This window comes from Mytilus trossulus, chromosome 13 (assembly GCF_036588685.1).
Source record: "Mytilus trossulus isolate FHL-02 chromosome 13, PNRI_Mtr1.1.1.hap1, whole genome shotgun sequence".
In the NCBI taxonomy this organism is placed as follows: Eukaryota; Metazoa; Mollusca; class Bivalvia; order Mytilida; family Mytilidae; genus Mytilus; species Mytilus trossulus.
The window spans coordinates 41,163-169,906 of NC_086385.1; the positions used below are offsets into that span (position 1 = coordinate 41,163).

The following is a 128,744-nucleotide window of genomic DNA, read 5'->3' on the forward strand; positions in this document are numbered from 1 at the left end:
ATGTTTAAGGCAATTGAATTTACTTGAGCAGATATATATGATATAGCATTATATTTTTGTTTTATAGCACATCAGATTTAATATACCGTGTAACATGGACAAGGTCAAAAATGCTATTTATTTGTTATACTGAGTAAAGAAAAAGTTGCACTTTTTTAACGATTAATTTCTTTTTTCAAAGGCGAATTGGACTTATGCTTTTATAGTATTCACTCGGTATTTATTTTCTCTTAAATGAAAAAAAAGTGTCAATAAACTGCAATTATTATAAAGAATAAAGTCGATATTTCTAATTATAAAGGCAAAGTTTAAATGCTATTGATAAGCGATACTCAACCAGGCACCATTTTTTTTAATGTATGATTGTAATTAATGTAAAGGTGAATGTACAACAGAATCAGACTTCCACATGTAACTTTGAATTTTAAGCATTTACATCTTTGCCATTTTACAATTAGTAATTTATTTCATCAAAAATAAAACGGTAAGATTTAAGAATAAAAATAAAATAGAAAAAATAGAAACAAATAGGGGAAAATTAAGAAGAGAGAATAATAAATAAAGCTTTGTTTCCATTCCAATGGTAACTCATATCAATATGATTATCTGACATCTAGACAATTCTCAAATTAATGTCATTTTCTTAATAAATTCCCCACTGTTGTTGATCTTAGATTGACTGTGACTGAGAGCTTGTCTTTATTTATGGAAATTTTTTGCTCGTTAGTGAGTTGCGATGTGTTTGTTTACAGTGTTCCGTCGGGAGGCAATTTATTTCTTTCGATTTCTTCTTTAGTGACAGTCTTCAACCAAACAAGAAGTCAGATTCCTGTTCAGGCGAGTAGAATTTTCCACGTTTTCCAAAACATTTGCTTTGTCTAATCTTTATTTTCTAGCGTTCATCCTGTTCGAAGCTTGATAAAGAAGGTTTGATGCCTCTAAGTCTATATGGACTTTACATTACCTATTATCGTGTGTTTACTCTTCTTGTTTCGCGGAGGTCGGGTGTCTGTTGCTAAAGTGGTCCATCATTTGGATTAGTCGGGTGTTTGTGGTTTGTTTTGTCGGAAAGTCGTGTTTGGTTGTAAGGTTTCTCTGAGGAGTTACATGTTTGTGGTTACTATTGTCGGGGGAGTCAGGTGTTTGTTTTAAATCATGTCTGAAGAGTTTGATGTTGGTTTTTAGTGTTGTCAGAGGTGTCTGTGTGGGTTGTTATTGTTGTCGGAAGAGTAGGATATGGATTGTTACTGTCGATGTAGTAGTCGTAGTGGTAAGTGTTGTCGGAGGAGTACCCATCTACTTTTGCATAGGTACGTTTTCTGTACCAAAAGTCTGTAGTACTGGAAATTTTCTTTTAATATTCAGTACTATTTTGTTGATTTTAAATTAGTTTATTATCAAGGTACCTGTATTTTACAGTACTTGATTTGTACTTGAAATTTAAGTACTGCAGATTTTTGGTTGTACGGTTACATTTTTAGCATTTTGAAAGTTTGTCTTTTACAAATTCATCATGTTAGGATGTTCAATTATGGAATATTTACTTTAAGTACAGAAATAATACCTATGCAAAAGAAGCGGTGTAGGATGTTAGTTGCTAGTGTAATCTTATATGTCGGGTGTTGGCTGCTAGTGTTGTCTGAAGTGACTAGTGTTGTCAAAGGAGTGAAGTATTGTTGTTCGTGTTGTTAATGATGTCAGACAATTCTGATAAAGATTTTAAGTGTTGTCAAAGAAGTATAATGTTAAATGTAGTGTTGTCGGAGGGGTCGGATGTTATTTGTAAGTGATGACAGGGGAGTCGGTTTTTGGTGGTTAGTGTCTTTGCAGGAATCGGAAGTTGGTGGTTACTGTTGTTTAGTGAGTCGGGTGTTGTCGCATGTGTATTTAGTAAATGTTGTTGGAGGGGTCGGTGTTGTTAGCAAAAGATAAAAAAAAATAAAAAAATATATAATGATACGTATTTCAGGTATCACCATGGCTTCAAGTACAACTCTTTGTGGTCCATGTTCAGAGCGATATATAACCAAAACATCAGAATACTGGTGCCCGGAGTGTAATGAGGCCATTTGTAATGACTGCCAAGAACATCATAAAGTGCTCAAAGCCACAGGAAGTCATGAACTTATACCAATTGACAAGTGCAAATCTCTTCCGTCCTTCATTACTGATATGCAGCAGTCATGTACCAATCATAATGAAAGGTATCAACATTACTGTGTTACACATGCGTTACCAATTTGTTTCAAATGCATAAAAGAACACCAGAAATGTAACGTCCGTCTTCTTGACGATATCACCAGTAACGCTAAGACATCCGGGCATTTACAAGATTTAGAAACAAGACTGGTGGACTTATTACAAAACATTGATAGAATTAAAAAGGACCGAAAGGCTAATTTGGAAAATATTGAAGAAAGGAAGGAGATACATCTTGCAGATATTAAACACATAAGAAATCAAATAAACAAACATTTAGACAAACTTGAAAATAAATTAATACACGATACCGAGAAAAAAGAGTATCAATGTAAAAAAAATATTCAGACGATTCTATCATCAGTTGAAGAAAAGACAAACTTAATTACAGAATATCAGACCAATCTCAAAAGCCTCAAAGAACATGGTTCCAATCTTCAAACATTTCTTGTGATGAGCAATATTGAGACGAAAGTTTTTGAAAATGAACAATATTTTCAATATTTGGTTGAAACGAACCAATTTGAACCAGTAGACCTGACTTGTACAATAAACCCCGGGATGCTAAGTATCTTAGACAGTTTGAAATCTTTTGGATCAATTGAAATTAAAAAGAAGTCGAGTAACATTCGTTTAATCAGAGCGAAAGATAGACAAGCACAGTTGCAAGTAACAACAACGAAAACCATTAACGACTTAAAGTTGATTCTACAAAAGAAAATTACAACAGAAGGAGATCATATTACAAGTTGTTGCATGTCAGTTAAGGGCGAATATTTCTTCACTGACTATTACCTAAAGAAACTGCTTTCCGTCACTGCCTCAGATGGGACATTCAAATCTAATACATTGATTGATCCTAATTATAGGTTTGACATAACACTAATCGATGAGAAAACAATCGCTATCACATCTGGAGATTCCGATGAGCGCAAAGGAATTGACATAATAAACACCGAGAGCCGAAAGAAAATTAAGTTTATTAGTCTTCCTGGTTGTGCCTGGGGAATCACATGTGATCAAGACGCGCTGTTTGTCTGTGTTGAAGTACGAGGTATATATAAAGTTAGTACTGTAAATTATACTACCTCTCACGTGATCAGTTGTAACTTATCGTCAGGTTCCTACGTATCTGTATTCAACGACAAGATATACTACACTGACTCGTATGAAAACAGCGTAGTTTGTTGTAATCGTTATGGATCAAATGTTTGGACTTTTAGAAATAAATCAGTTTTAGAATTTCCGAATGGCATCGCTGTAGACACTGGTGGTAACGTGTTTGTTGTAGGAAGAACGTCGTCAAATGTGCTCATAATATCAACTGATGGGAAACTCCACAGACAGGTAATGACCAAAGAAGATGGTCTTTGTGCGCCATATGCCATTTTCTTTAATAAACAAACAAGGCAACTTCTTGTTGCGAACGAAGAAAAAATTGCTTTCCTATACAATGTTACTTGATGTGATTGGAATCAAAATAACGTCTGCTGTTTTCTTTGATTTGCTACAAATATAACAAGAAAAATATCATTCCTTTACACATTTTTAAAAATGTTGATAGAAGACTTCAGCCATGTTTGCAGTTATTTGAATAAAAATCAATGTAGAGCTATGAATATACAGATGATATCAGATATGGTCCTAATGTCGTAACTACAACCCCCTTTCCCTTTTCACGAATGTGACATTCAGATTGATATTTACTACGTTTAAACAATATCACCTGCAACTTCAATAGTTTTTGTTGTGGTCCGTGTGTTGTTTTTGTTCTCCTATTTGTCGCATTTTGTTCACGCATGATTGTCAATATAATGGACTGTCGTACAAGTTAGAGGTGTACCGCTTTCAATAGTTATCAAAAGTACCAGGATTATAATTTTATACGCCAGACGCCCGTTTCGTCTACATAAGACTCATCAGTGACGCTCAGATCAAAATAGTTAAAAAGCCAAACAAATACAAAGTTGAAGAGCATTGAGGACCCAAAATTCCAAAAAGTTGTGCCAAATACGGCTAAGGTAATCTACTCCTGGGGTAAGAAAATCCTTAGTTTTTCGAAAAATTCAAAGTTTTGTAAACAGAAAATTTATAAAAATGACCATATAATTGATATTCATGTCAACACCGAAGTGCTGACTACTGGGCTGGTGATACCCTCGGGGACGAAACGTCCACCAGCAGTGGCATCGACCCAGTGGTGTAAATAGTTATCAAAAGTACCAGGATTATAATTTTATACGCCAGACGCGCGTTTCGTCTACATAAGACTCATCAGTGACGCTCAGATCAAAATAGTTAAAAAGCCAAACAAATACAAAGTTTAAGAGCATTGAGGACCCAAAATTCCAAAAAGTTGTACCAGGTTCAATCCACCATTTTCAACATTTAAAAATGCCTGTTACAAGTCAGGAATATGACAGTTGTTGTCCATTTGTTTGATGTGTTTGTCCTTTGATTTTTTTCATTTATGAGGGACTTTGTGATTAAATTTTCCTCGGAGTTTATTTTTGCGTGATTTAACTTTTCACTGGTTTGTTAACGAATTTAATCAAATTTAAATTATATTAATCGGATTTGATATGTTTCTGCAGTTTTGAAATGTTGATCATGATTTTCTAGAACAACACTGGAAAATCTTGATGCAAAAGTCAGTTACTTTATTTTTGTATTGTTTTGCAATAAAATGATCTATTATAACTTTTCAATCTTCCCATTTTACACCACATCGATCACCGGATTTATTTATTTTTAGTTTTTCATATGACGTTTAGTTGATTTATGCTTTTAATGGTATATATATTACAGTAAATAGGTGAAATTAGGAATTACATGTAATTACTTAAATTTAGGAATTACATGTAATCCCCAATGCACTCAGTAAATACAAGTAATTCATGAAATGGCCCAGTTATTACCAGTAAATACTAATTTTATAATGAATTTTTACACCTATTTACTTACTGTTAAAACATTTTTGTAATATGGTCAGCTGATTTTAAGTTATGGTAATACCATCTATAGAACATCAGTGAGTAATCTTAAAAAGTGATTAGCCTAGAATATACCTTTTTGTTATAGGAGCATTATCTACGAGATATACAAAAAATAAAATATGATTTTTTTTTGTTCAATCATTAATGAAAATGATAGAGTGAAATTATATTTTAGCCAGTCAATCTGGTACTGGTGCACTTGCAAGTGAATAATTGGACCTCAATGAAAATTTAAGCATGTGACCTACAATTTAACCCCTAACTGGAGATATATTACCGATGAATTCAGATTTAAAATTGTAAGGTTTGGCGGAACCAGTATCTCGCCTACTTTTGCGGTTAGTCACAGGCTCAACAAGAATGGGAAAAAAATATTAAAATTTTCCTCCAGAAACTATCTTTTGACAAGTACTGTAGGAAGCTTCTGTCCAAATTTGGTTAAAATCCAGGATGGTTTATGAAATCTTATAAATGTTTAAAAAAAAACCTGCAGAGTGTATGTAATATAAGTGGGGGAAAACGAAGTCCATTTATAAGGAATATATGAAGAAGGATTTTTTTTTACAAACTTTACTTATGGGTATTATCTTATGATCACTGACAAGTTTCTGTCCAAGCTTGGTAGAAATCCAGGATATTTTGAGATATTATTAAAATTCTAAAAACTTTAACCACAGTGGGAATGTAGTGTTAACTGACATAAAAACTAAGTCCATTTATAAGTAAAATACGGAAAAAATAATTTTATTTTTACAAAGTTTACTTCTTAAAAATTATCTAATGATCATAACAAGCTTCTGTTGAAGTTTAGTAGAAATCCAGGATAATTTATGAAAGTTATCAAAATGTGAAGAACTTTAACCACATAGTGAATATGTGTGGACACTACTGACGACACAATGGTTAGCTATGTCTCGCTTTTGCGAGAAAAGTCGCAGTTTCGACAAAAAGAAACAGAATGACAACATTGAAAGTGAAACAAAAGGGACGGACCAATTAGTTGACTTTTACAATCCACAAACAGATGATTCTTATACAAGTAAAAACGATGATAAAATATTTTGTGACAGGTTTATAAGCTTTAGTTTGGAGGTCTTGAAAAACTCATAAAAAAAGAGAAACACAGAAATATGAAATGTGACTCTTTACACCATAAAAAAAAGTGTATAAATTTGTTTGTGAAGAATGTCAGCTTCATCGCAACAGTCTGACAAAAGAAGTCTTAAATAAACATATTCTGTAAAAGGAATTTAGCTTGTGTCATTGGACAAGAATGCCTGATGGAGATTTAAATTTAAAGAAATTTTGATATTTTAAGAACTATCAAAATCATTCAACCAAATTTGGCATTATCGAATGTCTATCAGTAAAAAAATGGCGAAGTTGCCTATAAACTTCTCACAATTTAATGCATTTCTCAACAGTGGATTGATATCATTGTCTTGCATGCTGAAAATGATTTTAGGGAGTTTTTAAAACTGTTAAAACAACCATTTTCCAGTTTCAGTTCACAAATACTAAATAGTATACACTTTTTATGTGCCTTATATTCCTTAATCCTTAATTTAGTTGGCCCTACAATACCTACACTTTATTTTCTTATTTGATATCATGAATTATATCTTTAGTTTTATAACAAATATATCAAGTTAGTAAATAGCTGTAAAAATGACCCAAAAAAATCAGTGAATACCAGTATTCACTAAAACAACTAGTAAATACATGTAATTGCTAAATTGGCTAGTGATTACAGGTATTTACTGAAATTTTTAGCAATTACGTGTAATTCCTAATTTCACCTATTTACTGTAACATATATAACGTTTAATTACACAAATGTTTCAATAACAAAAACATTTGTATTGTTATAAAAAAGGTGTTTATTTTAAATAAAATAAACAAATGACACAAAATGGTTTAGTCACGTTTCTCCAACATTTCATTTCATAATAAGACTAAAACAATATCAGGGATTAGGAGGTCGTCATAAGGACTGGCATCGTAATAATAACCTGTAATTCACCTATATCACGTCTTAACTAAAATATTGTAAAAAGGGATATTATTAAAAAAAAATATATCACAACATTAACAAACCGTATAATTTTGGTCGAGTATAACCCGAAACTGTTACGTAATTATTTTCATCCGTATTTGATTTACAAAATTAAAAAGGTTATATACTATTCAACAAAAAATCCTTAAATAGATAAGGGATCCTTAATCAAACTGAAAATTTCATAATAAAATATCAGGAAAAGATTGTTTTTATTAAAAGTAACATGAAAAATCGAAATGTTCTCTGTCTGTAACTCATTTTAGTAATTTATTCTATTACTTGATATATTTTTGTATTTATGTTACATGTAAATGTTAAAATATAAAACAATGCAAAACAGTTTTATTTATGTAAAAAGTAACCGAAAGCTATTGTCTTCTAGTGCGAAGAACCATTTATCTACTTAGTCGTTTTTTTAGTATATCACAAGAGCCGAATAAAGGCAACAGTAGTATACCGCTGTTCAAAACTCATAAATCCATGGACAAAAAATCGGGGTAACAAACTAAAACCGAGGGAAACGCATTAAATATAAGAGGAGAACAACGACATAACACCGAAACGTAACACACACAGAAACGGACCAAGCATCAAACAAAACACCACGAGAATAACAGTATTCATGGTATGCTGTCTTAGCAGATGAAAGAGTCAGTCGTATATCTGTCCACTTTTTCCACGAAAAAGGAGCTGATACAAATTGTGTACATCACGTCGCGTCGTGATCTATATAGTGTTTAACTGTGGGAACTGGCTTGGTGAATATTGTGCACTACTAGTATTTTCGATTTGTACAATTAATGCAAGTTGACTAAGAATTTTAAATAAACTGTATTGGTGATAATAAGCTGCGTTTTGTACTTTTATATAAGCTTAAAGTCTCAAGATATATAAATTCTTAATATTTCAAAATACAAAATGTTAATTTTTATTCAAGATCGAAACATTGTGATCTATAATACATTACTATGAAAAATAGACAAAATTATAAAAAAAAAAGCAAACAAAATGCTTTCGGCCGTACGGTAATGGATACTGGATGTGTAGTGGTTGATAATTTAGTCTTAGATTATTTGTTGCTTATTTATGTTTTTGTACAGTTCTTTAATTGTTCTGTTGCACCAATGTCTCAAGATAAGGAGGAGTATTGGAGCCTGTAATTCAGTTGTTGTCGTTGCTGTGTAATATATTCGTTTTTCGTTCATTATATTGTACATAAATTAGGCCGTTAGTTTTCTCGTTTGAGTTGTAAAACATTTGTCTTAAGCTTCTCTGGTTCTTTTATAGCTGACTATGCCGGATGACTTTGGTCAGCGTTGAAGGCCGTACGGTGACCTATATTTGTTTTAAATTATCTGTGTCAGATGGTCTCTTGTGAATGGTTTTCTCATTGGCAATCATACTATATCTTCTTTTTTATGTATAATTGTTAACTTCAATGTCATTTGGTCTCTTGTAGAGAGTTGTCTTATTGTCCATCATACCATGCACATTTATTTTTTTATAACTGCGTTAGATTATATCGACTTTTACAATTTTGGGAGACTATTAAAAAATATATATGTCTTTACAAAATATATACCTTTTTAACAATATTTTGATTAAGAACAGGTGAATTACAGGTAGATATCAAGATCCAGCCTTAAGAGGACCCCATAATCCCTAATGTTATTTTAGTCTAATTACCAAATGTTGGAGAAACGTGACCACACCCACAAAATATCACTCTAACAGTAGTAGCATTACTGAATGCTAGTTAAAAGCCAGTACGTAATATCCAATAAATAATGTTCTCGCAGGATGTTTTTTATGTTCCGTTGAGATTTTATATGGGAGTTGGAAAGTATACTCCCAATGATGCTGTTTCAGGTGACATGGGTTGGAAGCCTCCATATGTTAAACAGTGGTTAAACATTTTTAGACAATGGGCAAGATCTTCAAAAATGGATAAAGACAGGATAAATTATAAAGTATTTATATGATCAATTAGAAAAAGTAGTTATAAAATATAAATTGGAGTTATAAAGTGATAGAAATGTTGAAACTTTACAATATGGACAGATTTTGTAATGTAGATGATTATATACTGGATAAAAATATAATTCATCAGTTAGAAGTTAATATTTTTGATAATTATAAAACTGAATGGAGTACAAGGCTTGATTCTTATGGTCAAGGAAATAAGTTAAGAACTTATAAATTGTTCAAATTTTCATACTCTACTGAACAGTATTTGTTGCAAAATATACCGATTCGATATCGCAGTGCATATGCGAAATTTAGATGTGGAGTAGCACCTTTAAAAATTGAAACTGGTCGTTACGAAAGATTAGATTTAGATAAAAGATTATGTTTCAATTGTGATTATATAGAAGATGAAAAACATGTATTGTTAGCATGTCCATTATATGAAGATGTAAGGCAGTCTTTATTTATTGATATAATTCAACAAAATGATATGTTTTTAACTTTGTCAGAAAATGAAAAATTTATATTTTTGTTCAAAAATGAAAATGTTTGTAGATCTGTTGCCAAAACCTGCAACAATATTTTATTACGACGAAACAGTATCTTATACTGTTAAAAATCAAACTGTTTCAGTTATTTTTATTATGTACATGTATCAGGTTTTATCCTTAGATGTGCATGGTGATATTGCACTTTTATGTTTTGTATAAATAACAAAACTTATGTTTTAATTCTGTCGTTTTAAAATTGTATATAACAGTCTCTCATACTTCTTTTAAGAATGGCACATGCATTCTACATTTTATATTGTGTACTTGATATTATATTGTGTTTATACTTGTATGTATGTGGTGAGACTTTAATAAACTATTGAATCTGAATCCGTTGTTTTATAGATATTTTATTGAAAGAAATGTTTTAAAGGACTAGAAAAAATACCGTTAGATCTTCACAAAATTCATTAAATGTCGCTAGATTCGAACCGGTAGTAAATTCAAAACAATAAAGAAGTTAAAACGCTTTGACAACAACCAAATAATGTATTTTATCAACTGTTCTCAGTTTATTAGATAAAGGATGCTTGACAATAGAGGAAAAAGACGTATACTATATTTCATTATTTCCTTACTGTATGCAAACATAAATTGCTATTCTATTCTATTGTGCATAACATACATTGTATTTCTGTCCATTCTCTTTTGTCATTTATTTCTATAAAGAGTTATCAGCAGTATAAAAGCCTTTAGAAATTAAAGATTTGCAGCTCTATTGGTTTTACACAGTTTTTAATCCAGTATGAAATGAGAAAGCATTGAACAATGAAACACTACATAAGAAATCATTTAACAAAGACATATACATAGAAATCTAATTATGCAGGATCAGTTAATAAAGTATTTGGTTACAAAATCAAACGATTAATGTCACATTACTTATGTTTAGAAAATATCTATAGGTATTGTCCAATTGTATGCATTCATGTCTACGGTCACTTATTTAAATGTTGCCTGATTTTAAGATCTTCTACTAAGTATCATAATGGCATTTGTATTTTATGTTTTATATTGTTGAATGTTGTCCATTGTTATGGTGATTTAACAAAGAAATAATAAAGACTTTGAAAATCAAGTTAAAAGACAAATCGAAAAGAATAAAAGAAGTGTAGACTTTAGTTAATATACCTAATCTAGAAAGTAACAGGAATAGTGATAATTGCAACCAAGCAATTATTAGAAAACAGAAGGTACCACCGGCAATCGATAATCCATTGGTCTCGATTCAGACCCCTTGTTTGGGGGTTGGGTGGTAAATGTAAGTATATTACCGATTTACCCGAACACTAAACCTGGAATATTATGTATTAGGACAATTAAATCGAAACATTTATACAGTCAATAGGCATACACTTTATACTAGACGTCAGTTGCAGAACAGATAAAAAGCTGTTTAAGATCAACTGTGTGTCGTATGACTGTAGTGGATGGATGCCTACATAGTTTTGACGGCTTGATTTTAATATATCATTTCAGCTTGGGATACTCACTTAAGTTTGTCAGTGAAACGTAACAATAAATAACTGTCATACGAGTGTACAGTACATATAAATCCAGGTGTTTATCAATCAAAAAAATATAAAAAAGGAGATGTGGTATGGTTGCCAATGAAACAACTCTTGAAAAAAAACCAAAATGACACAGAAATTAACAGCTATAGGTCGTCGTATGTCCTAAATCAATGAGCAAAGACCATAAAAATTCTTCTGTTTCGTTGATTGATAGTGTTTGATTTTGTCAGTTTTTATGGATTTCCATTTTGAATTTGCCTTCTAGTTCTATATTTGTTTAACAAATATAGCATGTACAGGAAGATGTGGTATGAGAGCCAATGAGACAACTCTCTATCCAAGTCACAATGTATAAAAGTGAACCATTATAAGTCAAGGTATAACACGGAGCATAGCAGTAAGCTATAAAGGGACCCAAAAATTACATGTGTAAAACCATTCAAACGGGAAAACCAACGGTCTAATCTATACAACAAAATGACAAATAAGACACATAAAATTAGGAATGGAAACGAGGAACGTGCCAAAGCGACAACAACCCAACCATAGGGCAGACAACAGCCGAAGGCCACCAATGTGTCCTCAATGTAGCTAGAAACTCCGTCACCCGGAGGCGTTTATCAGCTGACCACTAAACAAATATGTATACTAGTTCAATGATAAACAAGAAGCACATGTTTGCATATTTGAGTTTCCATCATATTTTTAAGATGTCAAACAGATTAATAATCACCAGATATTTGAGAGGCTAGAACTGCATTGAAACATCACAACTTTTTCTCTGGACTTTTTAAAAGACTCCGATTGATCTTTATCAGCGTATATTTTTTTTTAGAAAATATGAAGTAAAAAGTTCTCTTAAATATATAAAAAAAAAGACAGAAAGAAATAAAAAAGGAATACAACAGAAATGATCATTATTGTGAATCATGACACGTCATAGATAGTTGCATGTTGGTTAAAAGCAACAAGGAGTCTTACTTTCCGCTTTCTAAAAAGAAACATTCGGAGGGAGTTTACTAAAAGGCTCATTATGTTAATGGAAATTTGGTATGGCTCAGTGGTATATTCCTTATATTGAATTCATATGTTTATACCACTATTCCACATACTAAACTTGAAGCTCGACTGAAAGAACTCGTCAGCTTATGTTTCTTTAACAAAAAGGGCACTAGAAGTTTTAAATATCTAGTTTTGGGCTGGAATTCAGCTTACTTTGTGAAAAATCATACAGATTCAAGGAAAAATTTACCGACGAGAACATCACTGCCATGCTGGACTTTTTATTTGACAACATATTTGTTGAATTTGGAGGTTTGGTCTTCTGTGTACCAACATCCTAGCGACACCAGCATATGGAGTATATGTGTCTCAATTGATACGTTACTCTGGAGCTAGCTGAAAGTACGTTAATTTTGTTGAACGAAGAATACTGCCTTCTCAAAAGTTGATAATACAGGGCTAGGAATCAATCAAATTAAGGTCATCACTCAAGAAAATTTACGGTCGCCATCATGAGCTGATTGGCCTTTATGACAAAAGTGTATCAGAAATCATATCTGATATTCTTCCTCAGTCATAATAACCTTCCATTTTTATCGAAGTAAACAAAGAAATAACACGACGGGTGCCGTATACGGTACAGGAAATTCTTACCCTTCCGGAGCACCTGATTTCACTCCCGGTTTTTTGTGGAGTTCGTGTTGTTTCTTAATTATTATTTATAACTATAAATGTAAATGTACTTGGTTTTGTGTGTCTTTGTTTACTCCTTGGTTTGATTTTATTGTCTTATCGTCATTTAATAACAATTTTTATCGAACCAGATGTGCATTTAGACAAGTAAAGTGATGAGAGTGTCCAATATTATCGGATGTTGGTGGTAAGTTTTGTATAATACCGGTACTTCGAAGGAGTCGTATTTCCGTGATAAATGTTGTCCAATATTTTGGAGAAGTCAGGTGTTGGCTTTGAGTGTTTTTGGATTAGTCATGTTTTTGTGTTTCGAGTTGTTTAATATTTCGGAACCGTTGTTTTTTTTTTATTTTAACGTGTTCTATAATTCTGACAGGTCAGGAATTGGTGGTTAGTGTTGTCTATTTTTTCAGAGGAGTAAACTGCTGGCGGTTAGGGTTATCTTACATTTTGGAGGAATATGGTGTTGGTGAGTGGTGTCCTATATTTCGCAGGAGTCGGTGTTTGTACTTTGTTATTACCCATCTTTCAGCGAAGTTGTTAGGTAGTGTTCTTGGAGGAGACATTGTTGCTGATAATTGTTATGCATTATAACGGTGGAGTCGTATGTAAGTGGTCAGAGTTGATAGAAGAGTCGAGAGGTCATCTTAACTTATACTGAAATGAATATCAACTGTAAATAACTTTTATGTAAGTTGTTTTGTGACATGAATTACAAAAAGGCATCATGGCCACTAGTACAATACTTTGAAGTCCATGGTCAGAACGACAAATAACGAAGTCATCAACACACTGGTGCTCGGAGCGTGAAGAAGCTACTTGTGACAACTGTCAAGAACATCATAAAGTATTCAAGGCCACACGCGGTCACGAACTCATACCAATTAAAAAGTACAAATCTCTTCCGTCCTTCATTACTAATATACAGCAGTCATGTACCTATCACAATGAAAAGTATTTACAATACTGCGTTGTGCATGTGTTACCTATTTGTTTCAAATGCATTAAAGAACACCATAAATGCAACTTTAAACCTCTTAACGAAGTCACCAGTAACGCTAAAACATCTGGGCACTTTCAGGATTTAGAAACAAGACTGGTGGACTTATTACAAAACATTGATACAATCAAAAAGGACCGAAAGGCTAATTTGGACAGCATTCAGGAAAAGAAGGAGCTGCATCTTGCAGCAATTAAATACATAAGAAATCAAATTAACAAACAGTTGGACAAACTTGAAAACCAAATATACCGCGAAAAAAGAGTGTCAATGTAAAGAACATATTCAGAAGATTATATCATCAGTTGAAGAAAAGAAAAACTTGATAACAGATTATCAAACCAATCTCCAAAGCACCAAACAACATGCTTCCGATCTTCAAACATTTCTAATAATAAACAATATTGAAAAGAAAGATTTTGAAAATGAACAATATTTACAATCCTTGACAGAAACTAACCAATTTGCACCAAGTGTGCTTAGTATTTTAGACGGTTTGATATCTTTTGAATCAATTGAAATTAAAAAGAAGTCGAGTAATAACATTAACGGTACCAATTTTCCTGCACCAGATTTAGTAACATTCGTTTAATCAGAGCAAAAGACAAGCAAGCACAGTTACAAGCAACACCAACGAAGACCATTTACAACTTGAATTTGATTCTACAGAAGAAAATTTCAACAGGTGGGGTGAATATTAGAGGTGGTTGCATGTCAGTTAAAGGCGAATATTTCTTTACCGATTATTACTCAGCAAAAGGCTAAATGTCATTGCGTCAAATTATACATTCAAATTTGATATGTTGCTAGATCCTAGTTATGGGTTTGACATAACAATAATCAATGAAAAAACAATCGCTATCGCATCTGAATGTTCTCGTGAGCATATCGGAATTGACATAATAGACACCGAGAGCCGAAAATTATAAAGTTCATTAGCCTTCCAAGTTGTCCATATGCAATAACACGTGATCAAGACTCATTGTTTGCCTGTGTTTGCGAATGTGGTATATATAAAGTAAACACTGTGAATTATACTTCCTCTCATGTTATCACTTGCAATTTATCGGTATCTTCTTAAGTATCTGTATTCGACAACAAGATATACTACACTGACCCTTGTGGTCACAGTGTAGTTTGTTGTGACCGTAATGGTTCACGTATTTGGAATTTTAAAGATACTTCAGTTTTGAAATATCCGAGCGGCATCACCGTAGATAATGACGGAAACGTGTTTGTTGTCGGAAGAACGTCGGCGAGTGTTGTCTTTATATCAAACAATGGAAAAGACCACCGACAAATTCTGACTAAAGATGATGGTCTACGTCTTCCGTCTGCCATTTTCTTTGATAAACAAACCAGGAAACTTCTTGTTGCGAACAAAGACGAAACTGCTTTCCTTTTTTCCTTAACAATTTAACTTAAATGAATGAAATAGATAAATTTACATTTACATTTTCTTGCTTTTTCTATAGATTAACTGTATACAAAAGATTGAATACTTCGAAATTCTAATGATTTTTATCCAAGGAATCGATAGGCTTAGTCAAAATTAATCAAAATATTCAGGATATTTTGGTCCTAAATGCTCTTCAAAAATAGTATTTGTAACGTTTGGTCTATAAATTATTGTGTTTCGGGTTGTTTGTTGTAGCCAAAAAGGTCGTCTAGCGTACAAAATTTGAATCTTGGTATCAACGATTAGTTTATTGATGAAACCTTATGAAATTCGTAGATAAAACTCCTTGTCCTTTTTTCACAAAAAGAACATCACATTAATGTAATCTAAAATGACTTTTACGGTAAAAGTTTACTGCACCTGATATGCATTTTGACTGTCAATGACTTATAAGTCTTTGTTTACTCCTTCGTTATGATTATTTTTGTCTTTTCATCGACACTCCCGACCACAATATTTTAAATTTCAAAACGTATTCAAACATTGGATGAAAAACCGATGAAATTAAAAAAAAAACAAAGAGCAAAAGCCAGATGAGCATTATGAAGCACTGTGTGGTATACAATGTTGAACTGTTTAAGGAATGACTGTATTTTTTTCTATTCGTAGAAAGTTATTTAAAGTGTGCACCTCATTTTCAAGTTATGTTTATTCGAAATTGCAGGAAAATATTTCAGTTATTTCTTATAATTAAATTCTTAATTCCATTTTAAACCAGAGTAAATCATGAAAAAACGTTAATGACGTCAAGATCACATAACAAAATTATGTCTATGAGCTGATAAACAAAACGTCCGCCAATCAGAAGACGTGTTATATCAATATTTGTTTAGATATAAGAAGTTGATATTTTAAGCCATTGATTGAGATACTAGTACTAGATGCATACTTCGGGTTATAAATAGTATTATAATAATGTCCATTTCTAATCAGACTAAACAAATGGCCATGCATACAATATAATCTGACAACACTCTCCATCCTACTTTTCTGTTTTTGTGCTTATACAATCAGCCAAAGAAATCTCAGTCAGCAATTTTGTGAAGATGTGTATTAATCCGTAAAAAACAGAGGATTTCGAAAGGTCTTCAAAACAGACAGTAAAACGGGCCGGTTTTAGATACTTTTAAGCAAACCCTGGACACATGGTCTATATTTTACTTCGGTGTTGACATGGATATCAATTATGTGGTCATTTTTATAAATTTCCTGTTTACAAAACTTTGAATTTTCGAAAAACTAAGGATTTTCTTATCCCAGGAGTAGATTACCTTAGCCGTATTTGGCACAACTTTTTTGAATTTTGGATCCTCAATGCTCTTCAACTTTGTACTTGTTTGGTTTATTATTATTTTGATATGAGCGTCACTGATGAGTCTTATGTAGACGAAACGCGCGTCTGGCGTACTAAATCATAATCCTGGTACCTTTGATAACAATTGAATCAGAATATGTCCAATTCGGAATCTAGCAGCAGGCTCTGGTCCACCTCTGACTACACCAACTTGGACTTTTATTTCTAAAACGAAATCTTCCCCCTATCATCACGGCTGCATAGTAGTTATTTGCGATGTTTCTACAATGTTGCAACTGGTTATGTGCCACGTGTCTACACGCATTGCACATGTCTTGAAGAAATCTTGTATCGCAATGCTTCCGATCATGGCTACAATGTGTTGCCTAAAATATATGCAGAATTGCAATTAACTCAACATTATTTTGTGGATGTGAATTTGGTTTAAATAAGAGAGAATATTGGACAAAGAATTCAAATATTGGCCAAAAAATATAGAATACAGAAATAGTATAAAGTATAAAGAATATGGACAAAACAGATAGGGATAGAGAAAAGTTACCATACTCTTAGTTATATACTATTATCTTAAATGCTATATACCTGATTAATAATTTAATAATATTTATCATTTTAGTATTTCTTAATTCTCTTCCGTAAAAATCATTGCGGTTTATATCATGATTTCCTTGATTATATAAAAAAGAAGATGTGAAATGATTGCCAATGAGACAACCATCCACAAAAGACCAAAATGACGCAAGCATTTTAAAACAACTACAGGTCACCATACGGCCTTCAACAATGAGCAATTTGCAAAAGCCCATGCCGCATAGTCAACTATAAAAGACCCTGACAAGGCCATTTAAAACAATTCAAACGAGAAAAATAACGGCCTTATTTATGTAAAAAATTGAACGAAAAACAAATATATAACACATAAACAAACGACAACCACTGAATTACAGGCTCCTGACTTGGGACAGGCACATACATAAATAATGTGGAGGGGTTAAACATGTTAGCGGGATCCCAACCCTCCCCTAACCTAGGACAGTGGTATAACAGTACAACATCAGAATGTCGATTTTTGATATACTGCATATTTAATGGTTACTTGAATGTTATTTGTAGTGTGTTTTATGGATTGTATTTGTATTGTTAAACCATTGTGTTATAAAGAGATTAAGATGTGGTAGTATTGCAAAAAATAAGACAACTCTACACCAGAAACCAAATGACGTAGTATAAGTTAACATTGTTCTACCTTAGAAATAGATTAACCTAGATGTAAAAGTATTTGGCAAAATTTTAGGTTTGTTGGTCCTCAATGCTCTTCAACTTCGTACTTTATTTGACTTTTTCAAACTTTTTTGGATTCGAGTCTTTTGTAGACGAAACACATACAAAATTTAATCCTGCACCTATGATTAGTTCATTTAATTGTACGACCTTAACCTTCAACTATGAGTTAACTCCATATAATATAGTCAACTCGTCAGAACCCGAAATGACAAAATGTTAAAACATTTAAAAGGAAACGATAAGTCCGGTAAATGTACAAAAAATCAACCAAAATAAAAATATGATATACAGCAACAAACGATCGACATTCACTGAAGTACAGGCTTCTGACATGCAAGAGACAGTTACATACAAAATGTGGGGGTTTAAACAGAACATATTATTCTTATTGTAGCATATGTCATATGCTGGTGTATTTTCTTTATTTATTACTAGTTTATTTACATAGAGCAAACTTTGCTTCTGAATTCAAATTAGTTCTGCAGAATTTCTCAATTGTGTAACAAATGTATGTAAATAAGGTAATTACAGTCGATTTCATTTAGTGTGTACCGAAAGGTAATATCTTTGGTTAGCTAGCTTGTTAGCAAAACCGTGAAGTCAATGCTAGGTCAGGTAAACTATACCCTCCTTTTAGAGTATACTAGTCCAGCAGTTTACCAATACATCTGTCTAGACTAGGCTACTTCAAAGGAAGGGTAGTATACCTGACCTATTAATAACTTCACGAATTAGCTAACAAGCAAGGTAACCAAAGATATTACCTTTCGCTACACACTCAATGAAATCGGCTGTAAAACAATAAGAAACAAATTATATTATTTTTATACTTACACAATTGTAACAGATGTCATGCTTGTTACAAGATGGTGTAAACTCTGTTTTATAATAGTAAGGGAGGTCAAATGGTATGCTGCAACCATTAGAAATGCTGTTACTGGTGCATGACTGGGCATTGACGTCCAGAATTGTAAGTAACAAACTTGCAAAACGAAAAACTGAACAGAAACCATTTCTGTAAAAGCAAAATAAAACATAAAATTGTGTCTTAATAATCTATTATAAGTAGGAATTATTGTAGCATAGCAACTCACAAACCAATTTCTTTCATGAAATATTTTATATTATTTTTCAATAGCTAAAGAGAAAATAGATTACCTGCAATGTTCTTCGAGCAACTCGGCAAATACTACTACAAGGTATTACTACGTGAGCGTCTGTTTTATATGTTCTCCTGGTATAAACCACCCACCAATGTAGACATAAAACCAATACTTGCACCAAATAAACAAGTATGATCATTCTTGTACCAAATATCCAAGTATAACCAATACTTGTACCAAATATCCAAGTATATATGTAAACACTCTGAATATGAATGCCATAAAAGGCCTTAATAAATACCAAAGACTTTGTAAAGTGGATAGTCGCACGACAACGCCGATGCTCTATATTTAATAAGAAATAAACACAATTCATACATATATCTACACATATAATATATATAACTCAAACATCAGTATCAAACAAAAAACTCTCCAAATTAAAAGCTTAATTAACTTTTAACCAGAATTTAGATTTAACAAGTAAATTCGACTGCTCAGATTGACGATGTCGTGCTGAATGATTACATAGGCAATAAATACCGCGAAAATAATTTTTAAGCGGGAAATCATTACGCCTTCTATGCTACATATGATGAAACACCCAGGATAAATTAATTTCACTCTAATGCACTGCCCGTTTAACGAATCAAATTATAAGTATTTCAAGGTTCGACCGACAAACTTTCATCCGTAAATAGTTAAATTTCGCATTTTTTATTAAACGAAAAAGAAAAATGAGTGCCAAAAAAATATGATCATTCGGTTGAACAAGACAACATGGTCTAATTGTTTACACAAATCGGTTTTTATTTTTATATTTATTAAATGCGTATATGTATAATATCAATATCATGTATACGAATTTCAGAAACAGTATAAATTCATACTTACAAGAAGAAGTAAAGTTGACTGTTTTTTTAATATCTTCGAAGGCTGCGAAATCATTATTTTTTAATTCAAATTTCAATACGTTGTTCACCAAATATTTTGTTTTTCAATTTAAAAGGCACACACACATATTTAGTTATAAACCTGCTTCCGTATTGAGCAAACGGCAATATGAATATTCCTACAATATAAAATGGAAATCAATGCGACTGTCATATAAGTGAGAGGTACAGCGCTTTAAAACCAGGTTTAATCCACCGTTTTCTACACAAGGAAATGTATATACCAAGTCAGGAATATGACAGATGTATTCCATTCGTTGGGTGTGTTTGAGTTTTTTTGATTTTGCCATTTAAAAAAGGACTTTCCGTTTTGAATCCTCCTTCGATTTCGTTTTTTTGTTGTTATTTTAGTTTATTTCAGGTGTTCTCTTCGCGGACCACGTGAATACCATGTCCATTTCTTTGAAATCAGAGACATATACCCAACATAAGATTAATGTCAGAAAAATATTAGCTGTTTTGTATGAAACTTTCATAACTTAGCAAGGGCAAGTATAAGAGTTGAAATTTTTTCTGACATTGACCGAATTAACATGATTTTATATTTCAGGTAAAAAAGTAAACAATAAAACGTATTTTACGACATACGATAAATACATGTAACAGCGGAATACCCACCAGATAACAGTAATAAGGTGATTGATGCCACTCGACGTATCTACCCACCAGATAACAGTAATAATGTGATTGATGCCACTCGACGTATCTACCAACCAGATAACAGCAATAAGGTGATTGATGTCACTCGACGTATCCACCCACCAGATAACAGTCATAAGGTGATTGATGCCACTCGACGTATCTACAATGCAGTCCTTAGTGTGGTTTAGCGTCTTGTGTTTCTTTCCACATATCCACATGCAGGTACACAACAAAATGGCATTTTAGTGAATAAAAACTTATAATTTTAATTTGTAAATAAGTAAATAAACTCATCATAGATACCAGGATTAAATTTTATATATACGCCAGACGCGCGTTTCGTCTACAAAATACTCGTCAGTGACGCTCGAATCAAAAAGTTTTTAAAAGGCTAAATAAAGTACGAAGTTGGAGAGCATTGATATCCAAAATTCCTAAAAGTGTTGCCAAATACAGCTAAGGTAATCAAACTGGTATTCTAAATATATTTACATTTAGACTTGTTAGTCAAATGCGTTTTGTTTAAACATACTTCTTCACCTTTTTGGTCTTTTGGAAAATGTTGTTGGTGCTGTAATTAGTCACTTCAACAACGAAATTTGTTTTACATGCACACGTATGAAAATTGCGTTTTTTATCCAACGCAATCATAGGTTTGAACGTAGTTTTCAATTTAGACTCGTTTATTCATAAGAGATGATGTGTGTGTGTGTTGGACCTGACCTGAAGCAGTGCCACCTGTGTTGTCATTAAAGGGGAATTATTCACAAATGTTCCTTATTGTGCTTTCACATTTTCATACCTTTTTATGATCTTTTACGGAGGATTTCGACAAGATTCGTGTTTTTTTATTATTATTGTTTATCCAATAATTACGTATCCTTTTAATGTAGCCTTGTGTGAAAATGAAAGGAAAATGATAACCTTAACTAAATATAAGTTCCAAGGTCTCGATAAATGAAAGTCTGAAGGGGGTTTGTTCCTCTTTTGTTAAAAAAAATAGTTTTCTTTTCTTCTATTTTTTATTTATTTTACCAATTGTTCTCTATTCTTTAAATTCAAGCACTAAATTATTCTCTGTTTTATTTCGTTTTAGCATTTTCCTCTGTATTCTTCATAAATTTCTAGGCGCTTTTTTTGTACATTCTGTACACCCCATCGAGATCCTCATAAATAACGGAAACCATAAAACAAACAACATTTAATATACACATTCTACTCTAATATTGTTAGGTTATTTTTTTGGCACTTTCATTTAAAAAGTTATACAGAAGAGACCATAAAAACTAAGATGACAAGGGGTCTATAATTCTTTTCAGCTTCAGACATAATAATTTTGTACCTTATTCAGCTCGACAAAATCCTTTACGTTAACTTAGAATGCATGCATGAGTCAAACAAAATCCGAGTTTGTTATACAAGTAATGAATATTCTCAGTCTTCTTACATTGTAAAGCAATAGATCATGAAGAAAAAAATATAGAATAAATATGATTTTTTTTTTCTAATTATTCGTTTAATATCCACATTGAACTATATACTGACTAGTATGAAGAAGACAATAATTTCAATAACCAGTAACAAGATTGGGCCAAAGCAGAAGTCCATTACTCTAGTTAACGCATCAATGTAAATATAACGGAATTTGATGAGACTGTCATCAAAGTGAGAGGGTTAGCGCTATAGAACCAGGTTTTATACACCATTTTCTACATTTGTAAATGCCTGAACCAAGTCAGGAATATATGACAGTTCTTGTCCATTCGTTTTTGATGCGTTTTGTTATTTGATTTTGCCATGTGATTATATTGACTTTCCGAATTGATTTTCCTCTAAATTCACTATTTTTGTGATTTTACTTTTTATTCTAGGAATGGACTTCTGGTTCAAGCTATAGAGATTACAAAACATTGATGTTATAATGTCCATATATATACTTTGCTACCCCTGGAGCTGCTGAAGATCATTTCATACGCACACATAAATAGTGACATGTGCATTGTATTGCCCTGAACAAATAGTCCAGGTACTTTTCGTCCGACTACCCGTTCAAATAGAAACTGCCTTTGAAAATAAATCTTTAATCAAGAGAGAGTTGTCTCATTGGCACTCACACCACATCTTCCTATATCTACTCATATATGATAATCAGAAAACTTATGTTGTTGTCTCCGCCGCCCAGCTATGTAGCACCTATATCTTGTTTTTTGCCTGCTTTCTCGTTGTAGGTTGTGAAGCTTCTACATGCTTGCTGTGTATATGAATAATGGTATGTGCTGTGTAAAATTCCCGGAAAGGGAAATGGGGATGTGTCTTAGGGACATCAATCCGATGATAGAACAGATAAACGCCGGTCACCAAAAATGATAATGATGGACAGAAATTAACAAATGACCACTTGTAGTTACTGACGTCATCGGTCAGGTCCATCCCTCAAATAAGCTACTATTAATTAAAAAATGATGTAGCTTCTTTTTGTGTTTATGGTTGATCATGGTTTGCTATATATCAACTATGCAGGTGTATGCTGTGTGGCTTCATACCGCCAAGACCCTAAGATAGGGTAACCGGAAAATTTCACGTATGATTTCTCTGTCTTTTATTCTGTTGGTTTCTCTGTATATGTTGGAATATGTTGAGGTGGAATATATATGGTTGATTGGTGTTCAGTGCAGTTTGTCTTTCATGAAAATGATTTCTTCATCTATCAAATTATAATTTTAAAAAAAATTATTAATGTCCGTATCCGTATGCTGAAAAATGTCAACGCATATTTCAAGTTTTTGATAAATTTATTGTAATAAGATTTTTCTTGTCGCTAAATTCGGGGGGGGGGGGGTCTCTTCAAGTTTTTGTCGCTTCTTAACGCTCCTAGTAGCTAATTAGTATTAACTTTTAACTTTTACTATTGTAGAAAATCCTTAGTTTTCGGAAACGGAACCAATCTTTTGTAACCAGTCATTCATACTTTTTTTCCATGATCTTTCATATCATATCAGAAATTGAAAATGGTAGAAGTGATCGAATGACCAAAAATAAGACAACAAATTAAAAAATCCCACAAAATAATAATAACGTCAAAAACAAGGATAATAAAAGGACCAAATCTTTGAAATTTAACAGTTAACATGATCTAACATGTCCATTTGGATATTTCCAGAAGTTTCTTATAGTCCTTTCAGTTCTTTGAAAAAGACGTATGACAGATTAACTCCCTTTGTATCATTCGGTATTTTCCGTCACTTTCCGGTATTTATCGTTAGTAAACATGGACGTCTGAAAATGATGCGATTTTTAATGCAGCAATATTTTTTTTGATAAGAGAAAACAAAACCTGTAAGATCACTTACACCCTATATAACTCTCATTCAAAACTAGCAAAGTAGACCAAAAATGTTTTCTTCTATTTAAAACACCACAAAACAGACGATTCGTCACCTGTTTATTTGTGTAAGTTTTTGACACGTCTCTGCACCAAAAATTTAATAAAGCCAGACACTGTCACACAAATAAATTATACAATATGTCTCTGATAAAGCTTACCCAAATATACATAGATGTGTAACCATAGCTTTTCAGTTACGCAGCTAATCTGAATAACTCCAGTCACATTTACAATGATTTATATTCCTATGGTCAACATTAATATCATATTGAGTCGGCATTAAGTTTATGATAATAAACAAGACACATTTACCCTGAAGAGTTACATGTATGTGAATTTTTTTAAGCAAGGGCACTGGTAGATCTTTTGGGACAAATTATTCTAGATTTTTCACGAGAACCATAGTCATAATGGCTGAGTCAAACTGCTTCCAACAGATAAATCATTTAGACGTAAATGAGGTTATAAATAATTTCATATATATAGTGGGTCTCATTGGGGTCTGAGCGTGACACAGGATTGCCGATATTTTGTAAGCGTGACACATGAAAGGCAAATTATTGTGCCGTGAAAACAGGAAATGAAGTCTAGCGGGACACAGGAAATTACAAGAAAATGAGTCTTGCTTATGTACATAGTATAAGCGTGATACTGGAATCTGACAAAATAGTAAGCGGGATCCAGGTTTAGAACCCCCCAATGAGACCTATATATATGTGCTTAAAATATATTGGGGATTCAACATTGTTCAAGGGAAAATATTGCAAACCACAAATGATAATGATATCAACATGATAAAAGGCAACAACTTTAAACGCATGACAGCATAAAAATACAGAACAAAAACTTACAACTTTATTTCACATGACATACCTGCCAACTGTCATGACTGTCACATGCACTATTTCTGGGGGTTTTCCCCTATCATCCTATGAAAGCTCCTAAATGAAAATTTTTAAAGAGCAATTTTGTCCATATTTTTAAACAAAGCCATTAATTTTACAATGGCTAAAGGCTTTTAAAAATATGAAGAAGCAAACAACAACAAAAAATGTAGGTAACCCAGAGCTCCAAATAAGCTGTGTATTTGCGTGATCACGCAATGCAAATGATAAAAAACCAATGCAATTGCCCATTGCAGGGTTTAATACCCCAATTTGTTCCAAGGAAAATCCAATTATATGCCAATACCATGAGTTCTCAACCATTTTATAGGCTACCGTTTGCGTTATTTACCCTTATCTGTTTACAGTTGTCGCGTAAATCTATTTGTATAATATCTATAATTGGAAATATCTTTTGGTTCTAAAAATAGATCCCTGCATCAAGTAACTGAAATGGTTCCCTGCTGGAATTTTCCATTGCACACTTGTTTTTGAAAACAATTCCATCTTCTCAGCGTTTATCCAATTAGCGTGTGTCAATTTGACATATTTTTAATTTTGAATTGCTTGGGATTTATCATAACATACATTGAAAACAAAAGTGAATGTCCGGTAAAAATATTGAATAGAAGCATGTTTTCAGCTTCTTTTGAATAGCTGAGGGAAAGTTATGATGATAACAAGACTCAACCAGTGATTTTAGAAAGCGTCCATCTAACGCATGGACGTGTTAGCGTAACTTAATGATAACATTGCTATTAAACACAGGGTTTCAAAAATGAACTCAGTTGGAAAAAGTGAAAGGCCAAATCATGATATGTAGTTTGAAGGCAACAGAAACCAAAAGTTCTAATAAGGGATCACGTAACCCAGATTTATGTTAATTTAATAAAACAAAAACATTCAAGTATAGTGAGAGTTTATATACTATTTTTTTTTTCATTTTACGGTTAATGAGTGAATACACACACAGGCACTCGTCTCAGAATTTTTCATATAAAGGTACATGTATACAGGGAAAAAAAATCTGAGGCAAGTGCCTGTGAAAACACATATCCATTTTTTACAGTTTATAGAAAAAACAAAACTAGCAGAAGGTTTGAAACTAGACACAAATTAAACCTACAATTATTGCTTTTCAGTGAATAAACCAAATAATGCAATTAAAAAACTAAATCACCCAATTACACAAGAAAATGGTGGGTAAAAACCCCAATTTGTGAATTCTTATCTGGAGCTCTGGTACTAACCTGAAATTGTTTCCTGGCCACTGAAATTTTGAAATGGCCACTAGATTTTCATATTTGGTGGCTAGTTGGCAACCTTAATTATGAATCTACTTATAGAAAATTTTGAGGGCTGACATAAAAGATTTTGACCCAGCTAACTGCAAATTGTCTATGATGTATTTATCATAAAATTGAGAATGGAAATGGGGAATGTGTCAAAGAGACAACAACCCGACCAAAATAAAAAAACACAACAGCAGAAGGTCACCAACAGGTCTTCAATGTAGCGAGAAATTCCCGCACCCGAAGGCGTCCTTCAGCTGGCCCCTAAACAAATATATACTAGTTCAGTGATAATGAACGCCATACTAATTTCCAAATTGTACACAAGAAACTAAAATTTAAATAATACAAGACTAACAAAGGCCAGAGGCTCCTGACTTGGGACAGGCGCAAAAATGCGGCGGGGTTAAACATGTTTGTGAGATCTCAACCCTCCCCCTATACCTCTAACCAGTGTAGAAAAGTAAAAGCATAACAATACGCACATTAAAATTCAGTTCAAGAGAAGTCCGAGTCTGATGTCAGAAGATGTAACCAAAGAAAATAAACAAAATGACAATAATACATAAATAACAACAGACTACTAGCAGTTAACTAATCATGTTTATTTATAATGAGAGAATATAGAAATAAGTAATTCATAACAATGGTGACGGTATTTTAAAATTTCTGTGTCATATGGTATCTTGTGGAGAGTTGTCTCACTGGCAATCATATCATATCTTTTTTATATCAAACCTTTAACATGTTTTATAAAACTTTATGTTATTCATTTTTTTTTTTTTGCAGATTGTCTGGTAGTTCCTCAACGCTGTGTACAGATATTGTATAGAAAGGATGTCGTAAGTATAATCATGATAATACAGTGAAACCAGTCTTAACTGAACTTAAATTAATAACCATGATAATTTGGACTTACGATTTAGTTTGGTTTTGGCAGATTTATGACATTGGATATGAGTGGAGTTATAAATGTTTGGTTTAGATAGGTTAGTTTTCAGTTTAAGCAAGATTTGAATTAGACAATGCAAGTTTCATTGTAGTTACAATTCAGCTATGAGTACATAAAATGTATTGATACAAGTAATAGAACAAAAGCATTTGATGATAAACCTGATGGAAATAAGCAAATACATTTTACCTGTCAGATAGTGAGTGTTGTCTCATACTGCATACATGTATATGACAGTCTGTAGGAGATCAAAGATATTGGAAGTTTCAACTTATATTATTACAGGTTAAAAAAGTTTTTAATATATACCTTTTTTTTGTGTATCTGTCTAAAATGTCTAAAAATCACATGTTTTGCTCTGGATTTCTTGTAAATTCACTAAATTGATGGACTAGTGAAGTAAATTTTTAACAGCATGTGATATTTTGTTGAATGAAAAATAAATTTTATCTGTCTGCCATGTAACATTTCTCTCTGAATTTTGTCTAAGAACATCAGCAAAACTGTTTTAAATCTTTCTTCAGTCGTCATGGTTACAGTGGATCCAACTATGATAAATATGTGGAACGCACAGATACATCCACAGTTCATAAGATCAAGGAAACGTTCTGGACAACCAAACAAGCAGTAATACAGAAACTAGGCAAGAAAGAGGATGAACATGTGGTGGCATCAGATGCTCAACTTGATGCTAAGCTAGAGGTATGATATATGCTCAACTTGATGCTAAGCTAGAGGTATGATATATGCTCAACTTGATGCTAAGCTAGAGGTATGATATATGCTCAACTTGATGCTAAGCTAGAGGTATGATATATGCTCAACTTGATGCTAAGCTAGAGGTATGATATATGCTCAACTTGATGCTAAGTTAGAGGTATGATATATGCTCAACTTGATGCTAAGCTAGAGGTATGATATATGCTCAACTTGATAGTAAGCTAGAGGTATGATACAGTTATATTGTAACACTGCCTCTCGGGTGCTAGAGTCGGACACCAGAGAACACAATGAACATAAAGTAAAGGGATCTTTTTATTGTGTGTATGTATATTAGGATAAAATATTAGGGTCGACGTCTAGTTGGTTTACCGTCGACCAAAACACTCTACCGATATTGATTTTATATTTGTTTTGTTATTACTGTATATTTACTAAATATTCGTGAAATAAAATACATGAAATAGAACAGTTTAGATGCTTTATTATTATTTATAAAAATGCTGGACTGGTAGTGGTACAGCTCTGTTCCTGGCCTAGTCCAGTTCCTAGTATGGTTGGTCTTATCTATAACTAACCTAAACAGAGACTTTACTCTGTCACTATCTAAATATTATTAAACTACCAATGTGTAGCGCTAAACTCGATCACATTAAAGTAGATCAACCAGATTCACTAACCCACAGTTTATAATAAGTCTCAATTCCTTAAGACATAATAAATACAATCAACAATCAACAATTCTTTATAGGTAATCACAAAATCGTTCCTACCATAAAGCTTCCGTAATAAATATTAAATACTTGACTTTCTTAAAGGTTGTCACCTAGGAATTTCACCTAACAAAACAAGTTGCACAAAACTATATATTTATTTGCACCAAGCAATATTTACACCAAGGATTTTCACCTAAAACATTATTTGCTCCAAGCAATATATTTACACCCAGGAATTACACCTAAACCATCAATTGCACCAATAAATATTTGCACCAAGGATTTGCTCCCATTTGGCACCTAAAGTTTGCACCAATAAATATTTGCACCAAGGATTTGCTCCCATTTGGCACCTAAAGTTTGCACCAATAAATATTTGCACCAAGGATTTGCTCCCGATTTGGCACCTAAAGGTTGCACCAGCACCGACAACCTTAAATTAAGGTAACGTTCAATAAGCTACATATTCCAGCATTTATTAAAGTTTGTCACTACCCATTCTTGTCAACCAAACACTCCGTCGTTTCTGTTGTTGTTTTGGTATTTATACTTTCGACTGACCAATGACAGAGCTTGTTACATATTGTTTACCAATCGGCAACCATGGATCATACTAGGGAAACTCCCGTAATGTTGATACTGTTTGTAAACAACGATTGATCTTCATCAATAAAGATGGGTTTCGACTTAAAATTTATTAGTAGATCATGAGAACAGTTTTATTTCAGTTTAAAGTATAATAAGGTAACTACTGCGAAAATACGGAATCAGTACGTGAACTAAAACTTCTTAACAAACTAACATACACAAATCCGTCGTATCATGAAAACAACAGCCAAAATAACAATGACAAGTTTTACACTACTTGTAACATTAGACCTCTCACTAACATCTATCGTTTTATCCTCAATAATTTCGAGAAACTATACAGACATAGGTTTACTATAAAAAGGGGGGAATGTCGGCATTACAATATTACTGAGATGCTCAACTTGATGCTAAACTAGAGGTATGATATATGCTCAACTTGATGCTAAGCTAGAGGTATGATATATGCTCAACTTGATGCTAAGCTAGAGGTATGATATATGCTCAACTTGATGCTAAGCTAGAGGTATGATATATGCTCAACTTGATGCTAAGCTAGAGGTATGATATATGCTCAACTTGATGCTAAGCTAGAGGTATGATATATGCTCAACTTGATGCTAAGCTAGAGGTATGATATATGCTCAACTTGATGCTAAGCTAGAGGTATGATATATGCTCAACTTGATGCTAAGCTAGAGGTATGATATATGCTCAACTTGATGCTAAGCTAGAGGTATGATATATGCTCAACTTGATGCTAAGCTAGAGGTATGATATATGCTCAACTTGATGCTAAGCTAGAGGTATGATATATGCTCAACTTGATGCTAAGCTAGAGGTATGATATATATGCTCAACTTGATGCTAAGCTAGAGGTATGATATATGCTCAACTTGATGCTAAGCTAGAGGTATAATATATATGCTCAACTTGATGCTAAGCTAGAGGTATGATATATATGCTCAACTTGATGCTAAGCTAGAGGTATGATATATGCTCAACTTGATGCTAAGCTAGAGGTATAATATATATGCTCAACTTGATGCTAAGCTAGAGGTATGATATATATGCTCAACTTGATGCTAAGCTAGAGGTATGATATATGCTCAACTTGATGCTAAGCTAGAGGTATAATATATATGCTCAACTTGATGCTAAGCTAGAGGTATGATATATATGCTCAACTTGATGCTAAGCTAGAGGTATGATATATACTCAACTTGATGCTAAGCTAGAGGTATAATACATATGCTCAACTTGATGCTAAGCTAGAGGTATGATATATATGCTCAACTTGATGCTAAGCTAGAGGTATGATATATGCTCAACTTGATGCTAAGCTAGAGGTATGATATATGCTCAACTTGATGCTAAACTAGAGGTATGATATATGCTCAACTTGATGCTAAGCTAGAGGTATGATATATGCTCAACTTGATGCTAAACTAGAGGTATGATATATGCTCAACTTGATGCTAAGCTAGAGGTATGATATATGCTCAATTTGATGCTAAGCTAGAGGTATTATATATGCTCAACTTGATGCTAAGCTAGAGGTATGATATATGCTCAACTTGATGCTAAGCTAGAGGTATGATATATGCTCAACTTGATGCTAAACTAGAGGTATGATATATGCTCAACTTGATGCTAAGCTAGAGGTATGATATATGCTCAACTTGATGCTAAGCTAGAGGTATGATATATGCTCAACTTGATGCTAAGCTAGAGGTAAAGCATGGGATTATTGCTGAAATGAATTTATCTGACTTGCCAAGTTTTTTAAGGCTAAATTAGCTCTGTAACAGAGAAATGTTATAAATTAACTCTGTGAATCTGTACTGACAACTATTTATTCATGCTTTTTTATAAAAATAAGGAGGAATTGGTATGGTTGCCAATGAGACAAGACAGTTCAAATAATGTGAATAAAGACAAAAGTTAGTCACTGTACGGCTTTCAACATAACCCATAAGGTAAAGTCAGAGCTCTATATAAGGTCTGACTTGAAAAACATGACAATTTAAATTAGAATACTAACTATCCAAGTTAAAATGTAAAAACAAATATGACAGCCAACAACAACCATTGCATTGCAGACTCCTGCAACAATAAAAGAAATTATTTTACACACAAATACGCCATGTTGTTATGTTATTTAATTGATAAATTATATGATTTTGAAATAAAGTATTCTGAGCTATATTGATGTATGCCATTTTTATCTCTTAGGTGTTCAGAGCCATACAGAAATCTTCCATGGAACTATTGAAAGTAATAGAAAAATACCAGGATCGTTTGTGTCGTAAGTAGAAACTACAGGGAAAAAATAGAACATGTCAGAATTGTTTACATCTTTATATAATTTAATTTTGTATGTAACACGTCTTCTGATTGGCAGACGTTTTTTTGATATGAGCCCATAGACAGAATTTAGTCATGTGACCATGACATTGCCAACTTTTTTCATGGTTTTCTACGGTTTAAAATGAAATTTATTATAAGAAATGACTTTAATATTTTTTCTGTCTATTCAAAATAACATAAAAATTTTTCGTGCAAACTGTTAAATAACCTGCTACACGCGTTATTTAGTGTGCACCAAATTTTTTATGTTATTTCTTCAAAGACAGAAAAAATATTGCAGTATTTAAATGTAAACAGATACGAAAATATGTGGGAAATCTTGAATTTAGACTTAAAAATAGAAATGGGGAATATGTCAAAGAGACAACAACCCTTCCAAAGAGCAACATATAGACAAAAGCCACCAAAGGGTCTTCTACACAGTGAGAAAATTCCACACCTGGAGGGGGGCCTCAGCTGGGCCCTAAATAAAAAAAATCATTCAGTGAAAGAACAATTAAATTTGATTTCAGACAGTGCTGCATACGAAAGTATTAGAATGTGTAAAATCACTAATTGAGCATCCATTGAACCTTTGAAGTAAAAAAATAATTACATACCTGCCAACTGTCACTATTTGCGGGGGATTTCCCCTATGGAGGCTCCAAAATTGAAATTTTTAAAGAGCAATTATGTGCACAATTTTAACAAAACAATTAATTTTACAATGAATTGAGGCTTATAAAAGTATAAAGAAGCCAAAAGACAACATAACACTATATTTGAAGGCCCCCTTGAAGTTTTTTTAGGAGTATGGCAGCCATTTTGCACGCAAAACCCCCATTGGCATTTTGAAAACTTGGCAGGTATGTAATTATGAAATTAAATTCTTAACAGAAATTTAAAAAATGGGTACGATTTGAATTCTAGTTCCATCCCAAAAAAAAATTGTAATGAAACTGTTTAAATATTATAAAATACAATGGATACACAAAACCAGTATATGATTAAAATAAACCAACACTATAAAACAAAGAAACTGCTTTTAATGCTGTTCTTCATCTCAAAGTGACAGGTCTTTAACATGGAGCCAAAAAACTATCACTGCAATTTTAAGATGTCCTCTATTTCTGGCTTAATATTTGCAAAATTAAAAATGATAACAAAATAACATACTGGTAAGTAGTTCATAAATGTATATTAAGATGAAATAAACACTATTGAACTTTAATGAATATTTTCTTTTATAGGTTTGTCACAAGAAGAAAGTAGCACAGGCAGATTCCTTAAATCACAGAGTAACATTGACAAAACCAGAGCTGGAAAAATGATGGCTGCTGTAGGAAAATCACAGAGCTTCTCAGCTCAGCAAAGGTAGGCAAATCACAGAGCTTCTCAGCTCAGCAAATTTAGGCAAATCATAGAGCTTCTCAGCTCAGCAAAGTTAGGCAAATCATAGAGTTACTCTGCTCAGCAAAAGTAGGCATATTATAAAGCTTCTCAGCTCAGCAAATGTAGGCAAATCACAGAGCTTCTCAGCTCAGCAAATGTAGGCAAATCATAGAGATTCTCAGCTCAGCAAAAGTAGGCATATTATAAAGCTTTTCAGCCCAGCAAATGTGGGCAAATCACAGAGCTTCTTAGCTCAGGAAATGTAGGCAAATCATAGAGCTTCTCAACTCAACAAAAGTATGCAAATTATAAAGCTTTTCAGCTCAGCAAATGTAGGCAAATCACAGAGCTTCTTAGCTCAGGAAATGTAGGCAAATCATAGAGCTTCTCAGCTCAACAAAAGTATGCAAATTATAAAGCTTTTCAGCTCAGCAAAGGTAGGCAAATCACAGAGATTCTTAGCTCAGCAAAGTTAGGCAAATCACAGAGCTTATCAGCTCAACAAAGGTAGGCAAATCACAGAGCTTCTCAGCTCAGCAAAGGTATGAAAATCATAGAGCTTCTCAGCTCAGCAAAGGTAGGCAAATCACAGAGCTTATCAGCCCAGCAAAAGTATGCAAATCATAGAGCTTCTCAGTCCAGCAAATGTATAAAAATCATAGAGCTTATCAGCTCAGCAAAGGTAGGCAAATAATAGAGCTTTTCAGCTCAGCAAATGTAGGCAAATCATAGAGCTTCTTGACTATGAGTTTGAATATCCCTCTGGTATCTTAAGACCCACCTTTATTTGAATTGTATGAAACTAAAAGATCATTATTACTTTAGGTTAGCGATGAGAGTTCCCCTTGTAAGACTTTATCAGGAAGTGGAAACATTTAGATACCGAGCCATATCAGACACATTGATGACTATAAATAGAATGGAAGGAGCCAGGACAGAGTACAGAGGCGCCCTCTTGTGGATGAAAGATGTATCAGAACAGTTGGATCCAGATACTTATAAACAGTTAGAAAAATTTAGAAAAGTAAGAAACAAATCAATTTTAATAAAGTATAAAGCAAAAATAGATTTCATAAGAAAAGTAAAAAAAATAGATTTCATAAGAAAAGTAAAAAAAATAGATTTCATAAGAAAATAAGAAAACTAAAAAACATAGTTTCATAAGAAAAGTAAAAAAAATAGTTTCATAAGAAAGTAAAAAAATAGATTTCATAAGAAAACTAAAAAACATAGTTTCATAAGAAAAGTAAGCAAAAATAGATTTCATAAGAAAAGTAAGCAAAAATAGATTTCATAAGAAAAGTAAGCAAAAATAGTTTCATAAGAAAAGTAAGCAAAAATAGATTTCATAAGAAAAGTAAGCAAAAATAGATTTCATAAGAAAAGTAAAAAAATAGTTTCATAAGAAAAGTAAAAAAATTGTTTTATAAGAAAAGTAAAAAAAATAGTTTCATAAGAAAAGTAAAAAAATAGTTTCATAAGAAAAGTAAGCAAAAATAGATTTCTTAAGAAAAGTAAGCAAAAATAGATTTCATAAGAAAAGTAAAAAAATAGTTTCATAAGAAAAGTAAAAAAAATAGTTTCATAAGAAAAGTAAAAAAATAGTTTCATAAGAAAAGTAAAAAATAGTTTCATAAGAAAAGTAGAAAAATAGTTTCATAAGAAAAGTAAAAAAATAGTTTCATAAGAAAAGTAAAAAACATAGTTTCATAAGAAAAGTAAAAAAAATAGTTTCATAAGAAAGTAAAAAAATAGATTTCATAAGAAAACTAAAAAAAATAGTTTCATAAGAAAAGTAAGCAAAAATAGATTTCATAAGAAAAGTAAAAAAATAGTTTCATAAGAAAAGTAAAAAAATAGTTTCATAACAAAAGTAAGATGAATAGATTTCATAAGAAAAGTAAGAAAATTATTTTACAATTTTATTTGAGTGTGAGAAGTAAAATTAGGATCTCTTGTTGAACCATGAAATTAATCATAAATTTTACCTTTCTTAAATTTAAGATTTTTTTATGCCCCACGTACGATAGTAGATGGGCATTATGTTTTCTGGTCAGTCAGATTAAAGTTTTTGGTGAAGGTAGTTTTTGATGAAGTTGAAGTTGAAGCAAATGATTGATGACATACAGAATAAAAAAAATAGTCTTACCAACCCAATCATTTTCTTTATATATAGTTTAACTCTTTTCATTGCATTGATCACACCATTTTTGAAGAAAAAAAATCATACCATGAATGTATTTCAATAGAACATAGTCTCCTAATGATAATAATTTTATTTCAGGTTCAAGCACAAGTGCGGAAAACAAAAGCTAAATTTGATAAGTTAAAACTGGATGTGATGCAAAAAGTCGACTTATTAGCAGCCAGTAGGTGTAATATGTTCTCACATGTCTTAGCCAATTATCAATCAACGTTATTACATTTCTGGGAAAAAACATCAAGAACCATGACAGCCGTCGCAGAAAGCTTTAAAGGGTACCAGTACTATGAATTTAATATTATAAAGGTTTGTTTACTATGAATTTAATATTATAAAGGTTTGTTTACTATGAATTTAATATTATAAAGGTTTGTTTACTATGAATTTAATATTATAAAGGTTTGTTTACTATGAATTTAATATTATAAAGGTTTGTTTACTATCAATTTACTATTATATCATTTATATAGGTCTGATTACTATGATTTTAATATAATTATAAAAGATGGGTTTACTATGAATTTAATATTATGAATGTCAGTTTACTATGAATTTAATATTATAAAGGTTTGTTTACTATGAATTTAATATTATAAAGGTTTGTTTACTATGAATTTGATATTATAAAGGTCTGTTTACTGTGAATTTAATATTATGATGGTCAGTTTAATATTAAAAAGGTTGGCTTCCTATGAATTTAATATAATGATGGTCAATTTAATATCACAAATGTCATTTTACTATAAATTTTATATTATAAAGATCAGTTTATTTTTATTGAAAAGATTGCATTGAAACTATGGTCAAGTCTCAGAGATCCACATCTTAAAAGATTGATTAGATTTGAAAACAGGGATAAATCTACATCTAAAATACTTCTCAACCCACATTCACAATGTGAAAAAAAACTTAATTAATTCACATTTAAAAAACTCATTTCACACCAGAAAAAAAATAATTCTTATGATGCCACTTTAGAGCTTAAAATGTAGGCTGTTAGACCTTATTGCTATTCATTCCTAACTTTTAACAGATTCTGAAAGATGTCTCCTTCTCAATACACCTTATCGGTATATATTCCAATCCAGATAAGCTCTGAAATTACACAACTTGTTAATGATGACACAAACCAGCTATATGGGGTACTCGTTTACTTAATATACATTGTAAATAAAACCAGTGACAGTTAATAACTTAACATTTGTATGTATTTCAGGATTTAGCAGAACCAAGTAGAAAATTAGCTGAAGAGACAGGGAAAGATAAAGAGGCAGACATAGATGACGACTTTGATCCTAGCAAGTTAGTATTCAAATGGTTGAATGATTTTTGTTTTTCTGTGCTGTTGTGAGAAATATCAAAATATCTTTAAGGGTATCTATATTATACAGTATAAAGGGGAGATAATTATTCATCAAATTTTATAACATTTTAATCTCACAATTCATTTTGGAAAATTCATTCATGCCTATGAATCTGTTTCTGATTTATTTATTTTTATATTTTTATGGGTTTTTGATGGTTTTTGCAAAAGCCTGCATGCCAAGCCTTTTGAAATTAAAAAAAAAAAAATGAAAATATATTCCCTCATGAAATGTAGAAAAATGTATAGAATAATGTTTGGGTTTTATGTCTAACTTCTTTTTGCATGCCTAAAGAATGTGCACAATGTAGGTTGCATTTTAACAATTTTTTCACATAGGTTGTTTTTTATAGGGACATGTATCTGCAGTGTTTGAATTTGTGGCATAAGAAATCCATACTTTTCCTGCAAAAATATTTGCCAAAGTTTATGTTTAACCCAAGTGCATACAAGATTTTTGCTTGCATGCTTTGATTAGACCTAGTGTATAAATTGAATTCTAAAGTTTGCATGATGAATCTTCAAGTTTTGCATGCTTTGATAAGACCTAGTGTATACATTGAATCTTTCAGTTTTCACAATGAATCTTGTAGTTTTGAATGCTTTAATTAGACCTAGTGTATACATTGAATCTTTCAGTTTTCACAATGAATCTTGTAGTTTTGAATGCTTTAATTAGACCTAGTGTATAAATTGAATCTTTCAGTTTTCACAATGAATCTTGTAGTTTTGAATGCTTTAATTAGACCTAGTGTATAAATTGAATCTTTAAGTTTTCACAATGAATCTTGTAGTTTTGAATGCTTTAATAAGACCTAGTGTATAAATTGAATCTTTAAGTTTTCACAATGAATTTTATAGTTTTGAATGCTTTAATTAGACCTAGTGTATAAATTGAATCTTTAAGTTTGCATGATGAATCTTGTAGTTTTGAATGCTTTAATTAGACCTAGTGTATAAATTGAATCTTTAAGTTTGCATGATGAATTTTATAGTTTTTGAAAGCTTTAATTAGACCTAGTGATAAATTGAATCTTTCAGTTTTCACAAAGAATCTTGTAGTTTTGAATGCTTTAATTAGACCTAGTGATAAATTGAATCTTTAAGTTTGCATGATGAATTTTATAGTTTTGAATGCTTTAATTAGACCTAGTGTACATGCATGTTTAAATGTGAATCCTTAGGTTTGCATGATAAATCTTGTACTTTTGCATGCTTTAATAAGACAGAGTGTATACATTTTATTTTCCAAGATTAATGTTGTATTTTTGCATGCTTTATTTAACTAATTGTACACAAGGGTTTTTTTGCTTTCTGAATTATGTAGTTTTGCATGTGTATAAATGTTATTTTACCCAAATAATTCCCCTATTTTTGCATGCTTTGATTGTTTATTCTGCACATGCTAGTTAAACTGTGTGTATAAATGTTGTGTATGTGTTGTCACTTTCAGTTACGATTACATCAAAGAAAAATGCCAAAAACAAAGAGAAGAATTTGATCAAGAATTGTCCAGTAGATTAGAAGGGCATATTGATGAAAATGATGATAAAAATTTGTTACAAAATAATGGAGATATTTCAGAAAATATGAATGACGACAGGTAAACTTGACTGTGGATTCATTATTATTCGTTGGATACCAATTTTCTTGGATTTCATTGGTACAAGAGAACCACATATTTAAATGTTCAACAAATCACAAAGATTCTTAATAAATGTATCCAGACCAAAACCATGAAAATAAATATCCATGAATATGCAAGTTGTCCTCAAACCACGAAAATTGGTACCCACGAAAATAAATTAATCCACAGTATTTTGAAATGAATGAATGGAGATCTATAGGCCAGTGTGTTAAAAAAATTAATGTAAAAATTCAGAAATTATGAGTGCATTTACTATTGTAAATTTTGAAAAGTGGACAATCTTCATATAGATATATGTATGAAATATCAGATTGCAGTTTCTTATTTTTGCAATATTCACCCAGTCACATCATCTGTACAATTTAAAACCTGGCAAAAGTTTCCGAATTTACATTATTTTTAATGATTTTGAGGTAGGCCAGAAAATCTCCCAAAATAGTAAGGAAAAGGATATACAGGAGGAAAATTTTGAATGAATTTGAGGTTTAAGAAAAAGTATATACTTGTGACAAATTATATATGATTTTTTAACCAAAAGTAACAAGGCCATTTAGCACTGATTCTGGTAGCATATTTTCTCGAAAAAACCTAAAAGGGCTTTTTATGATTTTTTCGTTGGGAAATTTGTAGAGAAGGGGCTTATATTAATATTAAGTTTGGCAGTAGTTTTAGTTTTATGTTCGACACATTGTCCAGAATGCACTTAAAAAAAGCCAATGTAATGTCAAATCACTACCATATATATTTTTTTGTTAAACAGATAACATTAAATTAAAAGAACCAGATTCTCCGTAATTTATTTCCCCAAAAAACTTTTACTTTAAGAATTTTAAAACAGATTTCATTAAACTAACAGAACCAAACTCTTCATAATTTATTTTCCCCCAAAACTTTTACTTTAAAAATATTCTAAAGATTTTTTTTGCTTTGAAACAGGGTTTTTAAATTTGGGCAACTTTAGAATGATACCTTTTCCATTATGTGATAGACGTCAAAATGGAAGCATAGCACCTATTAGATGAAAATGATAATTATCACATTTTGTTTTCTATCTATCCAGTAAACATTTCCTGCAACTTTGGAGTTAGTCTTTGAGACATGGGAGATAATCTTTTTCCTCTCTACACAACATAGCCAGAGTTCTCTCCCATTGAATTGCCAAAACTTTGATAATGCATGTAAAACTTTGGCGGTAACAAATATTTTGGAGAAAAAAAACAGTGTAAATTTGAATATACTGTGAAAGTACTTTAATTCGTGGGTATCAATTTTCGTGGTTTCAGCAATATTTACATGTTTGTGGGTTTTTAAATTCGTGGATTTCAAATTTCTAAAAAAAAAAGAAATTTAAAATTTAAAGCCATTAGAAACGAAGGTTACAAAATGTCTGGATTGAAGGAAATTGCAAAGTAAATATTGACTCCTGTAAATCGTAGTGATAACAGTAATTAGCTCATCATAAAGTGATCAACAGATTAAAGACCATCAAAGGTGTTAATTAGGCCATAAACATGTCACCTAAAGAGAACAGTAACATAACATAACGTATCTTGAAATGTCAAATAATTCTTATCAAAATCAAGCCTAAGCATTTTATTTACCATATATGTACGAGAACTATGATGATATAAAATGAACACTTTATCATACTAGCATAACAAAACCGGAAATCCGACTTTCATCGATCAAAAATGTTTTTATGATAATTAAAAGATAAAAAGTTTCACAATTTAGGTAATTAAAGATTAAATGGGTATAATCCCGTATTTAGTTGTAGTTCTGTGACTGCTTTTAAAGTATTCTCAGATTTGGCGTCATTCAATATATTATCTAGATCATATCAGTAGTAAAACCTACGGATCAGGATCTTTCCATGTCTTGATTTGGACAATGGTTGTTTTATTTCGTTGGACACTTAAATTCGTGGATCAAGTAACCCACGAAAACCACGAAAATTGGTACCCCACGAATAAAAGTACTTTCACAGTATATGGAACAACATTTGAAATCAAAGGTCTTTTTTCTCTCTATACAATATAGCCAGAGTTCTCTCCCATTGAATTGCAAAAACTTTGATAATCATGTAAAACTTTGGCAGTTACAAATGTTTAAATTACAAAAAGCAGTGTAAATTTGAATATAAATGGAATAACATTTGAAATCAAAGGTCTTTTTTCTCTCTATACAATATAGCCAGAGTTCTCTCCCATTGAATTGCCAAAACTTTGATAATGCATATATAACTTTGGCGGTTACAAATATTTGGATAAAATAATAGTATAAATTTGAATAAATGGAATAATATTTGAAATCAAAGGTCTTTTTTTCTCTCTGTATACAACAAAGCAAGAGTTCTCTCTCCCATTGAATTGCAAAAACTTTGATAATACATGAAAAACTTTGTTGGTTACAATTATTCATATAAATTAACAGTGTAAAATTGAATATATGGAATAACATTTGAAATCAAAGGTCTTTTTTCTCTGCACAACATAGAAAGAGTTCTCTCCTATTGAATTGCAAAAACTTTAATAATGTATTGAAAACTTTGGAGGTTACAAATATTTAGAAGAAGTGGAAACTTAAATATATACAGTGATTCCTGTTTAAAACGAACCTAATAAGATTGTGTTTGGTTTGGGCCATTATTGGTTTGATCAGGTTCACAACGCTATAAATTGATATGACAGTGCTTAAGAACCTGTTTGGTTTATACAGGTTTTCAGATTATGCAGGATTCTGTTTAGCCAGGTTTCACTGTATATATAAAATAATTATAAAATTAAAGGCAAACAATGTCTTTTATCCTAGGTTGATAGAATTTGAAGATTACCATGACGACGAAGGTAAAGACTCCTTACAGACTAATGGTAGCTTGCAGAATTTATACGAAGGAGATGGACATACTTTAAATGAAGGTACGATTGGTTTGACTATCTTTATATGAATTTTAAGGCTATTCCATTTAAATGTATGTCTGAGGGTATGAAGGGACTTTGAGATATCCCTACAGCCAAGAACCATTTTAGATAATTTTTGTAATAGACACATACTCGTCGTTAACATTTTATATTTTGAAACTCTTCTAGAGAACCAATGAATGGAATAAAACCAAACATGGCATAAATGTTCCTTATGAGGTGATGACCAAGTGTTGTTACTTTGTAGCCGATCCATCATCCAAGATGGCCACCAGCGGGGGACTTAGTTTAACATAAGACCCTATGGGAAATGCATACAACTGACTTCTTTTAGAGAACCACTGAATGGAATGAAACCAAACATGGCATGAATGTTCCTTATGAGGTGCTGACCAAGTGTTGTTTCTGTGTAGCTGATCCATCATCCAAGATGGCCGCCAGTGGGGGGACTTAGTTTAACATAGGACTTCTTTTAGAGAACCACTGTATTGAATGAAACCAAACATAGCATAAATGTTCCTTTGTACTTGCATGGTTTTATGAGAATAAACTATCTATCTATCTATCTACCTTCCTAATGAGGTGCTGGCTAGAGTTTTTACTTTGTTTATCAGATTTTATTGTTGAATGAAACTGGAGAAAACTACTGACCTTCTCACAGTAAACTTACAATCTTAGTCAATTTAGTTTGGAGTTGAATGAGCTTGCCGTGTGCTGTGTTCAAACTAACAACCTTAGTGTTGATAGGCTAGTGATATAGTAGATGAATAATTTGCCCATATTTGAAATTCTCTTAAATTTTTTCATTACTTTTCTGGTTTTGCTTTCGTCCGTCTGTCCGTCCGTCTGTCTGTTTGGCGTAAACATGTTGCACCGTAACTTGAGAACGACATATCCAAATTTCATGAAACTTAATATAGTTGTTTCTTATGATGGTCAAATGATCTGTATACTTTTTGGTGAAAATTAGATTTAAACTTTTTGATTTGCGGCACATTGTAACTAAAACAGGGGTGGTTTTTTTTTACATGTCGCACTGTATCTCAAAAAAGATTCCTGATTATGGCTTAAAACTTTAAACGCTTCTTACTTATATTAATCTTAATATCTGTATACATTTTGGTGATGATTCAAAATTTCACTTTTGAGTTATTGAGTATTTTGTAAAAAAGGGGGAGGTTTTTTTTTACATGTCACGCCATATCTCAAAATCGATTTATGATTATTGCTACAAACTTTACACATGTCTTTGTTATAATAATCTTAAGATCTGTATACTTTTTGATGATTCAAAATTTCTTTTTTGAGTGATTGAGTATTTTGTAAAAAAGGGGGAGGTTTTTTTTTACATGTTGTTCCGTATCTCTATAACAATTTATGATTATGGCTTAAAACTTTACACACTTCTTTGTTATATTAATCTAAAGATCTGTATACTTTTCGGTTTTGATTCAAAATTTTATTTTAGTGATATTTAGTTTTTTATAAAAAAAAAACCAGGGTGGGGGGTTTCCCGCCATGTCTCAAAAACTATATATGGTTATTGCTTAAAACTTTCTCAGAAACTATTTATGATTATTGCATATAACTTCCACATAAGACGCCGGGCGTATCATGCGCTCATGGCGCAGCTGTTTTTTTTTTTTTTTTTATAACTTTCCAATTGCAACAGTTTCATTTCATTTCATTGCAAGTAAGTGTAAAATATCACAAGGTGCGTCCTTTCTTTTTTTGCCTTAAACTTAATTTAAAAACTAATTATAATTGATGACGGTGTCTTGACATTATAACACACTCCTAATCTATACACAATGCTTATTACCACAAAGCACAGAACAAGTTAAAATGTGGATGGTGTCACTGGTACTGTTCTGTAGTACCTCTTTATATGCATGCAGTGGCATCATCACGCCCCCTGAATACTTTTTTGTGTACAATTTGGAAATTAGTATGGCGTTCATTATCACTGAACTAGTATATATTTGTTTAGGGGCCAGCTGAAGGGCACCTCTGGGAGTGGGAATTTCTCATTACATTGAAGACCTGTTGGTGACCTTCTTCTGTTGTTTTTCTATGGTCAGGTTGTTGTCTCTTTGACACATTCCCCATTTCCATTCTCAATTTTATTCATTCATTATGGCGTAATTTTTGTAAAAACTTAATACTATTGATTGACCACATGCCATTAAAACACAATCCTATTCTATGTTTAATCCATATTTTTTCAGAGAACAAATCAATCCTTTCAAGAGATTCCAAAAAGTCTGATACTTCTAGTCCTTTTATAGAGTTTGAGGAGGAAAAACCAGAGGAAGATTTTAGTGGCCAAATCATATCAACATCAGAAAAGATGAAGTTAACTAAAGTAAATAAAAAAGGTATGTAGACCTCTCTTATAATTTATAATCAGGATTACAGGGAATTTTAAAAGTAATTGATTAAATTAAATTACATGTAATCAGAATTTTGGCTGATTATTGATTACTATGATTACTTGAAAAATTGTAATCAACTACAGCTGATTAACAATTACAATTACAATGACCCCAAGTCTGCTTATAATATGTTAATGGGTTGTTCATATTCATTTAATGTCTGGGAAGAAAGGCTATGATTTAAATGGTAGTGATAGTTGTTTGTTGAAGGGTAGGTGTACTTTTACAATATCAACGTCAAAAAAGACAAACTAAATTTAATAAAAAAAGGTATGTAGACCTCTATTATGATTTGTTAAAGGGTTGATTAACCTTCATAATGTCTGGATTTAAGGTTATTCAATACAGTTACAGGGGAGCTAATGACGTTGCTGACGTAAAATGTTATTTTCATGAAGTCAACTTTTTTTAAGATTTAAAACTTATAGGAAACCAAAAGTATAGTTCTGTCTAAAACATGGTTAACTGAATGATTAATAAATTAGTTTTGTGACCCGATGATCAATTGAGGGGAAGGAAATCTGACTTGCTTCTGGAAACCTAAGGTTTGGTTGATAATGACCTTGCCAAATGTCTTCTATTGACCTTGTAAGATCACAAGGCGCCACACAGATTTAATTTCAACATTGCTGAGTGTTAATACAACCAACACAGTTACATGGATTTTCTTCAAAATGGGTTTATATACCAGAAAGAGAATTTGACAACCATGGTTTACAAATATTATATTGAATGAAACATTGGCATTACCATCTTAAGTACAAGGGAGAAAACTCTATAAATATCCTTTACTACAAGTTGATTTAGAATATCATGTTCTTCTGATTAGTTGGCTTAATATATATACTCTGAAGAAAATCTTTGATAAAGGTATTTAATTGCACTAGTACATGAAAGGAGAGTGTCAGATTGATTAAACTAAACTCTAGATGCCCTTTTCATTTTAGTTAATTAAATATATCGGAAGACACGAACTTTGCCTAGCGCTTCTGTGACTAGAAAATGTCCATTTTTTGTGATAGCTAAACCCATAGGATGCCAGAGTCCATCGCTTTTAGTCAGAAGATATTTACAGAATGAACCATCCGGTAGAAGAACGTGAATACGATGGTTCTGGTTGTCGGCTACGAAAATATACCCGTAATCATCACAACAGATACCGTAGGGTTGAAGTATTTGATCTTGTTTCGTGCCATAACTTCCATATTTTGCAAGGAATTTTCCGCTTGAACTGAAGATTTTGATATTTGGTGCTGCTGTGTCTGTTACTAAGATGTTATCGTTATTGGTAACGGCCACACAATATGGATCTACCAGAACTTTCGAACCTTTATCATCTACGGCTTCAATTTTCTGTAAAAGTTCGCCTGTTTTGGGGTCATAAACTGTTAACTGTAGTGTGCCACAATCTACAACTATGATATGACCTTTGCTGTTTGTAGTTATGCCCCTTGGATGCTTGAAATGACCAGAAATAGAGGAAAGATATTGACCAGTCGCATCAAAAATCTTAACTTCATTCGTTTCATAATCCGTCACGGCAATATTTCCATTTTTTAGAACAGTTGCATCAAAAGGTGATCCTAACTTGTCATCTGGCTTTCCAACGAATTCCAAAGTGAGGTTGCCATTCTTGTCAAAGACCTTGACCTTTTTGTTGTCCCTGTCTACTGTGACCACCTCATCACTCTGCGTAATAGAAACTCCGGTTGGCCAGACATCTTTGAAATCATTACTTCCCTCTGCGTCGAATGTTTTCACGACCTCTGGTGAATTCTTCAATGGTGGTAACATAGTGGTCACAGTCAGCTGACCATTTTCAAGAGCAGATGCAGCCTCTTTTTGACTAACAGGAACATGTTCAAGTAGAAGTTTTCCAAAGAGAAGTTTAATATTTTGTTCAATGTTTGTTCCTGTGGAGAACCCCATTTTTAGTTTCTGAGTAATTCCATCAATTTGCATATTAGCAAGTTGTGTTAGACGGAAAGTAATTTGCCGATGTAAAGCAAGGATTTCATCGCTTCGTCCATGATGAAGTAGATATTGCAGATATGTCGCATTATCCTGCAAAGATTTACCAGCGATTTCAAGGTTATTGCTTTTTGTTTCAAGGTCAGCCAATTCCGCTTCACATTTTTGAGAAATGTTTGCAAGCATTTCAGATTTGTAATTGTCAATTATTTGATGTAAAGTCTTTGACTGGGCTTCTAAATTTTCTGTAAGTTTTTGTTTGCTCTCTTTCAACGAATTCTCGTAAGATTTTAAATATTTCACATAGTCAGCAATGCTTGGAATACGACCTTGGATGCCCTCTAGTAATCCATTAATATGACGTTTATAGCGAGGCAAGGCGTCGTCAAATTTGATACTCTTATGACTATCATGCTCCTCATTTTTACATTGAGGACAAATCAAAATTTCACAGATTTCACAAAAAAAGTCCAATTGATCGTCGTGTTTGGTACATGATCGTGCTTGATGTGAACGCATGTCATGGTCATAGAGGCCATTTTGAATTTGTTTGAATGGTATGACACTGTGGTTACGTGTTATTTTTGTTCGACGGTGGGCATCAGAACAATTGCTACACATATCGTCATTACAGTCTAAACATAAATATTCAGCCGATGTAATTTTCCCATCAAATGAGCAATAATCACACTTTCGTTCTTTTGGATGTTTGTATTCATGAATATTCAGTAAATTAGACAAGAATGGATTCTCAGGAAATGCACGGGCTCCCTCTCCTGGAATTCCTATAAATGATTGACATATAGGGCACTGTAATCGATCAATAGAATTTTCTTGATTTGTCGTGACTGGTGCATCATGGGAGATTTCCTCAATGCAATTCTTACAGAATGTATGTAAACAAGGGAGAATCCTGGGATCCTGATAAATCTGGTTACATTTGGAACACCTCAGAAATTTTGATTCGATTAGTTCAGCAAGAGTTATCTCCACTTTTCCATTCATTATTGTTGCTGTGGTCATCCCTGAAAAATAAATCAAATAGATGTTAAAATCAAATTTAAGTAAGTTGGTAAATTTTATTTATAGTTGTTACAAATGTTACCTGGTTGGGTGGTACAAAATGTATTTGTAACAAATGTTACCTGGTTGGGTGGTACAAAATGTATTACAGCAAAGACTTCTACTTCAGGCAGTGATAGGGGCTGTCTTAAAGTTTCAGTGAAGTTAGAGGGTTTTTTTTTGCTCTGTGTTGAGGCCTCACTATGACTTTGAGATGAAAAACAGCTATAAAAAAGCGCTGTTCCTTAGCTTTTGGTGTTTTTTTGTTGTGCATGCACTAATTATGTGTCATGGATGGATACCTTATATATATCCTTTGTTTTTTTAATAAATCAACAATAGACACAAACTTAAGAAAGCTCATACTAACAGTGTATGTCCTTTCTCCCTTACAATGAGAACAACAAAAATAATGTTCCCCCCTTCTTTATCAAACCAGGATCCACATATATATTATAAAATATCTCAAAACAACAAGGTTTCAAATGAGACTAGTACACATTAAACACATAAGCTGTCTTCATTCTTAACCACAAGTCATATGGCCCAGGCTTTTAAAATTGTTTTCAGGCTTGTAAAATTCTTCTCTACAAACCAACAGTATCTAACTAAAATTTCAAAAAAAAAATGAGCTTAGTGCTTGTGGAATCAAGAGTTTATCTTGAAGGCTGCATAAGCATAGGAATGTTAACACATACTATCTTAAATAAGATGATCCCATTTAGCTGGATTGACAAAAAAAATAATTACTATAAATAAAAGAGAACTTTACCTTTAAAGATCTAGATGGAATAATATCTGTATTAATTTTACAAAAGCATAATTTCCTTATGCTAATTCATTCACTTCACTACAGGGTGAAAAATTATAAATTTAAATACTTGTTTACCTAAATACCCAATTTTCCAGATGACTTTTCACGTTTTCACATGTACATAAATTTAAAAAATGAAACACATCATTCCAGTAGCTAGGGACAACAAACTTTCTATAAAAAATTCTGTATTAAATATTGATAGAGCAGATTAAATTGATTAATCGCTTAAAACATATTTTATCGTGATAATCGCTTGATTGATGACAGGAAAAAGGAAAATTACATATTGATTTTCATTTACCTGATTACCCAAGTGAGAGAAGTTAAATTGAGCAATTAGTGCAAAAAGGTGACATTGATTTGGTATTGGATTTTAATTAAAGGTTTAAACTTCAAATCAATCAAATATATTGAAATCAAATTTCATTTTTAGACTTTAATTAAATTAAAAACATATTGATATTCTTTAAGAACTTAACAAAGTTAGTATTTTAATAGAAAATACTGAAGTTCTTAAGTTAAGTATATTAGCTTGATCCATATATGGGTTTAGTTGGCAAATACAGTCATTATTTTATTTTATCAATATTAATTAAATTAAAATACACTTTTAAATTTTGCTGGAATTGATTTTATAGGTGTTATCATGTTATGAGTCCACAATCAATTTGTAAAATTAAAATCAAATTTCATATGGTTTTACACTCATTTAGTTTTCCAATTTTGCTGTAAACTAAAGAACTAATATTTTTGTCAGCTAAACTTTTCTTCCTGTCCAAATAAAGACATGAAAATGGAAACCAAGGATGCGAGTTCATTTGCAGAATATCTAACTCAAGATTTGTGAAAAAGGTCATTTATTCAGAATATCATAAAGCATTATATAACTGACAGTGATGGACAATTATGTCATCAAACAAAACTGAATAAATGACAACAATTGCAAAGGTGGGGAATAAATACCGCCACTCATCAATAAACAAATTACAAAACATAAACAAACAATTATATACAATCAACATATCTATGATAGAATAATAATACTAAAACTTTTTAAAAAAAAATAGGGTGTAGGTGGGTGGGAAATTGAAAATCTTTACTTTTCTGGCAAAACAAAAATAGCGTCTAGTAGCATTCAGTGCAATTGCGATAATGCGGGCGCAACTTGACGCTTGTTGAAAGTTAGCATGCACTTTAACCTCATTGGTCAATTAAAATATTTGTGGCCAATGATAATTAGTATTGAACCTGATCATGCCATGACCATGCTGACCTTGACTGCCTGTAATCGAAAACTTGCATAATTCCTAGACAAAGACCATGGAAATTTTCGGTTTCTTATTACACCATTGATAAGAAATAAAACCTACACAAGTTGAAACAGTAGCCCATAAAGCTAAAATTTAGTGTATAAAAATTTACTGCCAAAAATGTTTTTATTATAATAAAACTTATTATTTGAAAGAACTTTTCATGTGAATTTTTTAAATGCCTTTTGTTTATAATCATAATAATATTGTAATTGGTCTTACTATAATATAGCCTTTTTGCACTGAGATTTCATAAGTAGACACTAATTAGGGCCCCGACTAAAAGTCGGGTCGCCCTATAGTGATCAGTCTGTCCGTCCATCCGTCTGTCCGTCCGTTCGTCTGTCCGTCCGTCCGTAACACTTGGTGTCCGCTCCATGTCTAGAGAACCATTATGATTTCATACTTATTACTTAACATGATTATCAACCAACACCAGAGGGTGTGTCATGTTGTATGTACAACTTTCTAGGTCAAAGGTCAAGGTCAAAAACTTTGGTTTTAGTTGACAACCCCGTGTCCTGTGGTGAAGATTGTGTCCGCTCCATATCTAGATAACCATTATGATTTCAAAGTTTATACTTGACATCCATTTTAACAACAACCAGAGGGCGTGTCATGATGTATGTACAACTTCCTAGGTCAAAGGTCAACGTCAAAAACTTTGGTTTACAGTTGACAACCCCGTGTCCTGTGGGATTGTGTCCGCTCCATATCTAGATAACCCTTATGATTTCAAAGTTTATACTTGACATCCATTTTAACCACCACCAGAGGGCGTGTCATGATGTATGTACAACTTCCTAGGTCAAAGGTCAACGTCAAAAAAACTTTGGTTTCAGTTGACAATCCTGTGTCCTGTGGTGAATATCGTGTCCGCTCCATATCTAGATAACCATTATGATTTCAAAGTTTATACTTGACATCCATTTTAACCACCACCAGAGGGTGTGTCATGATGTATGTACAACTTCTTAGGTCAAAGGTCAACGTCAAAAAAACTTTGGTTTCAGTTGACAATCCTGTGTCCTGTGGTGAAGATTGTGTCCGCTCTATATCTTGAGAACCATTATGATTTCAAATATTATACTTGACATCCATTTTAACCAACACCAGAGGGTGTGTCATGATGTATGTACCACTTCCTAGGTCAAAGGTCTGTCTGTCTGTTGGTCTGTCCATCGCTAACAAATTTTATCCACACTATATTTTGAGAGGACAGCTGTTATTATTTCATACTTTATACCTGACAAACATTTTCAACTTAACATATATATAAACCAACACCAGAGAATGTGTCATAATGTATGCATCCTAGGTCTAAGGTCAGTCTGTCGGTCTGTCCATCCCTTCGTTGTTCTTAACAAATTGTGTCCGCTCTACCTCTCGAGAACTGTTAATATTTCATACTTTATACTTGGTGGGTCATAATATATTGAAGGCATAATTCTAGAAATATGTGACAAATATCAATTGGGCAGCACCTTTAAACATATTGTTCAAAAATCAATCCATATATCCAGAAGTCACCTTAGAGTAGTCAACAATTAGTTCACATCATGCAGTCATATCACTATTATACTATGAAAGTAAGATGAGAATATTTATCAGTTTTAACTTAAAATCTTAGATTGAAATCACACATGAGACTATGTAATAACTTCAAATAATGCTTCATATCAGATTATCCATACAACTTATTTACCCCACATTATTGACAGCGGGGCCCACAGAGATGGCTTCCATCTCAATGATATCTAGTTAATCTACCAATCAATAATTATAATTTGTATTGAACAAGGCTTAATTTTTGGCAGGAATTACAACTAGGAAGACAATCTGTTACTTCCCTTTCAATGTCAAAAAAGAAGACATGGCATGATTGCCAATGAGACAACTCGATCTCCACAAGAGACCAAAATGACACAGAAATTAACGACTATAGGTCACTGTACAGCCTTTAACAATGAATAAAGCCCAAACCACATAGTCAGCTATTTACATTTTGCCAATGAGACAGTTCTCCACAAAGGACCAAAATGACACAGAAATTAACAACTATAGGTCAACGTATGGCCTTCAACCCCTTCTTGTAATTCACATAACTATATCAATTTTAAGGCATTGCCATTGGTAATAGAAAGTGTAACAGGTCATTAGAACTTTTACAGAACTTAGCTATAATGTGGCCAGGAATTACAACTATGAAGACATTCTCATCCCCTTATTAACCCCTCCTTTACAAGTCACATATCAATTTTCTATGCTAACAATAAATTAGAAATTTAAACACCACTGTATTTGTTTATTATATTATATCGGAAGGTCAGTACATAATTGGGTGTGAATTTGTTTAAACTTTGTTTGACTAAGCCATATACCGTCCACTATATAAGAGATATATTATGGTAATTCTGCAACAGTTTATACTAAGACACTTTAATTGAAAATCCTAATCCTTTGCTTGACATGAGGCCAGTTGGATTAAAAGGTTTAAAAGGAAAATCAAAAGAAAGGAAAAATTTCATATTGTGTCCTACTCTTTTCTTATATACTTTAAGAGTACAATAGGCCTTTTGGTTATAAAATTTTACAAAGTTCTTGGAGTTCAAAATTTGTCCTGAAACACCAAATCCAATTTCTTTATTTGTTGATTTTCGAACCTGAGTACAGTGAATACATATGAATAAAATTGAATTGGTTAAATTGCAGTTAAAGGACAAAAAAACGGGAGTCAAAAGAGTTCGAAATTTTCAATTTTATGGTTTTGATATAGCTACTGTAAATTCAGAAATTAATGCGAGGTTTTTATTATTGCGAAAAATGCGACTGACTTGTAAACGCAATAATTTAAACTCGCATTTTGAAATATTTTATATGAATTTAACAGGATTTTTCTCAAATTCGTAAAAATTAAAATCGCATTTAAGTCTAAAATGATAAAATCGCAATAATAAATGCACGCAATATTTTCTGAATTTACAGTATATATGATAATCCCTGAATGTGAACTACTGCATGGATATCAGGTTTTAAACATTTTGTAGAAACATTTTTTATAATAAAATTACAAAATCTCATGAAAATGAATGTGAAAATTGCTTTATTTTTAGTCTGAAATTCTGAATACTTTTAATTAAGTAAAAACTGGGCTTAATCACACTAATGTCTAGCAAGAATCATGGAACATTTTTAAAAATGATGTGTATTTTTGAATGAAAAAATGTAAAGGCCAATCTACCTGCTTGGCGTTTTTAGATATAGACAGCACTGAATTATTTTTTAATTTACTTCATGTATCATACATTTTATATGAAGATTTTATCAATGAATGAAATAAAATACAGTTTAAAGAGATAAAACTATGAATACTAACTTTTAAAATCAATAAAAAAAAAACCTGATAGATCTTACCCCAAATTTTAGTTTTTTGGAATCCTGAAAATATATGTGACTGTTATCTCTAGTGTTGTTATGTGGCCTGTTTTTAACATCTCCAGGTAAAAATTGACAGGTAGAAATAATTTTACCTTTCAAAAACTTATAATCATAACATGCCTATAGCTTATATCATAAAAGTATTTTAAAAGGGATCAGCGTTTTAATTCTTTCAATTATTTAGTTTGAAATGTTAAGTATCCATGCTTCAGTAATTTGAGCTTTCTTTTTACATGTATTTAAATGGATAACTGTGAATTAAAATAAAAAATTAAATATTAAAAGAAAATTGCGTGTTAATAGTTAAAAGTTTAAATCTGTGGATTTGTGTTAAATAGCTAAGAAGAAGGATAAAGATAAAAAAATATATATAAAAAAACAGAAATTATTGCGTGCATTTATTATTTCTATTTTTGTCATTTTTAACCTAAGTTTGATTATAATTTTTACGATTTTGAGAAAAAATTTAATTCAAACAAAATATTTGAAAATGCGAGTATAAATGATTGTATTTATAACTCTGTCAAAATTTTCGCAATAATACAAACCTTGCAATAATTTCTGAATACAGTATAAAAGTTCATTGACTATTTTCATCTTTTATTTATGTCTGATTTGGTACTTACACATACATGACATAATAGAAAAACAAAGGATGTGGGGACATCCGTCCATGACTCAAAATCAATACATTCACAACAACAAATAAACAAACAAAGGGCAAAGGAACAGTACTTTAATCGCTGTTCTATATCTCCAAACTTCAGCATGGAGAAATAAACTCTCACCTCACTGCAAGTTAGACGGGCCCTAGCACTGGTATCATTATACAATAGAAACCAATTCTGCTAAATGTTCCTAACTATTTAAAGTCTTTTATTTTAGATTCTTTTTAAATAACTTCAGGATTTTATTTGAGTGATTGGTTGGTTGGTGTTTAACTTGTTATTTTGTGGCTGTCGTTTGAGGAAGCCAGAATCAAATTTCAGTAGGTAAACTGACAATTCTAGTCAATTAAGATTGTAGTCTATTTCACCAGCCGTGTGAGGGATTTACAGCCTTGAGTCTTGACAGGTTAGGGACCCAGTAGTTTTATATTTAGTCCACTAAGCCACTGAGGCCCTCATTATAAAACATTTGTTGGCCAAATGGGCATTTGTAATAAAAATGGGATTTGAAGATCTCTAAATTTTACCACACAGCCTTGACAGCCCCTGAACTTTAATAAAAACCTATTTTATACATGTGTGAAAACTATTTTTTTTACAGATAGTGTTATCTCACCCAATGGGTAATAAAGATACCAATCTGTCAAAATATAGAGTCTTAAGTTAACAGTTTATTTACCTTAGTACATATTAGGGGATTTAATATCTAGGCTGATGTTGACAAATGAAAAATTTACAGCCGATTAAATAGAAATATTGAAGAAAACTTCACAATTTTGTAAGATTTTTTCCCCACAATGAGGTACAGTTAAGGGTAAAGATATTATATTTTTAGATAGCGTTACCCAGTTTTACTGTAAATTCACCGCAATAATATTTGAAGAACATAAATGAGGCACCAATCCAATGAACCAAATGATTTGCAAAATACATCTAGAGGTCAAAACTCAGTTTTCAATGGTACAAAGGTCAGAATGTTTATTATGTAATATAAGAATTATTTTACTGGTATCTGTGTCCCCCAACTGCTCTTAGGGCTCAATGGGCCAATCTGATCTATTGCTGTAATCTGGTAATGGTCAGTATTTGTTCGTTAGCTTTTCCAAATATTAAGTTGATGTAGGGTATATGGCATTATATGCTAATGAGGTGTCAACCCATTGATTATATATAGAACAATACTACCAATTATAAGAGTTATTGCCCATGTAGCGAAATTGAAAAGTAGACAAATGGAGATCCACAAATTATTATTCATTGGTCATCTACAGGGGCGGATTCAGCCATTTTGAAAAGGGGGTGGGATCCCAACCCAGGACAAAAGGGGGGGTTCCAACTTTATGTCCCCATTCAAATGCATTGATCAGCCCAAAAAAAGGGGGGTTCCAACCCCCAGATTCCCTACTCCACCTACCAGGATCCACAACTGATCTATATAATGATGACTTCCTAGTGTGAAGAGCCACATACTTTTGACAATGTTTATATAGAACAGACTATAATGAAAATGAATTTTACACAGACCAAATGACTGTATAATTTGTAGGTAAACACAATTATTGAGTAATTGATTAATTGTATTGGTATAATAAATAGGAATATATAGAGCAATTATACTACTGTAATCTATATTGATATTTTAAGTGGGACTTATAATGAATAAATACTTGGATTATATTGAGGGTCTTTGGTGGGGAGGGGGGATGGGAAACTAGGTGACAAAAGCTACATGTCAGTATAAAAAAGAAGATGTGGAATGATTGCCAATGAGACAACTATCCACAAGAGACCAAAATGTCACAGACATTAACAACTATAGGTAACCGTACGGCCTTCAACAATGAGCAAAGCCCATACCGTATAGTCAACTATTAAAGGCCCATATAATACAATGTAAAACAATTCAAACGAAAAAAACTAACTGCCTTATTCATATAAAAAAATGAAAGAAAAACAAATATGTAACACATACACAAACTACATCCACTGAATTACAGGCTCCTGACTTGGGACAGGCACAAACATAAATAATGTGGCGGGGTTAAACATGTTAGCGGGATCCCAACCCTCCCCCTAACCTGGGACAGTGTTATAACAGTTCAACATAAGAACAAACTATAAAAAATCAGTTGAAAAAGCCTTGTTTATAGAGTCCAACAATACACAGGAGGACAAGTGTAATGACTGTGAAGACCAGTTTTGGTTCTTGCTTCTTTTTGTGCTTAGCAAACTGTTTTGTTATATAGGTCGATTGTCTTCTCTTTTGATTTTTATGCCCCACCTACGATAGTAGAGGGGAATTATGTTTTCTGGTCTGTGTGTCTCTTCGTCTGTCCGTCCGTCTGTTCTGCTTCAGGTAAATGTTTTTGGTCAATGTAGTTTTTGAAGAAGTTGAAGTCCAATCAACTTGAAAATTAGTACACATGTTCCTCATGATATGATCTTTCTAATTTTATGCCAAAGTAGAGTTTTTATCACAATTTCACAGTCCACTGAACATAGAAAATGATAGTGCGAGTGGGGCATTCGTGTACTTGGGACACATTCTTGTTTTCACATTTTTTATGTCAGCCTAGATCATCTATATTGTTTGGTACCCAGTTTATCTCATTGTTGAAGGCTGTATATACAGGGGTCTATACTTGATAACTTTTTTTTTTTATCCTGTGGATAGTTTTCTCATTTGCAATCATACCACCTAATTTTTATGCCCCATCTATGATAGGGGCTTTATGTTTTCTGGTCTGTGCATCCGTCTGTCCCTCTGTATGTCCCCCTTCAGGTTAAAGTTTTGGTCCAGGTAGATTTTGATAAAGATTAAAAACTGAATGAGACTTTTGACCCCAATTCAGGGTCCACTGGAACATAGAAATTGAAAGTAGATTTTCAGGTTAAAGTTGTTGGACAAGGTAGTTTTTGATGAAATTGAAGCCTAATCAACTTAAAACTTAAGTATATGTGTTCCCTGTGGTATGATCTTTCTAATTTTAATGCCAAACTAGATTTATTACGCAATTTGATGGTCCATTGTGCATGGAAAATGATAGTGCGAGTGGGGCATCGGTGTACATTACAGGGACACATTCTTGTTTACCCAATTTCATGGTCCATTGAACATGGAAAATGATAGTGCGAGTGGGGCATCAGTGTACTTTGGACACATTCTTGTTATACTTATAACATTTGCTTTAAGAAAGTTTAAGTCATGTAATATAAACCACCTACATCAACAAAACAAACTTAAAAGTAATGAATCCACATGAAATGTAAGAGATTACATAATAGCTTTGAATGTGATTGAAAACTCATTTGATAAAGTTATGCTTTTGTACACTGTGTATGAAGGCGGAGTTATTGCAAATAAAATTGAATTGAAATATAACAACATACATATTTAAAAGTATGTAACTAGTTGTTTTTTTCAGCAATATAAGGATTTTTTGACAAGAGTTTTTTATTAACTCTAAAACTATCATGTGATTTATGAATGAAGAATGGGTCTGAGGTGATTTTGTTATATTATGAATAATAGATTAAAAGTTTTCTTTTGTTAAAAAATATGAAAAGAAATGATTTTACTTTTTGAATGATTTAAATACCCTTTCAGCTATTACAGTGAAAATAATGGTAAACATAAACATGTTTGAAGTGTAGATCAGAATTTATAAATAATGAAAGTTATAAATAGCCAGACGGTAAAATGGAATAGATTTATTAGTCAAACCTGAGTATAGACAGGGTTTTTCAACAACTTCAGGTTTCACTGTACAATGAAATATTGAATCCTTTAAATTTCAGATTTGTATTAAATTAAAATTAATGGTACTTGTACTTGTTAGCTGATGTATGGCTATATAGAGGGGGGATAGGACCTTCATCAGGACTCTGGGATCGGGTGTTCTTAAGCTCGGGATTTCAGGATTCACCCTTTTGGGATCCGGGAATTCTATTTTTTTCAAATTTCGGGACCTCAGGATTTTGTATTTTTAAGCCCGGAATTTCGCGATTTCGTGTTTTTAAACCCGGGATTTAGGGATCAGGACCCCTCCTACCCTCTCTCTCTAGCTATAATGTTCATGAACTTATACTTGTACGTCCCTGTCTTTTAAATTTTTGAGTTTGAGGGTATCAGTGATGAAGATTGATCCAGATTTTACAAAATATATTTGAAATATGTTATGAGTTAATAGTACAACAAGGATTTCATGTGGTTGCTTAAAATGAAAACAACTTTGATATTTAAACAAAATAAAGTAATAAAATCATTAGTCTCGTGTGTAGTTTTCAAAATACGAGACATTTAGAAAATGGCGGGAAAAGGGTTTTCTTCAGACTTTACTATTTGTTAACATTGGAATTGTTTTTTACCCTTTCAACCAAGAAAAAATAACAAGGATTTCATGCCGCCGGATCACTAAATCTGAAATGATCTATTGAACAGATTTATGAAGACAAAAGTGGGGTGTCGTGTAAATTTTTTTTAATACATTTGGATGGATAAAACCTGAGAAAATCGAAAATATGACAAGAATTCAAACACATGACCAGCAGACATCCTTAATGATAGATAATGAGTCCTAATGCAGATTATTCATCTGGAAAGAAAGAAAAAAATAGAGTGGAGAAACACATACCGTATAGCGGGTTATTTTCACAGTAGTAGTACAAAATCACAAAAATAAATTCCGCCAACTTAAAAGTGCACATGCAAAGGAATTGATAAAAGTTTGGAATAATAAACACCAAAATATTTCACACCCGCATCAAATAACCCACTATATGGTATTTTACATCTTGAATTAGAAAAAGATGTTGAAAAATTATTCTTAATTTTGAATTTTTCATGTGTAGAAGAAAAAACATTAACCAAATTTGCTAAAGACAGAGATATTTAAATATGAAGCAAACTTTCCATTTCAGATAAAGATTTATTGTCAGATGACCTTGACCCTGATGACACAGATAAAGACGACATGACAATATTGAATGAGATTCTGAATGCTCCATCTACAGAGGAGGATGAATTCAGTGCCGAATGGCAGGCTGTGTTTGGAGATGGTAAAACAGCCACTACCATGGCAACTAACCAAGGGAGTGAAACAGAACAGCATGCTGAATTTATGCCTTCAAATTTATTAGACTTGAACAAAGAAATGTCGGGTATCAATCTTTCACAAGGTATGCCATGTCAGTTTTATATTATTATCTTTATTCTTAGTTTTTATGTCTTGATTGGTTTTTAGGATCATAATTGATTGATTGATTTATTGTTGTTTAGATTATAAACATCCAAATGCAAACATTATATGCATATTCATGACTAGAACAAATTTAAACAACTAGAAAATAGGTAGTTTCTGTGAAGTAGACTACTGTGAACTGATGAGAAGGGCATCAAATTGTGATGGCCACTGAAAAATATATTTTGGATTGGGACAATATTTTTCCGTTAAGTACTGTAAATTCAGAAATGATTGCGATGTTTTTTTATTGCGAAAAAAATTGAGAGGGTTTTAATCGCAATTATTTAATCTCGCATTTAAAAAAGATATACATGAATTAAACAGGATTTATCTCAATATCACGAAGATAAAAATTGCATTTTAGTTTAAAATCACAAATTCACAATAACAAATGCATGCAATTATTTCTGAATTTACAGTAGGTCATATACAAACCCCTGAGATTGCTTTTAACTTGCAGAGAGTGTGATGTTCTCCATACATGAACCATCAGAATATAACATCCTCAATCAATCAGATCAAAGGTGGTTTGGTATTTATACATCCATCACAGTATAAAGTGAGCACACTTTATCATAAAACTCAGAGTTCACGAAAGTGGTGGTCCTACGTATTTTACCACCAAAATATTACAAAGGACTGACACAATTTCAGTATTTTTCAATAGAAATAATATTGAGCACCAGCAGATTTTTTTCAAGGACCACCAGGGATAAAAAGATATGCAAACTCTGATTAAACATATTATTGAAGACCATCAAAGGCTTTATACTTGGGCAAGAAGTGAAAATGTTCAAGTAGAGACTAGAAAAAAATACAGAAGTGACGAACAAAATATAAATGGGATCAACGTAGAATATCTTTACAAATTCTATGATGTCAGAGCAGTGCTAAGTTACATTAAGTTGTAAATGAATAATAATTCTTTAGACCATGTTGAATTAACAATAACATGTGCTTAATTTGATTCTTTTCATTATTTAGGTGAACCACAACAAGGCAATAAAATGGCCACTGGTCAAAATCCTCAACAACCCAAAGGAAAATCACAGAAAAAGAAGGTTTGTTATATTATTGTGAGAACAATGCTTTCATGAAATAAGATTTAAAAATAAGTGTAAATGAGTGTTGTCCTTTCCTTAAGGCTTTCATGCTTTTTAATTGAAATGATATAAGAACATTTAGCCTACCTTCAATTCAGAATAATTTCATTGTGAATATTTCACAAAAAGCTTTACTTCTGATTAGTAAAAAGTGCTTTATAAAAATATGATTTGATCAATGCTTTCACAGCCCCAACATATTACAAAAAAACACCATCCTATTTTTAAATAAAAATGTATGGAGAAGCATCTATGATTCAAAAATCTAACGATTCGAGGTCAGGCAGCAATCTTAACAGAATGAGACAACAACTATAAAAAAGAAGATTTGGTATGATTGCAGATTAGACAACTCTCCACAATAGACCAAAATGACACACACATTATCAACTATAGGTCACTGTAATGCCTTCAACAATGAGCAAAGCCCATACTGCATAGTTGCATTCAGTAGAACAGCAACGCAATGGAAAGATCTACTGTATCAACAAAAATGTCATATAAGGGATGAGGATTACAAATGGCTGCTTAACATTCAGCAGCAAATTAATATTCATATTCAGGGCCAGAACATGTTAATGAGGGTGGTAAAGAGTTATTTTCATGCAACGTGTTCAGACATTTTTATTTCATGTGCAGCTGTGAAAAGAGTTCATTATTCACCATGATTTGTGAAATTGGTAAAAAAATCAAGGTGCAAAATTTTTTTAAATTTTTCGTTCTTAGTGAAATTGCAATTTTATTTCGTGTTCCTCCATGCAGATACCACCCCTTTACGCCCCTTGTAAATGCGAAAATATTAACCCTATTTTGTACTAAACAGAGTGCTGAGCTGGTGCTAGTTCACAAGTAACAGTCTGCAGGAAGATATGTCACCTTACCATAACACATTTTTCTGACTCTGAATTGATCTTTGCTCCAATACTCAAATGCCATATGCTCAGCAGAGAAGCAGAAAATTCCAAATTTAAAGACTTTGGTTTAACCTGGCCAGGGTTCAACCTCCTCCACTTGAAGGCTAACATGCATGTGACCACAAATGTAAAACAAATTCAAACGAGAAAACTATGTTGTAAATATCCATAATTTATTTTAATATTGTATTTTTTAACAGGGACAAGACATAATCTATTTCAACATTGTTTTTTTTAGGGACAAGACATGTCAGCCTGGTTCAATCTCTTTGCTGATCTTGATCCATTATCAAATCCAGACGCCATTGGTAAGACAGAAGAAGATATGTCCAACGCCCAATTCTAGGATCTGACTAACGACCAGTTGTAAGATCTGATTAAAGACAAACTAGAGGATCTGACTTAATGGTTGTTTTCATGTGCAATTATAATTGAAATCCTGTTGTTACATTTTTTCAAGAATCTGTTTAGAAGTAGCTTGAAGGACTGTATTTTTTATGTTATTTCTACCAGCTATTAATAAATAAAATGTGACATCTTTTATTCTGACCATAAAAAAACAAAGACAAAGTTATCATTCCATGAAATAAATATACAAATAATGTGTCCCGAAACATGTAAGAATAATTCTTTCTCAAGGTACTTTTGGTTTATCCATTCATGCAAAATTTATAAATCGAGAGAAGTGTTGGCGAAAAAAATGTGACTAGTCAAGGGCAAGCCTGGTTCAAAAAGATCTGTAAACTAGAAAATAACCAAAACTTCAAAATAATTGATTTTTGATATTTATAGACAATGACAAATATAGATTTCACACATCCTTAACATTCAAATTAACACTTTATTGACTGGATTCATTATTATTTGTCGGGTGCCTGACAATTTTTCGTTGATTTAAAGGATAGAGGCAAACAACTAATTAAAAATATATGTTCAACAATAGTATATAAAGTTTTCTAGTTGATTTAGTGGAAACTTTGACAATACCACTAAATCAAGAATCCAGTAATATAAGAGTACATTAAATTCAGAAATTATTGTGAGGTTTTTATTAATGCAAATAATGTGACTGGGTAAGAATCACAATACATGTAATAAGAACTTGTACTCTAAAACGTGATTCATATATTTCTATGCAGGTTGTCCTGCAATAAAAAATCTTGCATTTTTGTCAATTCTTCAAAAATTGCAATTATAAATCTTGCAATTTTGTTCATTCTTCAAAAATTGCAATTATAAATCTTGCAATTTTGTTCATTCTTCAAAAAATCTCATTGATATCATATTAAAAGCACACAATAATTTTTGTTTTTAGAGTATTTTCCAATCCATGAAAAAATGTATACCCATGACAATAAATGAATCCACGCCATTTCTTTGTACATGTATTAATTTTGCAATCCATGATTTAGTAAAGTAGTATTTAAACAAATATTTTGAAATTGACGTATAAATGAAGTGGGTGTCTTTTACCAGTATAGATCTGAAATAATTTAAATGAATCTGTATTTTTGTCATTATAATAACAATCTGTCTCTCTATCGATCTTATTTTGTTAATGTTAATTTTTCAGTGTTTAACATGTATTATCTTTCTGCCATAGAAAAGCATGGTCTATCTACAAATTAAATCTATTTTTGTTCTTCAGTTGTTTTATAAATAAAAAATGTTAGTTATGTAAATATTTAACTGTCAGAATTCAACATCATAAGGAGATTTAGAGGGATTTTGGATACATGCAATTAAATTATTTGTAAAAATTGCAAGATAGGTTCAAAATTTAGACACTTAGAATTGAGCTGGTGTGTCTTCTAAAAAAAAATTCTAAAAAGATAAAGTTTTTTATTTCATTCTCAATATTAATTGAGTTCACAGATTACACATGTTTTTTAGTCTTGTAAACTACGCATTTTAAAAAGGAGTTGAAATGTACCATTGATAGTACCGTATAGCAGGTTATTTTCGCGGTTGTAAAATTGTCACGATTTTCATCGAATAAGGTATACAAAATATTTTGACGATTATTATTTTGGCGGATTCAAAACTTTTATCAATACCTTTGCATGCCCATTTTTTAATTGGCGGAATTAATTTTGGCAATTTTGTTATATCTGCGAAAATAAGTGAAAATTTACACCCCGGGAAAATAACTAGCTATACCGTTATACATGGTAAACATTTCTCGATTGTACTTTTCATCAACTCCTGGTTGTGGTAAGTTTAAGTAATGCCACCTTTTCCTGTGATAAAATTTCAAAGCTCTTGAGTATAAATGTTTTATGTTTTTAATGCTCATCTTTTCTGAAGTAAATATTACGATTAACATATGGCTAGTTCCCAAGTATCTGTACTCTTCCAATTCATTTCTCACGATCCTTTTGGCGAGTATTGAATTTAGACACTGAGCTTGGTACATTACTGTAAATTCTGAAATTAATGCGAGGTTTTTATTATTGTGAAAAATGCAACGGAGTTGTAAACGCAATATTTTTAACTCGCATTTTGAAATATTTTATATGAATTTAACAGGATTTTTCTCAAAATTGTAAAATTCAAATCGCATTTAAGCCTTAAATGACATAATTGCCATAATAAATGCACGCGCTAATTTTTGAATTTACAGTATTACAGACGGAAACTTGGTCAATTTTTAATATGTAGTAATGGTGACCTTCTGCTGTTGTGTTTTTTTTTTATTTTGGTCGGGTTGTTGTCTCTTTGACACATTCCCCATTTCCATTCTCAATTTTAATATAACCAAGCATGGTTGTAAAATTTAATTTTCAATGATATTTTCAAATACTGTATATTAACTACTAGATATTTCTGCCAGGAGTAATGATGTATGTGCAAAATTGATAAATTTTTATTTAAATGATATGAATATTTTGATATTATCAATAACATTTATTGCCCATGACTCTTCAGGTTTGAATAATCAACTGTTTATATTTACTTTTCTTTATATCATAAACATGTCAGCTGACAAAACATTCTTTTTACATGTATTTCTACTAGATCTTTAGTTGATAATTATCTCCATGGCAATCATACCACATCTCCTTATTTTTATATTAACACTATAACATGTGCAATTTCATGTTCCAGTAAGGGGCATTGTTAAGAAATCACATTAAACCATCTTCCATTATTATTAATACATCTACTTCATGTTATGGCATTTAACTACATGATCTGCTTGTTAATTTATATGTTTTGTTTATGTATTATACATTCCATGTTAAACTGTTTATTTTTGTTTTGTCTTTATATACATTCCTTTGTTTTGTGATTGGTTTACGTTCTTGTTAACTTTATTTGTGGTCATTAGATATTTTTTGAAGACTGAATTTATGTACTTGTTAATTTTATTTATTTGTGGTTATAAGATATTATTTCCAAAAACTATTTACATATATTATTTCTCTTTCATTTGTGATGAATTTGTCTGAAAGATCTGTAATGTATAAATCTCTTTTTTATTTAATAAGATGTTTTTAATTAGCCATGGTGTATTTGGTTAGCCATGGTGTATTTTGCACCATTTCAGAGGCATTAAATTTTAAAGATCATCATAATTATTTGTGTCATTAGGCTATGGCATTTAGATCTAATTTAAGAAAAAATATACAGTGAATCCTGTTTAAACTGAACCTCTTCTGGACTTAAGATTTTGTTTTTCGGTTTTGGCAGATGTTTGGTTTTATCAGGTACACAACGCACATTATTTAATATGACAGTCCTATAGAAAATGTATGGTTTAAACAGGTTTTCAGTTTAAGCAGGATTCGGTTTAGCCAAGTTTTACTGTACATATAATTTATTTGAACAGTTTTCAATACATGTAAAAACTTAACAACTAGTTACTTAAAACCTTTATTGCCTACCAACATCAAAACATTTCGTTTCTGAAAATATCACCTTTAATTACATACTGTTAATTTAGAAATGACTGTGACTTTCTAATAACCTAGTAATGTGAAAACTGGCACAGTATGGGGCTCCAAAAATAAATACTTAACTCATAATTTCAGTAGTAAATTTCATTAATATTTTTGCAATTGCATAAATTGGATTTTAGCAATTTGCCAATGGCCAAAGATTTGCAATAAGAATTGCACACACTTTTTCTGTTTCTGAAACTTCAGTAATTCAAGACCATTTTATATTGCGATGTTTCAATAAATCAGGTTTAGTTTTATATTAACATTTAGAGAATCAAATCTAGCAACAAAAGTTCTTTCTGTTATGGAACACATTGATATTTAATTAAACGTCTTATTGAATAAGAATGTTCTAAATGTGAATGAGGGATAATTGGGGGAGAAACTGATGTATGATCTTAACTGTTGTTGCTATATATATTATACAAAGACAAAATAAAGTTGATTAATGTATACTTAGAATTCATTTATTTTAATAAAATTGAGAATGGAAATGGGGAATGTATCAAAGAGACAACAATCTGACCATAGAAAAAACAACAGCCGAAGGTCACCAACAGGTCTTCAATGTAACATGAAATTTAAGCATGTTTAAAAGTATTAAAAAAACCAAGAATGTGTCCACAGTACACAGATGCCCCACTCGCACTATCATTTTCTATGTTTAGTGGACCGTGAAATTGGAATAAATTCTCTAATTTGGCATTAAAATTATAATGATGTTATCAAAGGGAACATGTACACTAAGTTTAAAGTTGATTGGACTTCTACTTTATCAAAAACTACCTTGACCAAAAACTTAAACCTTAAATTTGCACTATCATTTTCTATGTTCAGTGAACCGTAAAATTGGGGTCAAAACTCTAATTTGGCATTTAAATTAGAAAGATCATATCATAGGGCACATGTATACTAAGTTTCAAGTTGATTGGACTTCAACTTGATCAAAAACTACCTTGACCAAAAACTTTAACCTGAAGTGGGACAGACGGACGGACGCACAGACGGACGGACAAACAGAGGCACAGACCAGAAAACATAATGCCCCTCTACTATCGAAGGTGGGGCATAAAAACAAGAATGTGTTCATAGTACACAGATGCCCCATCCACACTATTATTTCCTATGTTAATGGACCGTGAAAATGGGGGAAAATCTCTGATTTGGCATTAAAATTAGAAAGATCATATCATAAGGAACATGTGTACTAAGCTTCAATTTGATTGGGCTTTATCAAAAATACTTAGACCAAAAACTTTAACCTGAAGCGGAACAAACAGATCCACAGACCAGAAAACATAATATACATAGAATAAGTGAAAAACAACCACCATATTCCTGACCTGGCACCGGCTTTTTCCAAAGAAAATGATGGATTAAACTTGGATTTCTATTTAGCTTAACCTCCCACTTCCTTGACAGTTCTTTATAGAAACAGACATAAATGGTTTATGTGATAATAATTCAGATTCAGCTGCCAACAGTGTGTAAACATACATAAATAAAGGCAACAGTAGTATACCACTGTTCAAAACTCATAAATCCATGGACAAACCAGATGCTCTGCAGGGCGTAGCTTTATACAACCTCAGAGGTTGGACCCTGAACAGTTGGGGCAAGTATGGACATAACATTCAAGCTGGATTCAGCTCTAAATTTTGATTGTGATTAAATAGTTGACACAGCATAGGTTTCTGACACAGAATGAATGTGTTCTAATGAAATTAAAATTTTTGTTTTCTCTTAGAGCAATTCACTATGCTGTTGAATATTATTCCTCTCAAAAAAATGTTTGAAGAAATTTTCTTTTTATTTATGAAATTTCAAATGAGAAAATTGAACCCATTTTTTTTAATCACATCCCCCTTTCCCTTATTCCAAAACTAATCTCAATTAAAATTTCTAATGGAGTTTGCAACAATTACTACTCATTTAAATACATCATAAAATATTAAGATGTAAAAAAACTGCTTGTTATCACTGAATGGTAAAGATTATTTTTTAATTTATCAGTTGGTAGTAAAAAGTGAATATACATTGTATATTGTATATATAACAAAGATTTAAGTTGATTCTGGACAAAGAAAGATAACTCCAAATAAAAAAAAATCTTACAATTAGATATTTCTTGCTTACTATTCTGGACAAAGAAAGATAACTCTAATTAAAAACAAAATTGCTCTTTCACAATATTTTGCAATAAGATATTTCTTCCCATTGCGCAATACTGTGCAATTGAAAAGACTTGCTATTGCACAAAACTTAATATAATAATTTTAGATCCTGATTTGGACCAACTTGAAAACTGGGCCCATAATCAAAAATCTAAGTACATGTTTGGATTCAGCATATCAAAGAACCCCAAGATTTCAATTTTTGTTAAAATCAAACTAAGTTTAATTTTGGACCCTTTGGACTTTAATGTAGACCAATTTGAAAACAAGACCAAAAATGAGGAATCTACATACACAGTTAGATTTGGCATATCAAAGAACCCCATTTATTCAATTTTTGATGAAATCAAACAAAGTTTAATTTTGGACCCCGATTTGGACCAACTTGAAAACTGGGCCGATAATCAAGAATCTAAGTACATTTTTAGATTCAGCATATCAAAGAACCCAACCGATTAATTTTTTGTCAAAATCAAACGAAGTTTAATTTTGGACCCTTTGGACCTTAATGTAGACCAATTTAAAAACGGGACCAAAAGTTAAAAATCTACATACACAGTTAGATTCGGCATATCAAAGAACCCCAATTATTCAATTTTGATGAAATCAAACAAAGTTTAATTTTGGACCTTTTGGGCCCCTTATTCCTAAACTGTTGGGACCAAAACTCCCAAAATCATTACCAACCTTCCTTTTATGGTCATAAACCTTGTGTTTAAATTTCATAGATTTCTATTTACTTATACTAAAGTTATGGTGTGAAAACCAAGAAAATGTTTATTTGGGTCCCTTTTTGGCCCCTAATTCCTAAACTGTTGGGACCTAAACTCCAAATATCAATACCAACCTTCCTTTTGTGGTCATAAACATTGTGTTTAAATTTCATTATTTTCTATTTACTTAAACTAAAGTTATTGTGCGAAAACCAAGAATAATGCTTATTTGGGCCCTTTTTTGGCCCCTAATTTCTACACTGTTGAAACCAAAACTCCCAAAATCAATCCCAACCTTTCTTTTGTGGTCATAAACCTTGTGTCAAAATTTCATAGATTTCTATTAACTTAAACTAAAGTTATAGTGCGAAAACCAAGAAAATGCTTATTTGGGCCCTTTTTGGCCCCTAATTCCTAAAATGTTGGGACCAAAACTCCCAAAATCAATACCAACCTTCCTTTTGTGGTCATAAACCTTGTGATAAAATTTAATAGATTTATATTCACTTTTACTAAAGTTAGAGTGCGAAAACTAAAAGTATTCGGACGACGACAACAACGACGACGACGCCAACGTGATAGCAATATACGACGAAAATTTTTTCAAAATTTGCGGTCGTATAAAAACCAAATCGGGGTAACAAACTAAAACCGAGGGGAACGCATTAAATATAAGAGGAGAACAACGACACAACACTGAAACACAACACACACAGAAACTGACCAAGCATCAGACAAAACACCACAAGAATAACAAATATAACATCAAAACCAAATACATGAATTTGGGATAGACAAGTACCGTGCCACGTCTTATCTCAATAGACTTACAACTCAACTGCCTGAAAAATTTACTTAAACGTACAGAAAAATCTAACAAAGACACTTAACAAAAATGGTGAGAAATAGAAACTATTTAAAAACAAGAATGTGTCCTTAGTACATGGATGCCCCATCCGCACTATCATTTTCTATGTTCAATTGACCCTGAAATTGGGATAAAATCTCTAATTTGGCATTAAAATTAGAAAGATCATATCACAGGGATTGGACTTCAACTTCATCAAAAACTACGTCACCTGAAGCGGGAAGGATGGACAAATAGAAGGATAGACTGATGAGGGAACGGACACATAGACCAGAAAACATAATGCCCCATAAATGGAGCATAAATATTCACCCATATGTACAGATAAATCTAACTAAGACACCAACAACAAGAATGTGTCCAAAGTACACGGATGCCCCACTTGCACTATCATTTTCCATGTTCAATGAACCGTGAAATTGGATAAAAAATATAATTAGGCATTAAAATTAGAAAGATAATATCATAGGGAACATGTGTACTAAGTTTCAAGTTGATTGGACTTCAACTTCATCAAAAACTACCTTGACCACAAACTTTAACCTGAAACATGCACTTTCATTTTCTATGTTCAGCGGACCTTGAAATTGGGGTCAAAAGTTTAATTTGGCCTTACAATTAGAAACATCATATCATAAGGAACATGTGTACTAAGTTTCAAGTTGATTGAACTTCAACTTCATCAAAAACTACCTTGACCAAAAACTTTAACCTGAAGCGGGACAGATGGACGAACGTACGGATGAATGGCTGCACAGACCAGAAAACATAATTCCCCTCTACTATCGTAGGTGGGGCATAAAAATGGTAAAAATAGAAAGTATTTAAAATTAAATAAGTCAATTAAATCAACAGCTTCTGGTGGCAGAAGCTAGTGAAACCTTATAACGGTAATCAGGACTATAAAAAGACAATAACATTCTGGTTACATCGAAGAAATTATTTTATAGTGGTCGACATGTTTTGCTATTTAGAATGTAAACATTTATTTGTCATGTTAACAGCTTAATCAAGGAGTGACACAAATATATTGTCCTGGAATCACCTGGTAGATTCTTCTGCATGGATACTGAAGGATGCAGGGTTATCTCTTAAGGTGGTACCTAACACTACAGGGAGATAACTCCGTAAAATCATCTAAACGTTTTAATTACGTTGTGTTGTAAAGAGAATTTTAAGCTTCTCTATGATCAAAATTGGTATTTGTCAAACTGCTATATAACCAGTGTAATTTTTCTGACAAAACAGTTGGTTCAAAATTTTTGAAATTTTTATATTTTTGTTAAAGGGTCAAAGTAAATACATTGTCAAAATTTAATGAAAATTAAACGAGCCAAATTAATTTTAGTGAAAGTGTTGGGTACCACCTTAATCACGACTATAAAAAAACATCATTTTGGTAACAGTTAACAGGGAAATTATAGTGATCAATATGTTTTGCTATTTAGAAAGTACACATTGTCATGTTGATAGCAAGGATTGACACATAAACATATTGTCCTAGTAACACCTCTATGGTCAGCTTAGGGCTGAAGGTCATTTGTCTGATCCCTAACCGGGTCAAATTAGAATTTAGTATTGTATTTGCTGCTTCTCTGTCAAAACAAAGAAAATATATAGATATAGTATAGATAAGAAGATGTGGTGTGAGTGCCAATGAGACAACTCTGCATCCAAGTCATAATTTGTAAAAGAGGGACGAGAGATACCAAAGGGACAGTCAAACTCATAAATCTTAAACAAACTGACAAAGCCATGGCTAAAAATGAAAAAGACAAACAGACAAACAATAGTACACATGACACAACATGCGAAAACTAAAGAATAAACATTATAAACCATTATAGGTCAAAGTACGGCCTTCAACATGGAGCCATGGCTCACATCAAACAGCAAGCTATAAATGGGCCAAAGAACTACTAGTGCAAAATCATTCAAACGGGAAAAATAACGGTCTAATCTATATAAAAAAACAAACGAGAAAATGTCTATTTTTCAGACAAGTTTGGCATTGTTGGTTGGTCAGGTCTGTTTAATTTCCAATATTTTAATTGTATCCTGTCAATAACACTTGTATTACAAACAAACAAAACAATAAACTGTTATCTTTATTAAAATTTTATTCATGATAAAATTTGATGGTTTTATATAGAAATAAAAAGATCATCCTAAAACAGTTAATAAAGAATTTCTAAATATAGAACAAACACATCTAAATATAGAACAATAAATGTCTAACGATAATATAAACTCTGATATGTAATAATGAATTTGTTAAAGCATTTAATGATATTTAATTGTAAAGAATACACAATGCTTGTCAGTCTGGCATGAAATGAAACTGAAAATAGTCTGATAAAAAATGAAAATTGAAAATATACAAAACTGGTCCCTTCCACATAAGTATCTTATAAAACAGTCATACAAATTGGAATAATTGAAAAGTTAAAATATGTTGAAAACTGAAAGTAGTTTTGTAAAATAAAAACAAATTGAAAGTACAAAATAATGGTAACTTGTTCTACATAAGTATCATCTAAAATAGTCATACAAATTGGAATAATTGAAAAGTTTAAAGAATATTGAAAACTGAAAATAGTTTTGTAAAAAAAATTTGAAAGTATAAAATAATGGTCCCTTTCTACATAAGTATCTAATAAAACAGTTATACAAATTGGAATACTTGGAAATTTCAAGGAATATTGAAAAAAAATATTTCTCCTTGTTTTTTTGTAAAAATAAAATGGAGAAATTTATACAAATAGGAATATTTTGAAGTTTAAAGACATGTCTCCCTCAACAGTATTTTTTTTTATTACAATTGATATTTTGGTAAAAGTCAGTACAAGGAAAAAAATGAATATCTTCAGGTAGTGATTCATAGCTGTGTAAAGTTTTGTCAAAATCAGTCTAACCATTTGGAAAGAGTTATGCTTACAAGAGACTCTTACAACGTAACGCAACATTGAATCGAGAACTTCAATGATCTCCCCTTATTAAGAACTTAAATTATATCCCCATATAAAGAACTTCAATTATCACCATATAAAGAACTTCAATTATCACCATATAAAGAACTTCAATTATCACCCCTTATTAAGATCTTCAATTATTTTCCCTTATTAAGAACTTAAATTATATCCCCATATAAAGAACTTCAATTATCACCCCTTATTAAAAACTTCAATTATCTCCCCTTATTTACCATCTAGAACAGAGTGATATTCCTATGTGCACATCATGACGTATTGCTCTACAACTATTTGGGTAACTTTTCGTTTATATTCATCAGCAGAACCCCAGATTTTCTTTGAAATTTTTATACATGGTTTTGTTCCTTTAAAAAGTAAGCAAGGGTAACACTTAAAAGTCAAATGGGCAAAGAGGCAGACAAATAGACAAGGTGATTCCTATAACCTATCTATTCTTCAAATTTTATTTGCAACCGATTTTTTTATCAATAATTCAATTAAAACATCTAATGAATGTATTGAAGTTGGAAATATATGAAAACAAAATCACTTCAATTGTCTCCCCTTATTAATAACTTCAATTATCTCCCCTTATTTAGAATTCAGTTATATCCCTTTACTATCTAGAACAGAGTTAAAGTTATATTCCAATAAGCACATCATGAGGTTATGCTCTACAACTATTTGGGTAACTTTTCATTGATATCCTGATGAATATCAATACTAATTTACATAATAGAATTATTCAACGCAAATTAAAATAAAGGTACAGAATATTCTTATTTTAATCCCAGTAGCATGAACATTTCCGGATGGGAAAGATAAGAGACTCCATTTGTATTTTTGTTCACTGTTGAAATTCATAACAAAGGGAGAATACTCTCTTTAAAATCTTGAATCTCATACTTAGACGCCATCTTGATTTACATTCCCTAGTAATCTGCTGTTTTTAGCAAAACAAAATAAATATAAAATTTGTTCGTTAAGGCACAACTGTATTACACAAAATAAAAGGCACTTTAAATAGTAAGGCACAAATAATATTTGACTCTGTTGCATATTAATTCACTTTTCAAGTAAGCATTAAAATGTAGTAAAAATTACATGTTCAAAAACCTTGTTATCTATACACCCTACGGTAGGCTGCTATGAAGTGAAAAGAAACATAAAAATTTGTCAACAAGAAATAGTATCACAGTATTATACACAATAAAAAGGCACTCAATATAGTAAGGCACGACATCTTGTAAATTTTTATTTGTACTTCAAAAATGAAAGATAGTACAAAATGTATAATAAACATATTTTATTTTTAAAATAATGCAAAAAGACAAATTTTACTTGAATAAAATGCAAGAAGACATATCAATAAAAACAATATCATAGTAGACATCTAATTATTTATTTTTTAAATAAATAAAATGTCAATTTTTTTTATTAAAGAAACCATAGTTTTTGTCATATTTAAATAAAAGTAGTTTTGAAAAAGGTTTCTTTAAGAACACCACATTTTACAAAAAAATAAAAATATCCTGGTGCATTTTATTAAAAGGTTAGTAAATAGACGTAAGTTAAAAAAAATACAGTAAGAAGACATATTTTTTAAAATAATAAGTAACTAAAATTTAATATTTAACAATAACATAACCTCGCAACAAGGAAAATAAACCATAATCTCTAATTTTACTCGACCAAATAAATATTATCAAAAATTAATTTCCTCAATTTCTTAAATTTGAATTTGAAATTTTTCATTACTTTATATGTTGTTTATCTTCTTTTTTTTTTTTAACTAATTGTTATATTTACTATATTCAATGAAAATAGTTTGACAGAAATATTATCAAGATGCATGGTTTTTAAAATATTTCAAGAAATATAGAGGTTGCTGGGGAAAATGTTTTTAAATTCACTTCGTAGGGAAACAACATAGAAAAGTCATAAATAAAAGGCTAAATATCCTTCATTGTCATATACAAATGATTGTACCATGTTATTGTGAGTATAAAACATCCAAGAAAGCTCCTTTTGAAAGCAATCTGATAAAAGAGGGGGGTTTGGAGGGGACCTGATCCTGAAATTCCTGAAAAACATGAAATCCTGAGGTCCCGATTTAAAAAAATTATTAAATCACCACATCCTGAAATTCGAAAAATGATATCTTGGATCCCTAAAGGATCAATCCCATGCTTAAAACACTCGATCACAACGTCCTGAAAAAGGTCCTGCCCCCTCATAAAACTACAGATCATGTATCATCAGGAAGGATTTACTTCAAAAGAAATATTACAAAGTGACAATATGATAAAATTTCCTGTTAGATATAAAATCATCAATGAAGAGTAACCAAATTTCCTGCTTCATAACTATTATGAAAATTATTAATTTTCCTGGTTAAAGTATAATCAGTTCTGTGGGGGATATATAAGTTCTGATATAATTTTCCTACTGGTTTACTCTAATTGAAATATTATTTAGTTTCTAGCTGAAAATTTTGAAGAGAAATGATGTTTACCACTTTTTATAAAAAAAACTTTCGGGAAAAAAAAGCGGGAATTTCTCGCTACATTGAAGACCTGTTGGTGACCTTCTGCTGTTGTTTTTTATTTGGTTGGGTTGTTGTCTCTTTGACACATTCCCCATTTCCATTCTCAATTTTATTTGATGTAATATTTCTGATGGATTTATTTGTTGAAAAGAAAATATTTGAAAAATCAAGAATGTGTTACACAAAAAATCTAAAAAAAAACAACTCGATTGTGAGTCTTACATATGTATACTAAGATCATTTGTGAAACTCATTCCTAAGACATCTCTTTCAAAGACATACAAATAGACATTCGGAGATAAAAGCCTCCAAATTTCATGTTTTATATAATGAATCCAGTTAAAATGAGAATAACAATACACATACAAAATTCTAAGTATAATTTACATATATTGAACACATTATTACATTCATAATTAAATACTCATTCTTTTAAAAACAAAAATGTTAAACGTTTCAGGTATAAAACTTGAACTGACATATAGCAACCTTTTAAAATCATGTTTAAAAATAAGAAATTTAGTTTTTTAGCAGCATGATAAAATAATGTATACATAAAGTCCAATCTCTTATATTTTTGCAATGTTAATTCTGATTGGACAATGTTGAATGCTTCATGACATCAATTATATAATATATGTTTCTGTATGTCTATATAAACATATGTTATTATATAAGTAACTCTTACTTGTTATGATAAATTTTTGCAACTATTTTCACCATTCTTTTTTATATTGAAATTAATTTATTGTTTTCTAATTTACAGACATCAATTCAATATTTGATGCTAGTTAAAGAATACATTGCAAATACACTCAATTACCAACCATCAACTCAATAATTGATGTCAGCAAATATTTCCTAAACAACAGTGTCCATCAAAATCCTTATCCATTTAAATAAAAATATAAATTCCTTTAATAATAAGCAGCAACCTTCTACAACCTTAAATTATGTCATTAACAATGAAACAATTTTTTAGCCAATGACCTTTGACCTGACTGTATTCACTGTAACCATGGTAACCATGACTACTTTCAACCCTTTTTTTGTTTGAGGACAAAATGTGTCTATGATCATGTGTATTTTTCATTTAGATCTTATCTGTGATTTCAAAATATACAATAAATGTAGTTATATTTCTAATTAAGGGGGTTGACTGCTCATTTCTAAAAAAAAAAGCAAGGTAACACATTTTGCAATTTTTAAATACTGGAGCTAAACGGATCATATTTCAATAAAACAGCTGCTTTTTGTTAGAGCCAATAAAAATCTTGTTATTACATACAGTTGGTTGTAAATAGTATTCAAAACACTTTTTTTTAAATAAAAAAGAAATTTTACGGAAACACAGTCAGATACATGGAAATTATAAGGACTGTTACAAATCATTAAAAATAAAATTATTTATATTCAAATAAAACAGCTGCATTGTTAGGGCTGATAAAAATATTGTTAGTACATTAACTGTTGGTTGCTGAAAATTTTCTTTTTTCTCTCTCTCTCAAAAATGTTCAAAAAATATAACATAAACATTAAGAACTGTAGACAAATATGTGATAATTTAATTTTTGGTCCCTCTTCTCCATATATTTGTTTTGTAAATTTTCCATTAGACTTTTGATTCTCTTTCTGTGTCCAGGTAATCAAAGCTTTGAATTGTGGGTAATGGACGGATGCCATGTTGACGTATAATGCTACCAGCAGGTTTGAGTTTAAAGTTCCCGGCATGCCTTATTTTGGTTTTATCTTCGTCTAATATGAACACATTATTCTGAAAATAAAAAAAATAAATTTAGTATTTAATTAACAAATAAATGCATAGTTGTTTTGGGGTTGTTATTTTTCTTATTTTTCATATGGCTGTTTCAGAATTACCCTTCATTTTTATTCTCAACACAATTCATTATGTTGATTTATCCATACCCAAAAAGGTGAACTTTGACATAACCATTTAGCACAATTAGATTTTATAAACATCAATATCAGGACTGGGTGAATATCCCAATAAGAACTCACATTCAAGTATCTAATATAGATATCTTTGATGCAGATTTTCCTGAAATTGTATTGTTAACTCTCACATTTTTGTCAAAAAATTGCAAAAAATAAATGCCACCAATAATTTGTTATTGTTCTATTATAATGCCATTATGTTATTATCCTATTATATTCTGCAGCTGTGCTATTTGAGCAGTCAAAATGTATATTTATATGTGATATACAGTTGCTGACTGTATATCACCTTGTTTCTGACGTTGACAATGTGTTTCCGTAGAGTTTTATTTATGACATCAATAATACATACAGGTTTGCGAATATTTTAATGTCTTCCGCTCAAAATTAAGAAATGATGGTTTTTACCCTAAATAATTCATTTAGAACTTACAGTTATAAGAGTTGCAGTATATAAAGAATAACCATACATTGTCTTGAAATATCAATGTTATTTGTACTTGGCTCGAAACAAGTAGAAATGCTCGGCACAGCCTCGCTTTCTACATGCTTCTAAGCTTGTACAAATAACATTGATATTTTGAGACTTGAGACAATGTATGGTTATTTTATATATAATTTTGAAATACTATGAAAGACAAAAATATTTTACTCACATATGTGGATTCTTAAAAATTCTTAAGAACTTCTGGATAATTTTAAATCTTTGTCTTTTTCTGTAATTAGTTCTAACAAAACTTTGATTTTTTAACCCTGTATACCATTATTTCCCATGTAAAATTATATTTTTTTTATAACACTTTGAACGACAAAATTATTTTATATTTCTTCCTGTGTGGCGAAGCAATGAAAGTGGTTGTTAAATTTGGTAGATGTTTTTGTGCTTCTTTGTTGAATATTTGTTTTGAGATTGTGACACAGTGATGACTGCTGTACCCATGTTTTGACAATTTTACCTATTGTGTCTGTTTCGTTCACACGTTGTTGTAAATGTGATAAAACTGTCATACAAGTAAGAGTTTTAGCAATATAAAACCAGGTTTAGTCCACCATTTTCTACATTTGAAAATGCCAGTACCAAGTCAGGAATATGACAGTTGTTTTTCATTTGTTTGATCTGTTTTATCCTTTGATTTTGCCATTTGATAAGGGACTTTCCATTTTGAATATTCCTCAAGGTTCAGTATTTTTGTGAGTTTCTTTTTTCTGAATTTACAGAAAATAAATCTTACATACCATCCTACTTCTCATTCTTTTTAATTTTCTGTCATTTTTTCTATCCTGCAAATAAATCAAACGTTATAAAAAAAGTTCATTTTGTACTAAATTCCTCACAAGTAACCAGGATGTAAAGGGAGATAAGAAAAATGTCAAGGAAAATAAACCATGATTACAAGGGAGATAATTTAGAATAAGTCAGACTATTTTTTTTCTCTTTTGAATTATTACACATTTTGAACTACTTTCTTGGATAGTTATGTCATTGGCAATCACAACCCCTCTTCTTATTGTCATACTGACTAGTAACAATGATTACAAAAATTCTCAGTAGACAACTGGTGTTCCAAGCCTTTCATAAATTTACTTCACATGCTTAATGAACTCTTTTGAAAATATTGTTTTTTTTTCTATTCATATTAAGCGAACAATAAAAATGGACAGTGAAGTAAACAACTGATCTTTCAACAGAAAAACTGATTTTAATCAATTAAGAGTAGTGGTGGAAAGAATTACATTACTTTCAAAACCAAGATATAACTTAAAACAAGAAGGTGTCCACAGTACACGGATGCCCCACTTGCACTATCATTTTCTATGTTAAGTAGACCATGAAATTGGAATAAATTCTCTAATTTCACATTAAAATTAGAAAGATCATATCATGGGGCACATGTATACTAAGTTTCAAGTTGATTGGACTTCAACTTCATCAAAAACTACCTTGACCAAAAACTTTAACCTGAAATTTGCACTATCATTTTCTATGTTCAGTGAACTGTAAAATTGGAGTCAAACTCTAATTTGGCATTTAAATTAGAAATATCATATCATAGGGCACATGTATACTAAGTTTCAAGTTGATTGGACTTCAACTTCATCAAAACTACCTTGATCAAAAACTTTAACCTGAAGCGGGATAGACGGACGGATGCACAGACGGACAAACGAACGGAGGCACAGACCAGAAAACATTATGCCCCTCTTCTATCGTAGGTGGGGCATAAAAAAGGAGCAAAACTTACGAAATAACTGAATGTACAACTGGCCGGAATCCATAGAACTAATGAGAATATGATGATTGTTCCTACAATGTTACTCTTCATAAACGCCACTGTAAATAGAAAATTATAAAATATTAGGGATTTAAAATGAGACTTTTCCTTTCTTCATTCATTTATCTCTTATGGTTTTTATCCTTCCTTTCAAAAATTTGCAGAAAGTTGTGTTCTTTATATGTGACGCCTACAGACATGGTCACATTTTTTCAGGGAGTCACAATAGGAAATTTAGAAAAATCAAGAAAATTTTATGTCATTATTTAATATTAACTTATCATTTGCTAAGAACAGATATTTCGCTAGTGATGAAAGGAATTTTTCTCACGCCGCTCAAGATATGTGAAAATGGCAAAAAAGTTATAGAAGGTAATTTGAAAAGTTTCATGACTATTTTTTTTTATCTTTTTCATGTTATTTCAATCATTTTACACTCACCAAATTCATCAGCTGTAATATTTTCTATAATACTGAATAATCGCTGAACCATATCTGACACTTGCTTCTTGCAATGACCCTGGAAAAAATGTCAAGGTTAATTTCAGGATCAATCTTTTACCACTATCAGCCCTCATGTTTACATTCCTCTGTGTAATATAATGAAAGAAAAAGAAAAATAGCACATTGTCGTTTTTTCACTACTCCTTAAATTTCATTCAAATTGTGTTTTTTTTTCAACAACCAAATTCTTAAAATTATTAAAATCTCATCTTAAAAACCTCTTTTAAATACCTACACTTTCACAGTAACCATGGTAACAAGGTCTGCCGTCTGTTAATTCTACCATTCTCTCATCTACTTGACAAGTTGAGTTGGTAGTATTGTATTTACAACATTTAAAACATGCATAACCAGTTTCTACAAAGAAAACAATCACAATTTAGCCTCTATTTTTAAAACAAACTTAATATACAATGTATGCACAACAATTTCCAAAAACTTGTTTCTGAAGAAAAGTTATTCGCTAGTTTGAATCCATATAAAATTTTACTTTTTTTCACTGATAAAAAAAGTTCCCATTTTTCAATATATTCTTTAAGAATCTGAGTTTGAATCCCAACATATATGTAAACTAACTTCAAGATTGAAATAATTCCAAAGCAGGCAGGCAGAATTATACAAAGCAAGGGTTAGGCTCAATGATTAGATTATGTGTGTTATACATGTGTGCAATTTATGTGCTTGATTTTCTGTTTTCATTTGAAGAATTTGGTGTCTCGTTAACAATTATTCATAATTTGCTGAACCTTTAGCAGTTTATAGCTTCAAATGTTGTAAAAATAACAGTCTATCATCAAAGACTTATGTTGACCATTCTCTATTTTTGTTTTGCTTGGACACTGGGTTGCTGATTCATTGAGGTAGTTCCCAAATTTCCTTTTATTCCCTAATACTGTGGATTCCTTATTATTTGTTGTATATCAATTTTCATGGATTCTGTGGGTACAGTTGAACACAAATCCAAATGTTCTACGTGTAACTGGAGAGCATGTATATACTCTACAAATTCATATCGTCACCACCAAGATTCGGACCTAGGTCATCTGCGTGACAGTCAGTGCGTTAACCCACTGAGCCAAAGAATTGATTCCCTAGCTCAGTTGATTAAGACTGGCTATATATGTTCTACCAGTATTAAGGGGAAGCAACCCCGCTACATATGAATAAAAAATTTATGTAGGCTTTGCACGTAGTGATTGGCAAAACGATGTAATCAAATATACACTTAAATTGGTACCCATGAAAATAAATAAATCTACCGCAAGAAGAATATTTATTATCTATAAATCAGTATCCTCCCATTATATACTATTACCTGGATCACATATACAAGGTACTTTGCCTTTAATTTCACAGAAGTTCAGACACACACCATCTTTGCATATACCTCTGAAAAATTCAACAATTTCTTGTATAAACTTATCTATAATTTGTGCATTGGTATAGCACAACTTCCTTGATACCAAAATTGCTCAGGTGAAGCTAAGTTAAATCTTAGCTACGGTAAAGCCATATCAAGAAAAATTATGACTGAGCAATGGAGATTTCAAAATCAAAATTTAACATGTGAGCTGCGTCGGATAGAAATCAAATGTATGCAATTGCATGAAAATAACTACATACATATGAATTTGATTTATTTTTGTATAATATACAAATATAGTCTTTGTATGAGGTCGATACAAGGATATATTGACCTGAAAGAAGTATATTGACTGAGGACGAAGTCCGAGGTCGATATACTTCTTTGGGTCGATATATCCTATATCGACCTCATACAAAGGCTATATTTGTTATATTATTAATTTCCGACCATGTTTGTATCAAAATCGTCATTTAAGTTTGTTGGAACTTTATAGATATTACATTGTCTCCTTGACAATAACAACATATTAGTTGTTATTTCATTTGCTTTTTTTTTTTTTGACATCTTATGTATTTGAAGAATTTTTTTCTTCAAATAATCGATCACAGATATCATTTGTTTCAAAACGTTAAACAATATCCTGAAATTCATTACATGACGTCACAAAGTATATCGGTTTTTAGATATTCTAAAAATAACCGTGCAATATGCTTTTTGCCGATCAATATGCTTTTTGCTATCCGCCGTTTTCTCTCTACCTTCGAAAATATAGTTTAACATGTGACTATCCCTAAACGAATCAAATTTCTTAAAATATAGGAATTAATAATATTAAATAACACGAAAGTAAAAATTTTGGTATGTTTAATTGGTTGGTATATCAACTCAATTCCCAAACAGGTACAGACTTTGCATAGTGATTTTTTACCTTTTTTCTACCCGAAATACATAATTAGATATATTGATAAACATATGCATTAGGTCGATTTCATATGTTGATAATTACAATTTTCATATTGTAAACTTTATATTTCTATGTATAAATATTGCTTTATTATATCTCCTTGCCAAGCTTGTGTTTTTATAATAATCTCCTTGATAGAGAGTTGCTGCATGCAAGAAAGCTTTTGCACCAATGGTTGCTTAAGGTAAAGTTGTGGGCACCCAATGAAAGTTTAAAGAATCCATCATGATTTGGTTGACTGTTATGGAATATCTTTGATATTTTTGGCATCTGGCAGCAGAATGAAAGAGGCTTTTAATAAATGATTTTGAAAGTAACCAGTTCAAGTGTTTTTGCATTTTTGAATGTCTAATCATTCACTCTAGAAGGAAATTCAACTGAATGTAAAATCAGGAGTTACAATATAACAGGTGAACCATGTGCAACAGGATCCACTTACCCCTCCAGAGCACCTGAGAACACCAACAGGATCCACTTACCCCTCCAGAGCACCTGAGAACACCAACAGGATCCACTTACCCCTCCAGAGCACCTGAGAACACCAACAGGATCCACTTCCCCTCCAGAGCACCTGAGAACACCAACAGGATCCACTTCCCCTCCAGAGCACCTGAGAACACCAACAGGATCCACTTCCCCTCCAGAGCACCTGAGAACACCAACAGGATCCACTTCCCCTCCAGAGCACCTGAGAACACCAACAGGATCCACTTACCCCTCCAGAGCACCTGAGAACACCAACAGGATCCACTTCCCCTCCAGAGCACCTGAGAACACCAACAGGATCCACTTACCCCTCCAGAGCACCTGAGAACACCAACAGGATCCACTTACCCCTCCAGAGCACCTGAGAACACCAACAGGATCCACTTACCCCTCCAGAGCACCTGAGAACACCATCTTTCTGGGGAGATTTGACTTTAGTTTTCTATGTTATGTTTATTATACTATTGATCATTGTTCTTATCGCACCGTGGGTAAAATATCACGTTGTGATTGGTTTAACGCCGTCACGTGGTGACCCCCTATGAGACTGTATGGGTTTAGTAAATTTTAATGGGGGTTCATGACGCATTAATAGTGATATCATCTATTAATGTTGTTTATTTTTCGACAAAACGCACCAGAAAGGGTTAAATACTAACCCCCTATGGATCCTTACGGGGTCAGTAGGGAACCATATAATTTATAATGTTTTGCCATGACATTTGTTAGTTCGTTTTCTACGTTTGAATATCCCTTTGGTATCTAATGCCTCACTTTTACAAGGTGTAAAACAACAGCATCATTATTCAAGTGCATGATCACATCTTTATATTCTTTAAATTTCAGGTTTACACATGAAAACAAAGTATCACCATATATAATAATCAATGTCCACCACTGTTATGGTATTATGTAGCCATCTTATTTATTAGGTTGTCATGGTAACTTACCCATCTATACATGGTCGGCCATTGTTTTTGATCCTAGGTTCAGGACAATTGAGACTAGATCCACTGAAGAAAGGTTAAGGATATTAACAGGAAAAACATGGGAAAAAAAGGTTTTATATAATCAGCATTCTGAACTTTTGTTATCAAAATTGTACTGTACAAGGAACATGATTCTTTCCTGATTGTACCTTTGTTCAATTTTTTTTTCAAATGATTTTAATAGTGTACTGCGAATCAATGTTTAAACTTTACATATATATGTAACAGGGGTGTGGAAATGTTTGCTGTGGGCTCTTGTCCCTGGGCAAGTAAAACTGTAAATTTCACTTGTCCGGAAAAAAAAGTTACTTGCCCTGATGGTACCAATAAATATAAGTATTTCATTGTTAGCTAGTATATAATTATTAGCACTGTTTTGCATCACACAAGCAAATGAAATCCATTTGTTTAAATGTATCTAGGAAAGTAGGTTATATATATAATTAACATCTATGGGACAGAAACTGTACAGCAAACCAACCAATGAAATGACATGTAAAGGTTTTTGAATACGAATTGTACCCAGTAGGTACATATAATGAAATACTAATTTAGAGGACAGTGAGTGAAGAAATGAAAATTAAATAATGGATAAACTATTGTCTTTTTTGGTGTTTCTCTCAACTGACACACTTGGTGTTTTTTTTTATAATTGTCTTAATTGGCAATTAAAGCATCCCTTCTATTTAATTACCACTCTGACAACAAATATTGTTGACCTTTGATCTATAAATATAAAGACAAAAAAAATTTAAAAAAAAAAAATTATTTTCTGAATTTCCATCCGGTGCAATCTGATAGTCCTTGATGTCTGAAACTCTCGCTTCCATATTTTTTTTTAGAATTCCTTATCCTCAATTTGCGTTTGCTTTTTCATTTTTTTACTCTACTCATTACTCTTTTTGTCCGCTGTTTTAAGTATTTATCAATCTGAATCTCAATACAAAATCATATAAAATGACACTTCCACTCATGATTGATAAAACTTAATCGACGATCCCAGGACAATGGACAAAACCAATGCAATGTTACCTGACTCGGGTTTGCCAACTTATTTTTATCTATTTTGTTAATCGATCTATTTCCAGTATTATGTAATATTTATCGTCATGAACATTGTTTTTACTCGCTGACCATTGATTTCTTTAAAAAAAAATAAACATCTTTATACATTTTGAATTTATTCTATATTTTTGTTGGATTTGAACTTTGACTTTTATATATTTTTTCCTTGTCCACAGGCAAGCCAGACAAAAATAATTACTTGTCCGGGTGTTCAAATGTATGAGTCGGGCGAGTCGGGCATAGCATTTCCACACCCCTGTGTAATAAATCTAATAGAGAGATTAACTGTGGCGATAAAAAATGTCATCTCAACTTAAAATCAAATCAAATAAAGATATAATTCTCTCTATTATAAGCAATTAAATTTCCAATTTTCAAACTTCAAAACTAAGAAATGTAATATCTGCTATTCTAATGATTTCAAAGATGATACTTTTGCAATATTTGACTCTCTTTTCCGGTGACTTAAAAACATTGTATACTTTTTTCATATATTTAATTTTAAAAAGTTGATGTGTACTCACATGAAATTTAAAAATCATCTTGTAACTTATTCTATTGGACAACAGAGAAAAGTAAATCTATGTTTATCACAAATAATGTAATAGTTTGCCATAGATTTTGATAAAAGGATACTTGCACACAGCGTCCCCTTTACAGTCTAGAGTATTTTCAACACCACAAGAAGTATTTTTATCTGCTATTTTACATGTAGAACGCACACAGCATTCATAATTCCATCCACTGAAAAGGAAAGTTCTGTTAAAACACCTTTATACAGTTATTATCCTCATTTAAAACATAAATATGATGCCAAAAAAAGTCTTTTGGTTACATTTCTGTATATATTAACCCATAGGAACTCCTTTTACAGCTAAAACTGCACCACTTTTACTATGAAGTTTTGAAAAATAATATATCCTAGAATAGAAAGTTCAAATGCACTACTATTTTTTACGAAGATGAAAATAAAGGGGCTGTGCAGCATATTTTCAATGATTATATACCCGGAACTTCAAGAGTTTTAATTTACACTAAAATTCTTTATTACCCCTACTTTGACTGTGGGGTTTCCATATATTTCAATTTGACCAAGATGCATACCGTATGCATATTTATCATATATTTAGTACAAAATACAGCTATTTTGTATATCTAATAAAGGTTCTTTTTCCAGTCTGTATCACCTACCCTGTATCGCATACCCCGTATCGCATGGCTAAACCCGTATCGCATACCCCGTATCGCATGGTAAAACCCGTATCGCATACCTTTTTTTTTTTTTTTTTTTTTTTTAACTAAAGTCAGTTTTTTAGGTTTTTTTTTTGCTTAAGAATTTTTTTTCTAAAAATAGGTATTTTTTTGGAATGACGTCATTGTTTGGTATGTAACGTCACGTGCATCAAGTTTTCATATTGTATGTGACGTCACGAACATCAAGTTTTTACAACATATATTTTGGCACACTCAATGCAACTATAAAAAATACAAAACACTTAAATATATACAATAATAAACAAAATATTTTCAAAACAACAGATTGAAAGGTAACCTAGGTGCATCGTATAAATAATCGAGCAGTTATTTAAAAGCTTTGAAACAAGACAAAAGCAGAACTGAAGGTAACCCAGTGCTCTGGATCAGAAAACAGTTCATATACTATAATACTCTTCTGTTGAAATATATGATAAAGCGTATAATACATGGCAAAATCCGTATCACATGGCGTATCACCCTCGACCAATATCATCCCTCGGGCCTAAAGGCCCTCGGGCTGATATTGATGTCTCGGGATGATACGACATATGATACGGATTTTGCCATGTATTATTCTCTATATATTTACTGGTAACATTCCCAAGTTATGTCTCTACGAGATAAAACATAGAGATCACATCTGGAAACCAGTACCTAAATAGAATTGATTATCTATGAATATGAGGAGTGGTTTGAGAAACAGTTGAATATCAAGTGCAACCTATAAGAGTTTGAAACCTGTCGGAGTGTTGTAAAAAATTTGCATTCATAAAAATAAATTATTCTTCCATATATAGATTTGGGACAAAAAATATTTTAAATCTCATTTTCATATTTTTCCCTCACATACAACAACATAGTCCATATCTACATATTGCACTAGTTTAAGTTTACAATCTTTTTGATACTGTTTTCATAGGAATGCCTTACCTTCATATTGCACCTAGTTTGATATTACTGGGTTACCATAGCAACAACTTACCTACATATTGCACCTGGTTTGATATTACTGGGTTACCATAGCAATGACTTACCTACATATTGCACCTGGTTTCATATTACACTGTTACCATAGCAATAACATACCTACAAATTGCACCTGGTTTGATATTACCTTGTTACCATAGCAATGACTTACCTACATATTGCACCTGGTTTGATATTACATGATTACCATGACAATGACTTACCTACATATTGCACCTGGTTTGAGTTTACAATATATCGCATGGTTACAATAGTAATGAGTTATCTACATACTCCAGCTGGTTGAGATTACAAGCAATGTCATGGTTACCATAACAACAACTTACCTACATATTGCACCTGGTTTGAGTTTACAATCTCTATCACAACAATTATCACCATAGTAACCAGCATCACATTCTTCATCTTCCTCCAGTTTACCATTCCCACAAAATGTCACATCAGAACTTTCTGAAAATCATTTGTTAGAGAAAAAAACTTATATTTAGACTATTTATATGAATTTTCTAGCCATTTAAGGAGGCTTGAGGGTAAAAAAAAAAAATTCAGCAAAAATTGAAAAAATAATAATTTTCATTTCATATTTTATTTATTACTCTATAAGTTGTTACTTTATGAAATGGTACCCAAAAAAATCAATTTGTTTTGGCCCCAAATGACTTTTGAAATGTTAATATCATTGAAAAAGCTCCAAGTTATCTCCCTTCGGTGAAACAAATGCTACTTTTGCTATTAAAATTGAAATATCTTTTTTAACTCATTGGTGACCTATACTTTTTATGATTTTTTTCAAATAAGCTGTACTTGAACTAAACTATTTTAAAATTTAAGGGATTTCTGTAATTTAGTTCTTTTTTTATTTTGTTATTACCTTTTTTTCTCCTATTAGGTCAACAGGAAAAAAATACCTTCACAAAGATGCATGCTTCTTTCGAAGGCAGATTGTGACCCCATATTTTTAGTTTATTTTTCTATCAAGTGAAGGATAAATAGATATAGGAAGATGTGGTGTGAGTGCCAATGAGACAACTCTCTATAAAGTTTATTTAAAGAAAAAAATATCAACGTTCTCATAGGTAAAAAAGAGATGAACAGATTTATCTTGATCATTCATTGAATACCAATTTTCTTGAATATAGGTAATCCACAATTACAAATGTGCAAAGAAGTACAAACTTTCAATAGGATTGTATTCAGATTTTAACAAAATCATTAAAAACAGTATCCACAAAATTACATGTTTTCCTAAATCTGTGAAAATTGCTACCAACTAATATAAATGAATCCACAGTATTTATGACTATATGGTTTATATATTTCTTGACAGATAATTTATTGATCTTCCAACAAAGGGTTGTTCTTCAAAGCACAGATGTCCACATATAACAAAATGTTTAGCTAAATGATACTATAAAATGTGTTGTTTTAATTTCCAGGCAGGGATGCAGTAGAATGTGTCCCCATGCCTGTAGTGTTTGCCCTTATATTTTACAGTTATGGGTTTTTGCTTGTGAGTAAACTGTCAACATATTCCATTATATTGTTTTTTTTATTTCTTTTACTGGTGTCATTTGGTCACTTGTGGAGAGTTGTCTCATTGGCAATCATACCACATCTTCTTGTTTTTATAGAAAAGATTTTGCTTCATAATATAATTGTCTTTCAGAAAAAGCACAGCAATAAAAGTAATATTTTCTTCCTTTTGTTTTTTTTACTTCTGTGAAGTGATTTTGTGTCATGAATCGATACACCATATCCTTTGTTTTTCAGTGTTTCTTTCTTACAAGATGTTTTGGAAGGATGTGACTCTCTGCCACATTTTTATTTATGCTCTGTTCTTTTTTGTTCAAAAATTACGTGCCATGCCCCTTTGTCCTTAAAATAACACCCTGCCATACTATTAGTTTGAAATCAAAATTTTAAAGATCGACATTTTATTATAATATTTATATTTGAACATTTTTGAAGCATATATTCACTCACCTGTAAAGCATCTTGGTCCTTTTGATTCTAAAACTTTAGATATATATTGCTTACTACATTGACTGAAAAACTGTAAAAAAAAAGTTCTTAAATATTTATAATCACACGAATTTTTTTTAAACTCAATGGTTACAGTTGTTCAATTTTTCAGTTGATGGGGAATAGGAGGCACTCAAATTATGTACTGTAAATTCAGAAATAATTGCGTGCATTTATTATTGCGATCTTGTAATTAAAATGCATTTATTTTTGTGATATTGAGAGAAATCCTCTTTAATTCATATAAAAAATATTCAAAATGTGAGTTTTAATTATTGCGATCTTGTAATTTAAATGCATTTATTTTTGTGATATTGAGAGAAATCCTCTTTAATTCATATAAAAAATATTCAAAATGTGAGTTTTAATTATTGCGATTATAACCCTGCCACATCAAACTAAATAACTTCTTTTAAATGTGATTGCATTTTCATTTAAATTTTGAAGAATTATAAGTATAATGAAAATTTTCATTGTATGGGTGGTTAGGGTCTTTGAAAAAGTACATCCCATGTATTTATTAATATTTGAATCATAATCAGTTTTACAAAATATTTACTGAAATATTTTTGTTCGATTAAATTTTTTCAAAACATAGCCATAGGAGGAGAGATAACTCACTTGATTCAGACTTATAAAGAAATAAAAAGTAAATTTTCCCTCTTTTGTTTTTCAGCAAGAAAAAAGTCCAGGAATCATGTTTTTTTCTGTTCTGAAGCACATTATAAAAGATATCTTAAATTCTATTGTTTAGTTTTCTGTCTTATGACTAAAAAGTGTATTCCTATGTATCATGTACTGTAAATTCAGAAATTATTGCATGCTTTTAATATTGCAATTTTGTCATTTTAGACCTAAATGCTATTTTAGTTTTTACAATTTTGAGAATAATCATGTTTAATTTATATAAAATATTTCAAAATGCAAGTTAAATTATTGCGTTTACAACTCTTTTTTTTTCTAAAAATAAAAACCTTGCAATAATATCTGAATATACAGTATTCTTAGAACTCTGGAATGTTACTGCTCAACCTTTTTAAATTATGTTTTTTTAAATAGCATGTGAGCTGCGTTGGATAGAAGTACATCTTATGAAAAAAGATACTTCTGTTTATTGTAAACCAACTTATTTTGGCGGATACTATATCTAGCATTTGATCCTTTCTAGTCCACTTAGTGGCTATTCAATTGCACGATTTTCCAACTGACTTGGTGTATTTTAATAAGGTAACAACAGAGTTTTACATATTCGCGATGATTTATTTTCGAGTTATTTTTCTACCTGCAAAAATAAATTGCTCGCCAAAATAAGTTGGTTTACAGTATTTATTTCGGGTTAAAAATGCAAAAAAGAATCTCTATACAGTCTGTAAATGTTTGAAAATTGAGTTGATATACAAACCTTTCAAAAACAGACCAAAATTTATTCTTTTTGTAATTGATTGTTCCAAAAACAATCAAAATCATGTGCATGTAAATGTGTACGTAAGGTCGATTTCTATCGAGCAGCTCATATTTAATTTGCCTCTGTCTCATCTACCTTAAAAGGTCTTACCTTATTATTTTGGTCATAGCCAGTAACTGCATAAGGATACATGAGGTAATGCCCTCCTCTCTCAGAGGGTGGGGCACAGTCTGATGTGTCAGGGTCATGTTCACTTCCCCAGTTATGACCTGAAAATAAATGACATATCTACATACAGTACCATAAAACAGACTTGTCTCTCTTTTTAATATACAGTGAAACCTGTATTAAGGTGGCACCTAACACTACAGGGAGATAACTCTGTAAAATCAGCTAAATGTTTTAATTATGTTGTGTTGTTAAGGGAATATTAAGCTTATCTATGATAAAAGTTAGTGTTTGTCAAATTGCTAAATTGGTTCAACTTTTTTGAAATTTTCATATTTTTTAAACAGGTCAAAGTAAATACTTTGTCAAATTTTTATGAAAATTAAACGAGCCAAATAAATATTAGTATAGGTGTTGGGTACCACCATAAGAGACCAACTAAGTGAGAGCAAATAAGTGGTCTCAAAACACAGGTGGTCTTTTAATACAGATACAATTTAATTGAAATACACTACATGTACTAGGGGATCTACAACTAGTGGTACTTTAACAGAGGTGATTGCTTAATACAGGTGGTCTCTTTAGCAGGTTTCACTGTTATAACATTACATGTATGTTTCATAAGAATCTGTAATTTTGATTGGCTGACACCAATAGCGAGGCATTCCAATATATGTAACATATTTTATTTCCATATAAAATATAACAACTATGATGATCATACTATCTATGACAATGTCAACCCTTCACAATAAAAAACAGCTATTCTTAAATAAACTTTTTTGTACAGACTTCACTTAAAGTCAGAATTCCTTATATTACTGATTTTTAAGATAAAAACATGTACCTTACTCTAGAATAAATTAGAAAATGCATGTGTTCTAGTTCGACTATATCATTTATAGCAAAAACTTCTAGTGTGTTTTTTTTTATAGAAAGATTCAATCTGTACACATAAAGGTTTCAGTTATCAATAAACTTACCTAATTCTGTTATTTTCAGCAATATGAAATTAAAATAAAGGGATGGATTAGAAAGTAATAAATGATAAAATGTCATCAAGTTGAAGATATTGACTTGATATTTGTTATATAGTTTACAACATGATAAAATTGAGAATGGAAATGGGGAATGTGTCAAAGAGACAACAACCCAATCAAAATAAAAAAACACAACAGCAGAAGGTCACCAACAGGTCTTCAATGTAGCGAGAAATTCCCGCACCTGGAGGCATCCTTCAGCTGGCCCCTAAACAAATATATACTAGTTCAGTGATAATGAACGCCATACTAATTTCCAAATTGTACACAAGAAACTAAAATTTAAATAATACAAGACTAACAAAGGCCAGAGGCTCCTGACTTGGGACAGGCGCAAAAATGCGACGGGGTTAAACATGTTTTATATTATATTAACAAATAAGTTATAGATCAAATTCGAACTTTGTTCTTGTACACTTATTTGTTTACCTGTAGGGGACTATGTATTGCCATGCAATACTCTAAGAATATCTTCAAGCATGACAAAAACAAGTGTGGAAAACTGAATATTGGAGAGAACTTTCTAAGTCTAAGTCTAAGGACCATAACTCTGCACAAAATCATCAGACAGGAACAAAATTTGAACTTGATCTGTAACATGTCATGATAAAACAGACAGTCAGTCTGACAGATAGACAGAAGTGCAATCCTAAAGTCCCCTTCAACTTTGTCATTGGTAGGAGACTAAAAATTCTCAAATTGACTAACAAAAACATGAATTAAATGTTTGATTGGTGTCCACTAGCACAACTGTCCTTTGTGACCTCATTTACCAAGTACAGTGGGTTGCCTGTATCCCTGCACTATTAACATTCATCAAATGTCTTAGTGATCGTCATTGTGCAGGATAAACTAGAATTAAAGTTTGTTCAGTAGGTACTTAATCACAATTCCCTAATAACAGCGGTGCTGATTGTCAATTATCTGAATTTAATTTGCCGAATAATTCGTGCAATATAAATTTATAGTTTTCCAACCACTTACTCAACATTGGAACAACATTGGAACGGAAGTGACGACGGCCCTAAATGCACAAGTGACGTTCACTTAAACCAAAGTTTTTGACGGAAATGCATCGAACTCAAAAGTTGTCTATTGGATCAACAGGATAACCAAAACTGGTCTTAGACAAAATAAAAACTTTTGATATAATGTATCCTTGTAAATAAATACCCACCATGTGAAGTAACTAATGCTGCTTCTAGTGATAAAATGCGATGACCTTTACTATTTTTACTGGTACTAAGGCCAGTATTCAACATTGAGTTATGCCCCTGGTGGAAAAAATCTGAAAAATAACAAAAAATTATAAAAGTTGTAAGAAAACACATTTCAAGAATCTTCGTACGAAACTTGACTGTAATACTTTTAGTGTACAAACTACACTGACATGAAGGTGTGTGAATTTGAAGGTTATCTATTCAATCTAGAACTAAAATACTTAATTTGAACAAAATTCTATCTTTTAATTGTTCTAGGTGTAAAATTTGACTAAAAAACTTTAAGATAAAAAATAATTTTAAACCAAACGGTTAGATACTTCTATAAATAGAAAAAATATAGGGTTAAACATGTTACTTCTAAATGATTTGGTACCTGGTAGAGATTTCGTCTCATTGACAATCATACCCCATAATTCTCATTTTTTAAATTAAGGTGGTACCTAACACTTTCACTAAAATTAATTTGGCTTCTTTCACTAAAATTAATTTGGCTCGTTTAATTTTCATAACACTTTCACTAAAATTAATTTGGCTCGACTCAGTCGTTTAATTTTCATAAAATTTTGATAAAGTATTTACTTTAACCCTTTAACAAAAATATAAAAATTTCAAAAATTTTGAACCAACCGTTTTATCAGAAAAATTACACTGGTTATATAGCAGTTTGACAAACATCAATTTTGATCATTTAGAAGCTTAATATTCCCTTAACACCACAATGAAAATAAAACGTTTAGCTGACTTAACAGAGTTATCTCCCTGTAGTGTTAGGTACTGCCTTAAATACTTGATACCTACCCCAAGAGCACAAACCACCTGGATCTTTTTCTTTGTGAGATGATATGTAAGCGAGTCCTAAAACTCCCCGTTCAAATTTATGAAATGTAAATAAATGAGCCAAGCAGAATCCACGAAACTGCTCATCACGACTAAATGCCTGAAATAAAATTAACAGTTAAATATAAGTTATTTAAATGTACAATATATAAATAATTTATTAGCTATTGTAAAAATCTTGAAAATAAATTTTCTAATCTCAGACAATACGGGAATAAGCATTGAATAAAATTGAGAATGGAAATGGGGAACGTGTCAAAGAGACAACAACCCGACCATAGAAAAAAACAACAGCAGAAGGTCACCAACAGGTCTTCAATGTAGCGAGAAATTCACGCACCTGGAGGCGTTCTTCAGCTGGCCCCTAAACAAATATATACTAGTTCAGTGATAATGAACGCCATTGAACACTTTATGCAATCAGTATTTATTTGTAAATTTACCATCCTTCCTACCATTGTATCAAAAGAATTTTAAAAACATCCAATTTCCACACTCTAGTATGTCACAAAATATTTACAATTTTTTATTTTTGCAGTGTTCTATATATTCTATTAACAATCTATTTTAAGGGAGGTATAATTCTTTTGCTTTAGGCCACGCCAATTTGATTCCTTGTTCGACGGACCCGCCCGAACCTATTTTTTTTAAAACAGATTTTTTTTTTTTTTTAATATTCCCGCTTCCCGCATCCGGAAATGGAATCATGTCCATTTCCCGCACAGTTTTTTTGTAAATATTATAAAAGGATATCAACATTGGTTTTTAAAATCACAGTCTAACTTGTATATAACGATTTTAAACATAAAAGCACCCCACCACACTGTGTAAATATCTGTGAGAATATTTGTTTTAGCATGAAGCCTATTTATCCAAAGCGGGAGTGCTCTGATATAAATTTAGAACAGTAGAAATATCTTTTAAGAACAAAAAAATGGTTTCTTTCCCCTATCAACAAATGTTCGTTGTTAGAATAAAGTACAAAGAACTTCTGAAGGATTTGCCTTCAACTGCAGTTATATTGTATGCTGTCGAAACAAAACTATCCATAGCCGCTGCATGTTTATGCACCTGTCCTGATTGATTCAGGGGCCTGTCGTTCAGTTATCGTTTGTTGATGTTGTTCCAATGATTGGTATTTTCCCGTTCGGATATATAAATTAGATCGTTGGATTTCCTGTTCGAATTGTGTACGCTAATAATTTTGGGGTCCTTTTTAGCTTGTTGTTTGGTCTGTGTCAAAGCCCTGTGTAAAAGGCCGTACTTTGACCTGTGTTTGCTATTATCAGGTTGAGAACAACCCACCCTCAGACAAGGGGTCATTTTACTGATGTAGAAAAGAAAAACAAATACCTACATGACCAAGGATTTGTTTAGTTCTTATAGATCTATATACAAAACCTTTGAAAACTTAGAATTTTGTACTCAAAAAGAAAAGAGTTACATAATATTTTAAACAGCTTTTTCTAAAACATTTTTCTAAACCAGTTTTCTGACACTTATTTTGAATAATTATTAAACTGTTAAATAAAAGTAATTTGTGTTAACATGGTTAAAGTCCAGGAATATTGCAAACATTTTTGGACATGTTTTGACTATTTAATACCAGATAGATATATAGTTCTTAGAGAAAATATGAGCCCTTTTGTACAAACAAATATATTATAACTTATATTTATCCCTCATAAAACATGTAAAAGGGATAAATTGATAACATTAAGGGTTGCCCTCAAACTGAATATGACTTGGATGGAGAATTGTCTCATATATGTAGGTGCATAAGATAGAAATCAACTTTATGCAAGTGTACATATACAAGGGGGGATAGGACCTTTATTGGGACTCCAGTATCGGGTGTTTTTAAGCTCAGGATTTCGGGATTGACCCTTTCGGGATCCTGGAATTATTTTTTCGGATTTCGTGATGTCAGGATTTTCTTTATTTAAATTCGGGACCTCAGGATTTGTGTTTTCAAGCCCAGGATTTCCAGATCAGGACCCCTCCTATCCCCTCTCATATACATGTACATGTATGATATTTTGAAATATTCTAATATGACTTGAAAGACGAATTTTGTTCTGTTTTGTAGTGTTCTTATAACAACTCAACTTTCTATTTGTAAATTAACTGTTTACAAAATTTAGAATTTTTTAAACACTAAGTCTTTTCTACCTCAGGCATAAATTACCTTAGCTATATTTGGCAAAAATTTTAGGAATTTCAGTCCTCAATGCTCTTCAACTTTGTACTTTATTTGGCATTTTAAACTTTTTTGGATTCGAGCGTCACTGATGAGTATTTTTTTAGATAAAACGCGCGTCTGGCTTATATACTAAATTTGTTCCTGGTATCTATAATGAGTTTATTTTCTAAATGTTACAGAATTTGCATAAAGATTTTGTCAACCTTAAACAGGTTACAGATGCATTTTTATTCATTTGTATCAAGACGATTTCTATCACACAAAGTTCAAATGTTAAGTATGCTTATACTTGCCTGTAATAATGTGTTTGCAGTCCAATTTTTCATAGGACCATAATTATAATGACCTTTTTCAGTGGAATAGTTCTGATGAATCTGGAGCTGGAAAATGGAAACAGTAAATAGAACAGAGAAATATATAAAAGAACTAAAATACACCAGTCTAAATTGAAAACTATGTTCAAACCTATGATTGCGTTGAATAAAAAATGTGCATGTAAAATAAATTTCCTTGTAGAAGGGTCTCAATACAGCACAAACAACATTTTTCAAAATTGATGTAGGTATATTCTTACCTCTGCAATTTCAAATCCCAAACCAATAAGATCTGAATTATCATCTGGCCATTTTGTTCTTCTAAATATTTCGTTAACTTTGTTCAAAGTGCCTATCTGCAAATATAAAACAAATGATGAAATTGGTTTTTGAAATATTCTTCAATGCATTAATAAAGTATTAAGGCAAATATTTCAGTAACTTTATTTTCATTCACTCTTGTAAGAATGCTGTTGTTTTTTGTTTGTTTGATTTTTTCTTTTTCACTTAAAAACATGCTATTCCAACTTGTACCGAATTTATCTTCGTCCTTGTAATATTCAATGTCCAAAGTGGTAAGATATAGGGGCTATGAAATTCAAAAGCAGATTAGTGCAACCTTAAATACACTGTAGTGACTTCTGATTCAATTTCATTTAATTATTTACAAATATAAGACATTTGCCAATATAAAAGAAGTCTTCGTTATTTACAATAACTAAAAAATAACCTTTAAAATTTGATGAGTTGTGATTGTTTAATCAAAATAGTCTCAACAATTGTTAGTCTATAAAGAATTGAATTCATCAATTAAAATTCTACATATTATGGTTTAAAATGAAAAGTGCCTCCAATCTCACCATACATTTATTTCTGGGACAGCCCTCTCATAAAATGTTTGTTTCTCTACCCTACAACGTCATTTCATACTTACAATATAATTTGCTGTGGTATGAGCTCTTCCGTCACCAACATTTTTATGGAATTCGTAGTCTGCAACTAAAAATAACTTGCAAACTCTCTTTGTTCCAAATGATTTTATGTTTTCTCTTTTAACTCTACTTTGACCTACAAAAAGAAAAGTATCGTCATGATCAATACAAAATTAAAATATTTGATACTGTGGATTTTATATTATTCGTGAAGTACCAATTTAAGTTGATTATAGGGAATAGGTGAACTGAAAACTTTTATGTTCAGCAAAATACAAATTTTGTACAGGCTTGTGTTAAAACTTTTAATTTGCAAACCATGAAATCAAATACTGTGAATTCATTATTATTTGTTGAATACCAATTTTTCCATAAATTTCGTAGGAATAGGTGAACCACGCATTTAAATGTTCATTAAATTGATATTTCTGGCAAAATTGTCAAAATCCCAAAATAAAATATTCTCAATCCACAAAACTGGTATTCTGTTTGAATGTCCCTTTGGCATCTTTTGCCTCTTATTTCCTTGCATCTATCAAGATTTCAAGGATGCAAATAACTGTCTTTTTGCTCCATTTAATTTTTATCTACAAAATCAATCACAAACAGTATTTGTTGCTCATATAATCTTCAACAGACCTTTGCTCATTGTTGAGAGCCATACGGTGACCTATCATTGTTAATTTCTGTGTCATTTTGGTCTCTTGTGGAGAGCTGTCTCATTGGCAATCATACCACATCTTCTTTTTATACTTTATTATATTTTTTACAAACCTGTTTGTGTCTGAGTATTAAGTGCTGCCATCTGGAGGAAATATTCACTGGCTCTGTTATGACTTTTATCATATTTATCATCTTGTGCACAAAACCTCACCCTATGAAAATATCAAATACATGTTACTGTCAACAAAATTCTTTCTTGAAAATATCAATTCTGAGTGGAATACAAAATAAAACCTTTCAACAATCACTTTGATAAATAAATATTACCTACATCAAAATATCATTTGTGCTGTTTGCAAATCACTAGAAAAAATTGTCCTGTATTTTACTGTATCCCAAATCTCCACTTTTTTACACCCTCAGAGCCCCAGATAAGCTGCGTATTTGCGTGATCACGCAATACAAATAATAGAAAACCCAATGCAATTGTCCATTGCAGAGTTCAACAACCCAATTAATTCAACGGAAAACCCAATAATATGCCAAAACCATGAGTTCTCAACCCTTTTATTGGCTACCATTTGCGTTATTTACCCTTATCTGTTTACAGTCGTCGCGTAAACTATTTTTATAATATTTATAATTGGAAATTTCCTGTCGTTCTAAAAATAGATCCCTGCATCAAGTAACTGAAATGGGTCCCTGTTTGAGTTTTCTGTTGCTCAATAGGTACACGTGTTTTTGTAAACATTTCGATCTTGTCGGCGTTTATCCAATTAGCGTGTGTCATATTATTTTCGCATTGCTCGGGATTTATCATAACATACATTGAAATAAAACGAAAGTGAATGTCCGGTAAAAATATTGAATAGAAGCATGTTTTCGGCTTCTTTTGAAAAGCTGAGGGAAAGTTGTGATGATAACAAGACTCAGCCAGTGATTTAAGGAAACGTCCATCAAACGCACGGGCGTGTGTGCGTTCCATAACGAGAACATTGCTAATAAACACAGAGTTTCATCAAAAATGAAATCAGTTGGAAAAAGTGAAAGGCCAAATCAATTACGAAATGATAAAGCATCAGAAACCAAAAGTTCTAAATAAAAATCAACTAAACCCAGATTTATGTTAATTGAATTAAACAAAATCATTCAAGTGTAAGAGTTTATATACTATTTTTTATTCATTTTACAGTTAGAATTGATGAATATACAAACCATGCACACAGGCACTGGTCTCAGAATTTATTATATAAACTTTAAGGTATAAGACGAGTGCCTGTGAAAACACATATCCGTTTTTGTGAGAAAATACAAAACTGGCAAAAGGTTTGAAACGGGACACAATTTAAACCTACAATTACTCCTCAGTGAATAAACAAAATAAAACATCAAGCAAATAACCCTCACCATAACTCTAAACCAAATAAAACAGTTAAAAGCAGAAAGAAACATATAGATGGAAAAACTAGAGGCTCTAAAGAGCCTGTGTCGCTCACCTTGGTCTATGTGCATATTAAACAAAGGACACAAATGGATTCATGACAAAATTGTATTTTGGTGATGGTGATGTGTTTGAAGTTCTTACTTTACTGAACGATTTTGCTTCTTACAATTATATCTATCATGAACTTTGCCCATTAGTAACAGAGAACTATATTTGGTAAAAATTTACATAAATTTACCAAATTAATGAAAATTGTTAAAAATTGACTATAAAGGGCAATAACTCCTTAAGGGGTCAATTGACCATTTTAGGTCATGTTGACTTATTTGTAGATCTTACTTTGCTGAACATTATTGCTGTTTACAGTTTATCGCTATCTATAATAGTATTCAAGATAACCAAAAACGGCAAAATTTCTTTAAAAATTACCAATTGGAGGGCAGCAACCCAACAACCAGTTGTCCAATTCATCTGCAAAATTCAGGGCAGATAGATATTGACTTGATTAACAATTTAACTTCTTGTCAGATTTGCTCTAGATGCTTTGGTTTCATAGTTATAAGCAAAAAACTGCATTTTACCCCTATGTTCTATTTTTAGCCGTGGCGGCCATCTTGGTTGAATGGCCAGGTCATCGGACACATTTTTCAAACTAGATACCCCAAAGATGATTGTGGCCTAGTAGTTTCAGTGGAGATTTTGTAAAAGATTACTTAGATTTATGAAAAATGGTTAAAGATTGACTATAAAGGGCAATAACTCCTAAAGGGGTCAACTGACCATTTTGGTCATGTTGACTTATTTGTAGATCTTACTTTGCTGAACATTATTGCTGTTTACAATTTATCTCTATCTATAATAATATTCAAGATAATAACCAAAAACAGCAAAATTTCCTCAAAATTACCAATTCAGGGGCAGCAACCCAACAACCGATTGACCAATTCATCTGAAAATTTCAGGGCAGATAGTTCTTGACCTGATAAACATTTTTATCCCTGTCAGATTTCCTCAAAATGCTTTGGTTTTTGAGTTATAAGCCAAAAACTGCATTTTACCCCTATGTTCTATTTTTAGCCGTGGCGGCCATCTTGGTTGGTTGACCAGGTCACGCCACACATTTTTTAAACTAGATACCCCAAAGATGATTGTGGCCAAGTTTGGATTAATTTGGCCCAGTAGTTTCAGAGGAGAAGATTTTTGTAAAAGATTACTTTAATTTACGAAAAATGGTTAAAAATTGACTATAAAGGGCAATAACTCCTAAACGGGTCAACTGACCATTTTGGTCATGTTGACTTATTTGTAGATCTTACTTTGCTGAACATTATTGCTGTTTACAATTTATCTCTATCTATAATAATATTCAAGATAATAACCAAAAACAGCAAAATTTCCTCAAAATTACCAATTCAGGGGCAGCAACCCAACAACCGATTGACCGATTCATCTGAAAATTTTAGAGCAGATAGATCTGGACCTGATAAACATTTTTATCCCATGTCAGATTTCCTCAAAATGCTTTGGTTTTTGAGTTATAAGCCAAAAACTGCATTTTACCCCTTTGTTCTATTTTTAGCCGTGGCGGCCATCTTGGTTGGTTGACCAGGTCACGCCACACATTTTTTAAACTAGATACCCCAAAGATGATTGTGGCCAAGTTTGGATTAATTTGGCCAAGTAGTTTCAGAGGAGAAGATTTTTGTAAAAGATTACTTTAATTAACGAAAAATGGTTAAAAATTGACTATAAAGGGCAATAACTCCTAAACGGGTCAACTGACCATTTTGGTCATGTTGACTTATTTGTAGATCTTACTTTGCTGAACATTATTGCTGTTTACAGTTTATCTCTAACTATAATAATATTCAAGGTAATAACCAAAAACAGCAAAATTTCTTCAAAATTACCAATTCAGGGGCAGCAACCCAACAACCGATTGACCGATTCATCTGAAAATTTAAGGGCAGATAGATCTTGACCTGATAAACATTTTTACCCCGGTCAGATTTGCTCTAAATGCTTTGGTTTTTGAGTTATAAGCCAAAAACTGCATTTAACCCCTATGTTCTATTTTTAGCCGTGGCGGCCATCTTGGTTGGTTGACCGGGTCACGCCACACATTTTTTAAACTAGATACCCCAATGATGATTGTGGCCAAGTTTGGTTTGATTTGGCCCAGTAGTTTCAGAGGAGAAGATTTTTGTAAAAGTTAACGACGACGGACGACGACGGACGCCGGACGCCAAGTGATGAGAAAAGCTCACTTGGCCCTTTGGGCCAGGTGAGCTAAAAAAGGGGTTGATATTTTGCTTAAATATTTCAATACTGTGTCGATGAAAAAACCCAATACATTAAGGAGCTCGGTGGTGAAAAACCCAATTTGATATTAACCTGACGGGTGAATTGAAATTGATAATGCAATTAAAAAACTTTATCACCCAATTATATAAGAAAATGGTGGGTAAAAACCCCAATTTGTGAATTCTTATCTGGAGCTCTGCACCCTCTATCCCACATGCTTCCTTTTTCATCCTCCATATCACAAATCAAACTAGAGGCTCTAAAGAGCCTGTGTCGCTCACCTTGGTCTATGTGCATATTAAACAAAGGACACAAATGGATTCATGACAAAATTGTATTTTGGTGATGGTGATGTGTTTGAAGTTCTTACTTTACTGAACGATTTTGCTTCTTACAATTATATCTATCATGAACTTTGCCCATTAGTAACAGAGAACTATATTTGGTAAAAATTTACATAAATTTACCAAAATAATGAAAATTGTTAAAAATTGACTATAAAGGGCAATAACTCCTTAAGGGGTCAATTGACCATTTAGGTCATGTTGACTTATTTGTAGATCTTACTTTGCTGAACATTATTGCTGTTTACAGTTTATCGCTATCTATAAAAGTATTCAAGATAACCAAAAACGGCAAAATTTCTTTAAAAATTACCAATTGGAGGGCAGCAACCCAACAACCAGTTGTCCAATTCATCTGAAAAATTCAGGGCAGATAGATATTGACTTGATTAACAATATAACTTCTTGTCAGATTTGCTCTAGATGCTTTGGTTTCATAGTTATAAGCAAAAAACTGCATTTTACCCCTATGTTCTATTTTTAGCCGTGGCGGCCATCTTGGTTGAATGGCCAGGTCATCGGACACATTTTTCAAACTAGATACCCCAAAGATGATTGTGGCCTAGTAGCTATAGTTTCAGTGGAGATTTTGTAAAAGATTACTTAGATTTATGAAAAATGGTTAAAGATTGACTATAAAGGGCAATAACTCCTAAAGGGGTCAACTGACCAATATTGGTCATGTTGCTTTATTTGTAGATCTTACTTTGCTGAACATTATTGCTGTTTACAATTTATCTCTATCTATAATAATATTCAAGATAATAACCAAAAACAGCAAAATTTCCTCAAAATTACAAATTCAGAGGCAGCAACCCAACAACCGATTGACCGATTCATCTGAAAATTTCAGGGCAGATAGTTCTTGACCTGATAAACATTTTTATCCCATGTCAGATTTCCTCAAAATGCTTTGGTTTTTGAGTTATAAGCCAAAAACTGCATTTTACCCCTATGTTCTATTTTTAGGGGTGGCGGCCATCTTGGTTGGTTGACCAGGTCACGCCACACATTTTTTAAACTAGATACCCCAAAGATGATTGTGGCCAAGTTTGGATTAATTTGGCCAAGTAGTTTCAGAGGAGAAGATTTTTGTAAAAGATTACTTTAATTTACCAAAAATGGTTAAAAATTGACTATAAAGGGCAATAACTCCTAAACGGGTCAACTGACCATTTTGGTCATGTTGACTTATTTGTAGATCTTACTTTACTGAACATTATTGCTGTTTACAGTTTATCTCTATCTATAATAATATTCAAGATAATAACCAAAAACAGCAAAATTTCCTCAAAATTACCAATTCAGGGGCAGCAACCCAACAACCGATTGACCGATTCATCTGAAAATTTTAGAGCAGATAGATCTTGACCTGATAAACATTTTTATCCCATGTCAGATTTCCTCAAAATGCTTTGGTTTTTGAGTTATAAGCCAAAAACTGCATTTTACCCCTTTGTTCTATTTTTGCCGTGGCGGCCATCTTGGTTGGTTGACCAGGTCACGCCACACATTTTTTAAACTAGATACCCCAAAGATGATTGTGGCCAAGTTTGGATTAATTTAACCAAGTAGTTTCAGAGGAGAAGATTTTTGCAAAAGATTACTTTAATTAACGAAAAATGGTTAAAAATTGACTATAAAGGGCAATAACTCCTAAACGGGTCAACTGACCATTTTGGTCATGTTGACTTATTTGTAGATCTTACTTTGATGAACATTATTGCTGTTTACAGTTTATCTCTAACTATAATAATATTCAAGATAATAACCAAAAACAGCAAAATTTCTTCAAAATTACCAATTCAGGGGCAGCAACCCAACAATCGATTGACCGATTCATCTGAAAATTTCAGGGCAGATAGATCTTGACCTGATAAACATTTTTACCCCATGTCAGATTTGCTCTAAATGCTTTGGTTTTTGAGTTATAAGCCAAAAACTGCATTTTACCCCTATGTTCTATTTTTAGCCGTGGCGGCCATCTTGGTTGGTTGACCGGGTCACGCCACACATTTTTTAAACTAGATACCCCAATGATGATTGTGGCCAAGTTTGGTTTGATTTGGCCCAGTAGTTTCAGAGGAGAAGATTTTTGTAAAAGTTAACGACGACGGACGACGACGACGACGGACGACGGACGACGACGGACGACGACGGACGACGGACGACGGACGCCAAGTGATGAGAAAAGCTCACTTGGCCCTTCGGGCCAGGTGAGCTAAAAAGCATGAAATTCCCTCTATTCAACCGTGACTTACTTTTCTCCTCCATGATGAAGTTCCTCTAATTTGACATCAGATTTTCTGTATGCTATTAAACTGTGATTTGTTGATTCTCCTAGAACTCTCCATGATGGCTGTAAATTATACGATTTTTTATCAAGAAAATTGCAGTTCATTTCTTCTTTTCTATTTGTGATTCAAATTCAAAACTAGTAAGATGTGCTCCTTAGAAAGTTTATAACCTAAGCAAAATAACGCAGAAAGTGTAGCAAATTGAATCTGGTTCAGGCATGTTTTCTTCATTTCTTTACTAACTATTAATAAACAAAGCAAAGACAACAAATTCCATCAATTACCGCATTGTAAGAGATTATTCTGTTCAACATGTTTTGCCAACAAGTGTTGCATATTCAGGAAAAGTAACAAGTAAGAAAATGCATAAATTTCATGGTTTCAAAAAAATAATTTTGTATTTTCAAGTGTGTGACTTTTTGACTAGGTCTGATATTGTATTATTCAAATTTTTGTTGGCTTGAATACTCTTGCCTTTAAAACTTAATTGATCATGTATATAAAGACACCATACATTCTAGTCTATGAGTGTTTCTCTAATCAGATGATCAAACCTATTCTACTATACCTCTATGATATAGATTCTACTATACCTCTATGATATAGATTCTACTATACCTCTATGATATAGATTCTACTATACCTCTATGATATAGATGTCGTCTGCTGTTGTGATATAGGTTGAGAGTAGATTGTCTTCCCAATGAGCCTCCACATGGGCATCATCGTCACCTATCAAAACAATTATCACTTAAAAAACAAAATCATTGATCAAAAATATTTTTAATGAGAATTAAAAGATCAAAAGTTGTACAGTTTAGGTTATTAAAGATTAAATAGGTATTATCCTGCATGCAGTTGTAATTTCTGTGACTGCTATTAAAGTATTCTCAGATTTGGAGTTATTCAATATATTCTCTAGATCATATCAGTAGTCAAACCTACTGATTGGGATCTTTCCACGTGACATGTCTTGATTTGGTTTAATGGTTGTTTAATTTCGTTGGACACTTAAATTCGTGGATAAAGTCATCAACGAAAACCACGAAAATTGGTACCCCACAAATAAAAGTACTATCACAGTAAAACATTTTTTTAAGAAAATATGAATTATTTTGTCAATTGTCATTGGCTTTTTTATAACTATTAGTAACAACCAGTACACTTAGATTGGAATCTTGTATCTTTTCCACTTTTGTCATTCTGTTAGTTGTTTTTGTGCTTCCTGTCAATCTGATGAGACAAACTCTAACAAACTTATTTGTTTAGGGGCCAGCTGAAGGACGCCTCCGGGTGCGGGAATTTCTCGCTACATTGAAGACCTGTTGGTAACCTTCTGCTGTTGTTTTTTTTATTTGGTCGGGTTGTTGTCACTTGGACACATTACCTATTTCCATTCTCAATTTTATTATCTTTACAATTTATTCTTATGCTGTGCTGTTAAACTCAGTTGTGAGGAATGATTGAGCACTTAGAAACAGGTTTTTAAGTCTTCATATATTCTTTATATTCCTGTTGTATGTCATGCCTGTTATGCCAATAAATAATCAGAATTTATTGAGTTTTATTTTGAGAACCCCACTACTGACATGACTGTTAAGTTAAGAGCTGGTCAATTTATAAAAGCCAAATGAAAAAAATAAACTACAAAATATATATCAATGACTTTCTCTCCACTAATCTTACCTGCTATTGTTCCAGTAAAAAAATCTTGTAAATTTAACTGGTTTTCAACTTTGCCCCCACTTGGCGTTATTAGCGTCACTTTAGTTTTTCTAGTCACTACTGATGATTGCTTTAACATTAAATGAAAATCTCTGAAAATAAAACATAAAAAACTGTAGAATGAAAATAAATTAAAATAATCAAAAGCAGGTGTTTTTAGACAGTAACTACACATTAAACATGTTTAAAAAAAAAAAATGACAACAAGCGTTCAATGTATATGTATTTGTTCACGAGTATGGTGTAGTAGTCCTTGATTGGTTATATTGGTGTGCATGATTACAGCCTTAACAATTATTCAACAACAATGTCAACATTTCAAGGTACAATGTAAAATTATATGTAGGTTGAATTTTTAGCTTTTGTAGTTAAATGTCAATAAACCTTATTTTGTTGTTTAAATGTGCTTGTTGTTCAGTGTGAGCCAAGGCTCCGTGTTGAAGGCAGTGGATTGACCTATAATGGTTTACTTTTTTTTAAATTGTTATTAGGATGGAGAGTTGTCTCATTGGAACTCACACCACATCTTCTAATATCTATTTTCGGAATATTATATATTTTACTGAATAAAATAACAATAATAATATCTTTATAATATAATTAACACAATTTAAAAGATTTTTTTTTAGTTCTTTTTTATCAAAGTTTCTGTTGTATATGATAGATAGATACATGTAGTAAGATACTTCATTCTCTAAAAACTTAATACAAGTTTACAGAAAAAATACAATATAAGTCAGGAGCCTCTGGCCTTTTTTAGTCTTGTATTATTTTAATTTAAGTTTCTTGTGTACAATTTGGAAATTAGTATGGCGTTCATTATCACTGAACTAGTATATATTTGTTAAGGGGCCAGCTGAAAAACGCCTCCGGGTGCGGGAATTTCTAGTTACATTGAAGACCTGTTGGTGACCTTCTGCTGTTGTTTTTGCTATGGTCGGGTTGTTGTCTCTTTGACACATTCCCCATTTCCATTCTCAATTTTAATATAAATACAGATACAATAGTATGATGTTTAGCATGGTAAAATGCCCTGACCATGAACAAACTTACCTTCCGAATGATGAAAACCAGAACTCATGTAAGCGTGATGCTGGATTTGGGTCTGGACTCCTTCTGACTCTTGATCGAATATCTGATGACTTCAAAGTCTCAAAATATTCTAGCTGAAACGTTTCATCTCCTAATAAAAGTTGTAAATAAATTAAGCTATTAAAATTATTAACATTTCTTTAAATTTCAGTTTATCAACATGATTTATCTCATATTTCAATGGATCTCAGTTATTTGAAAACTTATACATTTATCATGTTTATGTCAGTTTGTATGTATGTATGTGATATTCATAGAAGTGTGGGGTTTTCATCATCTTTTAAAGGTACATCTGTACAATTTGCATTACTTTGTAGTTCACATTGATTGAAAGTTTTGTAACTGAAATTGCTTGATTTGTTTATCAATATTTATTAACCAATCCAATTTAAGAAAATTCACATAATCCATTAATCTGCTGGGTTTTTTTTTAAAACTTATATATCATGAATATTGATAACTTTATTTATGGACTAAAGGGTTTGGTTTTCCCTTCAGTATCTTATGTACGCTTCTTGAAAGTTTCCAGACTGTTTAGGCTGTAATCAATGTAATCATCATAATATTGTATTATTGGATTGTGTGGTTGGCCAAATAATCCTTGTAACTATTTAGAAATCCATGACACTTGACCTGAGAATCTGCTTCTATTGAACTATTGATGACTTTTCCATTGCGGCATCAGATATTTTCTTTTATGATGTACAAATTTTACGGAAACCTTTGTACATGTTGTGCATCCAGTAATGGCAGACAAATAGTGATAAGGTGCATCACAAAGTTGGTATGAACCCAGTAATGGCAGACAAATAGTGATAAGGTGCATCACAAAGTTGGTATGAACCCAGTAACTTACATAGAATTAGTAATTCAGATGAACTATAGACATAGACCATGCATACTTGTATCAGCAACTTCAAAACCAGAACTTTGTACCAGAACCTCTAAAAACTGTGAAAACTGATCATTCTGATTGTTTTAATGGTTTTCCTTGGTTTTTTAAAACAGAGAGATTGGACTTTAAGAAGCATCGTTAAGAGTGACTCACAACTTTAAGTCTAATAACCTGTAAATTATGAGTATACCTTGAGGAATGCTACAAAAAGGGGGTGTTTTCGGTTTCATAAGAGACCTAAGTGTGTGATGAAAGTGATCAGACTAAATTTACCTGTAGACAGAGGTGTAAAGATAAAAGCTATCCATAAATATATCAATATTCTCATGTTTCACAGCCTGTCATAATTATTTTCTTCTATCAAACTCTTGTTTATTTGCGGAAATTGAACGGAAATTCGCGCTTAGATAAAGGGAGGTAATCGTTGAAATACAAACCAAAAACAATCCCGGAGGAATTTGAGTTTCCGTATTTACTAATCGTTTTTGACGGGTGCCACATGTGGAGCAGGATCTGCTTACCCTTATGGAGAACCTGATATCGCTACACAATTTTTGATGGGGTTCGTGTTGCTAAGTCTTCAGTTTTCTATGTTGTGTCTTGTGTACACTATTATTTATCTGTTTGTCTTTTTATCTTTTAGCCATCATCATCGGGAGTTACTTTTTTTTTATTGTCAGTTTATTTTCGATCTATGAGTTTAAATTCCCTCTGGTATCTTTCGCGCCTCTTGCATAGCTTTTAAAGCAATCATTTTAGTTTATGAGGCTACATATAATGAGAAAACGAGACAAAATATCAACAAAGAACAGAAAAGGAGTGCTTAAAAGTTACTAAACACTAGTGAACACCCTCATTTTATTTCAGTTTCTTTCTTTTTCAAACCTAGTAAATGCGACAGAGCTCTACTGTAGCATTGGGTGGAACAGCATGACATAAGCACTCTTTACAAATGGCTCATCTCAGTAGATCGCAAAAAAAGCACAACAATAACCATTATAAAACAGTAGACGATTCAAGAGTTCTTGCAGAAGGCCAAAGATAGAGCAAACATTTTGAAAGAGTGAATGCTGAAAAAAGTCTTCATATTTTCAAATCAAAATAGGGGCGTACACCAACTTTGCACCACCACAAAATATGTTTGAAGTAATCCGCTACTACTACAGTACTATTATTGGTACCAGAAGATCCGAGCTGCGACTTCTATCATTATTGGTACTAGTAGGTATGACAAGAGACTAATTTTACTATGTGTGACTAGTAGATCCAATACGCTGTCGAAAAACGAAGATAATTCCCATAATATTCCACAGGTAACACGTTTCGTTGTCTTTCAGATAGAAAATTTTCTTTAGATGTCCTCCGATGTTCAATGTTAAAATAATGTGTAAAGGTGACAACATTTCAACATAAATTGTAATGCATCCTTCTTTTTATTTTAGATATTTGTAAAGTACTGAAATTTGTATTACATATTTATTGATGCATCATAACATTGAGAAAGGAAATGGGAAATGATACATGTATTCAATTCATTAACTTTCTATTCAACATACTGTTATACTACTGTCCCATGTTAGGAGGAGGGTTGGGACCCCGCTAATTTGTTTAATAACCCCGCCACAATATGTATGTATGTTCCTGTCCCAAGTCAGGAGCCTGTGATTCAGTGTTTGTCGTTTGTTTATGTCTGTTTTTCGTTATTTTTTTGTTCTTACATACGGCCGTTAGTTTTCTTGTTTAAATTGTTTTACATTGTAATTTCGGGGTCTTTTATATCGGACTATGCGGTATTGGCCGTGGTCATTGTTGAAGGTCGTACGGTGACCCATAATTGTTAGTTTCTGTGTCATTTTTGTTTCTTGTAGAGAGTTGTCTCATTGGCAATCATATCACATCTTTTTTTTTTTAATATTTAACGAATAAACAGGGGCCAGCTGAAGGACGCCTCCAGGTACGGGAATTTCTCGCTACATTGAAGACCTGTTGGTGACCATCTGCTGTATTTTTTTTTATTTGGTCGGATTGTTGTCTCTTTGACACATTCCCCATTCTCAATTTTATAGTAATCTATCATTCTATGTTATCTCATACTTTTATTTTATATATTTTAATTCCGCTAAGTCGTTCCATCCCCCGTCCTATTTCTATATTTGTGAGTCAAAACAACTAATGGAAAAGGGACAATATCTCCTTTGTAATTAATTTTAAAGTTGTCACTATTTCAGTAATAGTATCAACAACAAAACACCGCAGTATTAAATTTGCATCTCCAAAGCCGCTGGAAACCCGCTACATCTAAAACATAATTAAATTATACAACGGATGAATTTCAATACTGGTATTTTCATTTTAAAAAGTATATCAATTTAAATATTTTCACTCTTCCTTGGGGTTATTCTACTGTTTATCTTCTTGTCCTAATTTCAATATGCCTTGTCAATTTTATCCTCTAATCTATTATGAAAATATAATTGGTAGCTTAAAGGCGGGAAACATCACGTTTCATGGCTGAAGGGAGATTTTGACAAGCACACTATTGCACGTTATTAGACGGTAATTGCTCCATTATATTAATAGTAACTTAATACTTGAACTGTGCAGGATTCTTTTATTTATGGTCCGTCAATCTATTTGTTTAAATCAAAAATTCAAAGATTTTCGGAAATGAGATAAAGAATGCTTGATAATGCGTAGTTGTCCTCGTCTTTTATTGCATGGCATGCCACATATTTTACGGATACCTATTTTCAGTGGAAAGACATCTACATTCGACGTCCAAAGACATTCAAATTACTTTAAAAGCTACTCTTTCGCGTAGCGTATTGTATAGAGTGTAGGTCAGCTAGCTCTTTGCTAGTTCAGTTAATTTACTGTCCAGTTTTCTTTCTAATCTAAATAGTTGGTACTTTTAAATAGCTATCAAATACTACTTTTTGTAACTTTATTGAGAGTGTAAAAGCGTTGAACGATCAACGCTTTTTCAACCCGTTAAAATTACTTAAAAACAAAACAAGATATGAGTTTCCAAATTGTGAACTTTCCATTTTATGCAACAATATTCCCACAGCGTCTGCAAATGGTGAATCACCATTCCTTAGTTGCTTCGTTTTACTACGCTATCTGAGATCTTGTAAATATACTATCATGATATCATCAGGGTTGTATTGAAATGAGCAACATAATTGATGCCAAATGAAGAACAGGATCTGCCCACACTTCCGTAACACTGGCGAGTATCTCCAATTTTTGCTACGATATCTGAGAGTTTGAACATGATATCCTATCATGATATCTTCATGGTTCTTCTAAAATAAGCAGCACAACGAATGTCAAATGAAGAGCAGGATCTGCTCATCCTTCCTTAGCACCAGCTATTACCTACAGATTTTGGTGGAGGTAGTGTTGCACTGTCTCTTGTTTTCTATGTTGTTTTTTACTCTTGTGTACTGTTGTTTGTCTCAGTTTGTCTGGTTTTATTTAGCTATGGCGTTGTCAGTTTATTTTCAATTAATGAGTTTGAATTAGTATTTTTGTCCTCTTTTGATTACTGTTGTGTGTTCGTCAGAGGGAGGGTTCCGGGGGTTGGTTACCCTCCCTTTTTTTGAACGATCAATGTATTTGAATGGGGACAAATAGTTGGAACCCCCCCCCCCCTTTTTTTTGTCCTGGGTTGGGAAACCCCCCTTTTTCAAATGGCTGGATCCGCCCCTGGACCGATACGTATGCTTGCTATCGTCTGTTGAAAGAGGAAATGACGTCATCACCTTATGGATTCTGGAAAGTCTAGCAAACATCAAATTTCTTGCTGTCAATCAAGACCAACCAATATGTCGCAGTGCCTACTATTTCATGTACTGTTTATGTTTTTCATGATCGTCCTGACTATACTGGAAGACAAAAGTCAACCACGTTTTTGAAGCAATTAAACCCCCCAAAAAAAGAAAAAGTTTCTCGACTTTCTTAAAAATGCAGTAAAGGTATAGCACACTTAGGGAAGACATCAAAAGATCGATGTAGGATAAAAAAAAAACTTAAATCAAATAGTTTTGGGGTGGAGGGGGTCAACATTGCTGCAAGTTTTGTTAATCCAAAATCGATTTAACATATATCCCTATTGGTCAATCAATTTTTCCAAATTAAGTTAAAAGGGGGGGGGGGGGGGGTCAGTGAAAAAACTATGTGAATTAAGTTTTTTTTATCTTACATTGAACTTTTGATGTCGTCCCTTATTTATCAAGTTTGACAGAGATCTTCACACGTGCTTTAGCGCCATCGTCTCCTTTCCCCTTGTCTTTTTTTGGATCACGCGGCAACCTCATTTTTCATCGCCCTTGTCGATTCCAATTTGTTTACGTTCGTCGCTGGGCTTCTAAAATGTTGTAAATTACAAATTTTTCAAGAAAAAATATATCTCACAATCAGGCTTTGAAAATTTTGGCAAAATACATGCTTCCAAAATGTCGCATGTGAACTTTTGACATTTCTGGATTATCCAAGAACTTAAAATTATTTTCACAGGAATAAAGAAATGTACAATTATTATTTTTTCCCAAAGCCATTCTACAACGATTTTCAAGTTTTCATACAACATTTTGGAAGCAAACTTTACAAACAACTGACATTGGCAATTTTGTAATATGTCCTATTTCACACATTATGATTGGTCAAACTGTATGCTTTTTGCAATACCAAAGATTCCCTACCGCCCAGACCATTGATGTCAAAAAGTATGTTTAGTCAAAAAAGTCATATACGACATTTTAGAAGCCCAGCGACGGTATGTATACTAGAAAACGAAAACGAATAAAATGTAGGAATTTTATTTGCTATCATATATTGCAATATATGTTTGAGCCCTTCGAACTTATGCATTAATTCTTTATTGTTTATTTTAGTTTTTTTATTTGCCTCGTCGATATTATCGTTTTAATTGTTTGTTCGATGTTAATCAGGTTAGAATAAGGTGTATAAGATCATGTTTAGTAACGCTTTAACAGGATTAGTGTAAAATACAACAAACATAAAAATACCGGAATCAAATATTTCCATTTTATGTCTTCCCAACAACAAAAGAAACTTAATAAATTGACCCATGACATGTCATCTCATATGTTTGAATGTTTCTATTGTTGTGGTACAACTCGTCCGCATTGACTATTTTACTACAAGAATCATTTTCATAACAGCGTGGACAACCGCAATGATTATATGTTTGTAATACTACTGATTCATATGTTTGAATGTTCCGTTTGTTCTAGTACAACTCGTACACATTGACTATTTTAATTTGTTTGTGATTTTTTTTTTATATAATTACAGTAAAATCTAGAGTAACGTAGACAATCCAGTCTTCTTTTTTTACAAAGAATAGCACCAACTACCATGTTTGAATATAAGTATATTATTATTTTACAACTCGTACACATTGACTATGTAATGTTTCGGTCAATCTTATTATATTACATTTGAATAACAACAAAATAAAGAAAAAACTCTGCTTTGTCAGACTTTAAAAGTAGATATGCACATGCTTATATTCATGAAATGATCATTGCTGTGTTTTGTGTACTTGCTGTTTTTCAGTCATGATGATGATGATGATGTCATTTATTTTCGACTTTTGAATTAGTATGTATCGCAAAATGGATATTTACATCTTCTGACATCAGACTCTGACTTCTCTTGGACTAAATTTTAATGTGCGTATTGTTATGCATTGGCTAGAGGTATAAGGGGAGGGTTGAGATATCACAAACATGTTTAACCCCGCCGCAATTTTGCGCCTGTCCCAAGTCAAGAGCCTCTAACCTTTTTTAGTCTTGAGTTATTTTAACTTTTAGTTTCTTGTGTGCAATTTGGAGTTTAGTATGGCGTTCATTATCACTGAACTAGTATATATATTTGTTTAGGGGCCAGCTGAAGGACGCCTCCGGGTGCGGGAATTTCTCGCTGCATTAAAGACCTGTTGGTGACCTTCTGCTGTTGTCTGCTCTATGGTCGGGTTGTTGTCTTTTTGGCACATTCCCCATTTTCATTCTCAATTTTATTTAGCAATATATACATACGTAGTATTTACATTTGCTTTCAAGACACCTTTTTTTCACTTCCACTTCTCTCCATTCCAGACAACATTTTACAGATTGTCAAAATTAACACTATAATCTTGTTTTATTACTTGAAATTACTTTTTATAACACATAATAAAACTACAACTAACAAACGATCTGTGAAATGATTAAACACATAACTAACATATATTAAGATAAAAATGTAAATATTAAAAATATCTGTGGTTATTTGACTAGCACCTGGATAAAACACCTGTAAATCGACAGGTACAATGCAACATATCGAAATCACCACCCTAGAAAATTCCAATACAATGCAGATTTAATAATAAAGGCGAAACTATATTTTATTGTATAAGATATATTATGTATGTACATTGAAGAAAAGGAACTGAAAATTAGCACAAAAATGAAAATAGCCTCTGATTAAAGTACTAAAAGTAACAAAGAATATATTGATATATTTTTTTAATTTCATGTTTCATGCAGTTTTGGGAAAGAAATTTAAGGGGAATGAAATCCCTTATTTTGATTTTTTTTTTAATAAGGACACATTTTCGAAAATTAATTATTATAGGGCACCTGTTTTCCAGGTTATTATTCCTCTTACTTCTTTTTAATTTTTGTATCCACCCGTGCAACCCTCTCAGTTTCCCCAATTCCTTCCTCATCTTGATCATTTGGAATCATTCAGTAAAGCATAAGGTTATTTTTCTGATGAACTGTGATATTTGGTAATGTAACATATAAAATGATATATATATATAAGAAGCGAATTCAGTGCGGTGAAAGTAAGGGGAATGAAATCCCTTTTGATGTTTTATCAAAAAATATAAAATTCAGGTCATATTTTTGAAAATTACTTATTATATAGACCGAGACTTCTTATAGAGCACCTGTTTTAGTATAGGTTGATATTCCTCTTACTTCTTTTTAATTTTTGAATCCACCAGTGCAACCCTCTCAGTTTCCTCAATTTCTTCTTCATCTGAATGATTTGGAACAGGATTTATTCAGTAAATCATGTTATTTTTCTGATGAACCAAATAATCACCGACTCCTCCTTCTCCTATTCGATATGGATACCTGTGATTATTTGGTAATGTATTGGGACATTTAATAAAATGTGATTACTGCGATGAAAGTGTACGTTGCTGCACCGGTATATTTAAATTACAGATGAGGCATTTGAAATGTTTGTCGTCTGTCCAGCAGACGGTCAATTCGCCAAAATTGTAAGAGTGAACTTTGACTAAAAATTTTGAATAAGATGTGTTAAAATTTGTGAAAGATAAACAATTTTGGATTCATAACACTAGTATCATCATTCATAATTTGAGAGAGAATTTGCCCTGCAGACGGTCAATTCGCCAATAATTCTAGATAGAACTTTGACTTAAACTTTTGAATAAGATGTGTTAGAAATTGTGATTATAATACAATTTTACCGTTGAAAATTTTGAAAAAGATGTGTTAGAATATGTGATTAAAATACAATTTTGGATTCATAACGTTGGAATCATCATTCATAATGGAGGTTTATTTACTTTTATACAAGATATCAATTGTGTTTTTAAACTTATGGGAGTGTTTCAAGTGCGGTAAGTTTATTTTTAGTTTTGATATATTTGATTTGACAATAGTTTGTAATTAGATTTGCTGATATTGTCAATTTCATGTCAACATTATAGTTTACAGATGATTAAAATGTTTGAACAACGAATTAAAAAAAGAAGATTTTGATCTACTATTAAAGGTTATGAACTTTTATAAATGTGATTATTTAATTGAGTAGATATTTATTGAATGATAAATTTAAAATTATGAAATGCATGCAGCAGTTTTTGAACATTTTTTTAAAACTTACACTAACGTTTTGCATCATACGCCATGCGTCTATTTGTTTTTTTTCCAAACCTAAATCATTTAAGATAGCATGTTTATAGTGAATTTGATATGTAGTCGAAAAGAATATATGAAGACTTTTAAGCAAATCATGACTGAATTCAGAGCGAGGGACAGTCACACGTATTCATTAAGAAAAGAGAAAATGGGAAAGGATATTTTTTATCGTTTATGCAAATACAAATACAAATATTTTATTGGCACAAACACAATTACAATAATTGACAAAGGCCCATATTACAGTGCATTACAACAATGAATACAGCATACAGTTACTTATATTTAAATATGTTATAATTAAGAAGCTTAAATCTCGCTTCTATACATCAGACATTTATATATAAGAACTAGTCACTTTCAGGACTTTTAAAGAATTACTATTAATACAACTATTAATATTTAGCTGATTTTCACTACAACATGTAGGAAGTATATTTAATATCTTATTTTTAAAGTTAAATCTATAGTTGGAAAAAATTTCACATTTCAGTAAAAAGTGATTTTCATCTTCTACCTCACCTGATTTACATACATTACAAACTCGTTCGTCGGTGGCTAAACCTAAATATCGCCCCTTTTCAATAGCAAATTTGTGTGCACTCAATCTAATTTTACACAGAGATGACCTTTCTAACCTATTACTTAGAACATCAACATAAGAGCTATCCTGAAAATTATGAATACAATATTCGAGGTGATTTTTTTTACCATTTTATTTAATCTTGACTGAGGGTTATGTATATATTGTAATTATAAAAAGAAGATGTGGTATGATTGGCAATGATCGAGCCTTGACGATCGAGACAACTATCCACAAGGGATCAAATGACACAGGCATTAACTGCTATAAGTCAAAGCCCCTTGACTCAATCACAGACACAATGGGCAAAATCATCTTATTTAAGGGAAAGGGGATGAGGGGGGGGGGGGGGTAGAAAAAAATGTAAATTTCAAACGAAAAATATAGTTATGTTATTTGGCGAAAAAAATAATAAAGTGGCGAAAAATATATTGTTTTGGCGAAAGAGGTGGCGAAAAAAATAATTGACCCAGGAGAAACCCTGCCCTTGAGTCTTATTGTTGATTCAATTACTGCAATCACTGTATCTGATTCGCATGCCTAAACTCAAATTAAAAAACAATGAATGTTCTACTTGCTGTATAGAATAGAATAGAATAGAATATTTTTATTTCCCAAATTACAGGGCCCATAAAGGGCATAAAATCAGATACAATTGATTTACATAATTAGTAACAACAGCAATAATAGAGGCATATACATATACAATTGGAATATAAGCATTGGTCAGAATCAAGCTAAAAACCACATATATATTATGAATAAAAGAATAATAAAATTACATTATACATGCATATGTATTTATTTTCAAATTATTTACTTGACTAAATGTCAGTGTTCATGTCTGATCTCCTTAATTCAAAACAGTCACAAATATAACAGCCCAGTTTTTCCATAAGAGTAACATTTCCTTGGGTCAAGAAATATAGAAATATATAGAAATATCAACAGCTATTTTGTACTTTTGGACCAAGCATGTAAGTAATTATCGATTTATTTGTCACAATATCAAAATATATCAAAAACGTTAAATATATAAATAATTCTCAAACACGTTGACAGAAAAAGAAGATAATAAATCCACGTATTTTGATAGTACTTTACATGTTGAATACATTTTGTTTATCAGAAAACTTTAAAAATACGAATTGTTTAAAAAGAAGAAAGCGTAAATCGCTTATCATTTAAAAAAAAATGTGAACAGAATTTGAACAATCTTAAGATTTCGCCTCGCAACTAGTAAAAAGTTTTCGAAACGGTTGCCATGTAGGGTTTTTCCTCTAGGGAACTGATTATATATTATGTAAAGTGGAAACAGGCTGTATAAAATGCACTATTTATGCAGACTTGCTGTTTACATTAATTTTATCATGTATATCAGTGTTCCCTTATCGAATATAACATGCAATTATAATAAATTTACACGGAGTTTAAATATAGCGTTGAATTAAAAGTATGTCAGAAAAATTCTCCAAGAAATTAGTGTGTACAGAGTTTTAAGCGGTTTCATTATGTACCATATGTATAGTTGTCAATTTAAGTGGTCGATTAGCCATTAATTAAGAATGAAATGCTTCTAGTTGAAATATATTGGCGTGCACACACTCGAGGCTTTTACGACCCTATACATTACAAAAACGAAACATTCAATGCTTACAATTACATTTTTATGCTACTAACAGGAAATTTAAAGTTCTGTCAAGTTTTGTGTTTGTTTTCCATATGCATTGATGTACGTTGTCACGGGAAGCGCTCACTGTCATGCATATTTCTTCTTTTTTTTTTGGGGGGGGGGGGGGTACAATCTTTAATATGGAATGCCTCGCGACTGTTGACTTGTCTACTATTACAGATTCTAGTGAAACACACCTGCGAAGTTGAAAAATCTTACTGCTTCATTTCCTTTTTTTCGACACACTGTCGCTTGGCCGGGGAAATGCACTCCCTCCTTTAATTTTTTGTTATTGTTTTTTAAATTATTACACATAATATATACTCAAAAGAATTGAACCACAAAAAATATGAAAACGGGGGATAAAAAAATACCTGGGCTTATATGCATAAAACCACTTTAGTTAAGACTACTGATATCCAATCATAAAACTAATATATATCGTTGGAAATTTAGAATAATCCGTCCATTCGCGGAACAAATCTTAACTTAACGGGTCATGTACTTGTATATACATATACTAGAACACACCCGTGATATCGCGGGTCCGTGACTGAATTAAAGTATGTAACTATGCGCAAGCCTTATTTTAGTAGTAGTATTGTCATCTGATAAAGTCATGCCGATTATAACATGTATAAGATACACAGTTTTCTCTGCTTTCAAATCTTTCTGTTTGAACCCGTCAAACTGGAACTTATCAATTATTGGTAATATTTATTATTTATAACAATATTAATTACGTGGAAAACAAAAGGGCCTGGAGTGGTGTAATTTTTAATCTACACCTTTGTACTATATTAGTTAAATATAAAGTGGAATTCTGTGATTCGTCGTTTTTACGTGATGACGGCTGACAAATTGGACCTCGTAATTTTAGTATTATAGATGTATATATAATGATTTGGTTTTTGGTTTTTTTATATGCATGATGTATTGTAAAAGTATTATGTTGAGTTATGTATGCCTTCAACCCATATGGGTAAAAATGTGCATTTGTTCAATTAATTACACCTTATGTAAGAATCCGGGGTTTTGATTGGTTGATAGCCAGTGTATTTTTCATCAATTTACTGTTATCAATTCATTTTTAACGCCCCCGGGGTATTTTCTAAAAGGATATGCCTATTTTACCCTCTCTGCCGTGGTATTTGCCAAAAAATACAATATCCGACTGGACGCTTGTAACCAGGTAACGTCACGATCATAGTCTTGAGAATGAATTTCCCTCGCCTTACGGTTCGTGAAATTTAACATTTTCTCCACTGGTTTTTTTTCGCAAAAAAACCTCCTTAACATGATATATCTGTTCAAAACTTAATCTATTATAAAACTCGCGAGGTTATCATATTTCAAATTCACTGTCATTAGCTTTTTATCCTCGAACTAACGTTTTATGTATGTTAATTTAAGATATAAAGTTCATAAGAATTTGAATCTTTTAAAAATATGTAAAAGATACAATTCACTGTTGGACTTGGAAGAGTTTTACGACCTTAATTGGTCTTAAACTTACGGAAGTCAAATACTTGAGGTTCCGTTAACAGCTATAACATCATCAAAGTAAATATACCCAAGTTGTTTTTCTTATCTTCAAAGATATACAGTGTATACATAATGTTATTGACCTCTATTCAATAATTTCTTAAATCTGAAATACATGAAAATTTGTCTCTTGAAAGTTTGATAAAGTCATAAATATCGAGTAGACGCCAACAACTTTTGAGATAAAATTCACAATTTTCAAAAATGTAATTTTTGGTGAAAAAGGGGCGGGGGTGGGGTATGTATCACTTCAATTAGTGTATCAATGTATATCGGCTTCTAAGATCCATATGCATTTTCATACTATATATATATATACTTAGTACCTATACCTATATTTACATTAGTGAAGTCATATAATAAGAGTTATACGTCAGTGTGAAGATTAATTATCTACCCGGGACCAATGGCGTAGATGTAAGCGAGCTATGTAAGTCACCATACGGTCTTCAACAAAGAGCAAAAACCCTACCGTATATTGACAGCACGGTTAGGTAGCATTGCATTGCATTATTATGGTAAAATGCTTTCATTTATAGTGAATTTATTCATGTAAGTAACCTGATGAGGTCGTGAAATGACGATGAACACGATTTCTTGACTTGCGACGATGATTTATAAATGTATTGCCTTTGGTCCATCCCAAGTCACATGTTCGTATTCTTGGAGTCACTATTCGTTTAATTTACGAGAGCCTTGATCCCCTGTGCCTGGTCGTTACCTCTCTGGTGTGGTCCTTTCAATGTCATAAATGCGAAACAATTATATAAATATTAAATTGTTTGATTTGCAGTTTGTTTACGCATGTTCAGTGTTAACACTTGAATAAAAATGGTCACACTGTCATTTAGACTAGCTTGAATAATCGCCCACTTCAGATAATCAGATTTATCAGCGCATACGTTTAGGAACATAAAGAAAGTTCGTAGACCTCACATCTATTTAAATATGTTAAGAAAGTAATTTCACTTCTTACATATGAAACAATTTTAAAAATCAAATAAATTAGGAATTAAATTATCTTGATTTTCTGACCGGTATGCGCCATGTATTGTTGTGTGTAAGAGTAATATTTTGATTGGTTGATCTGAACATCCCTAAATTGTAATGGGAGTGCTTACAGAGATAGTATAGGGATACGAATTAATAAGGGGCAAATGAAGCAGATGATTGATTAATTGATGCTTAATGTCCAGTTGCAAACATTACAGGCGCATAAAACGCAAAACTTGTCATTATTGAATGATAATGTACTTTTCTAAACACAATCAAATATTAAAAATGTAGATTCTGATTTCATATACTCTTCAACGAAAGTTATGATGTCTGTATGTTAATTGCATTGCTCTTAACAAGACCGACACGAGATAGATTCCACACATGCTTTCTCACAAGATACGGTGACAGTTCAAAGTGTAATGCGACACCCGAACAGAAGAGAAGTCACTTTACTGGACTTTGTGACTACAAACACAATAGTACAATTGATGGGTAAAAAAGTCAAATTTACAAAGCGCTACCTTAAAATTGCTCCTGGTTCAAATCTGTGTGATTTGGTGAAGATTTATACGTTGCCTTGGGCCTTTCAAAGAAAGCTTTTTTTTTGTATCTCAGTTCTAGAAGGCCACAGTTTCTTTATTTTAGTTGTACGACCTTCTGGTAAGAAGTTGGATTTTCACAATGTAAATAAATTTTAGTAACGACTGGTCGCGATCGGAAGGAGCCGTTTATTCCAATGGCTCCTGTTGGAAAAGTGCTTCGCTCTCTTACAGCAATACATTGTAGCACCTGTTCAAAAAAGCATTTTTTCAAGTAGTCCGTTAGTGAATTATTTCCAGAACAAAATTTCTATATCTAACATGCCCATTGTTTATAGACTAAGTTAGACTTGATTGCCCTTAACCATGTTTATCCTGGCCGTCCAAATATGCAGAAGCTATGGTTACATTTAGTGGGAGCTCGTTTTCTCCGTTCATGTGCATTTGGCCAGCAGACATATACCAAATAACAATCCATGTTGTTTTTTTGCGTTCTCTTATTGAGTTGATAGGAATAGCTATAGTGAAAGTTTTGACATACGCGTTTGACCATGTTCCTTCAACTGTTAATGCTGAGGTTAATGCACACACATAAGCGTGCGGTAAGCTACTTTGTGTTCATGTTTTATAAAACAAAAGTCAGATTACTGGTTGTGGATATTTGAACTTTGGTGGATACTTCTCTTGAACTGAATTTTAAATGTACGTATTGTTATGCGTTTACTTTTCTACATTTGCTAGAGGTATTAGGGGTGTGTGTGAAATCTCATAAACATGTTTAACCCCACCGCATTTTTGCGCATTTCACAAGTCAGGAGCCTATGGCTTTTGTTAGTCTTGTGTTATTTTAATTTTAGTTTCTTGTGTACAATTTGGAAATTAGTACATGGTGTTCATTATCACTGAACTAGTATATATTTGTTTAGGGGCCAGCTGAAGGACGCCTCCGGGTGCGGGAATTTCTCGCTACTCTGAAGATCTGTTGGTGACCTGCTGCTGTTTTTTTTTATGGTCGGGTTGTTGTCTCTTCGACACATTCCCCATTTCCATTCTCAATTGTATTGTTTCATTGGCAATCATATCTCATCTCCTTATTATTATAATGTTCAAAGTCAGCTCACTGGTTGCGAAAATAAACAGACTAACAGACACTATCACTAATAACACCCATTTGTGAAATGCTGTTACCAATCTCCTATCTTCATTATTTTCACACCATTTTCCCTTTTCATTCATAAATGAGTCCAACTCGTAACGTCTTCATTGACAATCCATTTAAACTTCTTTTTTTTCATTTTTTATTATTCAAAATTTATCTTGACATACAACTCTTTATCACGAATCAGTCATTCAAATACAGGTTTTATGTACTAAAAGATTTGGTTGTATTTTAATATGCCACTTTTGTTTAGAATTTTGTTTGCATTTGTACTTTATTCGTGTATTTACATTTTAAAAACTTTAACTTTTATACCATATCTAATGCATCTAGATATGTATCTAACCTGTGTCGATTTATTTTCAGAATAATGGCCCCGATAATGTATCCATAAAAATTGACAATTGTTTAATAAACTGTAAATATTCTAGCGTTCACAGATTGAAAGTGTTTAAACGGGTCATTAACTGCGTCGTTAACAGGTTAATTAACTATTAAATCTTCTTTGAACTAGATTTAAATTTGAACATGTTAAAATGTTTGATTAAGACTACAGATATCATCAGAAAAAAACTATTCTGATCAATCCATATATATGGTATTTAGCAAAGAAATTGGTATCGGGTCATTTAATAAAGATTTATTCAGATTCGTTGATAGATGAGGATCTAGATGAGTGTCCTTTATTTATGAATCCTTAATTGATTTCTGAAGTTTTGACAATTCTCTATTCTTTATACTTTTGAAAAAAGGCAAACTTGGGTGGACCCGGGACCCCCTTATGGTAAATGCATAGTATTTTTTCATGTCCCATTCCTAATTCTGTGTAGTTTGTGACATGTATGTGATGTAGCAAATGAGGACACTAAATTCGTATACGAACTGGTCAAAACCGAATCAAATGATTAATGCTTTAAATATTTATCTTCATCTTAAAAATAATGAGACCTTTAACATGAGCAAAAGCTCCGCTATATTGTTTTCATGACCGTTTGACGGAATTTCGCAGTTCCTGGTTGGTACGCGGACCACGGACCAGCTATGTTAATTCTAAACAACCCTTCTGACGATGCAAGTGAAACCATAATTTAATAAACAAATGTATACAATGGGGAAAGAAACCTGCAAGTTTTTTCCTGACTCGCTCACCGATCTCATTGTAAAATACAAAATATAAATTACAAAAAAATTAGACAAGGACACGGAAATTGATTTATTTTTATTAAAAAACTTCGTAGGACATATTGTATATATATATATGCTTGAAAAAGTAGGCAAATAAATTAACCTCATTATAACGAGTTTCTCTTTCTAAATACATCAAGTTTTATTTATGTTTAAACAAGAAAAGGAATTAAATAACATATACACAAATTAGCCATGCAATTCAATAATCCGTCATTTTAGTTCCGTGACCTCGTGACATTGATAGAAAGATAAATGATATACCAGTTGTATTTTTAATGCAACGTGTAACGCTCCTCCAGAATCAAAGGAGAATATGAAATATTATATACATACATTAAAACCAATACTTAGTCAATTAACAACCAGGTTACACGTTACCACGAGGCTCAGGTCAGGAAAGGTCATCTCGATTTACCAAATATTTGAAAGCAATCTCATTATGCAATCTTGAACATCTCAATACAACCGTATTATCATGGACAGACATGTATAATCTTATATCACTAGAAGAAATTTCACGCATTGAGGTTTTAAAGGGTTAAATTACTTGCCGATTTCTATGAAGAAGTCTTTTAGTAAGTTTAACCTCTTCTTCGACTTTATGCAGGTGCAAAGCTGTTATGTACGTCATTCACAGCGCGTTGAAAAAAACAATTGAAAGTTCGTCCTTAGATTTCAGGTCACCACGTTTATTTTTATTTTTTATGTTTGTTCCCCGCAATAAAGTTTGAACGAGTATTTTTGATGCGGTAAAAACAGAATCTTTGTTCAAAAATTTACATGCAACTTATACATGATGATAATGTATGGACACTAAAAAGCAGATCTGCTATCTTACATTGAGATCGAGTGACTTTTCAAGAATATATTATACCCGGTATTCGTATTGACTTGCATTAAACTGTTTGTTTTTGCAATTGAAAAAAGTTGGCATAGTCAGGTGTTCTCCATTATTTTGATTTTCTAAACTATATTAAAAAATTTGTAAGGGTTCCACGGAACCCAGTGTCTCGCCTTCTTTTACTGTAAATTGCGGGCTCAACAAAAATGACGAAAAAAATCAATAAAAATGTTCCTCTTGATATCATCTTATGATTGTAAGAAGCTTCTGTCTAAGTTTGGTAAAAATCTAGGATAGTTTATAAATCTAATGTTTTGAAAACGTTAACTGCAAACTGTATGTAATGTTAACTTAAAGAAAATCTAAGTCCATTTAAAAATAAAATACAGAAAAAATGGAGTTATCTTTTTACAAAATTTACTTCTGGATACTATTTTATGATCATAAATAAGCTTCTGTCCAAGTTTGGTACACACCCAAGATAGTTTAAGAAAGTTATTAAAATTTTAAAAACTTTAACCACAGAGTGAATGTAATGTTTCCCCGCAGAAAAAAAACTAATTCTATTTATAAGTAAAATACGGAAAAAATGGAATTTTATTTTTACAAAATTTACTTCTGGATACTATCTTATGATCATAAACAAGCCTCTGTCCAAGTTTGGTAGAAATCCAGTATAGTTTAAGAAAGTTATTAAAATTTCAAAAACTTTAACCACAGAGTGAATATTTGTTGACGCCGCCGACGACGACGGAATGTAGGATCGCTTAGTCTCGCTTTTTCGACTAAAGTCGAAGGCTCAACAAAAAGGAAATATTAATTCGGTAAAATTTTCCATGTTACCGGTCCATTTCACCTCTCCTGGTTTTACAGTTTCCCGCTCTGTTATCATAATGAGTGTCAATATCAACTAATTACTTTTCAATGTTTATCTATGGCTCAGTTATTGTTTCAACACGTGTATTCCACGTACATATCTGCTATGTTTTTTCTATTTATCAAATTATTTGCTGCATTTTACATTGTAATTCATTGTTCAAACATCGCTCATCTCACTTGAAACTCGTCATACATTTTGAATATTTAACCAGATTTCATAAATTAATAAAATATTTAGAGAATTTTACCATGTATCCTATTTATATAGACAGATGTTGGCCATGTTATTTCTGCCATTGTTTTTGTTTGTTCTCTATTAAACTCGACCTCTTCGTAATCGTTTTACGTTTGTTTTGGGAGTCATTTTGAAAATTGTTGAATGCCAAATTCGGTAACATACACTGAGGGTCTGATTGAGGGTATTTCTTTTCTCTATTCTTTAATTTTAGGTAACTCTTCAATTTTCTTTATATTTCTACTATTATTCTATTCATTTTATAATTTAGCACGCATGCAGTCATTCGCTTTTCTGATTTTTTGCGCTATTTTTCTCTATTCTTGATCCCCTTTTCAGAAGATTTGATCCGTTTTTATATTCTCTATTTCACAAACCCAATCTACACTTCTCCTTTCTGTAACCCCAATCCAGACATGCTTTTGTCATCATTTCTCGTTGACTTAACCTTTAAAAAACAGATGTATAAATATTATCTTAATGGTGATGGTAAATTAGTGTCTAACGTCCAGTGGCAAATTTTACATGCCTATCTGGACAAGGACTTTTAACGCGCTAATTCATAAGGTAGAAATATAGAAGAAGACATGTCATTCTTTTAGACACTTGAGGAGGACAAACTTATGAAGGTGAAAAGCTCCCTCCCCCAAAAAGCATGACACAATAATAAACTTTATCATGTTTATAGTCTAAAAGTGTATTTAGGCGGTGTTCTCTATTATTTAATTTTTTAACCAAAACAAAATGGAAGAGGGACAAAAACAAAGCACTCATTTAATCCCCTACCTCGCCCGTTTCCTACATCCGCAATAGAATATTAAAATAACTATAGATATGGTGTGATAGCCAATGATAAACTATATTCACCAGAGATCAAAGGACAAGAATGTAAACATCTTCAGGCTACCGTGTGACCTTCATGAATGAGCAAAACCCCTAATGTAAAGTTAGCTTTAAAAGACCACTACATGCAGTTCAAAAATAATATCAATGACATAAATTATGATGAAATCGAAAAACGACAAACAGCTAGTAACTTGGATCGTTTCTAAATTTACAAGCTCTATAAACACTCGTTCAATCTTATAGTGTAAAAGATGGCCGAAAAGTACAACATGTACAGTCTAGATATGAATCTATGATAATTTGTATGTGGCTTACAGACTTTAGAGAATAAGGGAACAATACAGCAGAAAAATGAACTAAAAAAAGGAATAGAGAAGAAATATACAAAAGTTTATATCTCCTGTTTTGATCCTTATATATCATTGATATTTTTAACTAAAGGTAAATAACGATTTCATGAGTAAACAAGTTAAGACAAAGCCACAGACTATTCTTGTTTGACTTTTCTGACACCAAAAACGTTAAATCTATCATTTACAAGAAATAATTATATGCCATTTACCATCTCAGTAGGGCCTCTAATTTCTTATATCTGACATAATACCACAATATCTTACATATTTAATAACAGCAAAGATAAAGCAAGTCAATATATCCATTAATATAACACTCATATAATTTGATTTACATTTTACTTTGTCACAACATGAACATATCGCAATTAATCTTGATAAAAACTTTCTTGGTGGTATTTGATCTATTTTCTATAATTATACTCAGCATCCAGAGGCGGATTTAGGGGGGGGGCATATAGGAAATCACTGAAGCGTGACTGGAGTGGGCCCCTTTTATGTCAGTCAGTGGGCCCCCACTTATGAACACTTCTGGATCCGCCGCTGGACCATCTACTGGTGAAACATGGTCAACATTGTCTTGGCCAAAATGACGGGCACAGGATGTTTGCGCTTTTTTACCTGTTTTACAAATACTAGTAGACCGGACATTTGCGCTTTTTACTTATAGTGTGACTTGAAATAAGGGCGAAATACCAGTCATGGAACTTATAGCAAGAGCTTTATTTGTTCAGTCCTTGGCATGCGCTTCAGATATCAAACAAAAACTGACCTGTGATGACTGTACGTTTTTTTATGTCTTGAGAATGTTTACTTTTACTAGTTAGTGCTATGACATGTGCATTGCGATTGTTTTTTTTAAACATTTAATTAACTCTGCTAGGTCAAACCTGGCGGTCCCAAGCCCTGATATAAAAAAAAGGAGGATAGTCATAGCAAAAAAGCGCAAATGTCCTATAATGTGAAGCGCAAGTGTCCAATAATATAAGCGCAAATATCCTATGAAAAAGCGCAAACGCCCCGCGCCGAAAATGACAGTGCTCCCAAGCTCATCATTGAACAGCCGGATAACAGATACACAGCTCCACATAGACATGTCCGTGTTGTTTGTTAAGGGGGATACCCTTTTATGTTAACCTGTTTTGGCCTTTTTCAAGGTATTGTTAGCTGTTATCTGAGATAAATTTAAAGTGTTAACTTTTTTCAACCGACTGTTATTAGCATTTTGCATATGTTGTTAACTGTTTTTGCCAAAATCGAGATGGTGTTGTCGGGATGTACAAGTACCCGGCCACGTCCACTTGTATTTTTGTCCCGGTATCTAGTACATAGATTGTGAGACTCTCTTTTAACCGGTAAATAGTCTTATTTGGACAACTACCCCATAATAGAAATTTTGTTTGTCTGCAATTGTATAGGGAAACTCATAAAACTTTTTTTTTTAAATATAATACTCTGTTATTATAAATCAAATTTCATTCCAAATTATCTGTTTTAAATTTTAAGTCTGATATAATTTATTATTATTTTAGGTGCGATTTAAACTTTTAAATTATTTATTTTATCTGTATCTAATAAAGTGCATATTTTGACGATGAATTTCACCCCAATTGTTATCAATCATAATGAATTGTGTATTGCATAACACATAATTAGACATATGTATACTCATAAATACTCTTCGCTCTGTCATTTAATGGATTATGTTGACAAGATAACTTTTTATGAAGTAGCCATTAGTTATAAAGATTAATTGTGCGCAGGTCACGAATTATTTAAATCTTCGTGTCTGTACCTTAAATCACCACGCAGAACCTTTGATCATATAATTACAATGTAACCATCTTAAAAAAATATGGATATTATATGTAAACAAATGTATACCTAAACTCGAAGTGTGGGTGGAAGATTGTAATAACTTGATCGATCCAGTATATGGGTGGTACATTCATTCAGTATGGTAGACTACTGCAATGACCTTCTCCCTCTAGTCCGGTATGAAAGTATATCATAATGGCCTTACATAAATAAGGATGCTAGTTTTCTCGTTTGAATTGTTTTACATTGTCTTATCGGGGCCCTTTGTAGCTGACTATATGCGGTATGGGCTTTGCTCATTGTTGAAGGCCGTACGGTGACCTATAATTGTTAATGTTTGTGTCATTTTGGTCTTTTGTGGATAGTTGTTTCATTGGCAATCATACCACATCTTCTTTTTTATATTGTCCATCCAGTATTTGGCGTACTCTTCCTTGACCTTGTCTATCCAGTATTTGGCTTACACTTCAATGGCATGTCAATCCATTATGAGTGTTACAATTCGAAGACCTGTCTATCCAGTATGAGCGTAACACTATGGTGACCTTGTCCATCCAGTATGACTGTACCACTCTAATGACCTTGTCCATCCAGTATGAGTGTAACACTGTAATGACCTTGTCGATCCAGTATGAGCGTAACATTCTAATGACCTTGTCCATCCAGTATGAGCGTAACACTGTAATGACCTTGTCGATCCAGTATGAGCGTAACATTCTAATGACCTTGTCCATCCAGTATGAGCGTAACACTGTAATGACCTTGTCGATCCAGTATGAGCGTAACACTCTAATGACCTTGTCCATCCAGCATGAGCGTTACACTCTAATGAGCTTGTTCATCCAGTATGGATGCTACGCTTCTAGACTATGACCGTGTCCATCCAGTATAGGTTTTACATAGCAATGACCTTGACAATCCAGTACATTTGGTAAACTGCAACGACCTTGTCGCTTCAGTTTGGTGGTACATCGCAATGACATTGACACACCAGTATGGGTGGTACACTTCAATGACCTTGCCTATTTAGTGTCCATCTGGTCGAACAATAAAGAGCTATATTTAAATAACGCTAAACATTATCCTATACTATAGAACTGAAGATTACTGAACAAACAATTTAAAATTATACCTACAAACCAGAAGTAAAAGTGTTTATCGACATTTTATTCCTTACTACTTTGGTCGAGTCGAAATTCAAGACAACAAAATTAAAAAAATCTATAATGTATATAAAAGTAACAGTCATATGGAATCATTACTTTAAATATTGAAAACAATATTGACCAATATTTAGGAGTAAAATATAATTCTGGAAAACACTATACGTATAGCCGGAATATAAATTTCAATAAATTAAGTATAACTGTAAATTAAACAACATTGATTTATAAGCACAACCTTTCTAAAATGCCATTTATAGATTACAAGACCAAATATACTACATTTATTTAAAATACAACAAATGCATCGGACATTTACTTACTATTTGCAAAACCGTAAAGCTGTCATTCAAAATGTTTGTTGAAATTTACAATGTAAATTGTAATGTTAATTTTGGTAATTAGCGTCACCCTTGAAATTTACATTTGATGAAGATTAATTGCTATAACCCAGCAGTTTCTCCGAGGGATTTATATTTTGTGCATTTGGTTTTATCAAGGTGAAAGGGGTTCAACATGGGGGGCATATTGAAAGTCGGTTTTGAACAAACTTAAGGGTCAGTACGGGGTTACAGAATAGAAAAAAAATGAACTTTGAATTTCTACAAAAAAATGGGTAAATCTAATAAAGCCGAATGGCGAAAATGAAAGGCCGGTTGCATAATGGGCACAATGTATTAATTAATAGTAAAAAATGGCTTAAATTAAATAAAATTTACAGAGCTGAAGGACAAAACCCCACACGAAATTTCTTCAAATAATCAAATATACCGCTGAATATTCTCACAAGTGCATTACATCTCGTTTGAAAATACCGTTGAAAGTTTATTATTATATGATTGTTTTCAAGGTATAAGCTAGATCA

The 128,744-nt window shown here is 32.0% G+C and overlaps 3 protein-coding genes across 6 annotated transcripts; 1 reads left to right on the forward strand and 2 right to left on the reverse strand.

Moving 5' to 3' along the window:
* The first annotated feature begins 23,986 nt into the window (after positions 1–23,986).
* LOC134695406 (islet cell autoantigen 1-like) lies at positions 23,987–60,905 on the forward strand. 4 transcript variants are annotated; one of them, XM_063556642.1, is made up of 15 exons: positions 23,987–24,074; positions 27,089–27,141; positions 27,776–27,953; positions 31,511–31,583; positions 32,875–32,963; positions 33,524–33,558; positions 33,842–34,040; positions 35,301–35,525; positions 36,436–36,521; positions 38,036–38,185; positions 41,042–41,148; positions 43,380–43,529; positions 57,773–58,030; positions 59,080–59,156; positions 60,351–60,905. In XM_063556642.1, the coding sequence occupies exons 2-15, from the start codon at positions 27,137–27,139 to the stop codon at positions 60,456–60,458; spliced, it is 1,740 nt and encodes a 579-aa protein (XP_063412712.1). In that variant the 5' UTR covers positions 23,987–24,074; positions 27,089–27,136; the 3' UTR covers positions 60,459–60,905. The 4 variants fall into 4 exon arrangements, with proteins under 4 accessions (XP_063412712.1, XP_063412711.1, XP_063412713.1 ...); XM_063556641.1 differs by lacking the exon at positions 33,524–33,558 and having other exon boundaries at positions 32,875–32,998; XM_063556643.1 differs by lacking the exons at positions 33,524–33,558; positions 38,036–38,185 and having other exon boundaries at positions 32,875–32,998.
* On the reverse strand, positions 44,447–46,582 carry LOC134695405 (tripartite motif-containing protein 2-like). Its single transcript, XM_063556640.1, has one exon. It carries the CDS (start codon positions 46,578–46,580, stop codon positions 44,538–44,540), a length of 2,043 nt encoding a protein of 680 aa, XP_063412710.1. The 5' UTR covers positions 46,581–46,582; the 3' UTR covers positions 44,447–44,537.
* A 12,000-nt stretch (positions 60,906–72,905) lies between the features above and the next one.
* LOC134695471 (ADAM 17-like protease) lies at positions 72,906–106,508 on the reverse strand. The gene is made up of 23 exons (XM_063556740.1): positions 106,360–106,508; positions 105,153–105,282; positions 104,061–104,191; positions 103,018–103,106; positions 102,339–102,436; positions 96,097–96,197; positions 95,325–95,458; positions 94,651–94,746; positions 94,370–94,456; positions 91,835–91,973; positions 90,991–91,101; positions 89,757–89,762; positions 88,756–88,874; positions 87,162–87,231; positions 85,505–85,628; positions 83,571–83,678; positions 81,831–81,893; positions 79,380–79,453; positions 78,300–78,421; positions 78,002–78,080; positions 77,531–77,619; positions 76,524–76,568; positions 72,906–75,105 (listed from the first exon to the last, which is right to left on the reverse strand). The coding sequence occupies exons 1-23, from the start codon at positions 106,412–106,414 to the stop codon at positions 74,944–74,946; spliced, it is 2,232 nt and encodes a 743-aa protein (XP_063412810.1). The 5' UTR covers positions 106,415–106,508; the 3' UTR covers positions 72,906–74,943.
* Positions 106,509–128,744: the final 22,236 nt, after the last annotated feature.

Bases quoted from the DNA above. Each gene is read 5' to 3' on its own strand.
- LOC134695406 (XM_063556641.1), top strand. The intron at 27,954-31,510 runs GTATGATATATG...TTTATCTCTTAG, and splicing joins AACTTGATGCTAAGCTAGAG to GTGTTCAGAGCCATACAGAA. The intron at 36,522-38,035 runs GTTAGTATTCAA...TGTCACTTTCAG, and splicing joins GACGACTTTGATCCTAGCAA to TTACGATTACATCAAAGAAA.
- LOC134695405 (XM_063556640.1), bottom strand. From the start codon at position 46,580: ATGACCACAGCAACAATAATGAATGGAAAAGTGGAGATAACTCTTGCT.
- LOC134695471 (XM_063556740.1), bottom strand. From the start codon at position 106,414: ATGAGAATATTGATATATTTATGGATAGCTTTTATCTTTACACCTCTG. The intron at 105,283-106,359 runs GTAAATTTAGTC...AACTTTTATTAG, and splicing joins CTTTACACCTCTGTCTACAG to GAGATGAAACGTTTCAGCTA. The intron at 77,620-78,001 runs GTGAGTGTAAAA...TTCTATTTACAG, and splicing joins TATTACAGCTGATGAATTTG to TGGCGTTTATGAAGAGTAAC.